Source organism: Dendrobium catenatum, unplaced genomic scaffold (genome assembly GCF_001605985.2).
Source record: "Dendrobium catenatum unplaced genomic scaffold, ASM160598v2 fragScaff_scaffold_124, whole genome shotgun sequence".
Classification (NCBI taxonomy): domain Eukaryota; kingdom Viridiplantae; phylum Streptophyta; class Magnoliopsida; order Asparagales; family Orchidaceae; genus Dendrobium; species Dendrobium catenatum.
Window position 1 is genome coordinate 246,659 of NW_021318586.1, and position 144,179 is coordinate 390,837.

At 33.9% G+C, this 144,179-nt stretch overlaps 4 protein-coding genes and 1 non-coding gene across 12 annotated transcripts in view; 2 read left to right on the plus strand and 3 right to left on the minus strand.

Moving 5' to 3' along the window:
• The first annotated feature begins 593 nt into the window (after positions 1 to 593).
• On the plus strand, positions 594 to 698 carry LOC114580557. Its single transcript, XR_003702007.1, has one exon. It is a non-coding gene; the product is annotated as a small nucleolar RNA R71 (small nucleolar RNA).
• Positions 699 to 3,380: 2,682 nt separating this feature from the next.
• LOC110098607 (putative ABC transporter C family member 15) lies at positions 3,381 to 10,084 on the minus strand. Its single transcript, XM_020825486.2, has 10 exons — positions 9,034 to 10,084; positions 7,503 to 8,929; positions 7,024 to 7,110; positions 6,060 to 6,665; positions 5,693 to 5,857; positions 5,221 to 5,515; positions 4,617 to 5,137; positions 4,479 to 4,542; positions 3,687 to 3,926; positions 3,381 to 3,513 (listed from the first exon to the last, which is right to left on the minus strand). The coding sequence occupies exons 1-10, from the start codon at positions 9,935 to 9,937 to the stop codon at positions 3,395 to 3,397; spliced, it is 4,428 nt and encodes a 1,475-aa protein (XP_020681145.1). The 5' UTR covers positions 9,938 to 10,084; the 3' UTR covers positions 3,381 to 3,394.
• A 26,160-nt stretch (positions 10,085 to 36,244) lies between these two features.
• On the minus strand, positions 36,245 to 47,743 carry LOC110098595. The gene is made up of 3 exons (XM_020825462.2): positions 47,551 to 47,743; positions 38,307 to 38,591; positions 36,245 to 36,611 (listed from the first exon to the last, which is right to left on the minus strand). The coding sequence occupies exons 2-3, from the start codon at positions 38,554 to 38,556 to the stop codon at positions 36,583 to 36,585; spliced, it is 279 nt and encodes a 92-aa protein (XP_020681121.1). The 5' UTR covers positions 38,557 to 38,591; positions 47,551 to 47,743; the 3' UTR covers positions 36,245 to 36,582.
• A 2,286-nt stretch (positions 47,744 to 50,029) lies between these two features.
• Positions 50,030 to 110,294, minus strand: LOC110098593 (CMP-sialic acid transporter 4). 7 transcript variants are annotated; one of them, XM_028698424.1, is made up of 17 exons: positions 109,807 to 110,294; positions 109,170 to 109,377; positions 102,536 to 102,652; positions 87,752 to 87,808; positions 84,924 to 85,001; positions 84,666 to 84,710; positions 63,970 to 64,029; positions 63,630 to 63,752; positions 62,534 to 62,611; positions 62,306 to 62,375; positions 61,482 to 61,589; positions 61,130 to 61,263; positions 60,980 to 61,053; positions 52,274 to 52,322; positions 52,103 to 52,162; positions 51,324 to 51,404; positions 50,877 to 51,236 (listed from the first exon to the last, which is right to left on the minus strand). In XM_028698424.1, exons 2-15 carry the CDS (start codon positions 109,338 to 109,340, stop codon positions 52,112 to 52,114), a joined length of 1,215 nt encoding a protein of 404 aa, XP_028554257.1. In that variant the 5' UTR covers positions 109,341 to 109,377; positions 109,807 to 110,294; the 3' UTR covers positions 50,877 to 51,236; positions 51,324 to 51,404; positions 52,103 to 52,111. The 7 variants fall into 7 exon arrangements, with proteins under 7 accessions (XP_028554255.1, XP_028554251.1, XP_028554257.1 ...); XM_028698407.1 differs by lacking the exons at positions 102,536 to 102,652; positions 109,170 to 109,377; positions 109,807 to 110,294 and adding an exon at positions 100,236 to 100,376 and having other exon boundaries at positions 50,877 to 51,232; XM_028698403.1 differs by lacking the exons at positions 102,536 to 102,652; positions 109,170 to 109,377; positions 109,807 to 110,294 and adding an exon at positions 100,236 to 100,376.
• An 11,042-nt stretch (positions 110,295 to 121,336) lies between these two features.
• Positions 121,337 to 144,179, plus strand: part of LOC110098601 (histone-lysine N-methyltransferase EZ3) — a 51,187-nt gene continuing 28,344 nt past the window's right edge. For both annotated transcript variants that reach the window (XM_020825474.2, XM_028698430.1), the window contains exons 1-8: positions 121,337 to 121,505; positions 121,614 to 121,697; positions 121,779 to 122,089; positions 122,585 to 122,746; positions 123,998 to 124,082; positions 124,314 to 124,463; positions 124,565 to 124,612; positions 124,694 to 124,765. In XM_020825474.2, the coding sequence (XP_020681133.1) occupies positions 121,458 to 121,505; positions 121,614 to 121,697; positions 121,779 to 122,089; positions 122,585 to 122,746; positions 123,998 to 124,082; positions 124,314 to 124,463; positions 124,565 to 124,612; positions 124,694 to 124,765 (960 nt within the window). In that variant the 5' untranslated portion in view covers positions 121,337 to 121,457. The remainder of the gene's footprint in view (positions 121,506 to 121,613; positions 121,698 to 121,778; positions 122,090 to 122,584; positions 122,747 to 123,997; positions 124,083 to 124,313; positions 124,464 to 124,564; positions 124,613 to 124,693; positions 124,766 to 144,179) is intronic.

A 144,179-nucleotide genomic window follows, 5' to 3' on the forward strand; every position in this document is an offset into this window, starting at 1 on the left:
TGTTCCCCAGTACTTTCATCCTTGTGTTGGGTTTGGTCTTTCTCTTTATAAGGTCTTCTAACCCTTCCCCACTACTATGTTGGATATTATGGAATTATTATACCATGTTTTGACAATGAATAAACCTAGCCAATTACCCTATTTTATCTTCAAAATTTTTAATAGCGTTAAATTGATTATTCATTTGTATTCCTAACTAGAGACTAATATTATCCATTGATTCCTTCATATTCCTTCAATGATATATTTGCTCAAATTCAGTGGGGTACAGCTACAGCGCTACATATCTTAGAGCAGTGGCGCTATATCTCGTAAGATTACTATTAACCTTTAATTCATCCAATTTCTTAGAAATAGTAGTAACACGCTCAGTCAAAATAGATAAAGAATCATTCTCATAAACTCATGCCACTCTCTTAGGATTCACTCTATTAGCAGACCATTGAAAATTATTTGTTATCATTTCTTTAATTAATTCTTAAGCATTATCAAATGGCTTTGACATCAAAGAACCTCCAGTTACAACATCAATTATAGCTCTAAGGGATCGTACCAATCCATTACAAAAAATTTGAATTATCTACCAATTAGGTAAGGCATGGTGAGGGCACTTTCTGAGCATCTCCTTGAATCTCTCCTAACTCATAAATAGACTATCCTTCTAATTGAGTAAAAGAAGTAATATCATATCTAAGCTTAGCAGTCTTAGAAGGTGTAAAATACTTTCCTAGAAATTTGTGAGCCAACTCATTCCATTTTTGCCTTATCTCTTAGAGAAAATATGAACAATCCAAGTCTAATGGCATCATCACTAACACCATTGTATATAAATATTTCACAAATTTCTAAGAAACTTTCTAAATGTAGGTTAGGGTCTTCAATGAAAGTTCCCCAGACTGAGAATTTTGTACGATCTGAATGATTGCAGGTTTTAATTCTAAATTATTTGCTTGGATGGTGGTTCTATTTATGCTTTGGTGAATTTCATCTACTGAAGGTTTTGTAAAAGCCTTAAGATGTCTAGAATGATCTAAGTTTTGATTAGGGTCAATCATTTTAAAAATCTTTTTATTGATTTTAATTTTAGAAAGGGTTCACTCCATTCAAAATAAAAATTTAAGTGTGCCTCCCCTTTATGTCTTATAAGCATGCACCCACAAATAATCAAATAATAAATTAAAATAAAATAATATAGTAGGAGCAATTATGCAATTGATTCAACAATAGAGTAAATTTATAAATAAAACAAATTCTTCCTCAACAACAGTGTAAAAAACTTAATGGGGGTAGTGGAGTAACATAAAGAATTATAAAAATAATTTAAGAATCTATCAAAACTTAAATAATGCTATTATATTTCTCTTAAGATTATAATAGAATATTCTTAAAGCTTTCTAGGTTGTGTATCTCCTCAGTGTCCCATTTCTCCTATAAATATGCAAATACGAGAAAACTTCTTTTCTTCATATGTTTTTTTATGTATTATATTGCTCTCAATAATTGGCTAAAAATTTTGTTGTCCTTGTTAAAAAAAAAAGTATAGTTTTAGGAAATTCATGTTGCTTTCAATTATCATAGAAGAATAATTTCACAATTTCTTCTTTAGTGATGGTTTTCTTCCATGAATCAATTATGCCTTCATGTTAAATATGTTAATTATAATAAATAAGTGAAAACAATTTCCACTTAGTCCTAGGTACACTAGGAAAGTGCATGGAATTTTTTCCCTAAGACTTTCTAATGCTTCAAGAGGCATGCACATACCCACTTTTAGTAATATATATTTAAAGTGTTGCACAAGAAGAGTGATGTTTTTCATATGAAGTATAATGTTTGTGATGATGTTATGTTTGTGATGATGATATGTAGCATGAATGCATTGTAAGTATAATGATGGGGTAGGAAGAACATAACTTTTGATCTTTTTCTTTATAAGGATGAATATAAAATAGATAATAGAGATCCAAATACTTAATGCTAATAATATAATTATTAATTTATATCACTTTTATCAACATCATTATAAAAATCATAAAAGAGAATTACTATAATAACATGAACCATATAAAAGGTTGAAATTATGCAATAATTTGATGATATTGTTAGGATGCTTCTAAGAGTGAGAGACATAAAAATACTTTCAATGGGGTATAAAAAATAGCTAGGGAAGGGAAGAAAAAAATACAAATATTTAGTTATTGTAAAAATCATAGTAGTACATAATCAGAATTATTATCGCATTGAGCATGAAGTGAAGGAAAAAAGCAACAAAAAATCGTCAAACTTCAACGAGAAATGAGAAAAAAAACCCAAAATATTAAAGGCGGGTTTTAAAGGTAGGGTTTACCTAACATCTTAAGGTTTGGTGAACTTGGATCAGACTTGCCTAGCTATGGATTGAATTGGCTTGGGCTAATTAAGTATGGACAATTCTAGAAATAACTAAATGGGGAATGGAGAAGAATATGGTATAGAGGATTTGTAGGGATGAAGTTTTTCGAGTATTATCTTCGCTCACTCTCATTATTATAAATTTGTTCACTTTTTTCATCCCTTTTGCTTACTTTTAACCATCTTACCCTCCTTTGAGGATTAGGTGGTTTAAGACCATAATGCCTATTTTAAAATATAGAGTTATTTTCAAACTAAAAAAAAGTAAAATGACAAGTTAGAAATTCATCTATGGTCACACAAAAAATCGAAGAAGACAAATGACTTTGATATCAATAATAAGAATAATATCAAGACTTTATCCCACTATGTGGGATCAATTGCATGAATCCTTTGACAATGAGGAAAAACATTTATGACTTGGCACAATCACAACGAAATGATTCAAGTTTGATACGAGCTGACAAGATGCTTGTGATTGAATAGCTTGATTGACACAAGGGAAGGTATGAATTGAGCATAATTTAGAAGCAATCTAAAGGAGAGAGAGAGAGAGAGAGAGAGAGAGAGGATGGTGTAACTGAAGTGTTTAGTCATACCATTATAAGAGAGAATTATTTGCAAATAACTATATTGATCGTCAATTGTCCAGTCTATTACAAATAGATGTCATTTATAAGAGGATTTTACAAGTGATGACATAAACAAAAAGTAAACAAAGTAACCTAAATGTAATCAGAATAAATCATGGATCCTTCATAGAAACTATAAATCTTTTATGGAAGGTTCTTCAAAGAAAACATATTTATTGCATGGTTAATTCTAATGCGACAAGTGAAGGCATGCCCAAAATGACAAATTCAACCAAAGCAAGTGATGATTTGTCCCGTGACCTTGTCTTGATATAATTTGCCTCTATTCTTCTTTTGCATTTGATACTGTTGATTTTTTTATTCAACTAACATTGTATGGCTTCAAGAAGCTTTCTGTTTTTTCCATCCTTTCAAGTGAACTCATCCTGGTTACTTTTAGACCTTCCTAAGAACTCCAATGCCAGCTGAGAAAAGGCTGATGATTTATCTTTGAGAAGCTCACTAGGCGAACCGAACTCCAAAATTTTTCCTGATTATCCACAAATTCCATCATTCTCATAAGCTATCTTGAAGCAGCAATTACTGTATTGTATTTATCATTACTTCCATATTAAATAGTTTAAGTTTAGAATTTCCCAGATGATTTAGATCAAGCAATTCAGGTTAATTTTTGTTAAAGTTTAAAATTTAATTCTTTCATACCTTCATTGAGCACCATAACTAGATCACTGTCAATTACAGTGAGGATTCTGTGTGCCACTGTGATTACAGTGCAGCGGCCAGTTTCTTCTCTTATGGTCTTCTGAATAAAATTATCTGTTGCAGTGTCCACAGATGCTGTAGCCTCATCTAAAACAAGAATCTTTCTATTCTTTAGCAAAACCCTCACAAGGCAGGCAAGTTGTCTCTGCCCCACACTCCAATTTTCTCCGTCTTCTGCAACTGAAGAGAAGCATGCTCTCAGAAATTCTATAATTTTCCTTTAGGGGCTGTTTTGTAAAATCTAGGATTTCATTTAAGTAGGATTTCGTAAATCCTCTAAATCCGGAATTATCAAATCCTGAGGGGGTTAAATCCTAAAAACTGTTTGGTAACCATCATGATAAATCATATGTGACTGTTTGGCTATTCCATTCAGGATTTGAGGAGGTTGAGAGATTTGGGCGGTGTTTCATCCTTCCCACGCCAATAGAGCCAGAGGATTTCGGAAATCCGCCGAACGAGAGGATTTCGGGAATCCGGGATTTACGAAGAAAAGGAGGAATTTTCCGTCTACGGCAGCTTTCATTTTCCGTGAGATTTGGTTTTGTATTTTAGGCCATTTGGCTGGATTTCGCCTCAAATCCGCCTCAAATCCGGCCTAAATCCGCATACCAAACAGCCCCTTAGTTTTGATTCATAATGGATTGAAAGATAGGGACCACATATAGGTTTTCTACAAATGCTTAGATAATCAAGATTTTGTGATATTAAAGCTTTTGTCAGACATGATACCTGGCGCATCTAGCAGTCTGTAGTCTTGCTTAACGATTTCCACAAGCTGGCACTTGCGCAGAGCCTGCAAGTTATCCAAAAATCGTGATAGCAGTTCAAGTTAGAATCTCCAAATGGAAAAAATAATCTTGTTCTTACCTCCCAGATTTCAAAATCTGAATGCTCTTGTAAAGGATCCAAATTTGTCCTCACTGTTCCTTGGAACAATGTTGGATCTTGTGGAATTATACTTAGCCGGGACCTCAAATCATACAATCCAATACTGCAAACATCTATGCCGTCAATTATTATTCTCCCTAAAGATGGTTCTACAATTCTGAAAAGAGCTTGTATTAGTGTTGATTTTCCACTTCCTGTTCGGCCAACAACTCCAATTTTTTTCTCTCCTGGAATTACGCAGCTAATGCCTTTTAGGACCATAGGAAGGCCTGTGTTATACTGAACATGAAGGTTTTCAAGCTCTATGGTTCCATATCTGGGCCATTCTAGCTCTGGTCTGTTGTTCTCAATAACCAATGGGGCTTCACAAGTTATGGTGCAAAACTGCAGTATTCTCTCTACGGATATCATCTTGTTCTCCACATTGCACAGGTTCCATATCACCCAAGCTTGCAGTACATTTAGATTTAAGCCATAGGTGACTGCAAGCCCTGCAAGGCCTGAAATTTAACAGCTTTGAGTCAATAATTCAAATTGAAAATTTTCCTATTTTGATGTTTTGTTTTCTGAGAATAGAGATTACTGGGATCAATTGCGCTCCTAGGCATAGACACCAACATCATGAGTGCGATGAAGAAAACAAGGTTGAAGAAAAAGTTAATTCGAAGGCAGAGCCATTCCATGGCGGCAGAATTGTGAAAAGTAATGCGAGAATAGTCATCAACCAAATAAAGGTTCTTTGCGAGAAAGCGGTCCTGTTGATTGAAGCATCGGATGGTTGGAGCACCAGCTATAGTTTCTGAGAAATGGTGAAGAATCGGAGCTTTTCTAATACCAGCCATTCTTGCCAGTTCTCTAGCTGAGCTGATGTAGTAATTCTGTCAAAATCATAGCAATATAAGTTTGATCAATTTTCTTTTGTGATAATAGACTTTGTAACTGATTAAACTTTCAAAGAACAGAAGAAATAAAGAATTGACTTTTTTTTTTGCTACGTTTAAGGATTCTGCATTGAGACGAGCAAAAAAAAAAATGATAAGAATTTATTGTCTTACCTGGTACAACATGGAGATTACAAGTACAAAAATAAAAAGAATGAATACTGTCCAGGCAATTTGGGACATGAGAACTATGATGCATAGAAGCTGCACAAGTGCAAATACCAATCCAGCAAGTCTGTATGGAATGTCAGTATCCACTGTGCTTTGGTCTGTAGAAGACTGAAAAACAAACAGCTATAAGATTAGTTATTTATGAGAATAGTTTCATTGACTTAGGTTTCGTTTGGGATGACTTTTTTACTGCTTCTTAAAGCGACTTTCTAGTAAAAAATTATTATTATTTTACTAGAAAGCCGCTTAAAAAAATAGTAAAAAAGCCGTCCCAAACGAAGTCTTAATTTCCATGAAGTAAAAACCTCACCCTATTAATGATTCGACTTGAAGGTGTTGAATTGAAAAAGAAGATAGAGGCCCGGAAGAGTGTTTTAGTCATTCTAAGGAAAAGACTTTGTGCTGTCTCAATTGCTATTGTTGCCAGCAATACTGCCCTCCCCAACACAAAAAGAGAGCTACCAGCAGATACCAGAACAAACATTCCAATCAATCTTCCCCTGCTTATTCTATCTTCCTTGTCAGTTGCCCACGCAATCCAGTAATTGCTAGCCATCTGCAGTCCCTGGAAGAGAACTTGACAAAGTAGAATTACTGGAACTAGAGCTCCCTTATAAGCTAAGGTTACGAATGTGTTGTAAACGCTGCATTTGACCCGTCCAGATTCCCTTTCTTCCTCATTAATCCTTTCCAAGAGCTCACTATTTCTAATCTGACTGTATGGTTTCTCTTCTGTTAGCTCCACATTTATGTTCATAGGCCGTTTGCTTGTTGCAACATTATTATGCTTCTTATGTGAACTCACTTGGTAGAGCGACTTCTTATGTGCTGCCATTAGTCGCACAAGCTCACCATCGACATTGGCAATCAACTCTTCATACTTTCCCGACTGTATGATCTTTCCATCTTTCATTACCTGAAAATATTCGACTTTCCTACTTAAATTAAATACTTCCAAGCAATACTGCTTCTGTAATTTGTATGTTAATGATAATTTGATGTTTGTTATGAAGTAGTTTTTCTTTTTAATTTTTAATTTTTAATTTGTTGTGTAGCTAATGTATTATAAACATGAAATTTCAGTTTGTAACTTGCAAAACGTTTGAGACAGCTTTCTTATAGCTTTTTAAAGCAATTTTTTAATACAAAATTTTAAATTTTTATACTAGAAAGCTACTTTAAGAAGCATCAAGAAAACCGTCTCAAACGAAGCCTCCGTTTGTAACTTGCCAAATGTTTGATATTTATAAGAGCAGTAGAGAGTTGGACTTCACCAGAATAAGGTCAGCAGCATCTAAAAACTCCAACTGATGTGTGACATAGATGACGGTTTTACAGGACAGTAGTTGCGTCAGACATTCCTGCATATTGAAATTCCATATTAATAATACAATGCACAAGCTGTTAATTGAGAAATAAAAAATAATGTAATGGAAAAGATAAAATTATTTATTATAAACAAATACCACCAAATTTTTAAAAATAAAAGGATTGGATAAGATTACTAATAATTTATCCGTATGGAACGAATAGATTTTCATAATTGTAATCAAAAAATTTGTTCAACTTCTGATCCTATCAATCTATCATCCCTTTGTCCTATTTGGGACTGGTATCTGTTCATAATAAACAATTTTTATATTTTTCATGGATGTTGGATAACAAATAATCTGGTATCTTTATCCAATTTTCAGAGTATATATATATCTGTTTGAGAACAATATAAATTTAGAAGTGATTTAGTTGTTCATACCTTGAATAGATGTGCTCCAGTGTGAGCATCGACAGCACTGAAAGGGTCATCAAGCAAAAAAACGTTCGAGTTGCTGTATATAGCTCTTGCCATTTGAATTCTTTGCTTCTGGCCTCCACTGAGGTTCATACCCCTCTCCCCCACGACAGTCAAGTTCCCATCAGCCCATAACTTAATGTCCCTATCCAACGCGCACCCTTCAATCACTTCTTTATACCATGAACTTTCCATCTCCTTTCCAAACAAAACATTCTGAATTATTGTTCCTGTTTGAATCCAAGCGCTCTGAGGTACATAAGCTTTCGAGCCAAACACCTTGCTCCCTACACCTGAAAGCCTTGGAATCTCTCCTATTAAACTACTGAGGAAGCTAGATTTTCCTGATCCAACTGATCCACACACTGCTATCTTTTCCCCTCTCATTATCTTAAGCTTCCTGTCTAACTTGACCGCTGGCTTTCTTGAGCTCAAATCTGGTTGCCAACTGTACTCCCCAGGCTCAATCTCGACCACCACTTCTGAGTGATCAGTGATATAGTTTGATTTTGGGTTCTCTTTCTGGTCATCCCGAATGAAATCCTGAATTCGATCCACTGAGACTTTTGTCTGAGTAACCATTGAAACGAGCTCTGGGAGGTTGTAGATGGGATCCTGAAGTATTCTAAATGTGGCAAGAGCAGAGAGAACAGTACCTGGTGTCAATGGAATTTTGACAAGGATGCTGACACCAAAAGCAACGACGGAAACCAACGTTGGTGATGCCCAGAATAGAAAGGCAATGGCAGAGCAAGTGTAGAGATATCTCTTCAACCAGCTTCTTTCAACGTCTCTTAGATGAAGTAGCTTATTCAAGTAAGCACCCTCCCATGAGTGAAGCTTCAGGATCCTAATACAATTTAATGTCTCTGATGTTGCCTTGATTCTGGCATCCTTAGCTTCTAAAATCTTGGAGTGAAGCTTCTCTTGTGATTTGGCTAGTGGGGTGTTGCTCACCATTATCATTACTGTTGTGACTAGCGTGGTGACTGATGCTGCAACACCAAGATTCCTGTAAAGAATAACGAGAGCTAGGCTGACCTGAACGGGTAGCAGCCAAATGCCGTTGATGTACCAGAAGAAGTCTCCAATCCTTTCCACATCTACATCAAGAAAATTTAGCATTTTTGCACTGCTCATCCTTGAGTACTTGATCGTTAGGGCCTTCTTATAAAGGGACACCATTAGTGCCGCCCGAACTCGAACACCAATTTGGCGAGCTCCAAAGTAGCAGTGCCTCTGAGACAGAGACTCCACCATTTTGGCAAAGAAGAATATGAATGCAAGCATGTAACCATGGACATGGCTGCGCTTCTCATCCACTTTGGATAGATAGTCAACAAAGTTTGTTATCAGGTAAAGACACAGATAGGAAGCAAGTGTGTTCAAGCCTGCATTAAACCCGTGATTTTAGTTACCACTTAGCATCATCCGTAATTAACCATGCTAGTTTAAAAGGTCTGTAATTATTAAGAGAGAAGGGAAAGTTGAATACCAGCAAGAACAGCATTAATGGCCAGAGGTTTCCATATAAAATTCATAATTGCTCTAGTAAGCGTCGAGAATTCTGGTTTTTCTTTGCGGAGCGATTCCTGAAGCAACGAGTATGCAGTTTCTGCGGTCTCTGATTTGGGTAGTTGGGGAACGTGGTGGAGCTCCAGTCTCTGTAACCAACCCTTTTCAAAGACGGGATTCAGCCATCGAAAGGTTAACTTGCTCCAGATTCCAGCAATGGAAAACACTCGTCTCGAGACTTCTTCATTTTCATAATCATCAAGCAGTATAGGTTGCTCTAGCCCGCTGGAAACTCTCCGGAAGTTCATAATAAAAGCACCTATACAGAGGAAGACAGATAAAGGAAAAGACGCAATATCGGCAACAGTAGCAGCTGGAAAGAAGCTGGGTAAAGCCGACAGCTTGAAGTGGTTGGTGAGGTAAGTGATTATGGAAAAGAACTGGAAAATTCCGGAAAGAACCCACCAAGACACAAGAACATTGGGCCAGCCACTACTCTCTGTTTTGGCTTTTCTCTTAGTGTAAATGGTGAAAAAAGTTACAAGAATCCAGGAAAGAGAGATGAAGAGAGGGTCCATGGGAATGGCTTCAATCTTCCAAACTTTAAAAGCAAGAGAACCAAGGTAAAGTGTTAAAATTAGAATGTTAAATAGAACTATAATCTCCGGCAAGACTCCAGCTTCTTGTTGCGCGGGGAAGACCCTCCTTGGCTTCAGTAAGTCTACGAGCATCCATACCAACAAAACCAAGAAAGGCAAGAAATGGAACAAGTTTGTTGCCGTGTCCATGGTAGTGAAAAATTGAAGCTTGAAAAGAGGGAACTGTGACATTGTTTGCGACGGAGAGGAGAGAAGAAGAGTAGAGTTATATATTGATGAATCCATTCTTTGTTTATACGTGAGTGTCTTTGTCGAGATATGTAAGGTGGTTTTGGAGCAGTGAGTTCAGTTACCTCATTGTTATATAACTTTCAGCATTCCTCTCTCTCTCTCTCTCTCTCTCTCTCTCCGCAACCCGCTACACACACTCAGTCTCACAATCAGCAAAGAGAGAGAGAGAGATCCCAATCCAAACCTACTTTCCTGATGGGAAAAGCTGGCACTTTCAGGATCGATGTCTTCATTTATGTGCTCATATTCATGCGCAGGGTATCTGGGTGATGTACGAAGGTTAAAACCAGAGGCTTAAGTTTTAAAAGCGATTTTATTTTAGAAAAAAAAATAAGAAAAAAAGAGACATAAATACAAAAATAATTTATTTTTTTTATTTATATATTTCTATGGAAACAAGACTTTCATATTGTTATTTTTATGTGCATGTATAAGTGCTGTAGAGAATTCTAGAAAAGAAATGAATTAATAATTATTATATTCAACGCATTAAGATATATATATACAGAAGCTGTTATTTATGTTTAAATATAAGGTAATTTGATCTAATATTTTACTCTTTCAATAGGATTACAACAAGGATCAATTTTAAGTCCATATCATTTTTGCTTTAGTCATAGATGTTTTTTTTAGATATTTGCAAGAGGATGTACCGTGGTGTATACTTTTTGATGATAATATTCTTCTTATTGATAAAACAAGTTAGGGACTAGAAGGAAAGCATTTATTATGGAGGTCAACCTAAGATTCTAAAGATTTTTATTTGAGTTGATCTAAAATTGAATATATATATATATAGAGAGAGTGTAATTTTAGAAGTATTAGAACTAGAAGTAGGATTGCGACTTTGGGTGATCAACTTATGAAAAAGGTTGCACGTTTTAGAAATCTTGGTTTTATTGTTCTTAGCAATGATGAAATAAAAGGGGATATTATTAGTATAATCAAGTTGGATGGTTGAAGTGAAGGAATACATTGGGCTTGTTGTGTGATAGAAAAGTACACCTCAAACTTCATCGAAAATTTTATAAAATGGCAGTGAGACCTATTAAAATACGTGAGTCAGACATGTTGTTTTGATAATTTCAAACATTATTAATGATATCACTTATTATTCTTCAATATAGTTTTTTTTTTTCATGTTACTAACATTTCAAGTACAATATAATGAGCAAAGTCAAAGAACAGAACTTAAGAACTTGTAATAAGTATATTTTCTTTTTCTTGAGTCTTTATTATTGCAAACCTAATTCAAGCACTGTGTTTTTTATGATAAAAAATATTATTGTGTATGTAACTGTTTTATCTTGTTTATATGATATTTTGTTTGATTTTTGTGTGTACTAACGTTTCAAAAAATTACTCAATCGTTCACTTGCAATTTGATCAGCTCAAGATTGGGTATACTAGGGTTACAGTCGACTTTCATTTTATTATGTATTTTTTCTTTCTTGAGTTATATAATGTAATTGGGTGGATATCTTTACTGAGTGACCTTGCACACATACAAGTGGAGAGAGAAAAATACTTTTTTAGAGTGTTTTTTTAAAGTACATCGTACTATACAATTATTCCTTCATATTGTATGACCATGTTTCATATTGTACGATTTTAATTCATATTGTACGATCTGTTGTGTTCTGTCAAAATCATAGTCGTCAAAGGTTAAGAAATATACTAATTATGTACTGATCATATAGTACGATTTGGTTCGTATTATACGTCCTAATTAAAATATTTCTTAATTAATCCACCAATATTTGGTAATCAAATCATGGACAATTATTGTCTCCGATCATATTGTACAATATAGTTTGTACAGTACGATTACTTGTGTACGAAATTGGCCGTCCCAGAGATCGTGCCGAATGAAATCCCTGATTTATATATTGATCGTATTGTACAATGTCCACAGTCCGGGATGATCGACATTATATGAAGTTGGCCATCCCAATGATCGTCCCAAATGAATAGAAGGAATTTCTACAGTTCGCATTGTACGATGTTTTGATCGTACTATACAAAATGCTATACAAGTTAAATAGTTCGTTTAAATAATCTTCCTAAACGAGTCTAAATTACACTAATTGTAATGTATGATACATGAATCATACTATACAAATAGAAGATGAATCTCTTGAAATTTAGTTTTTTTATGCCCATTATTTAAGGATTTCTAATACTCTTATTAGAAGAACTTTTGCTGTTGGTTTGACTTGAGACAGAGCTTAGAAAAGGAAGAGAAGAGAGTTTTGAGAGAGAGAGAGAGAGAGAGAGATCCTTATGAGGGGGAGTTATGAGGGATTCATAAAGGTTGCTCCAAGCAAGATTTTCACTGTCTTCTTCTGGCTTCTTCCTTAGTTCCTTAGTGGCTATGGGGAGACTTTCATCGGCATTAGGTCCAAGGTTTTCTTCCTACTCTAGGATGGAATAAAATGATTTCCAAGGTTTTATGTATACTCTAGGAGGGAGTAAAAGGATTTCCAAGTTCTCTACCTACTTTAGGAGGGAGTAAAAGAATTCAAGGTACTCTAACTCACCGGATAAGTGTAAAGATTTTGTAAGGGCTTCTCTGTCTTACTGTGGGGGTAGAAGAGACAGTACTTTAATTTAATACCTGAAAAGGATGTTTCTAGGGAGTGGATGTAGGTCAATTTGACTAAAGCACCATAATTATGATGTTTTCTTTCTATTTACTTTTCTGCATTTAATTTTCTCATTTTTTGTGATTTATTCTATGTTTGAAATATCTAATTTTCATTATTGTGAAATTAGTTTTGCTTCCACATTATGGGATAAAATTATTTGTTTTAAAATATTCTAAAAGATTTCAAAAATTTTTATTTTTGCTTTAAGAAAATTTAAGGTAACTAATTCACCCCCTCTCTTGATTAGCCTCGGAATAGTTCATAAAGGTTTAACAATCCTCACGAACTTTCAAGTGATATCAAAAAGAGATTCATAAATTAAGTTTTAGAAAACTTTTGAAAAATGATATATGAATAACTTTGGTAATTGTGATATTACGAAAGGATATTATATCACTCGATCACCTCTATTTGATAATATTTATTTTGATTTTTATAAAATTTGTATGTCCACCTTTTCATAATTAATTGATCATCGCATGTGGATCGGATGTTAGTTTAGGAAAGTTATTCTGCACCTTGTAACTTTGTAAATGGCATAAAAATTGAACTTTCTTTTCTGAAAGGAGAGTAGATGATAGAGATTTAGTCCAACTGAATGTCAAATGTTTGAACTATAATTTGTTTATCTGCTTTAATATCTAAAAACTACATGTGTGTTTCCACTTGCACTAATAGGAAGAAGATTTGGGATAAACTTTGTATAAAACATGAATGATCAAAGAAAGTGAAATAATCTAGGTTAAATATTCTTCTTTATGATTATGAACTTCTTTGCATGAAACCTAATGAATATACTTCTAAAATGTATACTAAATTTTTTCAGATTGTTACTTCCCTACATGCCTTAGGAAGAGCGCTTATAAAGTTAACAAAATTTTTTGTTGTTTACCTTCTTCCTATGATGCAAAAATTACTATCATTACTAAATCTAAAGATCTGAATATTTATTCCATTGATAACTTACTTGGGTCACTCATTGCCTATGAGCAAGGACTGAGTCAAAAGTAGCTTGATGCAGGTGAAAAGTGAAAAGAAAAATTGTAGCCTTAAAGGCTAATGATTATGACAGTGACTCTTCTGGACAAAATGATGATGACAATGAATTGATGACTAGACAATTCAAAAACTTTTTAAAGAAAATGCAAAAATATTATCAGCAATAGAATAAAGATAATAATGATAAAAATTCTAAATTTTTTTCTGATATTATATGCTTTGAATGCATGAAGCCAGGGTACCAGAAGTCTGATTACCTAACTCTTAAAGCTCACCCAAGCAAGAAGAAGGGTGACGAAAAATTTAAATTCAAGAAGGGTAAGCAAAGGACTCAAAAAACTTTCTAGGCAGACTTAGTATTAGACTCTTCTAAAATTAAAGTAGAAAAGAAGGTAACTAACCTATACTTAATAGTAGATGATCATTTTTATCATTCTGATCAAGAGGAGGTATGTGAGCTTAACTACGATAATTTTTTTGAATTCTTTAAAAAAATTCATACTACATATAAGAAGCTTAAAAAATCACATGTCATCCTTAAACTTGACTTTTCAATTCTGTAAAAAGATCATGAATGTCCGAGGAAAGATCATTCCGCTCTGGATAGTAATCACATGGTTTTATTAGATAAATTTGATATGTTAAACAAGAAGCATTTTGAATTAACTGATGAGAATGATTCCTTAAAAGCATCCGATATTAATTTAGAAGATTCATTTAAGAAAATAAATGCATGTTTAGATGAAGCTGATGATAGGGAGCATGCATTGAAAATTCAATTCTTGAAAGTGCAAACTAATTTTTAAAATCAAATTAAATACTTTCAAAGAAAATAAAATATCACATTCACTTGAAGAGTTACAAAAACCATCATCAAAGCATGCATCATTCAAACCTAAGAAGATGCACCATAACTCAAATATATTAGTAAATCCTTTTCCTTGTGTTAAATCTTTTTCCTTGTGTTAGATATTTTCTTGTGGCATATTTGGACATATCTCCCACACTTGCACCATTCACCGTATAACTCATTTGGTGTGGAGATCAAAATTTCAAAATTCACAGCATAACATGCATGCATTTTATTCTTCTTTCCATAAGATGAGATCCAAATCTATTTGGGTTCCCAAATCTAACATTTGATAATTTTATATGTGTGCTCTCATAAAAGGCCTCGTGAGAGCATATAGTACCTAGATAGTGGATATTCAAGGCACATGACTGGAGATGCAAATCAATTTATTTTATTGGAGGTCGGGATAGGAGGCAAGATGACACTTGGAGATAATACCACCAGGAGAGTGGTTGGATTAGATATAATTAACAAATCCAAAAGTTTCATTATTGAAAATATTTTACTATTATATGGCTTAAAACATAACCTACTTAGCATAAGCTAGCTTTGTGATAAAAGATTTAGCATAAAATTTTTGTCTACCAGCATGATTAACGTAAATAAAAATATTGTGCTGCAAGAAAATAGAATTATTAATATTTACATGTTTGGTTTAAACTGTATTGAACCTGCTACTTCTTTTTGCCTAAAAATGGTTGTTGATGAATCCTGGTTATGACATAGGAGAATGTGTCGTGCAAACATTAAAAACCTTAAAAAAATTACTAAGATTTTATGAGAAGAATTCCCAAACTAGAGTTTACTAAGGATCACCTAAGTGATGTCTGTTAATTAAGAAAATAAGTCAAATCCTCCTTTCACTCAATCAAAGATATTACCACTAGCAAAACTTTAGAAGCCTACACATGGATCATTTTGGACATGTTAGCATTGTAAGCCTAGAAGGAAAAGTCCTAAGGTATGTGATTGTTGATGATTATTCAAAGTTTACTAGGATTAGATTCCTATCTCATAAAAGTGAATCATTCGAGAAATTTTAATCATTCTTCACTTGGATTCAGAGAAAGCTAGGTTGTGAAATTCTAACAATTCATAGTGATCATAGTGGAGAATTTGTGAATGAAAATTTTAAATCTTACTATAAGGTGCAATGGATAGACCATAATTATTTAGCTCCTAAAACCCCTTCGTAGAATGAGATTACTAAAAGAAAGATTAGGACCCTTGTAAAAGCCACTAGAGCAATGTTACATAAATATTCATTTTTTAAATATTTTTGGGCAGAAGCGATAAATATTGCTTGTTATATTCTGAATAGGGTAAATGTTAGATCCAAGCTTAATAAGACACCCTATAAAATTTATAAGGTTAGGACACCCAGCCTCTCTCACCTTCATGTCTTTGAATGTAAAGTGTTCATTCTGAATAATGCAAAATCTCTACTAGGAAAGTTTGACCCCAAATCTGATGAATTGAAGGAGTGTTCCTAGGTTACTCAAATGTTTGGAAATCCTATAGATTTTTTAATAAAAGAACACTGGTAGTAGAGGAGACCACTCATGTTGTATTTGATGAATTTGATAATTCTTGAGGGTATAGGGTAGAAGAAGAAGAGGTTGTAGAGATTAACCAAGCATTAGAATATGCAAATCTTGAGGAAATGGTAGAATATGAAAACACACTGCCTAGAGAATGAAGATATTCTTCAAGTCATCATAAATAATTGATCTTAGGAGATCCATCTCAAGGTGTAAGAACTAGACATTGTAAAACCCCTCAAATTTTCATTTTTGTGAGTGCTGTTAGTCCGGATGAACTAGCTTTAGTACAGGACGAACTGAAGAAAATTGTGAAGAATCAGCCTGATTCGTCTAGACGAACCTGTACGAACCGTCGGGACGAAATTTGTCCAGAGAGCAAGTCGTCCAGGGACGAATCCATTTCGTATGGATGAGATTTGTCCAGAGGGCAAATCATCCCGGGATGAATAGTCCGGGATGATCCTGTTTGATAAGTATCGGATTTGAGATATTTTGGAATCATTTTGAAGAGAGAGAATAAGCTGGAGAGAGAAAGAGAAGGAAAGAGAAGAGGAAAGCTTCATTTCGGCGGTTGCGGAGCACTTTTCGTCCGACGACGCAGTTGGAAGATTTGTTTGTCTCAAAGTAAGGAGTCCGAATCCTATTTCTGATTTCGAAGATTTTGTATTTTGGTATTTTTCTACTCAGTTTTGTGTTTCCGTTACAAAAAAAATGACCATATCTTTGTATGGACGCATCTTTTACCGCTTAACTTTTGGTATGTTATTGAAATGATGATTTTGCACGATTTAAGTATTTTCTAGAAAGTTTTTACCGGGTATTTTGTAGTCTGATGTGTTTTTATCAAATAGAAAATTGAACCGTTGGTTGGAGATTGATTTGACATGTACAGGATGGTGGGCCAATAGGCTTTCCTTTAAAAAGGGTTTGGTGTTATCCTCTATTAATCATTGATACAACGATTGAGAGTCATAAGGAGATTATTATACCGACGGGCAAATAGTGACGACTCTATTATTGATCCAACGGATATAACGACACAACGATACATCGATACCGAAAAACGTCTTAATAGCTAGTGATTGTACTTTTTCAGTAAGACTACTGTATTGAATGCATGTGTAAAGTATTATTCTTATGATTTCTTTTTGGATTTATGGATTTATCGGTGTTGACTGATTTATGATATCGAATGGATTTACCGAATGAATTTACTAACAGATTTACGGATTTACTGTTACTGTATGATTTCATTGATATTGCATACTGTTCATGTCACTGAATATAGAACTGATATGGATATTGTTATTGCATTAATTTATTGATACCATTGATTCATTGATACACCGAATATTGATCTGCTACATGTGATACATTAACCATGTGATATAGAATATGTTTTTATTGTATTGATTTGATTTCAATTGTTCTTATGATGTATTGATTGATTGTTTTATATGATTTCATACCGATTGATAGTACTGACTGGAGATGGTTTCTTTATTAATGATTTGATTGATTCTATCGATACGATATTGATTTAACTAATATTACTGATATGATATTTTCCCTATGGATTTGACCGATATTTCAGATATGATGGAATTGACGTATGTGTTGATTTATTGAGCATTATGGGTTTCTATATTGTTTATTGATCTTTCTACTGATGATTTGGGATTCCACTGATTATGCATTGATTACTGAGTTTCGTATCTGCATAGATTCAATGATCAGGTGCAAGTGATTGTTATGGATTTGACTGATTGACATGCATATTGTTCAGTACAGTGCTTTGATTTCAGTTGTAGGTATTAGGTGACCTGCTGGGCTTTTTGAAGCTCATTATATGTGGTTAATATTTTCAGGTCAGGGCAAGGGAGCAGGGGATTGAGGTTGATCAGGAATCTTCAAGTTTTTTGTTCTTTTGTTATAGTGATTCTTTTTTTACTCAGGACATGATAGATTACTTGTGATTGATGTGTAAATCCTAAGTATTGTAAATATACTTTTGGGAATGATCAGAATATATGCATTGATATTTTTTTTTTAAATTGTAGATTTTGTTATACTGTTTATCTGATTGATGATTATAGATAGCTCTGGTAGATTATAGTTTAAAGGATCGATTGAAAAATTCTTCCAAATTAGATCTTGGGGCGTCACAGACATAGACTTAGAAAAGAAGTAAACCACTCTTCCTTCATATCAATGATTGAACCTACATTACTTGTAGGAGGCGCCAATATATTCAAGAGTGAAAGATCACCAATAGGAAAGCTCCTTGAAAAAAAAAACATAAAGAATCTCTAATAATATGAAAAAAAAAAAAACATAAAAAAGAATCTCTAATAATATGTTATGAACGAAAATTGCCTCAGTTTATAATAATTTTATAATACGAAATATTGAGCTAATCACCGTCAATCAATACATGGCCAATGTAATCACATCAAATCAAAATTTTTAATTCAGCTAAGTGTCAATATTTCAAATCGTTTTTTTCCTCCGTGTAATCTAGTTCCATGATGTGACAAACTTAAGCAAACTCATTTAAACTCTAAACTCATTTAAAGTATCCTATGCTGCCTTTCCCTATAATGGAATCTCATGATCTAATAACTACTAAGCTCTACAAACATCTCATGGATCACCCTAATTAATCACCCAAAAGCTTCAAACCTATGAATAAAAAAAAGTTTATATTTAATTAATATCAATGCAGCATGCGGTTACGTCTAAAATTTACCAAATTTTTGAAAAGCTCCAAAAAATTAAAGAAATTTGTCTAATAACCTACTTTTAATGGCCTACATCAAACATAAATATTTCAAGTAAAAAATTAACATGTCCAAAAATATAACTTTCTAAGAAGTAATGCCAAATTGTTATGGGATTTTTAAAATTAAGAATTTTTTTTTTGAAATTATGAATATTGTGGAAAGTTTGTTTAAACTAAAATTTACCCAGGAAACATTTTTTAATAAAAAAATTATATTAAATTTGGTCACAACAATTCTTAACTTTAAAAATTCTAAAAATAATATACTTTTTCTTATTGAAAGCAATTATAAAAGTTGACGAGCAATCTTCGCTATGGCATGTAGACTAATGATACAATTCTTCTGCACAAATTTCACCATACAAAAAATCTAATATTTCTAAAAATTACTTACATTCTTTAATGGTACCCGATATTTTGCCAAAAATTTATACTACAACAAAAACAACTTCAAGCATTTATCCCATTATATAAGGTCAGCTGCATGAATCCTTTTTCTTTGTTGTTCCCTTTAAAAGTTAAATTCTCATTTAAATCGAATAAAGAAAGGTCATTTCTAATATTGTCTAACCAAAAGTTTACCTCTACCATTTTTAACACAAGTCAAACCTAATACATCTACTTTCTTAACCGGGACATCGAAAGGCCACTTTTATATGAATAAACTATCTAAGATGACTCTCTCTAATATTATCTTTCACGGGAGCTACTCCAACCTTTTCACATATATGCCCATTTCGTACATTATCTTTAAGAGTAAAGCCACTCATCAACCTGAGCATCCTCTCATCTCTGCAACTCATAAATTAACATTATGTTTCTCCTTTAACATCCAAAATTCTGTATTTTGAAACTTTGTAGGTCTAACCACCATCTTATAAAATTTTTCCTTAATTTTGAGCGGTGTTGCGTGCTAGAAAATACGCGGCGGTAGAGTTTATGAATTCGTGTCCGAGCGTTGCACGAATATTCAGCACGAAAAGAGTAAAGATAATGAACACCAAGATTTTTACGTGGAAAACCCAAAAGAGGGAAAAAACCACGGGGCCTCGCCCAGTTGCAAAGTTTCACTAGTATTTGTTTGAAGTACAAAGACCGATTCGTCTTACAAGTCAAGACAATCGATTTACAATCAACTTCTCACAAAGTTACAAAGTTCTACAAATTCCCGGCGTTTTCCCAAAATCCGGCAGAGTTCCGGCTTCTTCAGGCGGCGGGAAGAGCTCCAGCGGTGGTCGAGGAGGAGCTTTTTCCTTCTCCTCCTTCTTCTCTTCTTCTTTTCTCTCTTCACTTGAGTACCCTTTGTGTAGAATGAGGGCTCTATTTATAGTTTTTCTGGAGTGGCATGGCTTGTAAATAGGTGTGAGATCATGGGCGAATAGGGTGAAATTGTTCAATTTAGTGAGGTGTTGGTTAAATAAAAAATTCTAGCGACTAATACAAGCTTTTGAGTACTATTTTTTGATTTGTTGAGATCCACAACACTTGCTTAATTTTAAGAAAAATCTCATAAATATTTCCTATAGAAAAAAATAATATTTTTTTTTAAATATTTAAACTATTAAAATTAATTCATACATATATCATGTACATAAATTTTAAATTCAAAACCTTCTAATTTATAGCAAAAAATTCCAACCAAGATGAGCCGCTTAAATCGTTTTTTTTTAGACAAGACCAATTACATTAGACTCACACACATGAGCTTTTATTACGTCCGGTGAACGTACATAGAGCTACGTTCGGCCGGCACTAAGATCGCATGCACAAAACGAGAAATACCGAGCAAATACCAGCAATACCAACAATAACGAGAAATACCATTATGTGAAGACAAAATACCGAGTAATACCGAGCAATACCGAGTATTACCAAAAAATTCCGAGAACTTGGTATTTTTTGAAATTGCTCGGTATTATTCGGTATTGGTCTTCACAGAGTGGTATTCCTCGTTATTATCAAACAATACCTAGCAATACCGATCAAAAACCAAGCAAAAATCGAATAATAATTCTTTGACCGAACGTAGATCTGCGTCAGATCAGAGGACGTAATAAAAGTTCACATATACAAGACTCGGTACTCCCAATCAACCGATCAGCGGATCAGGTGAGCTGTGCTAAATCTCTTTTTTCAAACAAACCTTACGTGAGCTCGTGCGCCGGGCACTGCATGCAAAACACGTGGCAGAAGATCCATACGCGTGCCTGGCTTAAATCTGCGTACGCTTGGCTAACTCCATTCACGTGGAAGGCGATAGTTAACTTAAAAATCAAATAATTAATCACGTGCGGCTCAAAGATAACTTTGCTTTACTCAATAAATTAATAAATAAACATAACGTTAAAAAAAAAAAAAAAAAAACCCCCGCAACACTTTTTTTAAAAAAAAAAAAACCCCCGCATCAACTTGTATTAAATGAATCAATATTTTTACTAAAATAGGATTTTAATAAATTTTAATATAATTTTTCTTAGTGAATTTAGGACCACTAGAATTAAAAAGAATGATTAAGCCAACCAAACTAAACTTTTCTTATTTAAAAACATTAGTTGGAGTTCCAATACTTTTTATTTAAAAGGTTTTATCCGGCCTTATAAAAAATTTTCAGTCAGAGCATTAAAACTTGGAGCTCATAGCGACTTTGCAAAGGTGATTTGAGCTATTTAAATTATTATTTATTTCTTTTTTTATCACTATTTTTAAATATAATTTGAATTATTTGTTTTCTTACAATAACTTAAATTTGATTGAAATTATAATTATGTTAAAATATAGTTAAATAGTAATTTTTATTATGAAATAGGCACTAAAAATGATTTTTCTTTCGAAATTTCATATAACGGTTACTTTATTTTAAAAATGCATCTATTATTTATGTGAGTAATTTTTTTTCTTTTTTAGCCAAAACAATATGATCAACAATATTTGATCTAATTTTGTGGATGAATGACACCAGACCTTACTAGCACGTGAACTTTGTGATGGATAATCTTGAACCTGTGAAAGAAAGGAGAGAAAGTAATATATTTGATAAAATCTTTAAAGAAGTGCTTAGGGGGCTCAAGATCCCACTTAGTGAAAAGATGTAAAACAAGTTCAAAAAATGCACTGTAGGAAAAATTGGTATAATAGGTGGACTTTCCGACGGTATTATATATGTTGGTCGTAGCGGAGATGTAAGCGGTGGATAGTCCGTCGGTCACTTACCATCAAGTTATCGACAGATAAACCCGCTGGTAGTGGTATCCATTTTTTTAAAGCTAGAGGTACCTATCGGCGAAAATTGCGCCAAAAAATGTCTAGCATAACTTTTGGAGGAAAACCTATAGGCCTACTTAAACAAGACAAATTTTTCAGGAGGAAATGCCACAGGAGACATCACTGGCGAAAATGTTATCGTAAAAGGCTCTATTTCCCTTCCTAGCACTGTTCGCGATCGTCTTGCTATTCATTTCATTATCACTTTACTCCCAATTATGTACGTGAGTCGCCTCCTGCCGAACACCGCCTCTGTCGCCTTGGTACTTCGCCTCCATTGTCATCGTTTGCTGCCTCCGTCTCCATCGCTTGCTGCCTCTGTCACCGGAACTGTCATATGTTTTTCTGTCACCAAACCTTATCTCTTTTGCTTTGGTCATGGATGCTTTTGGTAGACATTTGCAAGAGATTGTACCATGATGTATGCATTTTGTTGATGATATTCTTCTTGTTGATAATTAGACTAGAGAGGGAGTTAATGCTGAAATTGATGTGGATACTATTAGTAGATTCATATTGGATGGTTAAAGGGGAGGAATGCGTTGGGCTTATTATGTGATAGAAAATTCCCCTCAAACTTAGGGGAAAATTCTATAAGATGGTGGTCATACCTGCAATGTTTTATGGTGTAAAAGGTTGAACATTAAGAGAGAATCATAACATTAAGTTAAGTGTTCGTAGATATGTGAATGCTCATGAGTGACTTTACTCTTAGAGATAAGATACAAAATGAGAATATGCGTGAAAATATTGGAGAAGCTCCTATGAAAATAATATTAGAAAGAGTGAGATAGTCGCCATAAATGATTTGATCACATAAAATAGCAGCCTCCAGATGACACCATTAGGAATGTAGGTGTATTAGATTTGTCTTATATTAAGAAAGGTAGAGTTAGACCTTAAAAGACTTGGTCAGAAATATTACAAATAACATTTCTTTATTAGATTTAAATGAGAAATTTTCTCTTAATAAATTACAATGAAGAAAAAGGACTAATGTAGCCGACCCCACATACTAGGATATATGATGTGATGTTAATTGTTGTTAATTTGTTGACCTTCTAATTAGATTTAAGTGAGAATTGACACTATAATATAGTCATATTATGTGTAGGCTAAATTATTCATATTATGGATATTAAAAATCAAAGAAATTGAATGTATAATCAATTGGCGCAAGGATAAAAGATATTAACAAACGATTTCATTGATGGGGTAAATTTTTTCTTCCAATTAGTATGTCAAATGCCTAGCTTCATCTTATATGGAAAGTTTTGATGTATATATTCTAAATATAAAAATCAAATGCACCTCACACCAGATGACATAATTGTTGATCTATAATGTAGAGGGTTTATGCCAAAAAAATTGGTATTTGACTTCTCATGGTAAATACGAGCCATATTTTGATTCTCGATGCGGTCTGTCTACAAGTTCTAATATAGCTAAGAAAAAAAATATTCGACCTCTGGAAGACTTAATTTATGATACAACTAGGGCACAATTTGAACAATATGTGAAAGAGTCACCAAATAAGTGCACACATAATTATTTTGGACTTGTTGCATATTGTCCAACAACAATTGTAAAAGTGAGCACCGCTCACTCAGAGTTATCTGTTACTGTGAAGATGTTAAGCATCAAGATAGAATATAATGTCTCTTGTGAATGTTTAAATTCATTCGTTGGGCTACATAAGAAAACTAACCCGGAAGATAATAAAATTCCTATAATTTTATATTATACTAAGAAGCTGGTTTTCAAACTTGATTTGACATATATATTCAAAAATAGATTATTGTGTCAAAAAATGCATGATATACTATAAATATGATTTAACATAGATTGCATACCCTCATTGAAATACTTTAAGATTTAAACCATAGTTTATGATGAAAAGAAATATTAAGGATGTAGCTGTTAATAGAATTTTTTACTTATCCATAATTTCTAGATTATAATAATTATATGCATCCCTGAGATCTGCTGCTCATATAAGATGACATAATAAATACATCTCATAAAGAGTTATTTCACATCCGTCAGAAGTTGAGGCATGTAAAAACTTTGATCATACATATCCTACCTCCGTCACATAATCAAGAAATAAAAGATTAAGTTTATGCGTAGATGATTTAACGCTATTTAGCTAGTCTGCTTAACTTTACTCATGCTGACTTATGATTCTCACCCCTTACAGTCTTTATTGAGAGTCGTATATGACAACACCTTACATGTTTTTGATCCTGATCATTCTAGGGTTACATAATCGAAAAGAAAAGATTTATATATTTATGTAACATTTAATCAATGATATAAACTTATTATGGGAAAGGAGTAAGTGTTACAAATTTGGACATGAGTCTTATGATTTTGATGATAACAAATATTATTGGACTACTTACTATGCTATCGATCTCTAGGTATTAGTAATATTACATATTTGTTCTTGTGCACTAACATTTCAAATCCACCATACAATGCATAAAGTGATCAACTCAAGACTAGCTAGATTAGAGTTAAGTCTCTTTGAGAGTCTGTGTTTCTATTTTTATTTATTTTTATATTTTTTGAGTCAAACTCATGTATTTGGTGGATACTAAACTTGGTGATCTTGATCACCACACAAACTCAGTGGAGTGAGATAGTGAGAAAATTAGATGCGTAAAAAAGAGGACTATTTTTGTAAAAACATTAATTAATGTTGCTTAAGTGAGAAAAACATTATTAATATTTGTAAAAAATTAATGAATAAAAACTCATTTTTAGCCACAATTTTAAGGACTATTTTTGAAACTTTTTCTCCAAAATAATATCTCTAATTTTTCAGAAACTATATAATATATGATAAAAAAGTGACATAAAATTTCATCATTCCCAAATTCAACAAAATGTAATAAAAAATAACTTTTCCTAAACTTTAAAAGGCATATATTTTTTTAGGCTTTATTTGGGACGGTTTTCTTACTCATTAAAGCAACTTTTAAGTATAAAAATTAAAAATTTTATACTAAAAAACTGCTTTAAGAAACAATAAAAAAATCGTCCCAAACAAAGCTTTAATAATCCATTCATTTTCATGAAACAATAAAAAATGGTTGTCAACATCAGATTCCATGTACAATTTGCACGTGCTTTTTAAATGCCACGATACATATCAAAGTGCAGGAAGAACAGACTAGAGAACTCAGACTATTCAAACAAATTGGTAAGTATCATGTCAAGCAAAAAGCTGTGAAAAAAGAGGAGTGCCACTACTTACATTGAAATAGAAATAATGACCCCACCGGGCTTAGTGGGTTGGTGGGCGTGTTTGATTGGGAATCTCTCATCCTAAGTTCAAATCTCTTCTCATATGGCATGACTTCTTAAGTTGAGAGAAAAAAATTGTGGGTCCTGCACCTGTGAGGTTGGTTGCTGGTAGACTCGCTGAGGATTAGTGGGCATCGCCAAGCGAGTCACAAGCTGATGTGGCAGCGGACCGATACCCCGTTCCAAAAATAATAATAATTATGGAATCTAAAATATTCGTTGGACAGATTAAAAATGATAAGTAGGCCTAACACATTGGACAAGACCGTTAATTTTGGTCCTTAAAATGATTTGTGCACCCCCCTAAGATTCCAATCTTTTAAAAGTGGGAGGACCACCAGCAATATTAAATTAAGATGTCGCCATCATGACTTAGAGATCCATATATTATAATTATTCAGAATTAGGAGCATAAAATAATATAATTATTCATATTAGTTAAATTAAGTTGTTTGGTTGATTTTGAGCTGTCACTGATTATATTATATAAATTAGGCGATTTCAATTAATGTTTTTTTATTTTTGAGGAATTTTAAAATTTTGAAGTTTTAAAAAAGATATTTTTAAACAATGATAAAGATGACGGTTTTCAAGATGAAGAAGAAACTTGGAGTATTTTAATTAATTCCTTTTGTAAAAAATATAGCTTAATATACTCAGAGTTTAATAATGACAAATCTTTTTTTTTTAGAGGCAAAGCCCATTTCATTAAAAAAAAATTACGAGTGTAAAGAAAATAAACAAGACTAAAAGAGAAAGCTAAAAGAAGCTACAAAAACAGCCACAAAAAAATTGAGCTATACTCAACACAAAGGCAGAGAGGATCAAAAATTAATATATGGTGAGCACCAAAAATGATCTTATATCATATTATAGTTCATGAAAAATTGACTAATAGAATCAAAATTGAGAAAAATCCAAATGCGTGGACTCAAAATAAGTTAGATATAAATGGTCAAAAATAAAAAAAAGGCACTAATTCCCCGGGTTGCTAGGTAGACTATCCAAAATAAAAGTCCGGAATTATGGGAAGAGCATCATCGTCCAAGGCAATCAGGCGTGAAGAACATCATAGCATTAGAGAACAAAACAAGCCACGTCAGAAAAGGCAACAAGTAAAAAAATCACTCCAAAAGAAGCAAATTCCAAAATGGTTACATCATGTTAATTAACAACTTCCAACAACAATACAAAGCACCAAGCAATAACCAACAACAACATCAACTGGCCTCTACAGATAATTACAACAGCAGTCATGACAAACAAAAGGATCAAGACGAACATAATTTTCCTGAGTAAGAAATCAAGGGCAAGCCAAGAGAAATTTAACCCCATGCTTTAAGAGTATCCCTATTTCTCCATATTAGGTGTCATAGACATTAATGCTTGAAATCACTATTTTCTGTTTTCTAGTTTTTCTTTTATTTTTGTTTGCATGTCTATTTCTATTTGTGTACTTCTGTTTTCCATTTTCTTTTAATTTTTCTGTTGTTTTTCCCTTCAATTTTTTTTTTTTTAAATCAGCTCAATGGTTACTGTTGGTATTGATTTCCTAAATGACATTTTTACCTTACTTTTAGTTTTGAAATTTGTAAATAATAATTGACATCACTAAATTAGTAAAAAGAATAAACATCGTTAATTGTTTCTCTTTCTCTAACTCCTTTAGCGATGTATTTTTCTCTTTGAAGCAAAAATCTATTTCAAACTAAAAGTTGGACTTTGAATTGAGATCTTTCTATTTTCTTACTGTAATTTATCTCATACAAATAATGTTCAAAGTCATTAAATCACTTTTAAGTTTTTTTTTATCAGGTTATTGCATTTATCATACATATGAATATGATTCTAATTTATAGCTTATTCTTCCTTATATTAGAGAGTGGATTTTTCTTCTCTTATATCTAAAAGATATTCTCATAACTGACAGTCATTAAAGGTTTCAAAGAGTTAACTCACAAAAATGACAAAAAATACAAAATGAGCCCAAAAAGAAAAATGAAAAGATGCGCAATGAGCGTCAAATAATTGAAAGATACATAAAGTGTATCAAAAATTAAAATATCTGCAAAGTGCTCCAAACAACTAATAAGAGACACAAATGAGCCCATAAAAAAATAAGCTTCTTTCTCTTTCAAAACTTTAAATTTTAGAAAAATTCATGTGTCACTTGATATCTTCAAACACTAGATTTTTGAAACTCATGATTTTGATAAATTACTTTACTATATTGTTCTATCAAATATTTTTCTAAAACGAAACTTTGAACATAATATTTTTCTTATCTAATTTTGTTATGAGTTGGATTTTTATTTTTAAAAGATTTTTATTCGGCAAGGAGTTCGAGCTAGGGTTAACAAGATCAGTTCTACCATTTTCGGATTTTGACGCTGTTAATTCTTTTCTTACTTATTTTTAAACCAATCACAAGAAAAATTTATCATTTTTCTAGTGTTGATCGATTAAAAAAATTTGTTTATTTGATTTTGATTTATGTCTGGCTTTCATCTGTATTTTATTATCTTTTTTACTTTATTTTTCTCTTGAACAACTCCTGATCATCACTTTCCATATTTTGAAATTTTTCTATTTTGTTCACTTATGTATTTTATTTTGTGTTGTGTTTTTCTTGTCTCCTCTTTTTGTGATGTCAAAAAGGGAGTAGTTATTGCGTTGTTTGCTTTTGTCTTTAGTGGAATCTACCTTATTTTACTACTGTTATTTTTATGTTTCATTTTTTTTCTTCTTTCTTTTCTTCTTTCTTTAATTAAAAAAATTTCCTTGATCTAAAATTTTTAACAACAATGTTTGTCATCATAAAAGAGGGAGAGATTATTACGAATCTAGATCCAAATACCTTAATTTTGATAATAACAAACATTATTATTTCTTTATCATAACTATTATTGAATATCTATTTTATTTGCCCTGCTTACTAACCTTTAAGGTCCACAAAGATCACTTGCAATGCAAATCAGCTCAAGATCAGATAGATTAGGGTTGAGTCTGCTTGTAATTTCTTCTTTCTTAAGTCAAATCTTGAATGATATACCCCAAGTTCAGTAACCTTGCATACACACACTCAGGGGGAAAAATTTGTGAGTTATAGATTTTTTTTTACCACATCATACAATACAATCTGAGATCCTGAATGATCATATTAAAAACAAAAACCCCGATTAGGACATCTAGCTAATTATAAGTAATTAAACTAATCATACTTGATGATCCAAATTATTCAGAACGATTAGATTAAATGATGAAAACAACTGCCAATCACAATTTAAATAATGTTTTAATTTTTAAATGTTGTTATAATCATATGGGACGATATACATCATCTTGAATGATTTATGACAATCATACCTAAATCTATCTGATGATAAAGGATGTAATTATGAATAAATTGTTCAATCATATCATATAGGACGACCCATCTAGATCATATTAGATGATATAATATATTTCGTAGGATGATCCCCTTCATCCAAGACAAAAAATCATAACTTTACTCTAATCGTCTATGAGGAACGTCTTGGACATCTCGAGACATTTACAGGATTATATGGAGATCGCCTCCATCGTCCAATGTCATACTAGACGATCAATATGGTATATTGAACTAATCGTCCCTAAAGATCGAAATATTATTCTAGATGATATGCACAAATATTTGTAATGATCGTACAGTGCAGAGGTGATCATTATGGCTGATAGGGTTATTTTGTACTAATCAAATAGGACGATCATCCTAGACGATCAGTTGCACATAATTAAAAATTAGGGCTTCTTTTGGAGGCTCTCTATTTAAGCAAAGGTATTAACCCTTGGGTTAATCTTTTGCTGTGGAGTTGATCCAAGAGGGAGCTTAGAGAAGGAAGAGGGAGATCTTGAGAGAGAGAGAGAGAGAGAGAGAGAGAGAGAGAGAGAGAGAGAGAGAGAGAGATCATTATAATGGGGAGTTTATGAGGGAACCACAAAGGTTACTCTAAGAAAAGTGTTCGTCATCTTCTTCGAGTTACTCCACTGATTTCTTGGTGGCTCCGGGAAGATCATTTTTAACATTAAATCTAGGCTCTCTGTCTACTTCATGAGTGAGTAAAAGGATTCCAGGTTCTTTATCTACTCCAAGAGGGAGTAAAAGGATTCCTGGGTTCTTTGCCTTCACCTGGTGGGTGAAAAAAGATTCAAGATACTCAACTTCACTGTGTCGGTGGAAAGATTTTATAAGAGCTTCTCTGCCTTGTTGTGGGAGCAAAATGAGAGTCACTTCAGTTTAGTATAATACTTGGAGATGGAGTCTTCAAGGAGTGGACGTTGGTCTGATTTGACCGAACCACTATAAAATTTTGTGTATTCCTTCTTATTACTTTTACTGTATTTTATTTCTGCACATTTCTTTGATTTATTATATGATTGAAATATCTTATTGAATTACTTTTGTGAAAATTATTTTTCTTTCACATCAAGAGCTATTGCTTTGTTTTAAAATAATTTCAAAAAGATTTCCTTTTTTTTTAAGATTTTTAAATCTGCCAATTCACCCCTCTTGGTTAGTCTAGGAATTAGTTCTTTAGAATTTAACACCCCTCACAAACTTTCAAAGTACTTACCCCCTAGTAAGAAATGATTTTCTCAGAGATGGTGCAAGCTTATTGTGTTTTTGAATATTAATGGCGATAGAGATATAAAATTTTACATCTTAGCTTTGTACAAAAATATAGCACATAATAAGATAAAAGAGAGGGTGCAACATTCATTAGAGACACAAGAATTTTTACACAAAAAACCATGAAAAGGGGGGAAAACCATGGGGCATGACCTAGTTTGAATGAATTTACTAGTGTTTGAGTCGATTACAAATGATGCCCTTCTTTGGGGGGAAGGCCTTGACTTAATGTAGAAAATATACATCTTATAGAATTCATTATATTGTGGGATTTTGAAGAATCAGTATTGACATGTTTGTTTGATCGGCAGGACCATAGTCGACGAAGGATAGAATGACCGTAGTTTAGTGACGAAAGTTGGAAGGACTATAGTCAATAAGTGATAAATGTTAGAAAGACTGTATACTGTAAATGGAGGCCGAAAGGACTATAGTCTGTGGGTGACGGAGGTCGGAAAGATGATAGTCTTGCTATAGAGGTTAGACAATGGTCGAACGGTCAATAGTTGGCAGATAACAGAGGTTGGAAAGACTGTAGTCTGGATATGGAGGTCATAAGAACCGTAGTTGGTGGGTGACGAATGTTAGAAAGACCATAATCGGCTGGTGATGGAAGTCAAAAAGTTTGTAGTTTGACAACGAAGGTCAAAAGACTATAATCTGGTAACAGTCAGCGGTCGGGTGTAAATTCGGCTTCAATTTGTGGCTGAGTGGAAATTTGGTAAGATTTAGTGGTTGGGAAAAATTCTAATGATAATCAATGGCCAGGAGGAAGTTTGATGATAGTCTGACAATGTTTGGTGGTCTGACAGTGGTCAACAAGGAGCATGGTTGCAAGAGAACTCTAGTTTCTCTCTCTTCATTTTTTCATTCTCTTCCTTCTTTGGTCTCCTTCCATGAGGAATTAGAGGTCTCTTTATAGTATTCTGAGAGTGGCATGAACAATAAATATGAGAAAGATCAAGGATAAGTTGAGAGTGATTTGAATGGATGACAGATATTGATCACCTTGAACGTGGACCTTTTACTAGGCATTTGAATGTTTTAATGATCTTAGAATTTTGCAATCTTGAGTTCGTTGGATTTATCTTGTTTAGTTGCTCGAATCGACTATCAAGCGCATCACATTTGTAGTTCATTTCGTAATCCAACATATGGTTTGAACTTCAAAAGACGCTTTGAGTCTTCGATTTGGACCCATTTAGGTGTCGTTGGGTCATCTTTTCAGGATATTATGTTCGATTGAAAGTTTGTTGAGATCGGAGTTCATATGATTCTAAATTTAATTTTGCTTCAAGATTCATGCCTGATCAAGATAATTTTTTGATGAAATATTAAGTATAATTTATGGATGATTAATATGACAAATTGAAAGACAATTTAGTATCTTTAAAACTCATTTAGATCAAATTTTAATCAGAACGTTATTTTAAGAAAAAATTTTCCTTAATTTATAGCTCAACAGGATTAGCATCAGAGCCTTCAATTCGTACTGATATATTTCCATTCTTCAAAGTTTTCATTTGGGATCAGTTTTCTTTAAGATCTCTTGGATGAAATAGAGAGGTGAAACTTTAAAACTTCAGCTTATATTTAACAACATCGAAAATAAACTTCTATACAATGAATAAATATTATAAAATTTCGTCTGTGATTGATATAAAAGAAAATAGACCATGCTAATATGTAGTTATTGGATGAAATTTTAATTTATAATTAATGATGACAATCAGCAATTTTTATCGAGATTATTCTGTGCGGACATCAGACGGGAGAATCTTCCGGTACCACTCGGTACCGAATGCGGTACCAACGCTCCTTATCACTCGGTACCGTGCTCGGTGCCGAGGCAATACACTTTTGTGATGACGTGCGTATTTTTATTGAACTCTAGATGACGTCCGGCCTCCCCACAGAATAATTTGCCCCACGCCACCCACTCGCACTACGCATAGATATGGACGTAATAATGATGAGAAAAAGAACAAAGAAGAGAAGTCAAAGTCTGTGAAGCTATGGAAGTCCCATGTGAGGTCTATTGCCGATATGACCGGCAAAACTTAACGACATGGTGTCGATATTATGTGCACCAATTGTACGCCATCAGATGGTCAGAGCTTGGGACCATTTCTTTCTTCTTCTTTTTTCCTTTAATGAAAGAGATGAATTTTACTGTTAATGTTCAGCTGAAGGAATTACAGAAAGCTATAAAATAAATGAAAGTGAGAACTATTGCCGACAAAGAAAAAAAGAATAATAGAGAATTAGAGATATAGAGGAAGGGTTGAAGAATAATAAGATAAAAGAGAACAAAGAGAAGAACATGATGAGGAAGAAATTGGTTTGACATGATGCAATGAACCATTAAAACAGATTGGCTCACTATTTACAGACTTGAGGTCAATAAATTATGTAAATCACTGCATTATTATAGTGAAAAAAATCAATATCCAATTACATTTAATGCGGTAATTATAATTGTTGCAGGCTAGTAGATTCATGGCCGTAGAGTGAGTTTTCATATTAGAGAGTATCCAGCATACAAACAAACAATTGAGAGAGCTAGAAAACACAACAAAAAAAAAACATTTACGTAAAAAAAAAGAAAAAAATCACAGAATCTTGCCAAAGTGAAAAGATTTCACAATTTGTTAGCAAGTTACAAATATTGACCCATCCCTTAACTTGGAGAAAGTGAAAATTCAATTGTTTGGCGAATCGGCCGAAGTTATATTGGTGATCGGGTGTTGGAATGATTGTGGTTGAGCGACGAGAGTTCGAGGGACCGTAATCAGGCTACAATGGTTTGAAGATTGAGGTAAGGAGGTGATAGAGGTTAGAAGTCTGATGGCAGCGGTCTGGAGAATGTTTGGCGGACTATAACGATAGGCAGAAGAAGGTCAAATGATGGTTGTCGGTCGGGTCGAGGATTAACGACAGTTAGTGGTTGAACTATGGTATGGCGGTGGTCGGTTGTAATGATTGGGAAGAGATCTGCTTATGGTTGGAAGATGAAGGTCCGATGATGTTGGTTGGACAAAGGTTTAGAGATTGAATGCCAGGGGGAGGTTCACTTGGGTTGAAATCTTATGGAGGAGACTAGCCAATGAATGTTTGCTAGTGGTTGTTCTTGTGTGGAGCTCTAGGATTCTTGAATCCTTGGAGCATTCTCCAATCGCTCGCCAAAGATCCCATCATGTAGGGTGTGAGAGCCTATTTATTGATTTTTTGGTGTGCAAGCCTTAGAAATATGGGAAAAATCGTAATCATATGCGGTGCATTACATCATATTACCAATTTTAATTATTTCAATCATAGATCATTTTTCAACATTACATTCCTGAATGATATTAGAATTAGGTTATCATGGATTCGTAGGATTTGTCTTGTCGAGCCACTAGATCCGTCTATAAACATACCATATTTGAAGATTAGTTGATCACCTAATTTATGATTTGAAGTTATTTATTTTCACTTTGTTGGGGTCCAATTGGGCTTATTTTAGAGTGTTGGGTTCGTCTTGTCAAGACGTTCAACTTAATTATAAATTTGCACAAATTAGAGTCCAAATTGTCCATAATTTATTTGCATAAGATTCCAATTCAAGTGTTCATCAAGATTTGTTCTCAGTCATGGTAACTTATAGGTGATATATCAATTGCCCTGTATTTTCGAACGTTAAAGTTTGTGAAATCCAAAAAGAAAAATTTATTAGAGTTGTGTAGTTAAAATTAGGTGTAATGTGGGGCCTCAGCGGAGGAAAGCAGGCATAAGCACAAATATTGAATTAGTATGCACCATATCTAGGTATTGAGTATGAAATGCACTAAGCTCTTAAGGAGATTACATAATTGTAGGAAGTCAGTGGACATCCTTTATTATGACAAGATCGACAGAGATATAGGAATGTATATGTTCTGAATAGCATCACAATTAAAAGAGATTCATTAGAAAAATATTTTACTTATATTCATCAACGCACAACATTATATTCATATAATGTATTCATAACATTTATCTAATTTTATTTAAGTGATTGAAGCATATTAAGTTAAGTGTTGCAGAGATGAGGATGCTCAGGTGGTTGAGTGACTTTACTCTTAGAGACTGGATAAGAAATGAGCATATATGTGAAAAGGTTGGAGTAGCTCTAATGGAAGATAAGATTAGAGAGAGACACTATAGATGGTTTGGTCTCATAAAACGGCAACCTTCTGATTACCCGGTTAAGAAAGTAGATGTATTATATTTGACTTATGTAAATAAAAGTAGGGGTAGACCTAACAAGTCTTGGTTAGAAAATGTTAGAAACTACATTTCTTTATTAGATTTAAATGAAAATTTAACATTTAACAGGATACAATGGAAAAAAAGGATTCATGTAGCTAATCCCATATAGTGGGATAAAAGCTTAATGATGTTATTGTTGTGATTAAATCTCCACAACATCTATTTTTATTGAATAGAATAATTCTTATAATTTAAGCAGACAATACTACTATTTGTAAGTGAGCATATATTCCTCATGAGATCGATACTCTAGTCTATTATTATATTACTTGATTTATCAAGATATTTGTGTATATTAAGTGAGTTTTTAGAAAGTCCATTAGTTGAGTGGTGGAGATGATTCAGGCGATTAGGAGCGAGTGCCTTCGATGGAAGCTGCAGGGAATTTTCTGCTCTTACTTATCAATGCAGAGCTTATCACAATCCACCATTAATTAAAATTACAAGGGTGGTGGCGTAAACAGCAGGAACGAGGAAGAAGATAAAAAAAAATTGTGTTTTTGTTTTAAATACTCCCATTGACTCGCTTTAAGATCAACGGGCTGAATTTAGCGTGAAATTCGGCTTAGTAAAAATTTAATTATCATAACATGAGCTAGAAAGAAAACATCTTTCTTCTATTTTAAAGATAATAAAAGTATATAGATCTCAAAAGAGTTTTATTTTATCTTATGTTAGAAGAGATACATAATACTAAGTTAATTGTGGCAGAGATGAGGATGCTCAGGTGGATAACTGGCTTTACCCTTATAGATAGGATACGAAATGAGCATAAACATGAAAAGATTGGAGTAGCTCCAGCAGAAGATAAGATTAGAGAGAGTGGCCTGCATGGTTTTATGTGACAAAACCATCTAAAACAATACTCTTTAATCTTGTCTCCCAGTAGAGCTACTCCAACATTTTCACGTACATACAAACTTGTGCACTACCATCTTCTGCTTGGTTTGCAAGCTACCACTAGTGGCTAACAAGATTTCAAGATAGTTAATAATAATGTCACCAGTAATTTTTTTTTATTTTTTATTACTATTATATCTTTAAACAAATTGCATCTTGATTTGGAGAAGGAACAAATACTCGTATTCCAGTATTATAACTGATATGCCACCAAAAAATTTTCTTGATCAAGCACGAATCTCGAGGCAAAATTGAGTTGAAAACTTTATTAGATTGAAATTGGGATCATTCGAATTCCGATTTCATCAAACTTACAGTCAAACTGAGCGTCTCGGAAGCACGAACTCAATGACACCAAAATCAACTCAATCCGAGCCCAAATGAGTCCAAATCAAGGACCCGAAGCGCTTTTGTAAGGTTCAAACTACAATTTGTATTATCAAACAGCTTCCAAACGTGGCATGCTTATAGTCGAATAGAGCGACTCGACGAGACCAATCCAACGAGACTTTGGCTAGAGATTAGAGAGAGCTCTTCAAGAACTCCAGCACCACCGCCTAGCTCATCTTCGACCACCGCCGGAGCGCTGCCGCACCACCGCCGGAGTTCTATCGCATCACCGACGGACCATCAAGGGACACCGAAGTGCCATCCGAAGCTGAAGTAGCCCCTGTCACTAAAGTGACACTGCCGATCCATCACCTGACACCGGAGTGCTTCCAAACCATCACCTGACAGTGGAGTGACGTTAGACTTTTGTAAAACTCTCAGTTGATATTTGTAATCTGGTCATCTCCAAGGACGAGTCAGACCATTGTACTTAACTTTTAGTGGAATCACTTTCATTGGGCTAGGCCCCGTGATTTTTTTCCCTTTTCGGATTTTCCACGTAAAAAATATTGTGTTCTCTGTGTGTGAGCTGGATATCCGTGCAACGCTAAGACGTAGAATTATAACTCTATCGCCGCGTATATTCTAGACCGCAACAATAACCATGCTCTTAAACACAAGCATAAATATGTCCTGATTTGTAATATGACCGGTTTTCAAAGCTTCCATATTTATTTCCAACTATAAAACTCTAATATGGAATTCCTAGAGCTCCAATTCCATTTCTACTATCTTTCGCAATTTTCAATGCCCCAATGTTATATGAGCCTTCAATTTGTCAGGGAATAACGTTATAGTTGGAAGAAAATAAATATACATGTTTGTATTTCACTCACTTGAAGATGGAGTGAGCGCTAATTGCTGCAAAGAAAATCAAAACATGACTGCCGCTTTGTGCAAATTACTGCAGAATCTTACATGAAAAGATAACTCCATAGATAGAGAATCTCAAGCACTGCCGATGTAACTGCAAAAACAAGATTATCCACTTTCAGATCTCCCAAATGACATCGCTATCCTCTGCATTTCACAAGAACCATATCATCAGAAATTTTTAAACAAGAAAATTTAATAATGAGGGTTGAGAATAGTTTAGAAAACATCATATATTCAAGATTAAAGAAGTTTCTTTAAGCATATACGTCAACACTGTAGGCGTGAAAAGACAAACAATCTTCATAAGAAAATTTGCTTTAAGTAGTAGTTTTTATTTTTCTGTGTGCACACTCATGGGCATCTGGTAATCCTGAAAAAAAAATAAAAAGATGTGCAATTCTTCCAACTTAGATTCTGGGGAGTTACGCAGTCAGGTATGAAATGTTTGATGTGCATGTTTCTAAATTAATTTTTCTAGGGACCACGATGTAGCCAGTGTGACATGTTGAATGTTACTGGTTTAATTGAATTGCTTGTTCATTCAAGATTTTTTCATGTATTTCAAATTGGTTTTATGTCTATAATTGTCTGGCCATCAATTATTTGATTTTGATATTCATTTTAAACTGATTGTGTGATAGAGATACTTGCATTTTGTTTATGTGGCCCTTTGGGTTTCAATTTTATTATGAATTTTGTTGGATTTATTTAATCACAGATATGTTAATGAGTTACCAGTAGTAAAAGAGTTTCCGTAGCGCTGAGTAGCATGATGCAATCAATGGCTTTGTAGAATTAGCTTAAAGCAATTGGAATCAAGCAGAGTTTAATTGAATTAATTATTTTGAAAAGGATGGACTAGGGTGAAATCAGAATCCCTAAAAGTCTCTATTTCTGATTCCTTTCTAGCTAATATTTATTTTAAGTAGCTCCACTGATAGTTTTTAGTTTAAACTTACGTTACAATATATTTAATTTGATTATCCAATAAAAGTCAGTGTTAACAAAATTTTGATAATTAGTCATCGCCAATCCTCATGGAATAATAACTTTCTAATTGTTGTATTAGTTGTGCGACAGCCTAGAATTGTTTATGCTAGATTTCCGCAATTCTAAATAACTGTTAGAAGTAGGTCCATAGCCAACATACAAAGATATGGACTAAACATGAATCTTTGATGTAATCATGTTTTTAATATCAAAAATTTTATCACTTGACAGCTATTTTTAGGGACTATTTGGTATAGGTTTCTGTATTCAATTAAAGTCAACCTACGCTCAATTTTTTTGCCAAATAAGATTTTATACCTAGGGTTTTCCTTGCATGTGGAGAAAAGTCAGGCTCAACTATGCAGGATCAAAACTTCACTTGAGCTTGCTTGTTATCACTCATTTATCCTCACCTATGATCAAAGTTGATGAGGGTTTTTGACTGGTTTCTTACCTTTCTCTTCCTCTCTCTTTATCTTTGATCCATCTCAACTGGAGTTTGTGTGGGTACTTCTCATTCCTTCATGTTATTTGCTGTGAGCGCCCTCCTCTTTTACTATTTTTACCAACTTGGGTTAGCATTCCGTCTTCTCCTTCCTATGCTAGTATTAGTGTCTGCAACTCTCAACTTCTCACCATTAACAGCTCACTGGCTTATATGACTTTAACTATTTTGTATAGATTTCTCACCATTAACTATGCTTTGGAGTCTTGATTGATCATTCCAAATACTACTCATAATATCCCAAGCAGAATCAAGCTAAATAAGGTTAGTTTAACATGCAACTGACGGAAATATACGCCATATGAAAATGCACATACAGCTCATGTAGGATAACAAATACGCACCTTTAATCCTTTTCTTCACCCAAACTTCCAACAGCATTCCTGCACCAACTCCAGCAGCACAACAAGCCCCGTAGATGGCAAGTGCAGAAGGTAGTGCCCTTCTAGGAAGAAAATAAAACTCTGGGACCTGCCTAATCTTTTTTGGAAGTCTTTTCCTTGTAGCTAGACCACTCGGGTCAGTAGCATCAAGACTGCCAACAGTTTTCCAGTCAACATTTTTCAGTAAGTCTTTGGAATCATCCGTTCCCATAACAAATACCAGTGCTAATCATCCAAACTAAAGATCTGCAATGCAGAATAAAACTTAAAATTTGACGAAGCAATAAGGATTTTTGAGAATATTAGTGGGATCAACTGCAGATATATAACAGAACAAAGCACTTTTAAAATGAAAGATATCCCATAGGTTGTTGAAGTTCCTTGTTGGAGGGGACATTCTAGAATAGCCTTCATTTTATCGGGGATTCATTCTTAGTCCTAAGGTGAAAGAAAACTCAATTTTCTAATCTATTTGCAAAAATGCACATTAGTGGATTAAGACGCAGGTTCAACTCCTTCAATGTTCAAAAATTCACTTAAAATCTAGGATGTGTTGCTCGGTGGTTTTGTTATTCATTAATAATCATCAAGGCTTTATGTTGAACATGTTGTTGTAACATAAACTTTAATATTGCCTGATTTGTTATTTAAAAACATGTTCCATCATTCTTTGATAGGTTGGTACTGCATTCCTCAGGCTGAATTGCATAACGTTACAGTAGTCAATCATTAACAATAAAAGTAATTTTTTCCCGGTCAGCTAATATCATTTTTATCTGATGATGGCAGAAGAATGCATTAAAAGGCTCATAACTAGAAAACCAACTACCAAGCTGACTAGTGCACTGATCTAGGGATTGGATGGCTATCTTCTGGATAGGCTAAATTCAAATTGGTAAAATCAATACACATTCTTAACTTTTCATTTGACTTTTAGACCATGAAAATATTTGAAATCCTCTATGGATATTGTATTTTTCTAATAAATTCAGCTTCAAAGAGATTTTGGACTAAATAACAAATTGGTTCAACTGGTATTGCAACAGCTTGTCAAATTTTTGGTTTAATAGGCTTGGCATTCTTCAATACACTAAGTCTGTGATAAGCCATAGTTACACCTACCCTGGCATTTGAGTGGCAGACCAGGTAAAAACTTCAACGTTTTCATGAATAATGTGTATTAATTTTTATATATTTACTGTTGAATGAAGTGCTAATGCGGAGAGTTTGATTATGATAAATTCAAGAATGGGTACTTCTATCACTTCAAAAGTCATGAGCCAAGCTCCTCTATAAACCTTATTCTTGAATGTTATTGGTCTCCTTTAAGTTACATGCTCTTGATTGTAATAAAGTTACCTAAACTATAAATTATCCCTTTGCAAGGAATATAAGTGCAACATGATAGGTCAAGACTACAGCTCAGAAGATGATGACCAAAATTTGCATTATAAGTTATCGGAGCATCAACTATAAACAAATCAATCATGATTGTAAATAAATTTTTTAACTGCAACATGATATGTCAAGACCACAGCTCAGAATGAGTTGAAAGGATGATCAAATTTTGTATTATAAGTGATCGGAGCATCAACTATAAAGCAGTCAACCATGATTGTAAATAAAATTTCTCCTTCTCCCCAAGTGACTTGCAACGCAATCATTCCTTTTGTCTCTCGGGTCAACTAAAACACTACTGATTTGATAGTTTGCAACTAGGAGATGAAAATTATAGCACATTATATGGATTTTCATTCAATGGCCTATTTTCCTCAATGGAGGTGATCGGTGTAATTTCAATATATGGGGTTCTTAATGTTATGGTCAAGTTTACCTCTCATGATTAGAGTCATTTGAGACTTACTCGCAAGATACATTTGCTTTTGCTCCTCCAGTATAGCTAGATTCACTTCAACAATATGAATTGCTTGAGTTGGAACTAGTTCATTCTTCTATTCTTCAATTGGTTGCCTTATCATTTCACCATAATTTTTAGCCTTCATTTATTCTTTGACTAGGTTCTAAAGATGTCAGCGATCCTCAATATCCATATCATGATCATGATCCTTATGAAAAATATAACATTTAGAAGGGTCTCGAGCAGGACCTCTAGCCTTGTAAGTCACTTGAGAAAACTTTTTTTCAGATGGTTTCTACCATTTCAGCCATAAATAATATCTATGGAGTAAAAAATGAATATTGGTGAATTGTGTCAAATGTTCTCTCCTTCTAGCATCAAAATTTTTGATATTTTATCCTCCCCATGGCAAGATGTTCCCGATGTTGTGGTCATTGAAGATGATATTGATGCAGTTGACATTGAAAGAAAACCCTTACAAAGTAACAATTCCTTCACCAACTAGAATTTAAAGCATCCGATAAATAGTTATATTCCTCAATATAACTATCGGCGAGTTCAAGTAACTTGATCAAAGTCCTCAACTAATGTAAGCTAAAGATATATCTAAAAGGTCTCTCTATTAGATCATGAATGAGTGTGATGCAGCTGGCAGGCAGTCCATCTACCCAGGTGATGCCCAAGACCTCTTTTATCACCTATAGGAGAAGAAGCTTTAGGAGAAAACTCTTTCGGAAAGGGAGGACTCTTTGGAAAAGATGTAAGGGGCATTTATTAGGGGATTTGAGCTGTTTAAGGGGGGAGATTATGATGGCTTGAGTTTTTTATGTTATGTTTTGAATTTCTACAACAGTTTTTAGAGGTGTTTGGATTCCTAGCAGCTGCTAGGAATTGTGGAAGAGACGATTCACCTCTCAAAAGTGAATCAACTTGTATCTTGTCTTGCTTTGCTTGAAAATTAGTAAAAAATGCTCTATTTGTGTTATTTCCATATCTATTTGGAGCAAGTTGCTGTTTTTTTATATTGTTGTGTGTTGTTTTGATCATCAAGTTCTATCAAATTGGTATAAGAGCAAGATTCAGGATCTATGACGTCGAAGAAAGTGGATGCTTTGGAAGAGAAACAAGAAGGAGAAGTTGGTCAATTCAAATATGAAGTTGAGGAAGGGACTTCATCCATGGAAGAAAGGTTTTCTAACCTAGAGGACATATAGAGAACATGATAAAGAAAATATTGGAGCTTCACACCCAATCGGCAACATCAGACGCGAGGGTACCGGTGGGTGGCCAAGGAAGTGGAGGAAACCTCCATATCATCACAATAAGGGATGATCGAGAGGTAGAGATCTTGGGTGAAAGGGAAAATATGCCACCTCTTGAACCGATAACTAGGAGGGAAAAGAGTGGAGGATACAGAATGAAAAGAAATTGGGAGGAAGAAACAAGGAAGGCTGATTTTGATGAAGAGGATATCTATGAAAGGAGGAGAGGTGGGAGAGAACAATGGAGAGATCACAACAATCAATATATGGGAGGAGCCAGAGGTGAAAGAGAAAGTTGGAGCGGAGGGGATTTGAGAGTGAGAAAACTGAAGATGCCCGTTTTTTAGATGGAAGATGCTCATGGGTGGATCTGTAGGGTAGAGAGATACATTGCAACGAATGGGTTGACCAAGACCAAGGAAGAGAGACTTATAGCGGCGGCTTTATGCTTGGAGAGGAAGGCCTTGTCTTGGTATCAGTGGAGAGACATGAGAGAACCAATTCGATCGTGGAGGGAGTTCAAAGATAGTTTATTAAAACGTTTCCGAACCAGTCGGGAAGGGGATTTTTAAGAGCAATTCTTTGCTCTTATTCAGGAAGGGACATTGATGGATTATTGGGAGAAATTTGAGTATCTTTCTAGCCGATTGGGGAGACTTTCTGAGATAGTGTTGAAGGAGAATTTCATGAAGGGACTCAAGCCAGAGATCGGGGCTGTCATCAGGTTATTGAGGCCATTAGGGTTTGGGAAGGCTATGGAGCTCGCCCAGTTGGTGGAAGACAAAAACTCACTCGAGAGAAGCAGCAAAGGCAACAATTTGGGAGCTACATCCCAGACTATGCTACTTTTTTGGCACCAAAGGTACCATCTATGCTCATTCAGAGAGAAGTACCCAAGGATGGGGGATTGGGAACACGACCAAGGGGAAATTTCAAGCGGCCGACTGAGGCAGAAGTTTAAGAGAAGCGGGCTAGGGAATTGTGTTTCTATTGTGATGAGAAATTTGCGTCAGGCCATCGCTGAAATGATCGTTCGCTGCAGGTACTTACAGTTTGTGATGAGGAGACTCTTGAGGAGGAGAAGCATTTACACCTAGATGTAGCGGAGGTCTCCCTAAATTTAGTGGTGGGGTTTACCTCAAATCACACCATGAAGTTGAGGGGACAAATAGGAGGAAAATCAGTGATAGTTCTGATGGACAGTGGGGCAACCCACAACTTCATCTCCAACCAAGTGGTGGACCGATTGAGGTTGAAGCTAGTTGACACAGGCTATTCTAGGGTGATTATGGGAACATGAAAGATGGAGAAGAGTAAAGGCATCTGCCTAGGGTTGATGGTGACACTGCAGGAGATCTAGGTGAAGGAGAATTTTCTTCCTTTGAAGTTTGGGAGCACAGATGCAATGTTGGGTATGAAGTGGATACATATATTGGGGGAAACTAAGGTGGATTGGAAAGCATTGACTATGAAATTCATGGTGAGAGGGAGAAAGGTGAGAATCATAGGAGATCCTAGTATGTCCAAAACTAGGGTTACTCTCAAGACCATAGTGAGGGAAATCCAAGGAGCATGAATGGGATTCTTGGTGGAGCTACAGAGCCTTGAGGGAGGAATAAGTATGAGGAAAGAGGAGGAGGTTCCAGAGATAGTCTAGCCACTCCTACAAAAATTTAGTGCAGTGTTCTAGCTGTCTCAAGACCTACCTCCCCCAAGGGAGCATGAGCATGACATCATCCTGAAGGAGGGGGCATCCCCTATCAGTGTTCGACCCTACGATACCCACAGGTTCAGAAAGATGAAATTAAGAGACTGGTCATGGAGATGTTGGAGGCTCAGATCATTCGTCCCAGTGATAGTCCCTTTCCAGTCCATTGTTGTTGGTGAAGAAGAATGATATTAGTTCGAGAATTTATGTAGATTATCGGGCTCTTAATAAGGAAACAATGTTGGATAAGTTTCCTATATTGATTATTGATGAGTTGTTGGATGAGTTAAATGGAGCGATGATATTCTCCAAGATTGAACTAAAATAGGAATATCATCACATTAGAATGCGGCCCATTGACATCCAAAAAATTGTTTTTTATGATTCATGAAGGCTACTACGAGTTCTTAGTGATGCCTTTTGGGCTTACCAACACCCCAGCTACCTTCCAATTGCTTATGAACAAGGTATTTCAGCCCTACCTCCGTAAGTTTTAATTGATTTTCTTCAATGATATTTTAGTGTATAGGCGATCTGAGGGGGAGCATGTGGAACACTTGAAGGTAGTGTTAATGACATTGAAGGAGCATCAATTGTATGCCAATTTGAAGAAGTGATTTACACAAAAAAAAATTTCAAATGGGCATTTAATAGTGGGTTGTTTTGTCTCTTATTGGGCTTGGCTCATTACCCCTTTGTTGTTTGGTGTTTGGAGTTCTTAGCCTTGGGATTATTTGGGGCTGTCGTGCCTCCTTGGTGGTCATTCAACTGTTGAATGCTTGGATTCTTGGGCTGGCCGAGCCTTTTTCTTGGTGTTTGTTCGATTTTTGGATGTTTTGGTTCATGCTGGCTGTTGGGCTTCTTGTCCGTTCGGTTCTTGGGCTAGACGCGCCTTTTTCCCTGGGTTTTCTCCCTCTGTTTGGATCAAAGGAATATGGAGAATATCAATTGATCCTTCCGAATGACAATTATCTTTATTAATTCTTCTGTCTCTTTATGAATGAAATAAACATGAATTTATTTTTTGTGTTATCCATGTATGACCAAATCTCTTGAGTTTTGGACTAATTATGTGAACGCATAGCAAATACTAATGTAGACTATTGTCCCATTAATTAGTTTATAGATATTTCAAATATCTCTCATTCTTAATTTAATTCAGACAATGATCACGTGTGTAGTTAATATCAAGTATGACATATTGTCTCAACGAAGGAATATTGAACAAATTGGAGTATTGAAATATAATATTAACATACCTAAACATAGGATATTAAACCTTCTAGGTTCTATAGAGATATTATAATTGTACGAAGCTCGACGGAGATCTAGGGATACATATGCTTTGATTCATATCTAAAATTAAGAGTCTTTATTAAGAAAACTATATTATTTTTCATTCATTAGTCTAAACAATTTATTTCCATTAGTATCAAATTTTCTTGAAAGTCTCTATTAAATGACAAAAACTAAAAAATAAAAATTTTATATTCAACAAGATTAATTGTGCATTTATATTAGACAGTAATAATTTAATTGCAATTAAGCAGAACATTTTTTTGAGGGATCAGCACTCATCTCTATCACTTTATTACTTGGTCGATATGTATACTTACATCTCTAGTGAGCTTTCATTATTTTATATCAAAGGAAACTTAAGCATATTCATATTTCACTCTAACTGTGTGTAGCTCACACTGTTGACTGCAAACCCCACCATCAAGAACTGGCAAACTATGTTATGTATTACTTTTTGATTTGGCAAAATAAGTAATGGCTATAAGTGGAATATGAGAGAGCAGCCTAATTGGTGACTCCTTAAAGGTTCTAAGAAATAACATGCACTCACGAGCATCTTTAGCATTCAATAGAAAAATAGCCAACTCAAAGCAAAATATGATTTTTTTCCTTTATAAGAGTTAAAATAAGAAATCTTAATTTCCATCGAATGCCTTGCCTCAATAATTTCTCCTCAAAAAAAACTATGCCAATTAAGTTTTAGGCTTCTCAACATTATAAAGATTAGATTCTTCGCTGCTTTTAGTAATGTAGGTTTTGTCTTTGTTGGAATTGTTTGAAGTTAATGCCCTTAAAATTGAAAGCTATCGACAAATAACTGAATCTAAAGATCCTACTAGAGATTCAACAATTGTAGCGGTTCCAGGAACATGCTCTAATCCCTAAATCATTTTATTGAGTCTCTCTTCCAATTCAATCAACTGTTTTTTAGTGACAAAATTTTGGTTCTCCATGCCTACCAATTTATTTGTCTCGCTTCTCCAATTGATTTATTATTATTATTATTATTATTATTATTATTATTATTATTATTATTATTATTATTAGCCAAATTAAAGACAATTTCCAAACTCTTATAATTGAAGTTTACTTCTTATTTTTGTGAGGTGGGAGCACAAAAATAGGAACTCACCTTCATTCACCCTATACCAAATAAATGCATGAACTAAAGTCCAAAAGAGAGTTCCAATCAATCTAACCACTAATCTCAACACAAAGTAAAAGTAAAAAACAAACTTGCTTCATTATGCCTATGTAGGTTTCGAAATACTTAAAACTAAAAACAGTAAATCAACAATATCTCATTATATATACTCAAATCTTGAGTAACATATCAAGCCAACTCAAATTACACTACATTGAGTTCAATCAAACCCAAAAAGGATTTTGAATTCTAAGTGAAGCTCAAAATAGACAAACTAGTTCATTGCAGGTCTAGTCGCATTTCAAATGAGTATTAAACATATGGAAATTTTGATTAATTTTAAAGCACTACCTATCATCATATTCTCCGCAGAAGGAAGAAACTCCTGATATCTTATATTTGGTTCAAATTTGTCCATGAGTAACACCAAAATCTTAATAACAAGAATGGTAGGGTAAGCGACAGTAAGCTAGAAGGAGAAAAAGAATCTAGAGTGTGAATCTTTGAGAATTTATTAAATTGGTAAAAGCAAAAGAATTGAAAAAAAAAAAATTTCTTGTCCAAAGCTCTCCCCCTAAAACAATATTTATTGATTGAGGTCAAAGAACAGCACTATACAACAGGTTATAATTAAGCTGCAAAAGTATGAAAAAAGTACATGCAAAGTATAAACAAGAAAAACACATCTATAACATAAAAAAGGCATATAGCTAAAAAATACATAGAGAATGCACATTAAATGCTTAGTAGAGCTGAATACATAATATTTATTTGCTAACTTAACTAATCGACTGAGTACTTGAAAGTAGTTTGAATGCTTCGAGCCTTCGACGAATTGCCTTGGTGAGATAAGCTGAGGTGCTTTAAGGAAATGCTTGAATACTTGGGTGATTAAACCTAGTCATCCCTAATGTCGAGTATATTCGAATAAGGTGCTTGATTAACCATAAAATGATACTTGAAATCACTATGATTATGAAAACTTCAATAGGTTGATCCTTCTAATTTGCCAAACTAATCTTGAATGTAATCCAATGAACCAATTATAATCAACCAGCACCCAATCTACGTGATATTGCAATGTACAATTTATTTCTTTCTCTTTTGTAGATCATTGCTGCATTCCGAACCTCTTCTAGCACATTATTGATGATACCTTTACAGCTTGATGGCTGAATAGTCAAACTGGATCATTGCAATCTAGGAAAAAATTTGTGTTTGATGCGCATTAAAGAGCCACAATCATTCATTTAATGCAAGAACTTTGCATTGCATGTGCTTTTTCTTTTATTCAGCTATATAATCAGTGAAAGCTTTCTCCCTGCAAAAGGCATTTCCATAACCTCACAGATGCATTTTCCACTTCCATAAAAGACCCTCTACACCATGAGTATACCGGGCAATACCGAGTGCTCAATACCGAGCTCCAGGTGACATGGCGCGTGATTATTGGTCTCTGGACTGACCTGACGTAATAATTGCTCCTAATTGCTCCTACCCCCCCCACGAACAATTGCAAAACAATCCAGTCGCTCAGAATGTTCATAAACGTATGCAATCACCACAAAAGTAAGGGATCTACTCATGTAATATCACACCTTTTTCCTAACCACGGTTATAAGGAATTCTCTTCCAAGTTCCAATTAGTTAACTTAAGATGTAAATTTTCTCCGTGAAAAACGTTGCAGACTTCCGTTTTTGGTCTTCTACAACCTAAGCAGTCATATTGGAGACCAAGATGGCAAAGGTGTGCTGGTTACGGATGTTATTGAGTCAAGTTGACCTCGGGCTTTAGCTCGTTGAATAAGAACCTATAACATTCTCAACCCTTCTTCGTCTATATTATCGATCCCCAAAGATTAAGACAGCAAAACAAGGAACTTATTTCGTTGCATGATTCAACCAAAGGGGAGGAAGATATGAATGTGATTTACCTTAAGAGAAGACACTGGCCGAGAAAACGACGTCGGCGGCAGTAGCGGAACGAAGTTATCGTTAGATTTGTAGAATGGCGTGGATAGGAAGATCCAGCTATGGAGCTTGGATTTTAGGCATTTCGGCGCAAGCAGAGGTGTGAGCTACGCACAAAGGAAATTAGGGAAAAACTCGCAAGAATCCGACGCATGGATGGATTTATGTTAATTTTTATTATTTAAAATACCACATTAAGATTTTTAAACCATCTAAAAAATATTACAAATATTAATTTATTTAAAATAAAATACATCTCTTTATACTTTCTTAGTATGATTTAAATATAAAATTAAGATATTACACTTGTACAAGAAAATTTTGAGTTTAGATAATTTCAAAAATATCATTAATATATATATATTTTAAAATAAAAAGTATGTTTCATATTTATATTTTGATATGATTTGAATATAAGTGTCATATATAAATAAATATAAAAGTTATGTATTATATATAAAAAGAAATTTAAATTTATAAGCCTCATAATGTTTGAAATTGAAGAAATATGACAATAATTTTATTTCATAATGAAATATGTCCAAAAACTCTTATCAAAGTACCATATTGATTTAGATGTAGATTATGCCATACAAAGTTCAGACACAGTTGATATATTATTTTTAAAATTATTAAAATAGTTGAAAATTACTAAATCACTTGATCAACCCTTCTTCAACACGTCCCCGAGATCGGCTTGACATAATCGATGAATAGTTGAAGATATATTTGATTATTTATTCTAGTAGATTTGAATAAAGTGCTTAAAAATTATTCTTTTTAATTTTTTAAAAATAGTTTACATTTATTGAAACACTTAATTGAGCATTCTTCACATCTTTGTGGATAATTGGACATGAGTAATGATGGGTCAAAAGATTGATTCAATCATTATTTTAAATAGGCCTGAACAAGATGTTTAAAAAAAAAATCTATTATTCAATAGGCATTATTTTCCTTTGTAGACGTAGCTCTTTGAGTTTTAGTGAGTTTTGGAATTCTTTTAAGGGCTTTGTACTAAATGTTTTGGATGAAACGAAATTATCCTTCTAAAAAAGGGATTGAATAGTATTTTTAGTACAAATAGTTAGAAACCTTAAAAGATGTCCTTTGTTTATTTAGCTTGTATGATTTGAATTGTACAGTATAATTAGTATTTTTTTTTTATGCACAACCATTATTTTTCCTGTCTAAATGTGGATCGTCTAAACAAGCTCTCTATTAATTTAGCCTATACGATGAGGATCATACAATACAAAATATACTCTCATATGACTCCAATATTTTAAGTCCTTCAATAGGCAAATATTTTAAAAAATAATTTAAAGTTTGTCCAACAAGAATCGTGTTCATATAGTACAAACTATTCATATTTTTAAATTTGCTAATTTGTAGAAATATAGAAAAATGGTAATTTTAATTTCAAATTCTAAATCATATAGGATTATGGAATCGTATAGTATGAGTTGTCATTTCAAATTTTTATTTTAATTTTTTTTCAAATAATATAATTTGATTTTTAGAAATGATAATAGTAAAATCATATTGTATGATTTAATTAGAATCCAAATACTTTAATAAACATGATTTTCCTATCCTTAATGTTTTTGCACACTTGTGTGTGTTTGTGCTTTGTTATTTAGATCAATTTAGGCTTCGTTTGGGACGGCTTTTTTACTGCGTTCTAAAACGGAGTTTTAGTACAAATTTTTTTATATTTGTACTAAAACTCTGTTTTAGAAAGCAATAAAAAAACCGTCCCAAACGAAGCCTTAATCTTGTACAAAGAAGTAAGAAACCAAAATTGAACATTACAATTTCATAAGCTTGCTTTCTTTGAGCATTTTTTTTTTCCTTGACAGCCTTATGTTTAAAACTTTGAATTCAATTAATTCCACACCCTGATCACGACTTTTATGTGCTACATATTCAATTTACATTAGCATAACTAATAATATTTTTTATCATCAAAATCCTAGTGTTTTCACTAGCCCATTGGGCTCAACAATCTCCCTCTTTTATGTGTTTCAACCCCCATTGGCCTAAGTCCTCGCCTAGTCCAACCCCATACTAGGATTCAATTAAAAATCAAAATAGGTCAGAAAAATGTATCTTCCCAGTACCAGGAAGAGGCTACTTCACATGATGTTGAGAACCTCACAACTAGGTTTGTAATAAATAATAAAGAAAATCAATTCATACAAATTGAAAATACATACTGTAACCCTTATCTATACAGTCTTGAGTTGGAACTTTTATTCTATCCAGTGAAGGTACGCAGAGGAAGGTTCGGTTTTAGGCAAAAAAGCGCCTGTACCGAGTTTTTTTTTTTTTCAATGTACCGAGTTTTTTGGTACAGGCGTTTTTTTGCCTAAAACCGAACCTTCCTCTGCGTACGTTCACTGGATAGAATAAAAGTTCCTTGAGCTGATCAATATTGCAAGTGAACGGTTGACTGTTCTCCTGAAATATTAGTACACACAAAATAAAACAAAATATCATAGAATTATGAGAAAGTAGTAACAAAAATAATAATGTTTGTTATCATCAAAACCATAGTGCTTTGATCAGATTTGCAAGAGTTTTGTATGATTGAGATTCTAAGCATTTGTTGCAATCTTTCTCTAGCATTTCTTCATTCCCTCCGTTCTCACACAGGTTCCAAGTTAGGTTAGCCTGTTAGTAAAGGCAAGTGTCATCTATGGATTAACACGATAGATAATGAGATTTTTTTTGTGTAAAATAACTTGTAATGTCCTTAAGTAAGTGAACATGTGCAGTGTAATAAACTTAATAGTAACAACTAAACTATCAACATGCTGAATGTGAAGAAATATCTAATAAAATGTACTTATAAGTCCATTATCATTTTATAAGAAGGTAACATATAATAAACTTAAAAGTACTTTTGCTGCCTTCTACCAAATAATAAGTATCTCACCATATATAGTAGATCAAGTCCCTAATGATTTTTCTCCCATCTTAACACCACAAAACCTTAAACTCTTTTATACAATCTAAAAAAAAAAACGTCAACTTCTCAACTTCTCAAACCCTAGAGATAAGATGCACTATTCATTTTGAATCAAATGAGATGGAGGCACCAAAAATTAGACAACCCAAAATTAGGAGTTTAGGATTTAGGGATAACTAATAGCCTATTCCATTACAATCATTACTGTTAGCTGATTAATAATCCTGCACAAACTAATCAAATATCAAACCAAAGAAGCAATTAACGTTTAAACTCAAGCGAAAATGACAAGTAGAGCAAGTTCTGTATTGGAGCTAGAAATCCAAAGAAAAAAATTTCGTTGTTAATGTAAATATGCCTCGGTCAAAAAGGAATAACTTTTTACACTGTAATATGAAAAACATCACACAATTTGAACAGAACTTGTCATCCATTCAAAAATAAACAAGCTTGGTGCAACAATTTATACATAGAAAACATGCTACAATCCTTGCTCGAATGCATAAAGTAGCAAGCAGAAGCATAGGGCCAAATAAGAAGAAAATAAAAAAATAATAATTTGAATAAAGGCAAGTCCTGTGTGGCTAATAGCATGTTCCCAAAATGAGCTATCGCACGCCTTAGTTCAACACCCTCTCTAGTCCACAGACCAAGCTCCCGCGTTCATTCAACTTGCTAAACAGAAAGCCAGATATAAGCTGAAAATGGTCGGCCAAAATTCCAAATCAGATTATTCTCTCTTTCTCTATCTATGCTGCTAACCTTTTTATTCATTGTAGTTAGCACTGGCTCATACTATATAGCATATCTAGCTAAAGAATATTCTCTCTCCTTAAAGTAAACCTACAGCAAAATATCCCAAGATTACACGACTATAATAAATACACAAATGAATAAATAAATATTGGTTCTAAAACAGTCATAAAAAACTAATTAAAAAAAAAAAAAAAAACTTAGAAAACCTGTGGTGTAGCTGTTTCAAAGAAATTTTTGAAATAACGCCAGTAGTAAAGCAGCGAAGAGGTTTCAAGGCAAACCTCATTGAGCTATCGTAGCTTCAAGAAATTTTGAGTGAAGAATGAAAAAAATAAATCTGACAAAGCACGTGATAACTCGAACAGCCAAGCCAATTGAACAAGTTGAACAATGATGAAAACAGGAATAACAACTCCATTATTAGGGTTTAGTATATGTGGCTCCCATTAGTGAAAACCTTCCTTATAATTCATATCAAAGCCACCAAAAGAGAAAAATCTTAATATATAAGTCAGAATCTCAATATCTCATCCGATTCTAGTTTTCTTCAGTTTAGCTTTAATGAAGTTGAGAATAAAGTCAAACTGAAATAAAATAAAAGTGGCAAAATGAGAATGTCATTACTTCTAACAGATTTTTTTAAGAAGGAAATGTGTTTGAAACGGTCAGACAGAATGCAAGGGGAAATGACTTAGATAGAACGTTATAGACAACGCACAGGGCACTATCAAGTTAAGAACTGTAACATAAACCTATCTGAGATATTGAGGATTAGACATGCTTACAACATGAAATCACATTGGCAGAAGTGGCTGTCTCTCATCAGCTTCACTACGATGGTTAGACTGAACAAAAAAAAATGGCAACTCAGTTCACTCAAATAAAAGAAATGGCATAAAAAAAATGATAGAGCACAGTGATAATATGGCCTTTAATTCAAGAGAAAAAACACTTACATCCTCATTTGCTCCAGCAGTCATATTTAAAATTGATACTTCCTTCGACCTGAGGTATGCAAAAATTTATCTAATTAAGATGAACGAATAAGTAGACAAGTAGCACAAATTCGGAATGAGAGAACTGCTAAAAATTTTATAAACTAAAAGTTATAGGTGACTAGATAAAAAGTACAATAGTAAAACCCACCTTTAATAGAAGAAGAACAAGGAAAATGCTGCATAGTACTGAACAATTTTCATAATGAAATGGAAATTTATCCAAACCAAACCAAAATGATGGTTTATTTGGAGCTAGACTATAAATGAATTACTGCGTTCTTCTAAACATTAGGTAGGCAATACGGATAGGATCTAAGAGATGCCATAAAATTCCATGGATAAGATCTAAGAGATGCCATGAAATTGATGGAATCTTAAAGCAGTGAGCCATCGAAAATGCAAAATACGTCAAAGAGCCTAAAGTTAAACTTTTAATTTAATTTTTAGTTTGTTTTATTATTTTGAATTTCAGTAGGATCCTATAACCTATCATGAAAGTTTGATTTGTAATAGTAAAGCTACCTGGAGCCAAATCTCCTGCAGCTGCCTCATGATTCCTTTGTTTGGATACCTGTTGTGAGCCTCTTGCGAATTCCTATATTCAGCAACTTCTGCTTACCGTTATCGCCAGTTCTGCTGCTTCGGTTTTTGTTTTTCGTGACATACTCGGTTGTGCGTCCTCTGCTTAGTTATAAGGAAAAATCCACTCTATTTCTAATATGGGGCGCAAGTACTCAACTTCTTACGTGCTCCGAAAATTTTTGCTCTGGCCTCTTTGCATCATCTCTTATTGACGGGGAGAGTTTTGATGGATTTAGGTTCCACGGTAAATTTTTAAAAGGCATATTAGATTTTAAAATAAGACACTACCCTGAGATTTCTCATACAACCAATAGTTTCACGCAAGCTAGCAGAGGAAAAGAGCGAGTGAGGGGCACAGCTCTCTACAGAGTATTTCGGCACAGAGCACTGCTGTGGGATTCAGCAGTGTTTTCAGACAATGTAGAAGGGAGCGGCACAGTGAATTATTGGAGGGAGCAGCACTGTTGTGAAGAGGTATTCGGCACATTACTGTGAAGAAATTTCAACATAGTGCAGTACAATAAGGATAGGTATAGTGCAGGAAATAAAAGGAAGAATGCTGAATGCAAATAGAAGATCAAAAAATAGTATAGATTTGAGTAAGTAAACATGTAATTAATTTTAGCAAGCATTAAGGAATTATTTAGGTGTATTACTAAGATCAATGGATTACTACAGCAGTAATTAAGAGTGGAATTTCAGTGAAGAAATTTCAGTTAAAAAGAATAATAGAGAATTGAAAAAAAAGAATGAAGGTAAGCATTTTGGTATATTCATAATTGTCTTTTAAATTTCTAAAAAGGCAATAAAAACTTCTAAAGCAAGTATACCAATTGTAAGTAGAAATTACGTAGATATATGCATAAGGGAGGTTTTGAGGTGATATATTATATCAAAAATAAGGTAATGTTATGCAAAATTAATTGAGCAATAGATTGTGGAATTTATGGAATGTAAAAGAGATGATTGTAAGTTACTTACAATAGAAGAAGGGTGCGAGGTAGAGGATTTGAGGAGTCAGCTCTTCAAGAAGGTGAGTGATGAAAATTTAATTTAAAAGTATTTACTGTTATTTTAGTAGACACGCAAACTACCAATTAATAAGATTTAAGGAAAGAGAATGATGTTATTAATGAATGTTCACAGCCAAGTATTCATGTTTGAGCAACCACTTGCGAATTGGAATGATGCAGATTTAAATTAAGATATTACATGATTATTTAAATATTTTATTAGTTGGTAATATTTTGAAAATAAATATTATTATAAATACTACATATCTATGATTTTCATAACAATAATGTTATTGTGAAAATTTGTAATCCTAATATATAAGTATGAACTATAAATATATGAAGCTTATTGAATATCAATTTAGTAAATTTTCACTGTAAAATGATGTAAAACTTACAATTACAGGTGGGGCAAAAGGGTCCCCATATATGACACTGCAATTATAAGTATGGCAAAAAAGGCCCAGAGATATGATACCTGCATAGCAAAAGGGACTTCTATTTTGTTCAACGGTGATAATTTCAGTTTTACCTGAGCTCCATTGACATTTTTATGAAAGCTTACTGAAATCTTTAAAGACTAATATTGATATTTTGTATAAAATTAAAATGAATGAAATGATGATTTTTAAAAGATGATTTATATTGTTTTGCAAATATTTCTAAGTTAATTCAATTATGTTATTCTTTATAATCTGATATTTAATTTTTATATAAATTGCAAAACTTATTGAGCCTCATAATGCGTCAGTTCTTTTCATACTAGCTGTTTCTACATGAAAAGAAAAGGAAAAAAGTCAAAAACAAAATAAGTTTAAGTTATTTCATTTTATGTTCTATTGTTTAGCTTTGTTTTTTGTTCTATAGCTGAGATATGTAGATGGTACAGTGGTGTATTATTTTGGATTTTATTATTGGCTCTATAAATATTTTTTTTGATATAATTGAGTTATTAGATGTTTCCATTTATGTAATAAATATAAATGTTAGTGGATGTTTTATATAAATATTTAGATGATAAAAAGTATGATAGTAAAGAATTAAAATATTATGTTTACTTCTGTGACATTCTACAATACTGCTAAGAGATATTGTGGGGTGTTATATATTCCACCATAAAGAGCATGTAGGTAGCATTTTGGATGTAAATGTAAGAAGCTCAGCATCATTTTTTCTGAGAGCTAAATCATCATTCTTCTTTTTTTAGCATCTTATTCAATGGACTGCTGTAACTCTTCTCATAACTTATTGTTATCTTTAGCAAAGTAAAACAGAGCAATGTTTTCTTCCTTTGAATCAATTCCTTAATATTGCAATGGCATGAATTTATTTGAAATACTTCAACTGCATTTTGCTAGGGACCACACTTGTTACTTCAAGCACTCTATGGGAAGCACAAGTTGATAAATGAGCCTGAATTCCATCAACAAATTGTGGGAGGCCATCAGATCCCTCTCCATATATGAATCACTAGAGTTTTTGGTCATATCTTTCATGATAATAAGGTAGTGATGTATGAAAATCTTTATAAAGTTTTACAAGAATACTAGAATAGAGAGTCCTTAAGATGTTTAGCATAGTCCTTTTTCTCTATCCTCGCAGTTTTCTGTTTTGCATTATGAAACTTCTTTGTAGGCCATGATTCTTCTCTCTTTATTTTTTATCGATTAAAATTGTACATAACTAATTTGATTATTATTTAAAGTGACAAATTAATTGTGAGAGTCCCTTGTCATTAAAAAATCCAGCAGCCTCCCGACATTCCCTCCTCGCGAAGGAAGGTTAGTAGGCAACTGCCTTTGATTCTTACTGGTTGGATTTAAGATATGATAGTGCGAGTTCTTCAATTTAAGTCCTCCTCGACCTGATCTAAGATACAACAGCGCGAGGTCTTAAATTTAAACATTTCTAGCCGGATCTAAAGATATGATAGCTTAGGTCTTCAAATTAAAAATATATTTGTCATTTAAGCAAGTAATTAAGAAAGAAATTTATACATTTTTATTTTAATGCTACTGACAATGTGATTGAATCGGTTCAAAGTTGTGAAAGAGTTGGTCTGTTGGGTGAATGTTATCGGGTCGAATGCAAGATTGCAAGAGATCGGGATGATTGCGCGCAGAACAAAAAATAGGAGATAGGATCGGGTCGGATATGCTCTATGCGGTAAATGGGCGTCTGAGTCGGATCGCAGGAGGAAGTCACACGATTCTATGCAGCGGGTCAGTTCAAAGTCCCTTACTGAGAAGCTGAGGGAGGAGGAAGTGATGAAGGCTGAGTTGCGAGCTGGACTTCTCTGTGCGACACAGAAAGGGGAGCAGGAGTAGGAGGCAGGACGCAGGCTTGAGTCAGATCAAAAACAGGTGTGGGGCCAGGTCGCTAATGGTAGGCGGATCGGGTCATAGGAACAAGCATGCTGGGCACGCATGTGTGGGAATGGAGCGGGACTGTCGAATGCAGGATTAGCATCGAAGACGCAACCGTAGGTATTACGTGTGGATTCATAGGAAATAGCGGGATAGGGCAAGCGTCTGCGTGCGTGAGTTTGAAAAAGAGGCCAAGCGGTTCATATGAGAGTTTTATTACTATTAGTGGAGTTACGCGAGGGATCGTTGCGTCGTTTGGGAAGATCAGGCATGAGGTGGGCAATTGCGAGTGGGGTCAGTCGGCGATTAGTGGTCAACACTTATATCAATAATTGTATGCAATTTTGTTGCTTATTCTTCTGTAATGGATGATTGTGATTATAACTTTGGATTTGAGATTGTGTAAAAATGCAATTAGTACTTAAAATGAAATTTTCAATTTCAACACTATTCCTACTTTCAAGATTTAATTATTTATCAATTGGGGCCTGAGGAATTCTAAGAGATGTCATTACCTTGTACAAGTGAGAGGCTTACCTTCCCTTTTCATGTCTATTTTCTTCTTCTATATTTTGTTATTGATTTAATAATGTGATTGATATTAATCTAATTTGACAACCCACTTTTCAACAAGTGTTTGAATTTCATTGTGTTTATATAGTGGCTTTTTTGTTCTAAAATTTGAAGTCATTATTTCTAGTAGCATGCCATTAGATTTACTTCTGAATTGATATTCATATGTTTTCATCTGTCATCGAAGGTAATAAACAACATTTAAATAATAAGAGGTTAGGGACCTTTGAATTTTGCAAGCTTATTGCCTCACATTTTGAATCTCATATTAAATATGCATTAGAAAATATAGGCCATAAGATATCCTACATCAAATATAAAAAGAAAGAATAAGGTTGTAACACTATGTCTTCTAGAACAAAATATATGAGTTAATTAACAAAAACAAATGCAATTTTAATGAAATCTATTTAGCTATGATTCTAGAAAAGCTCAACATATATATTGTAGAATTGAGAACTATAATACCTTATTCACTAGGAGGTATAATCTTGGGTTTCGTATTAGATATTTAGATAGATAAAAGAATATTTTTGAAAGCTACAATATATGAAATTCACAAATAGGCGAACGTGAAAAAATAAAACAAAAGGGCCTTGCTCAAATATTTTGGCAAAATATTGAGGCCAAAACAAAATATTCCTGAATTGATATAAAACATAAGATTTACCCATAGAATATTTACCATTCATTAATAATAAGACAACTATATGTACAATTTGAAAACTTTAAAAAAGGCAACTACAGTGCATCGACTATCTTGTTATATTTAAAGGACAATGTAGATTATTATATAATAAATCTATGCTAAATTAATGATCTTAAAGAATAAATTAAATATGAATTAAAATACAGTTCTCCAAAGACAATAGATAAGGCTTTCTACAAGGATTTATATTTTAACAAATATTATAAATATCCTCATATTAAGACTACTGCACTTACAATTAATGTTTCTACTAGAAAATCTTCGATTACCCACCTAAAGGCTAAAGCATTTTAACACATTCTAACACTAGAATCAAGTATGCTCAAAATTGATCGCATTTAAGACATTTTAGTTCATGAATATTCTTTAAAGGATGATTTAGATGGAAGAAAAAAATTAGTTACAAGATAATCCAACTTCTGATTTTGTAAGAACTAAAATTGCGCCTAAAACCATACAAAAATATGCTCTATCAAAAAATATTTGTGAACGTGAACCTAGAATTAAATAAATAAAATGTTAATATGAAATAAAATTTGAGATCAACTTTACTATACATATCAAACTAGTGTAGATTTAATTTTTGGCTCTTGGGTTCTTGATTTTAAAATTTATAAAAAAGTATTTGATAAATAAAAATTGGTGTCAATATATCAAGGGTTTCAGTAACGATATAAAATCAAAAAAAATTCAAAATAAAAATTTCAACTATCTGACTTGATGAAAAGATAAATAATTTTATCACCATTGATATTTACATCATTTGCTTTACTTTTCCTATAAATAAGTTACTTATCCAAATAAGACATTTTTGTGGTTTGTCAATGGTCAAAGATATTAATTTTATAAAATCTAATAAACATATATTTAAGCTTCCTACATTATTTCCTCCGTTTTGAAATACGCACATGATACATTCATTATGTAACATATAAGCATTTTAGGAGTACCCCTAACATATATATATTATCGTATTGCATTATTTACTAATCATATAACAGATTTGCATGAAATTATTTGAAGGTATCCATTAACAAAGATAAATATAAGTCTACTACAAAGTGAACAGAAGATATATTAAATGAAGGCCAGGAGATGTAATAATCCATCTAAATCCGCAAATAATTTATATAATAATCCTTAAGAAATTAACTTCTACAAAATTGGACTAAATAATTACGCAACAAATTGGGATGAATTCATTTATATATTTAATCAACTATGAACCAAAGCCTAGATCTGTTTATTTTCACCTCATTTGGGATTCACATCCAACACATAGTCTACATAATTTTTAAAAAAATATGCTGATCTATGTCAGAAGTTATAATGTGTAATGAAATCATATCGCTATCTATATATATATATATATATATATATATATATATATCTCCCGTGCACTAATGAAATCCTATCACTGTAGTGGCCCATGAATCTCTACAGGAAGTGCAACAATATGGTTCAAATCTGTTTGAGAATACAACTAAACAACACATTAGAGCCAATTTTTTAAGTCAAATAAAAATCAAATGAATCTAAGAGTTTGAAATTTAAGTGGGAGTCTATGTACGCATGCTTAGTACGTTTACCTATTATGAAAGTTTCTGGAATCCTGATACGCCCTAGGGTTTCACCAATTCGATTTTTCCCTAGTTTCTCTCAAATGAGGTTGAGAGGAACCAAACAAGATCAAAAGCAAAGATTTTCCACGGTAAAATCCCTAGAGTTGTGCACTTTGATGATTTTCGGATTAGGGCACAAACCCTCCAAAACCTTGAAGGAAAACTCTCAAAATTAGAGCACAAACATAAAAAAGAGAAGGGAATCCATTTAGTATTGAAAGGGAAGCAAGTTCAACACAAAAGAAAGATATAACCTGTGAGCGGGACGAAAGCTTCTCTCCCACTTCCTCCTTTAATTGGCTCATCTCCCCTTCCAAAACTTCTACCTTCTTTGATGCCATGCCGTCTAGGATCGAGAGCTCTGATACCAACTTGATACGCCCTAGGGTTTTACCAATTCGATTTTGCCCTAGTTTCTCTCAAATGAGCATGAGAGGAACCAAACAAGATCAAAAGCAAAGATTTTCCACGGTAAAATCCCTAGAGTTGTGCACTTTGATGATTTTCGGATTAGGGCACAAACCCTCCAAAACCTTGAAGGAAAACTCTCAAAATTAGAGCACAAACATAAAAAAGAGAAGGGAATCCATTTAGTATTGAAAGGGAAGCAAGTTCAACACAAAAGAAAGATACAATTTGTCCAATTCGAGAAGGACAAGGTCTCCCACTACAAACCCTAGAAAAATAAGAGAAAGAACTAAGAGGCTAAGAGAAAACTTCAATCTTGCATAACCCTAGAAATCTCCCTCTATTCCTTACTTAAAGCAAGCCAAAAAATCCAAACCAAACCCCACTAGTGGGCTGCCCAAACTAAACCGCCCAGCTCAGGGCTGACCCGAGCCAAACCGGTCCAGAAATGGACCGGTTCCGCTCAAGCCGAAGGCCCCGCTCCGCGCGCGCGTCCCTCCGCGCGATTTTTCGGCGGATCGATCGACGCGGCCCGCCTTTCCGGCCGCTTCCGAGCTCGCCGGGGTCGCCGGCCCTCCCTCTGCCGGTCGGCGGCGGCCCGCATCAAATCCCCTATGACCTGATTCCTCTATTTTGAATACATATCTATGGCCCTCCAATGGATCAAGTGACTTCCATATATCGAATCCGCAAGTCATGTAAGTGACTTCCATATATCGAATCCGCAAGTCATGTAACATCTGTTTATATTTTCTAGGTTCTACTAGAGTTTGAAACTTACTTCTGTTATCAGGTTAGACTCACTCTTTTATTTTTGTCAATGGGTGCAACTCTACTTCTATCAACAAGAAATTTAAAGGGAATTCTTTATTATCAATATGAGTTCAAGGCATGTACAAAAAACACATGATATTTTAAAGTTTACCCCATTTGTTAGTAGATAGAGTATGATTGATTTTAATCAAATTTGATACAAACTTTTTTTCAATAAGTGTGTGAATGTCAAAGTATTTACACGGCTTTCTTGATATTGAATTTCTAAACATAACTTCTAGCAGAAGCCACTAGATTTCATTTGGATTGATTTTCATCAAGTTTTTTATTTTCATCAAAGGTAGAATAAACTATTAAAGATTAAGACTTTTTATGATATACAAATTATACACGTTTGCAGTTTGATTTTATGCATCTTATATTAGAACTACATTAGAAATCAAAGACCAAAAGATGTCACATCAAAGGCCTAAAGAGTAATAAAAAGATATCAAGAAGAATTATCAATAAGAGTAACTAGTCCATGTTATAATGAAATAACAGAACCATAAGATGTTACTAAAATAGTATCTCGGTGTGTCATTTTTTATCATTAGCATTAAAACAAAACTTCAAACCTGTGGTTCTGAGCATGCATCATCTCAATTCCGCTTGGGACCTCATCTTTAATTTTTGCAAGAGGAGAAAAGAACTGATACAGAGTACATTGTCAGAAGTAGTGGGTAGCAACAAGAAATTAATCTAACAAAGCTGTGATAAATGCTAACCTGGTGCATTGATATAAACACTATTGATATGCCCAATATAAAGTTTATAGTCAGTGTATGACCAAACAACGCAGCAGAGGCTATGCCAGTGAAAATGGTTGCAACGCTTGATGAATATTTCTTTAGTATAGTGTCTGCATGTATACAGAAATCATTCATAATTCAAACGAACAAATAATTAAATAAGTGATTAGATGTTTTCTTCTGGAAAGTAAAACATGACATCACTTATTATTCCAAATGATGAAAATGTATTCTCGAATTATGGGTCAATAAAGGGGTTGCTTTATTGAAGATAGCAGAAACTATCACAAAAGTTCAAACCAGAAATGTTTAAGTGACCGTTCATTACCAGCATATTTGAAAAAAAATGAGGAGAGTATGCCTTGTGCAGCATTGTTACAGATTAAAAACATTGTAGCCCTTGAATGCCCTTGTAGAATGTCAAAGCTGCCAGGCCCTAGGTGAAATTAAAGCCAAACCATATAAGAATCACTTCATATTCAAAAAACCAGGTGCTGCATTATAATAATACATGAAGCATTGCCACACAAAAAGTCTAATGGATATAACGAAAAAGTTCATGTAAACAAAAGAAAAGTTCACCCATACAAGGAAACTTAGACTAACGAATCAAAGCTGATAAGCATTTCTCAAATTATAATAACAACCAGAAGGACTTCAGCAGATGCATTTTAACATCATGAGAAATCAATATAAAATCATATTACATGAAACCAATGAGGTAGCATGATTACAGTCAACCAAAATAATTCAAATATCAAAAACCCAGCACGAAGATGCAATTTGATTGGAACAAAAACCATATCATGATAATGTGCCAAATATATGCAGCAGAAAGCAGCATTTGAAGTGAAACAAATTATCATGGTTGCTTACAAAGAGAAATAAATAATAACTAGGCACTAGTTTGCAGAAGAATCTCAACATTTATCACAGAAAAATGTTTTTAATTGTTGCAGTATGAATGTGCATTGTAATTTGCAGGAGCATTATACTTTGGATAGTCACAATTAGACTTTCTACATTGTTTTGTGAAGGATAAGAGCATTTTTTGTATGTAGCAAACCTACGAATTCCCAAAGGGCACTCGCATTAAGATTCTAGAAGCTAACCGTTATGGAAACAATGATGCTAGATGACTTGCATTCATACCTTTGAATATGGCAGTTCCAACAATAGCAATGAAGTTGAATATTGCACCATAGCCATACAAGAATAAGTTCTGCAAGCAAATTAAAGTATGCCTTAGTCAGTGGCCTGAATTTAAATTAAAAAGCAATTAACAGAATGCTTAAAAAAATATTATAAATTAAAAGTTTTTTCAAAATCAAAAGGACATCTATATAAATACAATTTATAAATTTAGGCAGGAAGAGTTACCTGAAGATAGATGCTTGTATCAAACTGACTTTTCAAAGCATATTCATTGTACACAGAGGCCAACGATGGAACTGTTACCTGAAATTAAACATTTAATGTGGCCATCCACAGCCAATCACAACCATAAAACTAATATTTTAATATCAAACTAAAGCTTCAAACATTTATATCTCTAACTAAATATGATAAAACTTCCATGTTGTCATTACAATTTAATCAATCACAAATGAATTGACCATGCCAAATAACAATTAAAAACTGATTACAAGCTCCACGCAAAATATATTGAAATTTCACACAATATATCATTACTGGTTGCAATAATTTTGATATTTTATTTTAAAAATTTGACCAAAACAAAAAAATGAGAATCATTTAATAAAATGCCTTAAGGGGAAATATTTTACTAAGATGAAATTAAAATCAGTTTGCATACATCAAAATGTTAAATAAAAAGTTTTCCGTGATGACAAACATCTAATGTTAAGGAAGATGAAGAAAGGCATGTTTGATACTTCAATTAGCTACTGCAACTTTGTGGCTATTCTTCAAACAAAGAAAAACTACGGAAAGCTTGTCCATCAGGATTTGTACATTGTAAACAAATCATGATGATATGTTTGTACATATACAACACCTAAGTAGAAGTTGTCAACCACCTGAAATACATCTAAATGCACTGTTTATTTCTTTTGTAAAGGAAACATATAAGAATGCAGAGCATGACACTCTAGTTAGTAATTTCCTCCAAGCATCCCACGTTGCACAAAGCTAACTTTGATTTGGAAGATTTATATCTAGATAATTGAAAAATATTACAAAATTAAGTTCCATTGTACCTAACAGGACTTATAGAAAAGAAAATAGTGTGCTTCAAGTGCACAAGGCAGGAGCTAAACTTTGACAAAAAATTCTCAAATTCGAAATGAAAATTTCTAAGTATAAAAAGAGATAATCACTACTTCACCAGTTATTTAAAATGAAAGAAGTGGATCAATTCAACATTTGAAAAAAAGTCATGATAACCCAAAATTTTATGTCTATATGGCAGTCATTGAAGCAAATAAAGATTATACGATCATAAGTAATAACTTACAAAAATTAATGTGTAAATATATGCGCCAGTAGCTATCGGAAGACCCAGCACAGTTGTACCCTCTGGAAAAGATCGCAGTTGATTAACACAAATTCCTATGAGAAGAAGTGCAAGTGCCTCCCACTGTATAGAACAAAGATAGTATTAAAAAAATATATCACAAAGCATGCATGCAACGTATCTAACCGAGCTCAAAGCAACATGCTCATTTTAAATCATAAGTTAAATAGTTTTCCGTTAATGGCACAATTCACGAACAAATTAATATAGGTTAGCTTATTTCAACAGTTTTCAAAATTCAAACCTGGTATTAGTAAAGGTAAAATACGAAACCATATACCTGAATTATAGAAAATCGCCTTTTCATTATCATCTTTAATAGAAGTGCAATTACCAAGACCTACAAGAGTTCAAAATCAAAAGGAAAAGTATGATTAATTTAATGGGCAAAAATAAAGAGAAATAAAGAGAGACAAACAATGCATTGTCACCCGGTGCTAACTATATCTCAAAACGTTTTGTCCACAACTTAAAAAAAAAAAAAAAAAAAAAAGTTTTGTCCAAGCACATGGTAAAGGAAGATGGATATTGGTTTCCAAAGTTTGGATCATTTAAGCATTCACAAGAGAGCTACTAGAATTTGTTTGAAATCTTATTGCTGGCCAGAAAACAATAAATTGAAAATTATAAGTAAAAATTTCGATGAATAATCAGGCACCAAACGTAAAACTTAAACTAGGCCTAAGCTACCCAACCAGCCACCCACCTCACGTACTGACATCGCCAAAGCCACTTTCATCATGCAAGAATCTCGCTCCTTGCCACCTTGGCAGACGATTTACAAGATAGGAGGTCAGGGTTTGATTGCATACTTCTGTTCTCCTCTTTCCAGCAATAAGAAAAAACCAACTTGAACCCTTCCTTCCCTACCATTGAAACCTCCTTCACCAAGCTTCAATTAACATGGCTACACTTTCATTGCCTTTAATAAAATCCTCTCGTCATCCTCTTTCACTAAATCAAGCAATTGTCATTATTAGAGGTGTCACTTTGAGTTGGTGGGTCGGGTACGAGTCTAACCTAAAGTTGAATAGACTTAAATATGCTTGACCCATACCTGAACAATTGATGATTTGGGACAAAATAATTGACCTGAGCCCAACTCGACACAAGCCCAACTAACTCAAACCTAACCAGCTTGATCCATTTATCATATAGATCGTGAAATATTTTAGATTAGCACAACACATTTTACCCAAAAATAATCCATTTAACCCAACCCGAATAATAATCAAGTCAATTTGAATTTTCTAGTCAACTCGGACCTGATACAAATATTAATTGGGTCAAGATATTTGTAGAACCCGAAAAATAACCAAATTGTGAGCATCACACGCATTTCGATGCACTGCGACAAAAATGGTCAAATTTTTTAAGTTCTCGGAATCCGACGAAATTAACTTTATAAAATTCTATGTGAAATTTCAATCGTTTTGGTATAAAGAACTTATACCTAATTTCGCACGGATTTAATGTTAAAAATTGGCGAAGTTTACTTAAGTATAAATTACATTTTAGGCCTAAGGGCACATGCGTCAATTGTTTCCCCATTTCCCTTAAGAGCATAAGGGACCGATTATTTCGGTCCCTTCATGCGTGTTCAGCCAAAACAGAGAGGGGGTGAACAAATCGAGAAGGGAGGCGGCGGCTTAGAGTCTCGGCGGCGGCGGTTTTCCGGCGGCCTCCTTGGGGGAAATTCAAGAGGAAGATTAAGGTTAGCTTAAGGTATGATTTACCTAAGAGATTTCTCATTCTTCTTGTAGATTTCCTTAAGAGAGATTTTTAGGATTATTCCAAAACTTGGAATTTTTAAAAGAAAGTGATAGGCAATGTTAGGGAAATGATTTTAACCACAAAAATTAAGCTTTTCCCAAATTATTTTTAAGATTTCAAAATTAGGGTTTCCTCTAATTTCCTTTTTCTTTTAAAGTGCTTTTGCAAAAGTGGTTTCTATTGATATTAGAAGGCTTCTTGTGGAATTTAATTAAATTTTATGAAAATTTTTCAAGTTCTAAAAATTAGGGTTTTTCTAATCATGAAAAATTCCTTATCTAATATTGTTCCAAATAGTCCTATGAAGGGTTTTAATGGTAAGAATTAAGGTTTAGCTCAATTTTTTTTTTTAATTTTTAATTTAAATAAATTAAAAAATACTTATATTCTAAATAATAATTAAGTGATGGGAAGGTCTTTACATGCATATATCATGAAATTAATAATAATAAAAAGTTTCCAAAATTAAGGTTTTGAGGAAAATCCGAAAATAGAAATTAAATAAAACTAATTTTGATTATGGTAAAGGATTAATTTAGTTAATTTATGGAAACATTAGGGTTTAATTAAATTCGAAAAAACTAATTTATGACAATTAATAATTAAGGTTTAATGTTAATAATATTTGACAGTTCATAAAATTATAATAACATGAATTATGTAGGTTCTTATGAATTAGAAATTAAGGAAGTATGTGACGATCAATGTTATGTTTTTTTTAGATATTAGAGATGATAGAGGAAAGGCCTCGATAGGGCAAACAGTGAATTTCACACAACGGTGAGATAAGTAAAATGTGAGTCTTTTAATTTCAGATAATTCTTCTCTTTCAAATGCTAGCATGTTCTTTATAATGTCATGAGATTAGCTTAGCATGCTTTTAAATGCAATGTACCTTTCTCATATATATAGCTTAACATATTTTTAAATACCATGTATCTTGTTCATGTGGATAACCTAGTATGCCTTTAAATACAATGTTGCAATTGTTTATTCCTCATGTGATAATTGTGGATAGTTTATAAAGCTCATGTCCCATTTAATAAGAATTCATGTAAAAAAATATATGAGCATTAGAACATATGCATGAATGATGTGTTAATATCCCTCTATGAATGCATATAGATGTTGGCTCAAGAAAAATGGCACGAATGCATGAATCCTGCTTTGCAGCTGTAGGATTCCATTTCCCTTAAGTCAAATTAAAATTAACTAGATTTTCCCTGAGGGTAGTGTCAGGGATTAAAGATCTGGGGTCCTTACTTCCTATGAGCACAAGCACTTATAGTTAATTACCCCTCTTACTACGTAAGAGAGAACTCTCGATTAAGGATGAATAATTTTTAGATATTTTTAGTCTTAATAGTAAGGGAAGTGGAGGTAAACCCGATTAAGATCCCATGGTTTCGTCGTCCCGAGTATACCGTAGTTTTAATCTACTAACACAAACAATCATTGACCGAAGTGTCCAGGGAACCTGATTAGCAACCATGGGTTGCCTCCTCTCAAGGATAGCGAGTAGACTGAAGTGATTAGGTGTGGGTTTTAGTTTGATTAGGTGTTTTGGGGTTTACATCTATTAGAATACCCAGAGATTTATTTAGTTTGAGATTTATGACTTCGTTTAGAAGTAACCCGATAGTTTGGTTTGGAGCGGGTCTTATGGATCCTTTAGGAAGTAGCCCAAGATATTTAGATTCAGTTTGGGACTTACGGCTTTCATAGAAAGTAGCCCGAGATATTTATTTGGAATGGAGCTTACTGCTCTATTTATGAGTTGCTCAATGATGGGTCTTACAACCTAACTCTACAACAAAGCTACCCTAGAATTTTAATTATTTGGGTAGGACTTATGGCTTCCCTTAGGAAGTAGCCTGAAAAAAGCGGGTCTTATAACTTAATCTTTTTAAATTAAAATGTCCATAGGTTTGAATTTGATTATTTAGGTTTTATGGTCATTACAATTTATTTAGTAATTTTCCCAAAATATGGGACTTACGACTTTCGTAGAAAGTAGCCCGCTGACGGGTCTTACAACCTACTCCTATAGATTAGGATGCCCATGAATTTTTAATTAATTGGTAGGACTTATGATTTCCCTTAGGAAATAACATGAAAAAGATGAGTCTTACAACTTAATCCTTTAGATTAAGATGCACATTAATTTGAATTAGATTGTTTGGGCCTTTGGGGTTTAAGATTATTGCTATTTTTTTAACAATTTTTCTAAAACATGGATCTTAGGGCTTCACTAAGTTGCCCGAAGATTTAAATTTAGATTGAGATTTACGACTTCCGTAGAAAGTAACCCAAAAATTTGATTTAAATAAGGAATTATGGCTTTCGTAGAAAGTAGCCCGTTAGTGGGTCTTACAACCTAATCCTATAGACTAGGATGCCTATGTGAGGGGTTTAGGGTTGTGTTATTACCTAAATATTTCCCTCATAGATCGGACTTACAACTTCTATTAGAAGTGGCCGAGGGTTTTAATCGGGGGTTAGGAGTTAGATAAATTTTACCTAAAACTTTTCCCTAAGATCGGACTTACTGCTTTCCTACGAAAGTTGTCGGGTAGTGGGTCTTACAACCAAGTTCTTATAAACAAGGTTGTCTAGCGATATTGAATTTGATTGTATGTTTGTTGAGTTGACACCAATGTTTTGAGAGGTTTGACACTTGCGTTAGTGTTTTAGTTGTTCTGTGTTCGTAGTTTTTTTTCTACTACAGTAGTCCACTGCTCTACCTAGTTTTTCAACACTGTTGTTATACTAGCTTTTTCGTAATTAGCTTTTCTTGCTTTATAGTATTTTGTTATACCTGTAGTAGCTTAGATTTACCAATTTCCCAGTATTGATTTAATTTATTTATGATGTACTAATTCTTCATTTGCTTGTTTGTAGGTGTTTATAGCCAGTAATTGAGAGCAACCAGGGCTTGCAATTGCAGAGGATAGAACACAGATAGCTACAGGAGCTCGTACAGGAAGGACTTTGGAGAGCTTGCAAGGTGTTGGAGTTACTATAAAGTGTTGAGAGTTTAGTTGTTGAGAGCAATTTATACCAGGGATTTAGGGAGTTTGAGAGTTTTGGAGAGTTTGAGAGCCTTGGAGAATTGACAATCAATGTTACATATGTCATTTAGTGGAAACTTCCCTTCCCCCCTCCCTTTATTTATTGTATTTTTATTTTAAAATTGCTCCAATTGATTAATTAAAAATGCTTTCAAATTTTAACTCAAATTTTAAATTGCTTTTATATTTAAATTACTTTAGATTTTTAAAACATTAGGATTTACAAAAGCTCCCATATTTTAAAACTCCCAATTTTTTTTAATGCTCTCGGATAACCAATTTAATTTCATTTGTCAATCAATTGAATTAAATTAACAAATTTTAATTAGTTTTAATTTAATTAGTTTCAACCAAATAATTCTTTCAATTAATTAATTTTCATTAATTGAAAATAACTAATTAAAGTTCACTCATTTCTCCAATTATTTCAAAGCAGATTTTCAAGAAATTTCGACAGCCTCCCGACGTCTCCTCCCCACTGAGGGAGAATTAGGGATGGCACTGCCATATTTGTTTTCTACCTGGACCTAAGGTCAACGACATAGGATCTTCGAATTTGAACCATCCCACCAGGATCTAAGATCGACTGCGTGGGGTCTTCAAGTTAAAACTATCCCGGCCGGATCTAAAATACGACGACCCGGGCTCTTCAAATTTAAAATCATCTGCCCGGATTAAAAATCAACAGTGCAGGTCTTCGAATTTTAAAACCATCTGCCCAGATCTAAGATCAATGGCACGGTTCTTCAAAATTTAAAACCATCTCGGCCGGACTTAAAGTCGACGGCACGAGGTCTTCGACACGTGCTTGAAAATTTTATTTTCTTTGTTATTATTATTATTTTTTTACTTTACATTTAATATCATATTATTTTCCTTTTTAATTATATTTATATATAACAATTATATAATATATTATAATATAACATATAATATTATATTATTATATATTATATATAATACAAGGGAGAGGGAGAGAGCACACGTCGGGCTAGGGCATGGTCGGGCAGAAGCTCGCGAGCAGGGGGAAGAGCCGAAGGAGCGTCGCGTGCAATCTCTATACCTCCTGCGAAGTGACCAAGTCGGGCAGTCACGGGGAGTTGGAGAAGCGATTGTGGGCTCCGAAAATTCGGCCCCAGCCTCCGCTCGCTTTTCTTTCATTCGGCGAGGGAATTTTAACTGATAAGTTCTGAGGTAAATTTTGGAAGGCATATGGGTTTGTAGATAAGACACTACCCAGAGATTTCGCCCTCATTTTGTGAGGACTTTATGATCTGAGTTCTGGTTTCTTATAGGCAAAAGCTCCTATAGTTAATTACCCCTCCCAATAATGAGAGAGAACTTTTGATTAAGGCTAGTCGTCAATCAGATACGTAGAGAATACGTGTTATCTGGCATATAGTAGCAGCAATGGGTTTGGATTGGAAAGATCAGATATTTGGGAATTTGGGGTTGAAATATTTAGTAAGTTTGGAAAATTTGGAGATATGAAAATTTGATATTTAAAATAGAAACTTCACCATCTTGTACTTAAAGCGGATGGTGGGTGAATGGATGATAGACCCAATCAAGATCCCATGGTTCCGTCGTCCCGGACCATCATGGTCCCTGGTCTACTTAGTCAGAGGAGGTAGTCGACCCAACCTGACAGAAGGATCCTTGTCGGCAGCCATGGGTTGCTTCGTCCAAGGGTACCTTGTAGACCTGGGGTGAATATTTGTCTAAGGGGACAAATTTGAATCCACCTTAGCTAACAGAGGGCTTTGTGCCTTATCGATCATATCTTATTGATTCATATATCAAGGATTTGATGCTAATAAGGAACGTAACGGTGCCGGCCATAACCGGTATTTCATGGTGCCATTTGGCAGCAAAACCACTCGGTTCAGAGGTCCCCGGATCATAACCATTTATCTTGCAGTTAGAGGACACGTACCACGTCCTTACTGGCAGGAGATTGTTTGAGAATAGATCCTAGTGATATTTTCGACTAGACATTTGGCTCTTTGTGAGCTGAAGTAAATTTTAATTTGTCCACCCCAGCAAACAAATGCGAAGGGTGGATGGATTTTTGCTTTGGGTGATTAATGGTTGGATTTCAAATTTTAAATATTTAGAATTTTGATGATATGTTGGGTTTTGGACTTTGCGGAGTTTTGGATTTTGGGTGGCATTTGAAAAATATTTGTGAACCCCTCCAGTTGAGATTTTCATTCAACACGACCATCATCGAGGTGTTTGAGGGCATTTCCATTTTCTGGATTGAACCTTGTCGACTATGTCTACTGGTCGACAGAGGATCAGATTTCATGAGTTTTATGTCTTTTATTAGTGAATTCTTCTTGATTATAGGCCTTGAAGGCCTAATATGAATGTATTAAAACAAGTACACTGGTCGCCACAACCGTGTATTTATTTGAAGGTTCGAACCTTGTTGACTCCTATTTATCCGTATAGGAGGATCGGGTCCGAACTTGAATTCACTTATTGACGCGCGCAGCATCCCTAAACGTCACGTGTATACCAATAACACGCTCGACGGGGCCATGATGGTGTTTGGGGGCATTTTATAATTATACCCTGTCTACTCCTTTTTATCTGTTTAGGAGGATCGGGTTCAAATTTAATAACCCGCTCAACATCCCTAGACGTCACGTGTGTACCAATAACACGCTCGCCGGGGCCCAAAGCTGGTTCTTAATTGTATACCCCTTTTAGTGTACCTATGTGTATACAAGCTACTGTGCATGTGCAGGAGTATTTTATAATATTCAAAAAGAAAGTCTTTTACAACAACCGTAGAAATTTGCATTTGATGCAGTCAGTTAGAATTTTGCTTGTAAATAATATACTAAGTACATGACAGATCTCCTATAATAGCTCGTGGGAGTTTGCATTCTCTGTAGTTCTTTTATGATTGCTCTCAAACTACATCTTGCCGATTGTGTAATGGGTCCTACATAGTGACCTGCAGGAGTTAATGTGTTTTGTAATCACATCACTCTTACCAAAGTATGTTTTTTTTTTACTTATTGCATGCTCTTCATTCTTCTTTCCAAAGTATCCTTTTCAGCTTTATTGCTTATAAGGATTCAGTATACGAGCTCATGCATGTAAAACTTGCATATTTCTTTTATCCTTTATTTGCTACATTCATATTGATTGTTGCTTATGAGTAAAACAACAAATCAACATAAGTTCTTCATAATTTTCATTACTCATCGCTTGCAAGCAAGTTGTATGCAAAATTATTTATCATTGATCCTTTGGTTGTTGCATGTAAATGGGCCATGTTGAATAATGTAAGTATCCCACTACATAGGAAGATGACTCAAATCTTGTATGAAGAGTTTACTTGATGACATTTACATTCCAATGAAATGACAATTCCTCAACGTTTATTAAATATTTTGCATTGTAACACATAGGTAGATCGCCACATTCCTTACAATACCTTGGTTTGTTGCTTAAGGATCTATCATGTCCACCATTGCAAGAGGACTATCACATACCATAGCTTTATGATTAAGCCAAATTCTAGAAATCTTTTGTTATTTGGAAGTCAAATTATACTTGCAAAAATAGATTGCAACATATATGATGAGCTTAGCACCATTGGTCATTAGTATTTGTCATCCAATTGAAGTGACACTCTCTAAATTTCCAAAGAAGATTGTGTCATTGATTGAAAGCATGCCATATTGGAAACTCATTCTACTTGCACTCAACTTAGAAGTTCATCATTTTGCATGTGATTCAAGTTTGAGTTCTCTGTCAAGTTCAAACTTTAATCCAAGTTCGAACTTAATGTCATTGTGGCTCATATTCAAGTCCAAATCAAGCTTGTATTTATGTTCAATGTCCAAACATGGTCCTATTCATTTGAACTTGAGTCCAAATTATCCATGTCTTATCAATTTTAAGTGCATTTAGTTCAAATCCTTCTCCAAACTTGAGTCTCAGACTTGTCGTCCAAATCAAGTCTTTGTTTAAGTTCAAATGGCAGGCTCCAATTTTATGTCCACAAGTTCTTTGTTGTTTTCTGATTTGAGTTCAAGTTCCAAGTTCAAGTGATCCTTGTAGTAGTCCCAAACTACAATCTCAAGTACAAGTTATTTGCATCAAGTCGTCTTGCATTATTCTAATTCACTTGAGTTTTAAGTTCAGTTAGGTCTATTTGGTTCAAGTTGAGTTCAATTTTGATTGTCCTTCGAGTTCAAATGAGGTCCAAGTCAGGTTCGAGTATGATCATGTGTATCTAAAATTTCGGTAACCTCCCGGCGTCTCCCCCGTTTAGGGGAAAACTACGGAAAACTGGGCCTCCTGCCACGCTAGAGAAAAGCGTGCACGGTAGGTGCCCTCGGACGAGGACACTGCGGCCGTAATAATTTTTTTATTCCCCACCACGCCAGAGAAAGGTGTGCATGGATTTTCGGGCACCAGTTCAAAATAAGTAATTTTATATTTGACCCCACCTCGCCGTAGGCATCGCACCAGGTTCCCTTCTCACCACGCTAGACAAAAGCGTGCATAAGTTGATTTTCCGGTCCGCAGAAAATGGAGTTTTGATTACCCATCCCGTCGCAAGCATCGCAAGGAATTTTCTCCTACCACGCTAGAGAAAAGCGTGCATAGGTGGTCGTTCGCCGCGTTGCAAGCATCGGGAAATGAGTTTTCAAAGGTTTAGGGTCTAGGAGTTATACCTTGGCGGCCGTCGGCTCGGATCGAGGGAGAAAGAGGTTTTTAATTAATTATAAATTATTTATAATTAATTCTATGTTAAAATTAACATATAATTAAATATATTTAACTCATGATTAATTATAAATTAATTATGTTTAATTATAATTAGTGATAATTAATTATAATCTAAAAATAATTAATTATAATTACAACAATTAATCATATCTAATTATAACTAATAATAATTAATTTAAATTAAAATAGCTAATTATAATTAATTTTTAATATTTTATAGTTAATTATTACTAAAAATAATTAACTATAATAATTATAAATTAATTATAATTTATTTTAATTAAAACTAATTACTATTATTATTAATTAAATATAATTAAAATATTTAATTATAATAATTCTAATTAACTATAATTAACTATTACTAATAATAATTAACTATAATTAATTAAACATTAACATAATTAATTATAATTAAGCCTAACTTAATTATAATTAAGTATATTAAATAATTATTATAAAATGAAATCTCCCCTCCCCCTCTCGGTTTGGGGAATTTACGAGATTTGGCCAGAGCCGCGTGTGAAAGGGAGAGATCTAACTTCACACAGTGAGCTCCCGTGTTGTTTCCGCGAAACGCTCAAAATGTCATAACTTCCGATCGGAACAGGAAGGAGGGAGACGGAATCGGCCGGAGCTTATGAAGGAGGTAGGGATTTCTATTCCTCTCTCTCTCTCTCTCTGAGATCGTGATCGGGAGGTGCGGCGTCGGACTAGGGTAGTGAGATCGGAGGCAGCTGCTGTGGGAGAGGAGGTCGTGTGGAGTCGAGTGTGGGAAGAGCGAATGGAAGAAGAGGTTTCGGCTCCTATTTAACGAAGCAAAAAGGAGCGAAATCGAGGCAGGTTCACGGGATTCCTGCAGGATTTCCGATCGAGACATCAAGCGGCGCCGAGCTACAGGTATTTTGCGAGATTTCGACAGGATTTTTCGCAAAAATCGTGGATCCGACGGGTAAGGTATGTATGCAATGCTTTTTGGTTTTTACATGAAGGTCAACAGCGATGCTCGCAATTTCTACACCGCCTACGAAGGAATGAAGCCGAACGGCACGAAGGAGCCGTGGAAACAATGTACTCAAACAACGAAAATGAACAGCAACGACGAACAGAGTAGATGAAAGGTGAACCCTAGACACCTTCATGCGAAACAATGAAATTGAATCGCAACGATGGAGTCGAAGGAGCAGCGCCTGCAATCTCTTTGCCTCCTGCGAAGCAAAGAGACCGAACAGCAACGACGAAGACAGAAGGTGTAGGGCAAACCCTAGATCCCTCTATGAAGCAAGTCGAACGAATGAGCGTAAGTTTTTGCAAATCATCTGAGCAAATGGATTCATGTGGGTTTTTATGTCGTGAGGGAAGTTATTGTGTGAAGCAAAGCGTCGTTTTGGCAAGGTGGGCCGGCGGAGGCAGTCGATTGTTTCAGAAAAAAAAAATTTAAATTCGTTTTTTTATAGTCAACAAATTACCTCCCAACGAATATGTTGTGTGACTTTCACACAATAGATTCGTTGCAGTATATCTGAGCGTGTCTCATTCTTCCAATATTCTCTTTAGGTTTATGAGCAGATACGATTTATAGAGATTCAATCATTAGGTTTGTTGAACATGTATTTTAGCTCAACCCTTAGGCTTGTGAGCAAAAAAAATTTAGAGGTTTGGCCCTTAGGCTTGTTGAACTTTGTGGATTTAGCTCAACCTTTAGGTTTATGAGCATAAGAGATTTCAAAGTTCGGCTCTTAGGCTTATTGAATCTTATGGATTTAGCTTGACTCTTAGGTTTATGAGCATAGGAGATTTTAAAGTTCTACCATTAGGCTTGTTGAACTTCAGGGATTTAGCTCGACCCCTAGGTTTATCAGCATAGAAGATTTTGAAGGTTCGACCCTTAGGTTTATTGAACCAATGGATTTTAACTCGATCCTTAAGTTTATGAGCATAGAAGATTCGAAGTTCGGCCCTTAGGCTTGTTGAATTTCGTGGGTTTAGCTCAACCCTTATGTTTATGAGCATAAAAGATTTGAAGTTCGGCCCTTAGGCTTGTTGAACTTCATGGGTTTAGCTCAACCCTTAGGTTTATAAGCATAGAAAATTCGAAGTTCGGCCCTTAGGCTTGTGAACTAATGGATTTTAGCTCGACCCTTAGGTTTATGAGCATGAGTTTTCAAAGTTTCATTATTTTATTTGGCAAAGGGGATAAAATTGCCTCCTGACTTTTCAAAAGGGGGTTGATTTTATCTCTTACTTTATAGGAGAATATAATTTTTTTTTTAAATCCATTTTTTTATAGTCAATAATAGAATAGTTGAATATGTATGTTGATGCGGAGTATCAAATGATAAAGGGGCTCTTCGGAGCAAATGGTAAAGGCTCTTCAGAGTAAATGATAAAGGAATGACCAATTGAAAGTGTACCTGATCAGTACAAAATCAAATGAATCATGAAAATATATAATGTAAAAGGTTTCAAGCTTATGCAAAGAAAGATAAAATATAAGATGACTTAAAGACGTGCACTCTAGTTAATATATCATGACAAGTTTATTGTTCTTTTAATTATAAGTTATTGTTATGCATGTTGTACTCTTTACCCTGCTTCTAAATTTATATGAATAATATCTTACCTACTGAGTTATGGCTCACCCAAATTATGAAAAATTTTCAGGAGAACCTGTTAATCATTAATGACGGATAAATAGTCGTATACGGTATACTTACCGTCGTAGGGAGACGACGAGTGACAGATTCATTTTTTTTAGTATTTTAATGTTTTGTATTATATGGATGCGTAGGATATCATATGATAGTTAGACTTTTGGACATCCATTTATGTAATTAATTTTATGTACATGTTGACTTTTGAATGAAAGAAGAAAAAAAAAGTTACTTGGAATCTTTAGTGGCTTTCTCTATATTTGGATATGCTTTAAAGATGTTACTTGAAATGTTTTGAATTTACCATCTGACATTTGTTCCTGCCTCGCCTATGCGAGCTTACCGGGTCGGGTCGGGTCGTGACAATATTCGACCTGAAAATTAATCGAGTCAACCTAACCTGAATTTTTTGAGTCAAATCCGAGTCGAGATGTAAGTTTGGGTAATCTATTAATACCCCTAGTCATTATTTCTCCTTCCAATCATTATTGGCTAAGAGATGGGTTCCGTTAGAATTTGTTTAATAGTGATCAAGATTAATCATACCAACATTTACAATAAATAAGGAATTGGTATGTGCATGTTAGGTGTTTTCATCATATATTTATTTTAGATAAAAGAACTTTAGATTTTATCCAAACACATTAATAATAAGATTTTAATTTTAGGTTTTCTCAAATTAATTAGACTTCATTTAAATGTTGATTGAGAGTGTGGTTAAATTAATTTCTAATCATATAAGGTGACTGCATTTATCACTTGTCTAATCAAAAATTTTAATTTTAAAAATTGATTTAGAATCTTCTTTCTTAAGAGCTTTTGAGTTGGCCCAAATATGATGTTATTCTCCTAGATCTCAGTTCTGTTAGACTACATGCCACACTATAAGGTAGATAACTTATATTTATTAGAGGCATTATCATTGATGCTTATTATAGATCACTTGAATATTTGCTCTTAATCATGTCTTCCGTATTTTAGGTTGAATTAAACAATCATAAAAGTTTTATAATTATGTTGTTATGTCATATGATATGTAGTTATGATTGCCTTAATATTTTTAGCATAAATGTTTAAATCTTAAAATGGAGCATATAATGGCAAAACATATTTTTCATGCACATTAACCGGGTTGCTGTTACATAAATCTTGCACATTAACCGGGTTGATGTTACATATATCTTATTCATATGACATATCATATCATGTTAATAAGAAATAAAATTAACCACTCTACTTTAAAATAATTGTTATAACACATGTTCATAACTTCATATAAAAATATATTTGTTAGTTGTTGTGGGCTCCGAAAATTCAGCCCCGGCCTCCCCAGTAGCTTTTCATCGAGGGAGTTTTAACAGAATTAAGTTCGGGGCTAAAATTTGAGATGGCATATGGGTTTGTAAATAAGACACTACCAAGAGATTTCGCCCTCATTTTGCAAGGACTTTATGATCTGAGTTCTGGTTTCCTATAGGCGCAAGCCTCTATAGTTAATTACCCCTCCCGATAACAAGAGAGAACTTTCGATTAAGGCTAGTCGTCGATCAGATACATAGAGATACAAAGTATCTGGCATATAGTAACAACATGGGTTTGGGAATTTGAAGGTTTGATATTAAAATTGAAAATTTCACCATCTTACACTTAAAGCAGATGGTGGAGGAATGGATGATGGACCCGATTAAGATTCATTAGTTTCATCGTCCCAGACCATCGTGGTCCTTGGTCTACTTAATCATAGGAGATAGTCGGCCCAACCTGACAGAAGGATCCTTGTCAGCAGCCATTGGTTGCTTCATCCAAGGGGAGCTGATAGACCTGAGGTAAATGATTATCTAAGGGGACAAATTTGAATCCACCTTAGCTAACAAAGGACTTTATCGATTATATCCTAATGATTCATATCTCAAGGATTTGATGCCAATAAAGAATGTATTGGATATGGCCATAACCGTTATCTTATATTGCCATTTGACAGCAAAACTACTCGATTCAGAGGGCCCCAGGTCATAACCATTTATCCTACAGTGCCATTTGGCAGCAAAACCGCCGGTTAGAGGACACGTACCACATCCTTATTGGCAAGAGATTATTTGAGAATGGATCCTAGTGATATTTTCAACTAGACATTACTCTATGTGAGCTAAAATAAATTTAAATTTGTCCACCCGGTAAACTGTTGCGGAGTGTGGATGAATTTTGCTTTAAATGCTTGATGGGTAGAATTTTAATTTTAAACATTTTTGGATTTTTGGAATTTTGATTTTTTTTATTTTTGTGGGTATTTGAGGTGACATTTGAAAATATTTGAAATTAACCCTTCCGGTTAAGATCTGCATTCAACACGGCCATCATCGGGGTGACTTTGAAATCATTTGAAAATATTTGAATTTTATAGAAGTTTGAGGGCATTTTGAAATATTTGAAATTAACCCCTCCAGTTAATATCTGCATTCAGCATGACCCTCATCGGGATGACTTTGAGGTCACTTCCATTTGAGAATTAAAGCTTGTCGACTTTGCAAATTTGTCAACAGAGGATCGAGTTCGTTGTTGGATTTTCTGTTTTATCAAAGAATTTTTTTGTTGGAGGTCTTGAAGGCCTTATATGAATGTATGAAAAAGATATTTCTTCGGTCAACGCCCTAACTGGATACCTGTTTGATAATTCGAGCCATGTCGACTCTTATCTATCCACATAGAAGGATCAAGCTCGAACTACGTTCATTTATGAACCCGCACAGCATCCATAGATGTAATATCAGGGAAGTTATGTGATATGCACTGAATAAAAAAGCTATCAAGATTATTCTGAATATCTTGCATATCTAATTAAGAACCAAAGTAGCCAACGAAATCCACTTATCATGTGACAGAAGGCTGATTGCCAGTAGGGCGTTATACCAGATTGAGCCCTCATTTGCAAGGAGAGCATACATAACCAAGCAACTAGAAAATCAATCAAAAATAGATCTTTTATCATACCTAGAAGGGCAGGAGACATAAACCCTACACTTAGTAGATGGTTCCGCAAGTTCTTCTAACAAGTCATGAGCATATGATGTATCAAACATGAAGGGGTCGTGCAGTAAAACAATGGATTTGATGAGGCTTTCCTCCCAAACAAAATTGCAAATCCAAATATCGACCAGAAGAAGAGCCCATGAATGCATTACCAGTTTTGTCTCTTTACAAAATAATGTCGGTAATGACGCAATAACTTTGTAAGAACTCTAGTAAGATGAGTTTCCCTCTCCTATTTCCGTCGAGGGAAGGCTACCTATAGAATAGCTTGTCCAGCGAGATGCACTCATTGTTTTGACTGCCAAAGTTTGGCACAACATGATTATCAGCTCTTTTGAGCCCACCCACCAAGTGTTGGTTACTTGTTATTAGAACTTGATCACTCCCATGATCCAAAAACGAGTGCTCTCAAAACTAGAAAATGAGGCTACACAGCCTCATAGATACCCTTGTCCTTTTAAGACGTACCATGTCCATGGAATGTATCCACATGAAGGGTCGAAACGCTGATCTTTGCAATTTGTTGAATATTTTATTAGTGTGTGACCCGAGTGGCTATGATACTTCTAGGAACAATCAATGGCTTTGGAAGGATACCAATCGAATAAGGTTGCTAAACGGTTCAGCTTTTCATAAGTGATAGCATGTGAGAGTTTGCCCTAATTTTCTAATATCACAGATGTTAATGAGTTGAGCTCAGTGTCCTCAGAGACATGCATGTATGTCGTTATGTTGTTGGTTCACTTCCTCTAACTTGACACTGGCTCTAGGTTTCATCTAGCACTGCCTGGTAGTCGCATAAGGGTTAGTTATACTCGACTCACATATGTGAGATTATATTATGCCCCTTTCATAGAGAATGGGGCCAAAATATATGAACGCCGTGTACAATCTCTAGAAGTCCTTTAGGGTTAGAAGTCTCAAAGGAATTCAGCCTGGGCTGAACATAATGAGTGTACAACTCCATTTTTTTTTTCTCATTCATTTATGCAAAATTATATTGTGTCTTATACTTTCATTCTGATTTGGTTATAGACGAGTAAGGCAACCAATGCACCCCTGAGGGACTATGCTTTCTCCTTCTAGAGTGCAAAACAAGGAACCTTCTCCGTGCTATGCCAAAATTCCATCATCGGCATGTCGTTGTGTACACTCTCGTCCCATGGAACCTCTATATGCCTCCACAAATTGGACAACAAGTCCAAACCGCAACAGCTTCTGCCTTTGAAGTATGTGTCTTTGATTCTTATAGGGATATCTGTGCACACCAAGTACGTGCCCTTTGATGACTACGAGATAGGCTCATCAAGTATGCATATGCCTTCTCCCATTACAAAAGGGGAAACTTACTTCATGGAGATGATCTTACTCATAAACCCCATCTAGTCATTTTAGTCAGGCAAGATCTCCATAGCACAAGAATCACCGACTGGGGGTCTAATGCATCAGAGTACACTCCAACCTCTTTTGAGTTGTTTCCAGTGCTTGAGACTCCTCTTGTTGGTAGATCTCTAACACACTTTAAGGAGCTGAGCACAAGTATAACTTCTTTGTCTCCTTTTATTTGCCTTATCAACAACAACAACAACAACAACAAAACAATAACAACATCAAATCTTTATCCCACTACGTGGGGCCGGCTACATGAATCCTTTTTCTCTATTGCGTCCTATTAAAAGTCAAATTCTCGTCCTATTTGCCTTATCAGTGTTATTTTAATTTTTTTAATAGTAATACTATTTTGTTTTCCTTGTTTGGTAGTGTCAAAAGGTACGGACTACTAGTTCAAAATTTTTTGTCATCTCACGTCCTTTATAAATCTAAGGAATAGAGATCAGCAAGACCACAGAATGACATTCCTCCGTAAATTAATTTCAAGATTGTACCTAGCATCTAACTAATTGTACCGTTTCACAACCAATGCCAATGCCACCCTGGACCTTTTGGTTCAAATTGGCTTAGACAAGGACTTAAGAAATTGGGAAGAATTATGCGGTGAAGCTGAATTCCTTGTTCAATGGTTGAAGTCACTTTCCATCCAACAATCCTGAATCTCATTACTTGATCTTCATATGAGGGTTAGGCTCTACCAAAAAGCTGCTGATATGGCCCACGATGAATTTGAAAAATGTGTTGAGGCTATGAGATGACATTGTCATAAATCTGTTAATCTTATTATTGAAATCAAGAGCCTCTCCTCCAAAATAAAGAACCTCTGGAAGGAGATCAAATACTTGATTTCTTCAAAGTGGACCTTCAAGCAGAGCAAGGATAGTGGGCGCGAGTGATTAAGAGGGAATAGGCCCTCTACCAGATATGTTATCGTGTCATGCTAGATGCTAAGGCCGCATTGAACCAACCTATGGAGAAATTACAAATTGTCGAAGCTTACCATCAAACCTTCACTGAAGTGTGTTATAGCACTAAGGTCTACAAGCTTGATTGGTCTAATATACTTTTATTTCTTTTTTTTAGTTTATACTCTTTTCCCACTACCCACATAGTGGGATAAAGGCATTCATTTTACACATGTATATATACAGTATTGTTTATTTATGTCTCTACTTATTGCAATATAATTTTTGTTGTTATTGTAATTTGGCCCGAAAAATTCCCAGAAGTTCAATAGTTGATACTATGAGAAAAATTGTTTGAGTCTTGATTAAATATCAAGTTTGCAATTGTTTTGGTTTGGCTATAGCAGCTTTTTGAGCCAGTTTAGATCTTCAATAGTCTGATGCTTTATGCTAGCAGACTTGTTGATGATGAAGCTGATTTAGATTTTGAGAATTGGATTTTTGAAGTTTCTTCCATGCTATGCTTTCAATGGTGGACTTAAAAAGAGTTAACCTTATTTGTCTTCGTTAAATTATCAGATAATCTTTATATTCTCTGTCATGTTTTTTTTTTTTTTTGCTTTTACGGACTTATTGAAGGGGTGTATGTTGATGACCTAACCCCTAAGGCTAGTGATAAGTCAATGGTAAAAAATCTTCGGACCACTACTTCATGCATTTACGAACCACTTAACAATAGAATTCTCTCCGTTCAACTTTAGACTTTGAGTAAACTTTGGGATAGCTTCTTTGGTGTTTTGCAATATATTTTGATGGGCTTGTTGAAGAAGATAAATTCCTTTGATCATCGCTTTGTGTTCAACGGATTTATTGAAGGAATCATAAACTTTGGCTTTGTTGATAGCACCTTATTTAGTTTGATGCTGCTCTTCGAATAAAAAGATTATTTCTTACATAGTACTTCTACCTTTTAACCAATTGAGAAGACTTCAATTTAGGTTCTTTCAACTTATTAAATTGGGTGAGCTAAAATTTGATAGCTCTTATCATCCAAATGTTGTTCCATTACTAGATTTCAAGATTTTCTTTTCTTCACTTCTTCACAAAGGTGGAAACCACGTCCTTTTTCCTCCAACAAAATTATACCACGAACAACCCGAACAGCATTCATACCTCCACCTTCCAGCACCTTGCCACCACTAATTCCACCTACAAAAGCACCTACCCTTCCTATTAGGAAACTTATCCTAGCTCAATTCAATATTTAAGAGATAACGAGAACTTAGTTTTAATTGTGATGCTAAATTTGGACAACAATATCATTGTCCTAAAAAATTCTATTTACTACGAGACACCAACGAAATAGATTTTGTTGATTCCATCCCATATAGACATTGATAACCAAGAATTATTGTCTGAAATCAGCCTCAATGCTTTAACTGGCCAATTCAATCCCTGGTTTTTTTTTTTTTTTGTTGACTAGGCCAATTAACCAACAGAATGTTCATATTTTAATCGATTGTGGTAGCACTTATAATTTTATTCAAGATAACATCATCCAAACTTCGATCTCCAATGACAAACAATTAAACACTCGAGTTGCTATCACCGGGCAAGAATATCAAGGTATTTTAGATTTATTTGGCTTATCTATTCATGCTGTTGATATTGTTCTTGGTATGCAATGGTAAAAAATTTTAGGCTCTATCTTACATAATTATCGCAATCTTACCATGCAATTCTCCGATCATGGCTGCCATATAGCTCTTACAATAAAGCCAATATGTTTCCATTAGCTCTGGGCGATTATATCCCATCCCTATTGTCCAATTCTTTACTATTCAAGCTCAGTCAATAGACACAATGTCAAATCTCACCATCAAATCCCCTGGATGATCACCTTACCGGCCTCACTACCAAGCTTCCCAACTCCATTTCCTATCTACTTTGGCATTAAAAACATCTTTTTGCACCTCCACAAGGGAAGATAAGTGTGTAAATTGAATTTACAAGTGCAAGAACTATTTATTCTTGATATATTTATGAGGTTATCTACATTGGTTGAGAAATGAAATGATTTGGAAAGATGCCAATAGTAAATAGAAATATATATTCATGTATTCAGGTATAAACCATTGCATATTAATATGAACGACTTAAGTTTTATATGTGACAAGTCTGATTGTTTTAATCTTCTCTTAGTTGATAATATGTTTAAAAAAAGTTTCATTCTTTAAGTAATGCAAAATTTTCTACATACAAAGATGTATGGTTATATAAGTGGTAGAATGTATATAACCATATTAATCAGTTATGCATTATCAATATAAGAGGGTTATTGAATATTTAAGTAGTAAAGATTGGCTATTCTATGTTATGATGTCTATATTATCAGGTGGGCAAAAAAGACTCAATATGAAACATGTATTATAGATGGGGCAAAAGGGACCCCAGAGAATTTGATATTTGCATAGCAGGTGAAGCAAAAAGGACCCCTAAAGAAGATAAAAGGGACCTCTATATAGTTCAATGATAATAATGTCATGTTTACCTGGCCTCCATTGAATAGGTTTATGAAAGTATAATCAAATCTTTTAAAAGACAAAAATCAATATTCAGTATCTTCTTCAACTGAAATAAAGGATAAAGTCCAAAATGATTTTATGATGTTGTACAAATAATGGTAAGTTGATTAAATGATGATTTCTATGTTGTCATTTATTATAACATTGCATTTTAATATTTATTTAAGTTGTATAACTTATTGAGCCTCATAGCTCACCAGTATATTTCTTATTAGTTGTTGTTACGGGAAAAGGAAAAGAAAATGTAGAGGTTGACTAAGTTGCAAGTATTTCAATTTTATATGTTAATGTTTGTCTCTGTGTTATGAGTCTACATATGAGGTAGGTAGACTGTTTAATGATCTAATATTTGAATTTGTATTAGTGACTCAATAAATATTTTGTTGGATGTAATTGGAATTTTAGAAGCTTCCATTTTTATATTAGATGTAATGAACTGATGAACATTTGTAACTAAAGAAAATGTATCATATGAAAAATGTTATGTTTATTTGAGTAATGCTCTATAGTATTGTTAAGAGATATTGTGGGGTGTTACAACCCGGCTCATTCATGGAAAGATCTCAAAGAAGCTGACAAAAACAAGAAGCAACTTCTGCACTAAACAGAAAGCACATTGCGATGCCATACCTCCTAGATGCTCAAATGGTTCCCAAATTCTAGAACATAAATTGTTTTCTTATTTACTTGAAACATTAATTGACTGAATGCTGGCATACACATCATATATAAAAGATAATTATTACTTCTCAAAATATATAATACCAAAAAAGCACCAAGAATTGATTGAGTCTATCGCACAGAATAGTACCTTGAGGTTACTCAACATTTTAACAGTTGCAGGATTAAAGTATAACTGCAAAAGCAAGTTCTACTGATCAGTAATAATATAAAAGAAATAAAAATTTTAAAACAAGAAAAGAAAAGCTTCTGGTGCAAACCCAAAGATTACATAATAAATGAACAAAACAACAAGACTACCCAAGGAATCATGAATTTGCTCCATTTTCACAAATTCTCAAGAATCAAGCAGCAATGAAACATGCAAAAAAACAAATAAACCATATACCTGCATAATGAACTTTAAGTAGTTATTGATGGCATACAGAAGAGCTGGAATGGCGAGAAGAATGTTATTACGAGCTGCCTGTCAAGGAACACCAAAGGAAAGATGTAAGATTAGTTGAAACAGAAATATAGCATTTGAGTAATCCAAAATATTCGCACAGCAGGTTCAAAAAATGGGAAATTCTATCTTATCTTAAGAACGTAGTTCAGTGGGCTCAAACAGCCAATAATGTCCCGGAATGAAAAATAAATAAGTTGTAAGCTCACTCCAAACTGAAATTCGAATTGAGCTTTCAGTTATGTTAGTTTTGTGAAATTAATTCGATTTCATGCCAATAAGATCCACAGTAAAAGTTATTATTGTATTAAAAAAATTAATAAAAAATATAAAAGCATAAACATGATCTTTATATAATTTTAATTAATGTTGACATGGTACATACCGAGTACCATGAGAATTGATTTGATACACAATAAAATATAAAAATGTTTGGCAAAGACATGTTGAAAATACTAAACATATATCTAATCAAGCACTAATTAGTATTAGTTGTGGCATGGCAACCAATAAACTTTCAATTATAGAAGGATTAAATCATGCATAATTTGTGGTTTCACATATTTTTATATTAGTTATGTAGATGTTTACAAAAGATATTAGAAATCTTTTGGTGCTTTTTTGCAGATTATATACCAATATATATAAAAGTTAAAATAATAAAAAAAATATTTAGAAGATAAAGAACATAGAATTAGTAGAGAAAAATCAAATATATGATATGCAATTTAGTGATATGATATTAACAATGGCCGATCAATATTATTAGAAGACAACATGAGGTATGGATGTGATAGGTTTAAATATATTTGATTTATTATATAAAAGAAAATAGATACAAATAAGGATATAACTTTTAGAGCAAAAGCTGAGTGTTTAAAATGAAAAGTTAAACGAATATCATGGAGACTTATGGATATATTTTATGGAACCACAATTTGATCAGCGATGATCAAGGATCAAAGTGTTAAACAATAAAAAAAAAATTTTAATACAAATTTGTTAATAAGCAAGGATAAATTAATGAATTATCATATTAAAAGAAAATTAAAGTTTGGTATTTTGAAGATGTAAAATGAGCGGTACAATGATGTAAGACGGTAAGATGGTTAAGATCTAAGATTATAATGCAACTTAAGATGCGATACACAATAAAATCACACCTTTAGACACCCATTAATAACTTCAACAAAAATCAATCACTTTTACTTTAAAAAAATAACAGCTGTACTTCTTTCAACCTTAATAATAATTTAAAGTCTATTAAAAATTAAAATTAGAATAGCAAAAAAGGAAAGAAATAAAAACTTTCATCAATAATTGAGTTTCACACTACAAAAATGAATAAAGCATGCATCGCCTGACAAAATTTAATCATGCATGCAATCTAGCCAGTATATAAATTAAAAATAAGAACAAGAATAGAAATCACCCACAAGTACGATCCAGGCGTCATGTTAGAACAAGAAGAATTGCCCATGGAAGTAGTTAAAAACACTTGTGAAGCACTTGAATAGACATCCAACTAGCACATACTAAAGAATTGAGAAAATCTAGAATTTTATTTCAATACCAACTACTCTTATCTTTTTTACATACTTCAAGACTTCAAGTGTCATATTTATAGCCTACAAAAGACTCAAAATAAAAAACCTCTAAGAATCCTCCAAGCTCTAGTAAAAATTTGAAAGCTCCAAATCTCCCAACACAAGTTGTAGGAATAAACCATCGGCTTAAAATTTTTCAAACAAACTCTTCCACAAAAGGAAAAACAAGATGCCACGATAGGACAAGCCAAAGGCACCAATAGGAGGCAGTCCCAGACACTATAGCAATTAGCAGAAATAAGAAACCTATGATATGTAGGCTTTTCAAATTCTTTCATGCCAACCCTAATAAAAATTACTTATGACTTTAATTTTAAGTATGCTAAAAATATTTGAACAACTTTTAAATTTGTAAGTTTTAATCCATCTACTTTCATTACTAACGCTACATGCCTAATTAAGGCTGAATTTAGTGTTAAATTTAGTTCAATGAAATATTTTCTAAACTTTTAACCTTCAACACAACAGTTTAGCTCCACATTATTGATGTTTCCATTATCCTCATGAGATATTTTATCGCATTCATTGATTTCAAAGCTACCATTTTATACGTCTAATATTCTGCTCATTTGATTTATAATTGATTATTTTAAGAAAAAATAGCTGCTTTTAAGATCGTTTCTTATCTGTTAATCAAATGATAACAGGTTACGTATGGTATAATAGCAAGTTCCCATATTGTTTTCAATTATTTATTATTCTTGTTCCTCAATTTCATTTCATTGTCCATGAGCAACTTCAATATTAGTGTTGTACCTCTATTATTCAACTCATTTCATTATGATTTTGTTGACGTCCGATACGGCACCATTTAGAGAGTAATTAATAAACGGCCAGGGAGCCCACAATTTTTCCAACGTTGTAAAAACAAGCTGGAAAATTTTTAAATATCAACAGCATGCATTTAACAACAATCTACAGTCAAAAGTTCCAACCATGGAAATTGACATGACAGATCGCAGGTCCCCAAAATAATGGCATGAGTTTGTAGGACATTTACTTGGAAGTGAAAATGCAAATGATCATTCGAATAGCATTCAGGTCAGCAAAACAACAACAATAACATGACTATAAGATCATAGTTCAAACAGCCAATCTATCATATTGAAACCAAAATCATTCAAAAACTCTCACAGTTAACGGAAACTGTAAAGAAACCTTTACCAGAACAAATGTCGAAACTGAAAGCAGTGGTTTCTCTCCAACCTTTTGTTGCCTAGCCTGAAAAAACAAAAAAGATCAGTATTTATTGTACAAAAATCAGAAAGAAAATTAATAGGAAAGCAATAAGCAAACAGAATATCAACATTTATTGGAAAAATTTTGTTGAGTTGCTAACACAAAAATATGTCAGGAGACATTTACTCAAAACAAGAAGATATTTCATAAAAACGACATGAAAGTTAAATTTTGCATTGACGTTAAAAATAAATCTAATGACACAAAAAATAATGAGCGTTTTCTTGTACTTTTATATAAAAGTATCGTAATTTTTACAAAATGACTTGCGGCTTTTTGGTAAATATCTTGCACTCCAGATGTATTTTTGCATGAGTTTGATGCAATTTTTTCATATTTATATTATTTCCTCAAAAAATCTTGTACAATTAAGAAATAACCATAACAGAGAATTCAAAATGCTCAAGAAATGTATATAGAAAATAACATAGACTCCTCTAATCATGTAAAACACAAAAAAATTTTGGGCAGCAGCATCTACCAAAATTTTTGTTCTAATAACAAGGGAAGAACTTGAAATGTCAGGGGAGCCCACAGCCAAGTAGAGGGAGATGTTTAGGAAGATTCATAATCAGAGGGAGATGCTTAAAAAGGTTCCTAATCAAGGGGGCTGTTTAGGAAAGTTCTTAATATAGGGGTAATTATTTATAAAGGTTTCTAATCAAGGATGAGCTGTTTAGGAAGGTTCCTAATCAAGGGAAACTTGTTTATGAAGGTTTCATAATTGTATTTATAATGTTTATGAAGGGTTTAATTGTTTATGAAGGTTTCTTAATTGTGTTTATGTTGTTTATGAATGGTTTAATTGTTTAGGAAGGTATTTTAATTGTGTTTGTGTTGTTTAGGAAGGTTTTAATTGTGTGTATTGTGTGCTAGGGCTATTTAAAGGGGAGTTTGGTTTGGGATTTGGAGCTTATGTCTTGCTAAAGTTTATGCTAGGGTTTGTTGTGAGTTTTCTAGCGACATCTAGGATTTGTGGGAGACCTGATCTACCTCTCAAATAGTAGATCACTTATATTTTTCATTATTGTTGAAGAGATAGTCCAAAAATCAGTCCTAATATTTGATTCTTGCAAATTTCTTCCTATCCACTTGCTATTTTACCTTCCAAAACGCATCAAACTGATATCAGAGAGAGGTTTCGGAGAGATGGCATCAAATGCATTGAAAGGCAAAGCGGAGTAAATTAAATCCCGGATGAACGAGAAGTTTTCAGCCATTGAAGAAAGGTTTCTAGCTATGGAGAATCGAATGGAGAGCCGAATTGCAAGGTTGAAGGAGATGATGAGGAAGATCATGGAGATACAATCCAAAACTATACCAGTGGTTCCGATTGCTAATCATACTAAGATTTGACCATAATTCTCTTGGCCAAATCTAAGGTAAGGAGATCTGACAGGAGGAGTTCGAAGAAGAGTTTCTATCATCAAGAGCCACCTTTTTTTCTTTTTATAGAAAATTTTCAATAATCACTCAAATATTATCATGTCCATGTTTGAATATGGAAATCCCATAACAAGATCCATCGTAATATATTCTCACTTCCACTCAGGAATAGGTATAGTCCACTAGATCGTTGATAATCAGCTTTCACAATTTTATATGTCTCACACTTAGCTATATATTCAGCATTATCTTTCTTCACACCTGGCCACCAGAAAATGAATTTCAAATATTTAAACATTTTGGTACTATCTGGATGAATGGTGCAACTGATGTAGAACAGGATAGGAGAATTTAATCTTAGGAGAAATTCAGCCAGCAGTATGTTCAAATCCCAATTCTCCCCAAAGAGATCAATGAAATCTGGAATTCACTTGATGATGCTTTCAAAATTCTGAGAATAACTCTCAGTAAACCTGAAATAGTTCAGGTTTTCTTCTCAAAATCTGAGAAGAAAATGAGCTCTCAAGGTAGGGAGGATGGGTTGGAAGGGATAATAGGAGTTTAGCCGTGAATAGGAGTAGAAGGCTGAGTGTGATTTCCTTCACAAGCTCTGGCCTAGTGAGGTCTTCTCAAGCAGGTAGGCAAGGGGGGAGGGGTGGTGACGGGAGACAGCTCACGGGATTGATAAACGGTGGAGATTTTCCAATTAATTCCTGTAGGAATTAATGAAATTCGAAACAGCTAGGGAAGTGGTGAGCTGGGAGGTAAATTAGGAAATGAAATTAAAATCCTAAACTGTTAGGTGAAGAATGGGAGGGAAATCTGAGAGGAAATCTTCATTTCCTCTCTCAGATTTTCAAATTTGGAATAAAAGCTGAACTGACGTTGAGAGGGGAGGTATTTGTGAAGTAATTAACGGGTGATGAGGTGGCAATTAGAGAGAGAGACAATGGGGGTGAGGTGGCCGACCATAAGGAGAGAGAAAGGGGCTTGGTAATGAATAAAATGGGGCCCACAAATTAAAGCAGATTTAATTATTAAATATGACCGGAATTCTCAGGTTTCAAATATGAGGGAAGTTTCCTAAAGCAAGGCAATCAATTAAACTTAATTTGAATTTCAAATTGAGATTGGATTACAATTAAGGAGATTGCCTAAAATTAAGGATTTAATTTAGGAAAGTCAATTATGTCACATGGGGAGATTTGAAATTTCAAATTTCAAATCCCATGGAGGGAGGCCGGCAGTTAGAAGATTTTCGGGTGAGGTGGCCGGCGCCTTATGATGGAAAAGGAGACGACGATGGGGGACGTAGGTAGAGGATGATGCAACAAGAAGGAACCAAAGAAAAACAAAGATAGAAACGAAAGATAAAAAATAAAAAAGATAGAAACCGCGAGCCTTGGACTCTTCCGAAGACTGACGGGTGATTCGTTTGCCCTTCTCCAAGGGACTTCAAATCACGAGCCCAAACCCATCCTGCGGCTGGTGACAACTCTCAATTTCTCTCATAGAAATCTCACTCTCGTCCTCCCTCAAGAAGAACACAACTGTGGAAAACACAAAATTTTCATATCAGATTAACCATCATCCCAAATACAAGAGAAGGGGCCTTTATATATAGGCCTCAAAAGAAATTAAAAGACAGATTAGCCCCTTGGGCTTACATAAGACAAAAGGGTAAAAAGGGAAATTGCAAAATTAAATCAAAATACACTTAATAAACTAAAATAAAACAAAGTGATCTCGGTCGTCGATCTTCAGCTCCTCGGATAAGCATGGACGGTTGGATGTCCGCATCAGCAACCAAAGTGATGAGCTTCCTACAAACTTTCCTTTCTTAATTCTAGATTGTTGGGTACTCACAATTTAGACTTATGCTTAATGATTTCATCATCATCAACAAAAAGATCTTTTATTTTATTATACTGAGACTGATTCATTAACTTTAGATATTCATTATCAACCTTTTGATCTTCTTTAATACGATCTATTAAAGTTGATTTTACTATCATCTGATGTAAGTAATCCACATTTTTAGAATCTCTAACATTCAATTATAAATTCTCTAATATTTTTATAAATAGGACCTCTTGAGTAATCATCCAATTCAACATACCTGTAGATTTGCGGCTCAAAGCATCGGCCACAATATTTAGCTTTTCCAGGACAATACTGAAAATCCATACCATAATCCTTGATTAGTTCAAAGTTCAAACCATCTTCTCTATCTCAGATTTAGTTCTTTCTGTGAAATATGTACTTTAAACTATGATAATCAGTGAATATTGCACATTTTATCCCATATAGATAATGCCTTAAATTTTTTAAAGCAAGCACCATCGTTGTCAACTCTAAATCATGCGTAAGATAATTTCTTTCATGTGGCTTCAGCAGTCTTAATGTATAGGCAATTAACTTTTCGTTCTGCATTAAAGCAAATCCTACTCCCTTCAATTAAGTATCACTGTAAATCTAAAATACTTTTATTCCTAATAGAATTGTCAACATTGATTTTGTAGTTAGTGCATCTTCAATGTCTGAAAGTTCTTCTCACATTGTGCAATCCATTAACATCCTTTCTAATTAGCTTTGATAATAACATAGCAAATTGTGAGAATTCTTTGACAAATCTCTTGTAGTATCCAGCTAATCCCAAAAGATACAAACCTCTATAACATTTTTTGGTGTGGGCCATTCTAAGATTGCTTTCACTTTCTGTGGATCTACTGAAATCCCTTCACCACTAATAATATGCCCCAATAATATAAAACTCCTTAACCAAAATTCTCATTTTGAATATTTTGCATATAGTTGATGTTTACTCAATGTTTTCAAAACTATTCTTAAATATTCAGTATGTTCATCACCAGTCATAGAGTATCAGAATGTCATCAATAAAAATGATCATAAATTGATCTATATAATCCTTGAAAATCCGATTCATCATATTCATAGAAATAATAAGAGCATTTGTCAACCCAAAAGGCATGACTAGAAACTCAAAATGACCATATATACTCCCAAAAGTTGTCTTACTTATATCTTCTTCTTTAACCCTCACTTGATGATATCCTATTCTCAAATCAATTCTGAAAAATAATGTGGCACCTGCTAATTGATCAAACAAGTCCTCTATGCGAGGTAGTGGATATTTGTACTTGATGGTCACTTTGTTCAACTCTTTATAGTCAATACACATTTGCATGGATCCATCTTTCTTTAAAACAAAGAGTACAGGTACAGTCCAGGGTGAATAACTAGCCCAAATAAATCTCTTATCCATCAATTCCTCCAACTAAGTTTTCAACTCCTGTAATTCTTTTGGAGTCATCCTATAAAGGAGATTTGTATATTGCCGATGTTCCTGGTTGCAGTTTTATGTCAAAGTCAACTTCTATTGCAAGTGGAAATCAAGATAATTCTTTAGGAAATACATCTAAAAAATGTGATATAACCGGAACATTATATAATGCATGTACATCTTTATTTAACACTTCCATTTTAGTTAAAAACATCAACCCATCCCTCAGATATTTACCCATCTTCACTGCACTAACAAAAAGATGATATTGCATTATTCTCATAAGGAAAGTAGGTCTTCTCCTTCGGCAAATTAAATTTTATCATTTTCTTCCAACATTTAATTATAGCAAAATATTTAACTAGTCAATTCATTCCCAAAATGATATCCAAGCTTTAATAGACACTAAATATAGTTCTATATAAAATTTTCGATCCTGAATATCAAGATTAAAAAAACACTTCCTATTGATTTATAAACTATCCCTCGTTGGCAACATAACACATAATGCAGGTGTAAAGCATACAGTCTTACATATAAATTAGAATAAAATTCTTTAGAAATAAATGACTGAGATGCACCATAATAAAAAAGAACCCTGCCAAATTTATTAAAAATTAGAAGTATACATGTAACAACCTTCTCTGAATCTTTGGCTTCCTGGGGTGTAATGACAAACAACTAACATTCACTATTGGATTACTTTTAACATCTAATGCTTCTCTCAATTGTATCGGTGGCTTTACTTGGGTTATTAGCTTTCCCTAAAACTAAGATTTCCCTGTCTGATTGCCTTCAAGATAACTCTTCTATTGTCCTTGCTCCTTATATCCCTGTGACCTGGCAATGCTTCTTCACTCCAAAGAACAGTCCACCTTGCGATGACCCACTTCGCCACATCTTAAGCACCTTCCATAACCCACTAAACACTTCCCAAAATGCCTTTTCCAATACCGATCACAAAGAGGTTTCTCATACTGGATTAGCTTTTATTTGATATCAAATTTTGGCTTCTTGTTTTTGAATTGATTTGCTTTTTCAAACATCCTCCTTTTGCCTGTTTGCTGCTGCTCTCCCAACTATACTTAGAAAAATTCAGCTCATTTTCAATACTATTGGCTCTCTCCACTAAGACTGAGAATTAGCTAAGATCAAAAGGTATCAAGGCTAGTCACAGCTGATCTATGAAGCCTCTCAAAAATCTGACATTTTTCCTCTTGGGTGCTAACATAATGAGATGCATAGCGGGATAAGGAAGCGAACTCTGCCTCATATTGCATAACAGTCTTTGAACATCAACTCAGATTGAAGAATTTGTCTTGAAGAGCAAGTCTGGCTGAAGGAGGAATAAATCAGTCTCTAAATACCCTCATAAAATCATCTCACTAAATATTGGTGATAGGCATCAGCCTATGTTGCACCGATACACCTATTTATGAAGGCGTGCTGTATCCGATACACCGATACACGGATACGCCTCCAATACTCCACCGATACGTGTCGGATACGCCAAAGACGTATCCAATTAAAATACTATTTAATTTCAAAAGGACACGCGTATCTGATATAGGTGTCCATTGAAAAACAAAAAGAAATCCGTAAAAAAAAAAAAAGATGTCTTATTTGCTTCCGCGGCTGCGAGCAAAGTTCTCTCATTTCCGAGATGGATTTGAGTCTCTTAATGATATGATAATATTAGAAATTACTAATCTTTCATTTGATGAGCATGAATTAAAAGCTATGATATTTATTGAAGATGATATAGATGTTCAAAGACAAACCATTGAAGAAGCTAATCATATCATTCATTCTATTGAATAGTTGAAACTTTATGTGCTAGACAATTTATGTTTATGCTTTTGTTGTTGTACTAGACATTTAATGCTTACTTATATTTTGATATAATAAGCTACAAGGCTACAAATGATGTTGTTGTCTTTTTTTTTTTTTTTTTTAATTTAAAATATTATGCTTTGATTGCTTTCTTAATTTTTATGTATGATTTATAAATTATGATGTTGTGTCCGCGCCGTACCCGTATCTTGTATTTTTAAGAATTGACGTGTCCCGTATCCGTATCGTGTCGTATCCGTGTCGCCGTATCCGTATCGGTGCAACATAGGCATCAGCCTAAATTTCTGTTTATGCTGCGTCTGCCACGATCTTTCAATCCCACCTCCCAAAACAAATGTGGCCAACACTATCCTCCTGTTATCGAGACAAATCATAACATCCATGATTTTCCCTATCTTCAACTATTGTTGGATCATTTGCACATTTAAATGTTGTCAGTTTAAAAGTATGGAATAGCCTCAGATGTTGATCAATTTCACTACCAAATTTAGATCTGAGTTCGCTATTGATAGAATATTTATCTATAGATACCATTTTATCCACTACTTATGAGATCAGATGCACAATATCATAAAGTCCCTAAGACTTACCCCCTCATTCATTCCGCTTTTCTCAGAACTTTCAATTTACCTTTCTATCTTTGAATCTAGCCTGGATGGCTGGCCAATCATGCTTTATGGAAATTCCTCATGCAAGTTTATCTGAAATTATACATATATAGATAATTTATAAAATATATATGATCATTTAAAAAATTAAATCATAATTGCATGTATGCATGTTCAACTCTACTAGAATGAATTCACAGTTCCATTCAATCTCAATCCAACCTACATCTCTGTATAAATCAAATTCATTTTATATCATCATACTTCATTTTAAAATCAAATTACGTTTCCATTTGATTTGATTTAATTTATCTCTGATATCAATTTCTATCATATCCTATTTTGACCCCCTTTCAGTCAACCTAAAATGTAACAGATAAGGAGAATCTAAACATATATATTTCTTACTAACACTCATCCCAAATTACTTCTATCAGAATCGGGTGAGTAGGAAATGATCTATTTAGACTATCTTAACACACTGCATTTTTCAGTTTTAACAATTTTTTTATACGATTCATAATTGGAAGCATATTCATAACTCGTCAAATAAAATATAGAGCTTACTAAACTTGTAAAATAAAATTTATGTACCCAAAAATCTTATTGTACAGCTTCCTAGTCTGACTTCTATGCACAACCAAAAAGTATGTACACAAAAGTGCAGTTAACCTCCTACCTAGAGCCCCACTGGCTTATTCCTCTTTATTGTAGTACAACCACTACTAATGAGCTGAAGCACAATGAAATACACAACCATAGCATAAGCAAATAATAAACATAAAAATTACAGTCAATTATAAATAATATTGGGATTTTTATAAGAATCATAGTTGTATAAGAAATCAATGCCTATTTAACTTTCCACATTTCCTATTTTGTTTACTTTCTAATTCTCTAGATAAATCATATGATGACTATAGGTTTTGCACACTTACTGCTCTCATTCGAGGTAAGGTCTGAATTCCCAAATTTTAGAAGCGAGAGAGAAGCTCTCTCATTCAAGGTTGGATCCGAATTTTAAACTTTTAAAAGTGAGAGTCGGGTACCTCCTATACTATCCCAATGGCTTATCTCATCAAGTCTTTCGTCTTTTACTTGTGCGCATCTATCCCCCATAATATGATTTTTCTCAGTTTCCTTTTTTTATTAACATTTAGATGTTCATAACCAATATTTGTGGTGTCATTCTGTAGTATAACAATTAGTATGTAGAGTTTATAAAATAATAACTCAATTTAACAGTTAACTGACCAGTAAATAATCAACCTGCTTATTACGAAATTCTTGGGTACCACAAGTACCATAAATATATAAAATGTTCTTCTTTCCTATACTGCAGATTGGGTATATCACCTCGTTATGAATTTGTTCACCTACAATACTCCGACCTCTTTTCCTCTTATAAACAACTTGAAGCATGTTGGCACAAGAAAAATGGCACGAATGCACGAATCCCGCTTTGCAGCCGTAGGATTCCACTTTCCTTTAAGTCAGATTATAGTTAACCAAATTTTCCCTGAGGGTAGTGTCAGGGTTTGTAGATCTGGGATCCTTACTTCCCATGAGCACAAGCACTCATAGTTAATTACCCCTCTTAACACGTAAGAGAGAACTCTCGATTAAGGATGAATAATTTTTTTAGGTAATTTTAGTCTCAATAATGGGGGAAATAGAGGTAAACCTGATCAAGATCTCATGGTTCCGTCATCCCGGGTATACCATAGTTCCAATCTACCAACACTAGCAATCATTGATCGTAGTGTCCAGGGAATTTGATTACCAGCCATGGTTTGCCTCCTCTCAGGGATCCCGAGTAGACTGAAGTGATTAGATGTTGATCTTAGTTTTAATTTTGTTGGGTGCTTTGGGGTTTATATCTTTTAGAATACCCAAAAATTGGTTTATTTTGGGATTTATGACTTCGTTTAAAAGTAACCCAAGAGTTTGATTTAGAGCGGGTCTTATGGCTTCTTTAGAAAGTAGCCCAGGTATTTAGATTTAGGTTGGGATTTATGACTTTCATAGAAAGTAACCCAAGTAGTTGATTTAGGATGGGGCTTACTGCTCAATTTACGAGTTGTCCAAGGATTGGTCTTACAACCTAACTCTACAGTGAGGTTGCCCGAATATTTTAATTGATTGGTAGGACTTATGATTTCTCTTAAGAAATAGCCAGAAAAAGGCGGATCTTACAACTTAATCCTTAAAATTAAGATGCCTTTTTATTTGAATTAGATTGTTTGGGATTTAGGATTATTGCTATTTATTTAACAATTTTCCTAAAACATGTGTCTTACGACTTCACTGAGAAGTTGCCCAAATAGCGGGTCTTACAACTTAAGCCCTATAGGCTAAGATGCCCAAAAAGTTTAAATTTGATTATTTGGGTTTTAGGTTCATTACAATTTATTTAGTAATTTTTCTAAAACGTGGTTCTTACGACTTCACTTAGAAGTTGCTCGTTAGTGGGTCTTACAACCTAATCCTATAAACTAGGATGCCCAGGTGAGGGGTCTAGGGTTGTGTTATTACCTAAATATTTTCCTCAAATGTCAGATTTACGACTTCTATTAGAAGTGACCGGGAGTTTTAATTAGGAATTAAGAGTTAGGTCAAATTTACCTAAAACATTACCCTAAGGTCGGGCTTACGACTTTCCTATGAAAGTTGTCGGGTAGTGAGTCTTACAACTAGGGTGTCAATTCGGGTCAACGGGTCAAGTTCGGGTCGAAACCGGAATTGACCCGGCACTATTCGGGTTAACCCGAACCCGACCCAATTTTAAAAATGGGTCAGGTTTTCGGACCCGAACCCAACCCGATTCGAGTCCGGGTCAACCCGACCCGAAATGAATGACCTAGGATTGACCCAAAATTGCTAGTTTTCGGGGTCAAAATTGGGTCAATCTTTGATTTTCGGGTCAAAACGGGTCAATCTCGGGTTTTCGATTCAAATACGAGTTTTCGTGTCAATTTCGAGTCATTTTCGGGTTGCTGGGTCAACCCGAACCCGAGCCAATTTTTAAAACGGGTTGATTTGTTGAACCCGAACCCGACCCATTTCGGGTCCGGGTTGACTCGAACCCGAATTTTTCCAGGTTGGGTTCGGGTCGGGTTTCGAGTAGTGTCAAAAATTAACACCCCTACTTACAACCAAGTTCTTATAAACCAAGGCTGCCCATGTGAGGGTTTAGAATTTAATTGTGTCTTTGTTAAGAGGATGTCAGTTGTTTACAATTTGTTATTTAGATAATTTGAAAGGGTTGTAAGTTGGTTTAAGTTTGTGGTTTTGACACCTCGGGATTTTGACACTATGTTAGTATTTTAGTTGTTCTGTGCTCGTAGTCTTTTTCCTACTATAGTAGTCTACTACTCTACCTGTTTTTCAGCACTGTTACTCTACTAGCTTTTTCGTACTTGAATTTTCTTTCTTTATAGTACTCTATTATACCTGTAGTAGCTAGATTTATCAGCATTCATTCAATTTATTTATGATGTACTGATTCTTCATTTGTTTGTTTGTAGGTGTTCGTAGCCAATATTTACAATAGCCGGGACTTGCAGTTGCAAAGGATAGAGCCCACAAGCAGCTGTAGGAGCTCATATAGGGGAGCTTTGGAGAGCATGCAGAGGAGTTCAGTTTGAGTGTGTTGACTGTTGAGTTGTTTGTATTGTTATTCGAGAGTTTGAGAGCTTGAGAGCAATTTGTACAAGGGATTTGGGGAGTTTGAGAGTTTTGGAGATTTGGCAATCAATGTTGTATATGTCATTTAATGGAAACTTCTCTTCCCTCCTACTTTTATTTATTGCATTTTTATTTTAAGATTTCTCATTTAATTAATTAAATAATTAACCAATAAACCAATTCTAAATTCCACTGCTCTCTTTTTTTTTTAACTCTTGGATTTTAAAATTTTTAGAATTTAAAATTCTCTCAAATTTGAAATGCTCTCGTACTTTGAAACTTACGAATTCAAAAATATTCTTGTATTTTAAAATTAACCTATTAATTTTAATTGATAAATTAGTTTTGAAATGATTTATCACAATCCTTGTCATCTCATTAGCTAAAGGAAGAGAGGTGATGCTTTGACAATCAGAAACCTCCAACATTTCAAGAGGAATATCATTTGAAATATCACAATAATTTAATGTTTTTCCACTTAATGTTACTTGCGTTAGAATCTCTTAAAGAGGTCCTCATTTAGAGACTTTCAAGATGTCTCATTTAGAGACATTCATGGCATCTCAAAAAGTAGTCTTTGGTCTGAGATGATATCCAACCAGTTCTCATTTATGTTAAATGGCATTTAGGAGACGAGAAGCGGGGAAATTTTTGTTCTTACTTATCACAAGTACAAGGAGAAAGGGATTAGAAGAAGTCATCATTAATAAGAAGATAATGATGCATATTGAGTTATACACTTGTCTTGAGTTCATTCGGGACTTTCATCTATGATGTTAGTTATTTCAAAATTAATCAATTATTTTTATTAATTTAATCAATAATTTTTTAATTAAATATTAATTAACCATATTAGTTAATTAACATTTAAATTTTGATTTTAATATTTTAATTGAATTCAAATTAAATTGTCCTCTGAAATTTTGAAAAAAATTCGACAGCCTCCCGGCGTCCCCTCCCCACTGAGGAAGAAATCGAGATGGCATTTGCCGAAATTTTTTTCTACCCAGACCTAAGGTCGATGGCATAGGGTCTTCGAATTAAAATCATCCCACCAGGATCTAAGATCGACTGCATGGGGTCTTCGAATTAAATTTCATCCCGCCCAGATCAAAGATCAATGGCACGGGGGCTTCAAATTTAAAACCATCCACCCGGATCTAAGATCGCGGCACGGGTCTTTGAATTTTAAAATCATCCGCCCAGATCTAAGATCGATGGCACGGGTCTTCGATACCTGTTTGAAATAATTTCTTCTTTTCTTTTTTTTATATACATCGTCTCCTTTTTGTTTACATTATAATTATAATTAATTATAATTATATTTATAATTATAATATTATATTTATAATTATAAATACAATTATAATCATATAAGTATGCATAAAGAAGGATATAGGAGTTTTAATCGGGTTGGCTAGGGTAATCGTCAAAGGAACACAGCCGAACATAACAAAGGAGCCACTCGTGTAATCTTTATACCTCCTGTAAAGCAAAGACGTCGAACAACAACAAAGGAGCTAAAGGGGCGACGCATGCAATCTCTAAAGGAGCGGAAGGAGCGACTCACACAATCTCTGCACTTCTTGCGAAGAAGCGAAGTCGAGCGGCAACAAAGGAGCGGAAGGAGAGACTCACGCAATCTCTGCACCTCCCGCGAAGAGCGAAGTCGGAAAGCCAAGTGGAGTCGACGCATGCGGCCTCTGTGAGCCGAAGCCGAACAGCGACGATCGAGCAGGAGTGGCGCGTGCAATCTCTTCGCCTCCTGTGAAGAAACAAAGCCAAACAACAACAATGAAAATAGAAGATGAAAGGCGAACCCTAGAAACCTCCTGCAAATCAACGAAATCGAACATGAACGACAGAGTCGATTGAGTGAGAGCAAAAGTGTAAGTCTTTTCGTTTCTTTCTCCTTCCCTTTTATCGAATGAACTGTCGAGTGAGAGTTATGGCTCTGAAGAGGTGCATCATTTGGCAAGGTGGAGCTTGCGGAGGCGGTTGCTTTCATGTGTTCTCTTTTTTTTTTTTTTTTTTTTAGTTAGTTTTTTTTTTTTTTCTTTAGTTAGTCAATAAAGCATACATTTTTTACTTTCAAAAATGCATTCCAATATAATAAAATAGGCTACAAGCCTACAATATCAAAAGACGGTAAACGTTTACCTCAAATAAAGTTAACATTCAATTCAACCTCCCTTCCTCTCCTAACCTCTTTCTCCTACTTCCTTTTCCTTCTCTTTTACTTCTTACCTTACTGTTTTCTCCCCAAAAGCTGCAAGACCGCACACAGCAGCAGCCCTCACGTATTCCCAGTTTCTGCTCGCATCCTACTCCCTGTTCGAACTCTAGAGAATGGAGAGCAAAGTTACGGGGATTGGGAAAGGAATAGAATGGGCTAGTGCTTAAGTAATTATATAATATTATAAGAAGTTTAATACCTTTTCTACTATAATCTTCCTAAGCAACCTCAGCTATTTGATGCAATTAATCTATTGCATGAGGTTTAAGTGGAACTGTATTGCTTCAACAATATTTAATTAATTAACTGAACTGCTACAGCACTAATTAATTGATTAACATTTAGTTCTGTTAATTAACATTTAGTTTAGCAAAATATCATCTTAATTAACATTTCATAATATCAAAGCAATGAATTAATATATGTATATATCCTTTTAGCTATTGCTTAAATATATCAAAATGCTAAAAAAAAAAAGGATTTAATGAAAATAACTTTGATATGTTATGGAGGAATGATAAAATGCGGTAAATTTTTTAGCCAAATATTATGCTAACATTTTTTAATTTTTTTTTAATATTATAGAGAAAACCATGCTCTCTCTCTCTCTCAAAATAGTAAAAACCACTCTTCTCATTCCACTTTCTCTAACAAAAGAAAATCAACGTCATATTTGCTTGCAAAATCGCCTCGTTGCCATCAATTTTGTCATTGCTTCCATGCACGCAAGTGTAAAATGCAAAGACCATTAAACTCAAATCCCATTGGCAACATGTTTGGGACAGCAAGACGTTAGTGACATTCGCAACATAATGGGTAAGTACCTAATGCTGTGGGAATTTTGAAAAATTATTGCCATTGTGTCATAGGACACCAATCAAACTTGTCTTTCTTGGCATGATGCGCAAACCTAGACTCTCCATAAATTCTACTTATCCAAGGGCGATCAATAGACTTTAGACTTAACAAGTCCCTAAAAGATACATATGAGAGTCTAAAATGAGCAAAATACAGGAAATAAAGCAACGAATACAAAGTTAAACACTTAAAATGCAAATGCATCAAGTGTACCAAAAATCATACAACCTAGTCATGCAATCCTTAAAAATAATTCAAATAAATGACGTATGTGCATTGAAAATTGTACAAGAAAACTAGATCTTTTGAAAACTAAATGTTCGCATGTGCTCCGACAAATGCATTGACATAATATTTAAGAATACTACATGAACTAAGAAAATGAATTATGAATTCACCTCATCAATCCGTAGAATATTGCAATTATTATTTAATAATTATTTTTCCTACTCATCATCTACATACTATTGTAATTATTCTTCCATTATTTTATATGTTCCTATTAGAAGTTCTCCGAGAATTATATAAATACTATACAAATTTTAAAAAGAAATTCTCAAATGATTCTCTCCAATTCTTGTCAAATTCCAATAAATCTAGTTAAAGAACCTTAAATTATGTGCAATCATTTTGATTATAGTTAATTGACTGGCATGCATTGTACAAGTTAAAATGACTGAAAGTATTATAAAAGATAATTGCATGTTAAAAAGACTAAGAGTTAAATTATAAAAGGTAAAAGAACATAACTTATATAGAAAGATAACAATAACAACCTGCAGTAATAGCATAATGATGGCAAAGAGAACCTTCGTAGCCTCTGTTAAAAAGTTCACACTGAGGGGACTAAATTTAAAACTTCCATCCACCTTAGACATGTAGACCAAGATGGGCTGCAAAAATATTTGAAAAGCTCGCAACTTAGTGATGTTAAATTTACAGGAAGTAAAGCTATGTACGTAGGCAAGGAAGAGGCATGTCTATATATATATTCTCCAGAAATAACCAATAGTTTATAAGGAAGTTCGAGCTCAAACAAAAATTATAAACAAACTTCAATTTTTATTAGATTATACTGGAACAACAAGTACCAAAAAAAACATTGCTTGTTAGAAAAAACATTTTTTGCATGAGTTTTTTTAAAAACATACAAAAAGATTGTACCATAAACTAGTTTTCAGGAATATTATTGTTGCTAAAAAAAGTGAAAAAATAATTGTACTAAAGCCATGTCAACAAGCACATCATACAACTAAATTAAACATTGCACAAAGTAGTAAAGCCAATTAAATTTTCTGACATGATGAGATCCATTTTCCTAGAAGAACACTTTATCTCGTGTCAGCCAATTGAAGGCGAACTTAAGAACACTTTATCTAGTGTCCGCCCATTGAAGGCGAACTTAATACTGCCCCTAGCAACACCCAGAATGTGATGTTCCTCCAATGTGTTGACCCACCGCAAACTGAGTGATCCTGTAGAAGTTCCCCTAACCCTATTTTGAACTTCCCGTCAATGCAAGGATAAACAGTGGTGCAGCAACGAAAGGGTTCTTGTGAAAAGGTGACTGAAGTGAACAATAGAACATAGGAAATCAGAAAATACCAGATAGATTCTAATTGATAGGAACAAGAAAATAGTATCGAACATGAATTCCGGACAAAAAAAAGTATCATATAAGTGACGACGATCATGATCTAAATTTTTGTTGCCCATAAGATGCATTTGTTCAAAGTTTAATCAAACCTGACCATCATCTTTCAAGTTGTTTTAGATAGAACTTTTCTCCGGCCATTATTTTTAAATGATAAAAATGACACCGCAGTGACCCAAGAAATGGCAGTAATAAGGAAAATGTAATGCTTTAAAAATGTTGTCTACATTGGAACCAGAATTTTGCAGCAATCTTGTGACCATGAATGAGTTTTGTATTTTTTTTTTTTTCATTTTCTTTTACACTAATTATGGCCCACAACATTGTGCTTGCGAAAAAAAGGAATGTCACTGGGAAATTCAAATATTATATGACGTTGTACCTTGGATAGGATGCCATCTACATAAAATTGTTCATCCATTTCAATGGTCGTATGTGGCACTAAACCCTTACAATATTGGTGGAACCGCTAAAATTTTGGTCCAAACATTAGTAATAAAACTGCTACCTCGAGTCAGTTGATTAGTCATTTTTGCATTGGTTTATTAACACAGCGTTAATGGCACTATCTTGACAACGTTGCAAATGTCAAGACATTTTGTTGCATCTACAGTCTGCATGTATAATTGCAATTAGTGAATAGCATACCATAACATAAAAGTTCTGTGGTTCCATAACACATGGTATATAGTGCAAAAATCATTATTTTAAAAATAACATAATGCATTGAAAAATCATGACTAATTTATTAATAACACAAAATATTAAAAAAAATTATCATAATACAAAAAACACCACCAATACATATAAATAGAACATAATATTACATTAACATGTATGAAAGTTAACAGAAAGCACAAAATTTTCATGTTAAATCTTTTTAAACAGTTTGCTCACTAATGAATGTACCAATGTAACTCATGCAATAAGATGATAGTTTTTGAATTTTAAAAAATAATAGTAATTAAAAAAGGTAAAATATATATATATATAATAACACAATATTGCCCGTCATCAGCGAAAGTAGATTAAGCAAAATAAAGCATTAAACAAACAAAAAATTTACATACAATTGAGAAGAAAATGTATAGAAAAAATAGAAAAAAAAAAAAGAGCATAAACAATTGTTTGGTTGATAGAAGATAAAATGAACAAGCATAAATAATAAAATACATGTGCTATCATCTATATCACATAATATTTTTATTTTGTGTATGGCTATGGGTTTAGGGTTTGGACTACATCAATGAGGTATTCAAGAAACTTGTAAGTAAAACTCAAGGATAATAAGTAAACGTTATCCGTACAGAAGCCTAGTGTGATTTTTAAGGTGTTAATTAGTTCATTACTGGTTGCAAATGCTGGTGCCAAAGAACTCAATAGACACCATATGCTACTACTTATAGTTTTGGATGACTATATGATATGTTGGTATTTGTGACATGCCAATAAATTTCATTTTGGTGAATTAATATTGCATGATTCCTTCTCATGACACTTGCGCAGTTCAGTAAGTGCTTAACTAATCAATGATGAATGTTTGTACTTTGTACATATCAGAACCCATATATAATTTTATGAAATTTTGAGAACATCACATAATTTCTAGTTTTCACCTTGGTGACGTGTTGCAAAAACTCAACATTACAATATCAAGCCTTTGTCCCACTATGTGGGATCGGCTACATGAATCTTTTTTCTCCATTGTATCCTGTTAAAAGTCAAATTCTCATGTAAATCTAATAAAGAAATATCATTTCTAATATTTTCTAACCAAGTCTTTCTAGGTCTACCTCAACCTTTTTTAACATGAGTCAAATCTAATACCTCTTTTTCCTAACTGGGTTATTAGAAGGCCGCCGTTTTATGTGACCAAACCATCTAAGGCAACTCTCTAATCTTATCTTCCACTGGCGCTACTCCAACCTTGTCACGTATATGCTCATTTTGTATCATATCTCTAAGGGTAAAGCCACTCATCCACCTGAGCATCCTCATCTCTACAACACTTAACTTAGTATTATGCTTCTCTTTCAATGGCCACATTCGGCACCATAAAGCATTGCAGGTCTCACTACCATCTTATAGAATTTTCCCTTAAGTTGGAGGGCGATTTTTCTATCACACAACAAGCCCGATGCATTCCTCCACTTCAACCATGCAACCTGAATTCTACTGATAATATCTCCATTTATTTCATCATCGCTCTGAACAATAGATCCAAGATATCTAAAATATGTACTCTTATTAATGACTTGCTCGCCCAATGTCACAATCCCCTCACTAGGTCTATTACTACTAAAATTACACTCCATATATTCGATTTTAGATCTACTCAGGCGAAAACCTTTAGACTCTAAGGTTGACTTCCATAATTCATGTTTACCTTCAACTCCCTCTCTAGTCTTATCAACAAGAAGAATATCATCAGCAAAAAGCATACACCAAGGTACATCCTCTTGTAAATGTCTAGTGAGAACATCCATGACTAAAGCAAAAAGATATGGGCTTAAGGTTGATCCTTGATGTAATCCAATCGAAATAAGAAAATACTTGGTCAAACCACCATGTGTTTGAACACAACTAATAGCTCCTGCATACATATTTTTAATGATTTGAATATAAGCGTTATTAACTCCTTTCTTTTCAAGAACTTTCCATAGCACTTCTCTTGGAACTTTATCATATGTTTTCTCTAAATCAATAAATATCATATGTAAATCCTCCTTACTCTCTCTATATTTCTCCATCAAACCTCTCAATAAATGTATGGCTTCCATAGTAAACCTACCCGGCATGAATCCAAATTGATTTTGAGAAACATTAGTATCATGCCACAACCTATGCTCCAAAACTCGCTCCCATAGTTTTAAAGTATGACACATTAACTTAGTTCCTCTATAATTTGCAAAATCTTGTGTATCATCTTTATTCTTAAAAATAGGAATTAACATACTCATTCTTCACTCATCTAGCATCTTTTTTGTCTTCAAGACTGTATTAAAAGTTTAGTAAGCCAAGAAATTCCTTCATCTCCTAAGCATTTCCACACCTCTATTTGAATATCATTAGGTCCAACAGCTTTTCCACAATTCATTTTATTTAAAGCCTCTGTAACTTCAGTTTTATTCATACGTCAACAAAAATATAAATCTTTATTTGCATTTAGGGTGCTGTCACTAAAATCAATCGTATTTTCACATTTTTTGTTAAAAAATTTAGCAAAATATCTCATCCACCTTTGTTGAATATAATCTTCTAAGAAAAGTACTTTTTGATCTTCATCCTGAATAAACTTCACTTGAACTAAATCCTTACTACTCCTATCTTTTTAGGCCTACTAATGTTGAGTTCAACAATGATGTGTTCGTTTGTTGTTTTATTTTTAATTAAAAAAATTCTTATTTACCTCCAAAATAGTTATTCCAACTGGATACCATTGTATATATCGATGCGAAATTAAGCATATATTTGAGGCATTTAGAACAAAGCTACAACTTAGTGGAAAACAATCTCATCACAAGCTGATTAAACTTGGTTTGCTAATTGTGAGTGGATTGAAATAGCGAAAGGTAGGTGCAGAATAGTTTGTAGCCAACTCATTGTGATCCCAGCATGTCAATTATAAATTTATCGTTACATTAAAAGTTCAGCTTATTAATTTGGTCATTGATCTCCTTTTTTTTTTTAATATTCAGGTATGAAAATAAAATGAAAATCATTTCAAAAAGCTACATTAGTAATATTACAAATTTCAAGATTTGTTTCAGTGCATTTCATCCAAAAGATAGGTTTAAAAAACATGAAAAGTTAAACAATTTAAATTTGAGTTTGTAGCATTTCTAGCCTAGGGATATTTTTATACACATTATTATCAGGTACACCTTATAAAATCATCCATTTTCTCTTCTCCATCACTATAACTGTAACCATCCACTGCTTCTTATCTTCTTGGACTCATACTTCATTTTCATGATTTACTTTTCTAAATTTCAAAGCTCTTGCACTAACATTTGATTTTACTTATTTCCTCGTATACATTTTTGCTCCTCCAACTATTGAAGCTCTTTTCACATCACTACATGTCAAATTTTCTTAATCAAAAAGTGTCATCCTTCGCACTTAAATTGGGAAAACAAACATGAAGTTTCATTTGATTTACAGTTCAGGTTTTGCCTGAAGGCATACCAGTAGTTCTTCGTACTAGCTCTTAGCAGGTTTCTAGTTTAGAAGGGCCTCTCGAGCATGTATTCATGGTCTTCATCATCATTTCAATATAAAAAAGAGAAGATATCAAATTAAAAAATATTTGATACAACAACAACAACAACATCAAGCCTTTGTCTCACTATGTGTGGTCGGCTACATGAATCCTTTTTCACCATTGTGTCCGGTTAAAAGTCAAATCCTCATTTAAATCTAATAAAGAAAGATCAATTCTAATATTTTTTAACCACGTCTTTTTAGGTCTACCTCTACCTTTCTTAACATAAGTCAAATATAATAGCTCAACTTTCGTAACTGGGCCATCAGAAAGCCTCCGTTTAATGTGCCCAAACAATCTAAGGCAACTCTCTCTAATCTTATCTTTCACTGGAGCTACTCCAACCTTTTCATGTATATGATCATTTCGCATCATATCTCAAAGGGTCAAGCCACTCATCCACCTAAGCATCCTCATCTCTGCAACACTTAACTTAGTATTATGCTTCTCTTTAATGGCCAACATTCGGCACCATAAAGCATTGCAGGTCTCACCACCATCTTATAAATTTTTCCCTTAAGTTTGAGGGGGGCTTTTCTATCGCACAATAAGCCCGATGCATTCTTTCACTTCAACCATCCAACTTGAATTCGGCTAATAATATCCGCATCAATTTCACCATCACTCTGAACAATATATCCAAGATATCTAAAACGTGCACTCTTATTAATGACTTGATCGCCCAAAGTCACAATCCCCTCACTAGGTCTATTGATACTAAAATATTTGATAAACCTTCAAATATTTGGAATGAATTGAGCTGGATGTGTGAGTGGGCAATGTTGGAAAATGGGACTAACTTATGAACGAATCAACTTGCAACCATGATGTCGTCGGCTAATGACTTAGCCACCCAAATTGAATTAACCAGCAAGTCCACAAGTTTTTTTTTAACTTTCAACCATTTCATGAACTCTTGAGGAGCAATGAATGGGTGTTTACTTGAAATAGTTATTATGTAGTGAAAAAACACAGAATTAAGTCAACCATGAACACCATAGAAGTAAAGATGAGCATTATCCAAATTTCTGCTAAACTTAAGGCAACCTTTCCTTAAAAGTTTAACACAGCCAACTAAAGAATTATGTATAAAGCTAGTTCCTTGTAATATTTCATAGCTGATGCAATACCTTCATTCCTCAATCAAACTAATGCTATTGAAGTTTGTTGGTCAAGAATACACATAATGTAGGAAATTAGACATGGCAGTTTGATTTCTTGTATCAATGCCAGGACAATAAATTTAAGTGGACATATGATTGCAACCAGCCCAGCTTGGTTTCCATATTTCATATTTATTTAAATTCTCCCCTATGTAATTTCCTATTTGGCATTCAGAAAGATGTTGGGCAAAATGGTAGAAACAATACTCAAGTCACGAAATAAGATATTGATTGCTCAAACCGCAACATGACACAGGACTGATACGTTTGATCTTATTCTCAATGAAGGAATGAAACATAAGTGAAACAATTATACATTGTTTTCTCACCTGTAGACCAACCAAGAAGCAATCACCAAAAACCAGAAGCACATTCAAAGCACGATTTTTAGATGACACGTTGCTTCTATGTTTATCATATGCCCTTGAAATAGTCTTACTACTCGGTGACAGCAACTTGGAGTGGCAAACACTGCATTCTAGCATCCCGTTCTTTAGCATTTCAAACCTTCTTCTCAGACTGAAGAACCAACGGATACTGCAGGTAAAAACCAATAAAATCTTCAGTAAATACGGTAACTAGCTAATGTTTGATCAAAAAACCAAAATTAAATCACATTTCATGATCTAACACATAAAAAACCCTAAGATGTATTAAATTCCAAGTCTAATTTTTTCAAAAATTCAAAGATGAATAGGTCAAAGATAGAAAGGTCATGAGTACAAAAAGCCTAGAAAACAATCCTCTGCTATACCAATGCATGCTCTGCAATAGGAATAAAAAACATTCCGCTGTTAATTCACGATTTCCCGACAGCAAACGTTGAAGCAGAAAAAGCGGCCTGTTTTCGTTTATCAAATTAAGCTCAATTGTTAGATTTTTCACCTATGCATCCAGCTTATGACTAGCAAAGAATAAGACTCAAGCCGACACCGAAAAATTAAAAGCACGAGGAAACGCGCGAACCAATAGGGCAGAATGAAGCAGATCTCCCCAGATTATGAAGAAGCGGATCCCCGCGAGCTGTTGCACCGGCTGCAGATCCAGAGGCGAACGGAATTGATCTAATCGGAGGTCACAAGAGATCGCTCACAGCTTCTCCGCGGATTCGAAAGGCCTCGAAGGAATCCAGATCGAAATACAAGAAAATAAAAGAATAAGCAGAAGTTCGGTGGCAGGATCAGATGAGAATATTCGGATTTCGGTGAATTGGAACGTGATGGTGAGAAGAATACGCTTGCACCGTTTCTCTTTTATAAGAGGCCAGGGATCGCCGCGGCGTAACTTTTGCTTAAATTTCACACCAAACAATCTCTTTGCCTCCGTCCCTGCATCAGGTCCTTCACTTCGTCTTTGGCCTGAATAGATTTCTCTTCCATGAGCGGCGATATGTCAGCGACTTGACCTGACCAAGGAGCGGTGGGACGGACGTGTGTAGGTTTCTAATTGTAGAATAGGGTGGAAGGAACTGGCAGCTGGGAAGTACGTGCGTTAAACCGGAGACTATAGAAATACCGTGATTAAATTCCCCAAAAAAAAAAAAATTACCGTGATTAAGACAGGTTAATTTTTTTTTTTTTTTTTTTTTTTTTTTTGAAAAATTGTGGCATTAGCCATTTCCATTACTATAAGCTTGTTACATGTAATGAAAAAAGAAAAGCAGAAAAGAAATTAAACTATGACCTTGCCAAAACAGACAAGGTCCAGTAAAAAAGGGGGAGAAACAAAATCCCCTTAGCACTATTAAAACAAAAAAGGAACTTTGCTAATAAAAACTCAAAAAGAGTGAAGGACAAAAAAAAAATAGATGCAGAAAGAACACAAAAGAAAAACAGACTGAGGAAGATAATAAAGCCAAAGGCTCAGGAATTGCCGCTCTCTCAACCTGGTTGCAAAGAAATCTGAAAAAACATCCTGTCATCCTAAGGAGAAAATGGCAATCCTTACATCATTGCCATTCTTCCATCCCGATATAATAATCAGTCTGCCATCAGCAAAAACCAAACCAGAGAAGAACCACCCAGCTTGTCACAGAAAAACAACACAACAACCATCAAAGTTCCAGTAGAGCCGAGAAACCAGAATTACCGAAAAAAACACATACAGGAAATCCCAGATAAACCGAGAAAGCTACAGCAGTTCCATCAGATTTACTACCTCTTTCCAGTTCAGAATTTTAGAGAAGACAGCGGCTTTGATTTTGTAAACCAAAGTATTGGAAGAGGCATATTTTGCACCAAATTTTCTATCATTCCTCTCACGCCATATATGATATACCGAGCAACAAATGATAAGGAACTAGAATTCCTTATATTTAGTATGTGTATCCTCAATATATTCAAAAATTTGAAGGATGTTAGGCCTTAGCAGTAAAAATCTCAAATTCCTCATAAGATTAGAAAGAACAGAAAAAGAGTAATCACACTCGAAAAAAAGGTGACTAATACATTCAGAATATTGACAGCATAAAGCACATCTAGCCTCCACCATAATTCCTTTAGCTCTTAGAGAATCAGCAGTTTTTAAACCCCCACAAATAGCCATCCAGCAAAACGAGGAGTATCTGATAACATGCCTTTTATGCCAAACGAATTTCCACCAATTCACCTTCTCATAATTTTTAAAGAAATACTTATGATAATCTCTATTCTTGCAATGATTACCATTACCCCAAAAAATATTAACATGGGAGCCCTGTGCAACAGTAATATCAGTAAAAGCCCTATTCACATTCTCAGGCAAGTTCGCAGGGAGAGACCAATTACCATCTTTAAGAATCACAGCAATACTATCATTAAGAGGGAAATAGCTAAGAAAGGAAGAAAATATCGCAATCTCATTGAGGCATTTATCCTTATACCAGTGATCCCAGTATAAAGAAAATTTGGAAGTAGCAGAAACTTTAAAATGAAAACATTCTTTAGCCAATAAAGCGTCCCTGCAAAGTTGTTTCCAAAACTTAGATGCTTTAGAGGTAGGCTCCTTCCAAGGAGAGATGTAAGCTTTGAATAACCAAATACTCATAGGAAATGAAGCATTGTAGATTCTGGTAATGAGAGAACAATTGAAGCAGAATTGATCTTTTTAATTTTTTCAATTAATAACTATTTTTAATTTTTTTATTTTTTTTTATTTGTGATGAGCAGATGCATTTTATAGTCAAAGCTATTAACGTGTGATAAGGAAATAGCTCTGCTGTTGAATTCAAATTTATAGGTGAAAGACATCTGACATTACTAGCAGTAGAAATCAAGAGTAGGCATAGTGATGGAGTAGAAAGCTTTCATTGAGAGGTCCTAAATTGATTTTTTTAAAATATTGGCCAACTTCTTTTCATTTAGGCTCAGGACCCACATTGACAAATTTAAGAAAATAAAAATTTGTTAAAATATTAAAAAGTTTGATTTTTGGTGCCTCTTAACTCTTTATAGATGTTTATACCAATAAGTTGAAAATAAATTAATTAATTATAATTCTAGTATGATGCATTGATGTATGGAGATGAACAGCATATCATCATGGTTAAGAATTAAACAATAAATATATTAATTAGTAACAAAATAAAAAATAAACCTATGACAACAGAGCCCTGCATTGGGTGCCCATACCCACACCCACCCATACCCAATGGGCATGGGTGGGTATGGGTACGCTCATGACCTCGTGGGTGGGTATGGGTGAGTACTCAACATCAGCGGACAAACTAATTTACATTACTAATTACCATATGCATACAGTATATTACATTAATCATTACTACACAGTGCGCAACACTGAACCGCATCATGACTACGATAAATTTTGATATGTGGCTTGAAAGTTTGCAGTCAGAAAAAATGGCAAAAAACTCAAGGCAATTAATCCGTGGCAGACTGCATTCAAGAAGCGTGAAAATTGGGTGGGTGTGGGTGGGTATGACATCCCGAAAGTCACCATAGGTGGGCATGGGTGGGCAAAGCCTGCTAGCGCAGAGCGTGGGTACCCAACCAGGACCCCGTGTAGGGCTCTGTATGACAATAGTTATAAACCATCAAATAATTCAAATATTTACTTTCTTTTAAATGAGAACATATAAACTAAAATAAAAACATTTTATTGTAATTAAAAAGAAAAATGGAAAGAGGGAGAGAGTGTTCAGAAAAGATAGATTTATTTCCTATTAGAGAGGGGGAAATGGGGGTAGATAGAGCAAGAGAGCTAGAGTGAGGGGGTGAGATTTAGAGGGAGAGAGATAAGTATCCCTTTGCTTTAGAGAGAGAGAGGGCAAGGAGAATGAGAGGAATATACTTATCTTTGTTAGTTCAAAGGTAAGCATTGGTTATTAGATGAAAGTACTACTAAAGTTAAAGGCAATACAAATAAAGAATGCATAAGAGCAAAAGAATATTTGAAAGAGAATATTCATACACAGATTTGTTCACCTCATTTTTGTTTGAGGTCAAAAACCTAAATTAAAGCTTTAGGCATGGTTTTCATTTCCTTCAACTCCATTTCATAGCTTCAATCCAACTCATCATTATGCTCTAGCATGTTGATTCGAACATAAAACTCTAAATCTGCTATTTGACAATCACCTTTGATGGTCAAAATGGTGGCAAATGATCTGAGTATTTTAAAATCTTAAACTCTTCAATCAACCATAAACTTCAACCATAAATCAAATTCAAATCCAAACATAGCTTCAAACTTCAAACCCTAAAATCTAGTGTTCAAATCTAAACCCTAAAGCCTTTAGACTTTTCACTTTTTTAGAGGAATTTTCAATTGGTTCAAAACCCTAGATAAAATTGTGGTTGATTTTTTACATATTAATTAAGCATGCCTTTAGACCTAACCATTTAGGAGGCATCCATGTCCTTCTAAATCCTAAAACTCAAAGCATATCCCAAGCAAACAAAAACCTTCAAATATTTATAACTTATACCATTTAACATGGCATCTTCATGTAAATTTCCTTGATACCCTTTGGAAACTCATTGAATATGTTCATAGTCATCATTACATTGATTTGAACTCATTTGAGTCTATGGTTGACTTAGGTTTACCTTGTTTGACCTATGAACCCCTTTTAAACATAAACCCTTCATATGCATGAATCATATTGAATTACTCAATCCAAGGCATGGATTGTTATCCTATGCATTGAATAATCATTCATGGTGATACATGGATCATGTTGAACCCTTGAATGAGCTAAGTTGACCACAATTGGTCATTTTGACCATTAAAGAACCTCTTTAACCCTAAACCTTACTCATGCATAGAAACCTACCTAAACCCCACCAAAGCCTTCAAATGTTTCCAAAACTTAAATTATACATGAATAAACCCGATTGAACCCTTGGTGAACCATGGTTTATCATGGTTGACCAAGAAGTTAAAACCCTAAAAATAAACCTTTGAATAAACCCTTTATGGCTCAATCATGCCATGAGCCAAGACTACTTTCAACAAATTTCAAATACCATTTGGAGTGAATAGGACCTAAACTCAAGCCTTGGTTAAGCTTGGTTGATCAAATCAATCTAGGTTGATCAAGTCAACCTAGGTTGACCAAATCAACACTTAAGCCATTAAATATACATTTCATACATATAAACCATGTCATAACCTAAAATGTTATCCAACAAGCTCCAAATGTGAATTTGAATGAGTTGGACCTAACCCTAACCCCTAGTCAACTCTGGTTGACCAACTCAACTATAATTGACCAAACAAAACCTAAATATTCTAAACCCAAAATTCATTGTTTTAGGCCAAACTAGAATACTCAAATCCATTGGGACGATCCGTTGGATCCCCAAGGATAATTGCTTCATACCTATTGTTATTTGTCTTGAATAGTATTGTCTATGTACCACATGCTCTCTCAAGATCTTTTGTGAGATTATCCCTATAAGATTAATAATTGGTTAGATTTGGTAATTCAAGTGAGTTTGGGTTCCACCTTATACTTTAATGGATGACTGAGATGCATTTTATACTATAATGCAAATGATTTATGCCTCCACACATGATGTGTTCAACAATGTACATAGAAAGTGTGGGCTATGTGTCCTACCATGCCACATGAGTAACGCCTAACCCCATGGAATGAATTCACTAATCTATGTATGGTATTGTTCCTCTTTCTAGGGATATAAGTTGATGCATGATGTGTCCTAGTGGGTGCATGTTGTGCTAGTGTAAGTTAAGGCTTTTGTGCTAATAAAAATAGTTGCGAATTATTTAGAAGTGCAAATACTTTTTTTAAATATTTATTATCACTTTTGTAACTTTTAACCTAAAATTTTAATGCATACTCACTTGGGTATAGTTCTGTTGCCAGTGTTCCTAATTCTTTGAATGCTTCTTATGGTTCAACATGCTTAGATTTCAAGAATGTATGCAATTTAGTTAATTCAATATGCTTATTATTTAATTCATCAAATTTATGTGGTGGAGAAGCATGCTCCTTATCTAAAGTAGAATGTAGCTTTTAGACTATCATGCTCCATAACTATAATGTCATGTTCAACTTCCAAATAAAAAAAAAAACCCCAATTTTTAAAATTGCATACTATTTCTTAAGCTTCCTATATGAGTCATGAATTTTTTAAGAAATAGCAAAGAGCTCATCATAGGATAATTAACATACCTTATCTTGATCAGAATTAGTATCATTTTCCATAAGGCACATTTTTGTTACCTCATCCTCCATTTTTTATTCTAATGAATCTAAGGAAAAGTTTACCTAGAAAGTCTTCTGCATTTTTTGTTTTCCCTTTTCGAAATTAGTCTTTCTTAACCCTTATCCTTGGTGGGGTGAGTTTTTAAGTTAGGGCAATCAATTCATACATACCCTGGCTTCCTATATTCAAAACAAGTTATATCAGATAAACTTTTAGTGAATTTGCTTCCCTTACCTTTGCTCTCTTTAAAATGAGACACTCCATTTTAGAATATCCATATTATTATCTTATATAAAGTATCTAAACATAGTCTTCATGCATACCATCAAAGTGCATTATAGCTTATGGAAGAAATTTCTAGTGCTAGGTCTTATCCATGAAGATATCAATGTGTGGCAGTGGAAAATCAAGCTTTTATTTCCATTTTAGGAAGCTTTTGAATTGTCTTATCATAGGGGTTATATCATCAGTACCATCTGATTCTACGTTGTTGTTGTTTTAGTCATCGGCCTTCAGTGCCACGGTCTTCTACTTGCTTTTCTTTCCAACATCCTATAATCTTTTGCTTACATTTTGCTCATAGGCAATAAAAAGCTTAGTAGATTATCAATTGAGTAAACATTTAAGCCTTTCGATTCACAAATAACACTAACCTTTGCATCAAAATTATCTGGCAAACAACGAAGTATTTTGTTAACCTTTTTAGAATTTGATAATTCTCTACCTAAAGCATGTAGGGATGTCACTATCTTAGTAAATCTTGTATACATGTCAGAGATAGTCTCACTTTGTTTCATATAGAATTATTCATAATCATGCAATAGTAAGTTTAAATGAGATATCTTAACCTCATTTTTACCCTCGTAATAATGCATAATCAATCTCGGATTTTTCTTTCAAGTAGTACAAGTACAAATCAATATCGTCTTCTGATTTAAGTGCATAGAAAAAATAGTTTAACTATATTGCATTCAATTGTACATAGTCTCTATCCTCATTACTCCATTCATTAAAAAGTTATTAAATTTTAACACCTCACAAATCTAGAGAGTTCATAATATCCTTATTGTATCATATGCCGGATGTGATTGTTGATTAATTGTAGACATGTTGACATACAAACATTCCAAAAAATCGAAGAGAATGTTATCAAACAATGATGAATGGGTTACTGAATAACCCTCCACAATATTTTTATTCCCTAGGTGTGCTATGGATATTTTTCTCAAAGATTTTTAAATCACTAATTTGAGACCCGCTTTGATGGTAATTGAAAGTTTAAATGTGGGTTGTTCGACATACTTGAACTAGAAGTGCATAGAATGGGGGGGGGGGGTGTGAATTGATATTTTTTAAAAAATTCCTTCAAGAAATTATTCTTTTTAATAATTTAGGGAAAAAATAATATGACAAAATTGATCTCATAAAAACTTTATTTTAATTTTTATGAAATAAACTTTTAAGGAAAAATATTTTTGTCATTTGAATTAGCTGCAATCTCCTCATGACCATCTCTCTCACTCATCCTTGCCCCCACTTTTTTGAAAGGCATAGTTATTATATTTGTTTTATGCCATATATCCATCCATCTCCATGAAAAAATGAAAAATAAATGCTATCAACCACCATCATCCTCATCGTTCAAAGTCTTTCCAACTAATTTGTAATAAACTCATAGGCATATTAGTATGAATCTTACTCCCTCCATTTTCTAATTGATATGCATTATATCTATCCACTTGTCTTATTCATGTAATTTCTCCCTTTAATAGTCCATGCAAAAAGTTATATGACTTCAAATTAAAAATTGTACATAGTTCTTGATTGCAGAGAACAAGAAATATTTATAAGTGGCATGTATATATTATATAATCTTTCATTGGATTCACGATCCATCAATTAGTATATTTACTATCAATTAAAAAATGAACCCATTGATTTTAGAAAACAAGAAACTTAGAAGATATAAACAACTAAATAGAATACAACTATACTTGCATAGATTTACTCTTAACAGTACATGTAATCAACAAGAAAGCTCACTAAAATTTAATTATCTGCTTGGCAAGAAAGCCTTTTGATTCTCAGTCGATGGTTTATTTGAGGAACCTGGTTCCAGCCTCCGAAAAACCAACTTTTGCTGGGGAAGTTGGCCATTGGAGAAGGCAGTGAGCTCTGTATCCACTTCTATGGTTTCTTCATCCTTGAAGTCCCCTTTAAGGATACCTTTAGCCAATTCATTCTCCACATTCTCCTGGATCACACGTTTCACTGCCCTGGTGCCATAGTTAGGGTCATAACCGAGACTGCCGAACAGTTCTATAGTTGCATCAGTGACTTGAATATTATTGGTCATTCAGCTAAAGCTTCCAAATTATGCTATGTTCTTATCAGATCCTTCTAAATTTCTAATCCGATAAGATGAGTTGAATTTGGGCCCTTTCGTACAATGGATAATAGTAATAATAATAAAACTAGCATTAGTGTTAACGAAAAAAATACTATTAATCAATATAATAATATTAAAAAATATTTATCAACTAAACTTGATAAGAATGTTTTAGTTCCATCCTTTAAGCGAATGACAAGTGACTTATAATAATGTGTGTCATTTATTTAGAGTCTGTTTGGTTATTCCTTTCTTTTTGTAAAAGATAGTTTTAGAAATAATGATTTAGGAAATAGAGTTTTCTAACGGAGAAGCAAATATAAAAAAACTTCTCAAAACAATATAAAAATAAAGTTCCTTAAAAAGCATTTCTATAGAAGCGTCAAATCCAAACAATGACTAAAAAAAAATTTCTCCGTTTCTAAACAGAAAATGAAAAAAAAGAAGCCAAACCAAACTTCTCCCTTTTAAAAGAGAGAATCCAGGTATATGTTTGTAGATATTAGGCAAGATTCTTACTTGGAGCAACCTTGTGAATCTCCTCACAACTTCTCCCTCATAAAATCTCCCTCTTTTCACTCATAAAGCTCTCATTCTTTTCTCCGTCAGGGCTCTCTCCTAAAGTCTAACCAAAGATTTTCAAATAGGAGTATTAAAAAACCTTAAGTAGTGAGCTTCAAGAAACTCTAATTTTCAAGAGATCCATCTTCTATTCGTACAGTACGATAAACTTATCGTACAATACGATCAATGTAATTCAGACTCGTCCAGCAAGATCGTTCAGACAAAATGTTCAACTTTTATAACATTTTGTACAGTACAATCAAACATCGCTATAATACAAACTGCAGAAATTCCTTCTGTTTGTTTGGGACAATCCTTAGGATGGTCAACTTTGTACACTATCGATCGCAATGACTGTACACATCATACAGTACGATCGATACACAAATTATGAATTTCGTTTGGTACGATCTCTAGGAAAATATATTTTGTATACGGGTAATCGTATAGTATGAACTATATCATACAGTACGATCGATCACAGTAATTGTCCATGATTTGATTGCCTGATATTGAGAGATTAATTAAGAAATATTTTAACTAGGGCGTACTATACGATTAGCACAGAATCAATATCTTTCTTAACTTTTAGCGGTTAGGATTTTGATAGAGCACAACAGATCGAACAATACGAATTAAAAATCGTACAGTACGAAATAAGGTCGTATAGTATGAAGCAAAAAATCATACGGTACGATATACTTAAAAAAATATTTCAAAAACATTTTCTCTCTCCTCCTGTGTGTGTAAGGTTACTCAGCAAAGATATCCACCCAATTACATGATATGACTCAAACAAAGGAAAAAATATAAAATAAAATGAAGACTGACTATAACCCTAGTCTACCTAGTATTGAGCTAATCAAAATTGCTAGTAAACAGTTGAGTGATTTCCTGAACATTAGTACACATAAAAACAAAATAAAATATAAAAAAATTAGGAGAAAGTAGTAGCAGACACAATAATGTTTGTTATCATCAAAATTACAGTGCTTGGATCAAGTTTGCAACACTTATTACTCCCATAAGTGAATCTTTTAGGGTATCTCGTGGGGCTAATATATATATATATATATATCACTTTCTATAAGAGCAATATCAGTAAAATACATTCTTTTAGTCAAATTAGTAGCATATTACAACATCACATCTCAGTATTACATTATAATTCATATCAATCATTTCAACATATCATATATTTCAATTCATCATATCAAATCATAATACATTGCTTTTCAACTCTTTTTTAGTATACAATTTCCTACCCATTTCACAGAGAAATCCTTATACATAAATTTAACTAGTGAAAATATAATAAAATCATCAAAATGATAAAATATATAAAATATCAAAAATTACACTATGAAAACTTACGAAATTAAGATATAATGTATTTTTGACAAATTTAGGAGAGATAAAATCAGTAGAAATTAAAATCATCAAAAATATGAGTAAGACTTTAGTCACTTAAAATGAATATGACACTTTTTTTATAACATAAGTGACATATTGAAAAGCTCTAGAGAGCTTCCTCTCATTTTCACTCTTCCCCTTCCTTCTTGGCCAATCTAAGCAGAAATGAGCGTGAGGGAGATGGAATGACATGGATATTTAGATTAAAACAAATATATAAAATATTGTTAGTAGCCTAGCACCTCAGAGTTTCGGCCTAGTGCCGCATGTTAAATCTAGAATTATTGTAGAACAGTGGCAAAAACTGTTTTTAGTGCCACTATGCTCTCAATCCTAACAGTGCAACACTTATAAGCACAACGCCGAAGCGCTCAAGTTCAAACAAAAATTCATAAATTTATATTTTAAAATACTTTTTATTTTCAAATTGTTACACTTGAGGGGCTTAAAATTGCAAAAAAAATATTGTCAAAATGAATATTGTTACTGACTAGCAATGAGTTTTATGTCTTTCAGCAACAGAAAATACCTCTCATTTGTTTTTTGAGTGTTAGCACAGATTGTGTGTTGTGCCTAGGCTTATTCCTCACTTGTCTCAGTTTCTTATGAGACCAAATTTGCTCCAATTATTTGATATTTTTCATGAGTTGGATTCTCCTACTTCTGATGCTAAGAATCTCTACCTTTTATCTATTTATATCTTTGGAAAGAACAAAATGATAAAATATTTGGTTCAAAGCATCTTTGCACTACTTCTAGTAGGTTGGAAGGTCCTCTTGACAACGAAAAATTATTAGGTGCGAAGACTGGATATAAAGATACGTCATGTCATGCGCTTAAAATTTGACAGGTGAAGTGCATTTTGGTTATGCTTTTTGTGCTATTTAGCTGTGCTTTACTTGCACTTTAGTTGTTTTTTAATTGAGCTTTGACAGTTCTTTTGTTGCGTTTTTTATATGCGCTTTACCAGTGCGCGCTTTAGTTGCGCTTTAAATGCTCTTTTGTTGCTCTTTTTTACTGCGCTTTCACTGTGTTTCACACTTTCATCTGCACTTTACATGCGCATTGGCTACGCTTTTGGTGTGCTTGACTTAAAGTTCAGTGGACACATTAAATATATAAAGTAAAATTAAATCCAACATATCCACTATGCGCGTCAAATTTTAAGTGGATGACCGAACGTCCCGTATCCGCACCTAATAATTTTCCCTTTGCAACAATGTGTTATGTCCGTCACTCTAATTTCGACTATCTAAATGTTTTCTATCATCTGAATCCAGTTACCTTTTCTTTCAAACATTTTTAGATGGCTTCCTTTATTTTTTTTCGACAGGATGAACAATTTTTAATATTTTGATTAGCAACTCTATGCTCAAAAAAAAAAAAAAAAAAAAAAAAAAAAAAAAAAAAAAAAAAAACGATCTGCTTATACCTAAACTGCTGCCTAGCCTCGTAACACCTGCAATTGCGTGATGTAAAATTTTCAAGGGAAAAAGAGAAGGCCTCTTTCGGTAAAAAAGGACTCGGATTCATTTCTCCGCTTAGAAGACTGAGGAGGCCCCTTCCCTCCAGCGGCGGCCATGGTTACCTCCTCTAGAGCCAGCGATTCTTCTTCGAGCCGATCAAAGGTCGAATTTTGAATCTCTTTTTATAATTCTATACCAGATGAACGATACCCGTTTTAAACCATTCTCAATCTCTCCGACCATTTTTTTTTGTTTCTCTCGGGAGAGCAGGACAAGGAATACGTTGCCGGCATCTCATGGAAGCTTTCCCAACTTAAGAAGCAAGTGCAAGCTTCTCGAGTGATTGCAGTTCGGGTAATCCTTCCTCTCTTATCATTTTTGACCAATTCTCTAAAACCTCTGAAATTGAGTGCGATTTTATTCTGAAAATAATAGGAAAAGATACTGAAGAATAGGAAGAGCCTGAGGCTTCACACTTCCCATATATTCGAATTGGCTAAGGAGAAGCAAGAGGTGCGGGAGCCCATGGAGTCAGAAAATTTGCTTTCGGTTAGGCTGGTGAATCCTCATTGTCTGCTTAGCGCGTGTGAGCCAGATAAGGAAATTGCTAGTAGCCAGGAGGAGATTTCAGCGTCGGCTTCGATTGTGTTCGGAAGCAATTGTGGAGGGAAGAGCGTGGTTCGTCTCAATAAGCTTCCTTTTGTGGAGAAGATACCCGCCTACACTACTTGGATTTTCCTGACTAGGTTAGCTTTGCGTCGCTTATGTAGTCTCGCTGATATACTTACTTTTAATTTTCCCTGGAATTTGTTATTGTTGGGGGAGACTTTGTATTCCTCATAATGAACTTTTTTAATTGTGTTTTATTTCTTGTGGTCTCCATTATAACATTGCATTTCTACTGTCCTCTATCATGAAAAAAAAAAGATTAAATCTGGATATTGTGATACGTTTTGTTTCAGACTGGGTGAATAAATTTACAAAATGAATGCTCGAGTATAGGACATTTTAATAGTAACAGAAAACACCACCAATGAATATTTTTGAGCATTTATGTATTTTTAGTTTTTTATTTTTTAATGCCCTTAACTATTAAGCATCTTCCTTCTAACACTTGTTAGTTGTTTTCCCATCTTGGCACAAACATATCACAATATCCTGATATAAATGTATTCCAATCTTGTATCACATATTTATATTTTTTGCTATTTTCTATTAAAAGTTTGGGTGACACAACACAGGAATCAAAGAATGGCAGAGGATCAGTCTGTTCTTGGAAGGAGGCAGATATATTATGATCCATATGGGAATGAGACGCTTATATGTAGTGATAGTGAAGAAGAGATTGTGGAGCCAGAGGATGAGAAACATGACTTCTCTGAAGGAGAAGACCAGATTCTATGGTGAGCTTTAGGCTTCGTTTGGGACAGTTTTTTTGCTGCTTCTTAAAGCAGCTTTTAAGTACAAAAACTTCAACTTTTGTACTAAAAATATTTTTTAAGAAACAGTAAAAAAGACGTCCCAAATGAAGCCTTAATTTGCATCGCACATGCAGCCTAATTTTTTGTGATAACCACTTCTGCGGAAACCAAGCATCATTTCAACGCTCCATCTATCATATCATGCTCCATTTCAGTTGAACTGTTCTTCTCTTAAGGTTGTTTGACTCATGCATCTTATGGTTTTAGTTACAAATCCATTTTAAGTTTGCCTTAAAAAATGCTGAGAAAAGAGGGCAGGATTAATAAGCAACTGATGTTTGGGGTTGGCCTTTGTGATTCCCTCTGCTTTTTTATTTCAAGCATGCAGTGCTTGAACATCCAACTGACAGGAGAATTACCATATAGTGAAACTTATTTTATCCTTCAACCTGAGTAAGGCAACACTTTTTTGATATTCTGAAATTTTTTTGTATTATTATAATAAAGAGGAACATATATAGATTTTCAAGCCCCTAAATGGCCCTCTTATCTCTTGAATGGCCCAATTATCCAAATATTTACCATCATCTGATGCAAATTTGAAAGTCTATATTTATAAAAAATTCAAAAAATGTGCATTGATTTTGATTTAGTTGTTTCTATGTCATAGTTTTGTTTTCCTAGTTGATTTTGATTAGAGTTGAAAATTCATAAATGTTTCCACTAAGCTACTTTTTATCAAGTAAACAAGAGTGTTGCATTAGAAGTAACTATTCTTGATGCCAGCATTTTGAAGATAGATATTGTTCAATAGTTGCAAAATTGGCAATATTAAATTAAAATTAAAATTATTTAGGAGGTAAGTTTATTATTATATATCAGTAGAGTATCCCTAAAATTTTATATCCCATCAGAAGAAAAAACTGTTTCCTTGCATTTATTTTACAGGCAGCCAAACAACTTCGAGAAATATGAATGCACGCATTCATTTTACTGCACTTTCTCTAAATGCATACCCGAACAGAAGGAAAAATAGTTTCCTTGTATTTATTTTACTATACATTCTCTAAATGCATATTGCATTCACTTTACTACGCATTTTTGCATTTGTATCAATTGCATATAATGATTACAAGGGCAGAGGGAGATTTTTCACCCGTTATTCCATATCTTATTTTTTAAACTTTTTAGTTAAAACATATAATGTGTAACTTGACATTATCATCGTTGCAGGAAGGCGATTCAGGAATATGGCCTAAATCAAGAAGTCATGCACATCCTCTGTCACTCCATTGAAGCATTACCCGAGGAAATCCAGGTAACTGAATTGTCACTTAAGAAAATACATTATATTTAACACTTGATCAAGCAATACCAATGCAATTATCCTTATGATTAATATGTAGCATAATCAAAGTTCAACGGTCAAATAGTGAATGTATAGATGGTTGATATCTCATTCTTAATTGAGTAGGGATCTTCTAGGATAGTGATAGAGCACCCCCCCCCCCCCCCCCCCCCCATCTGTTCATTTCATTTATATGTGCAGGAAAGATATGAAGCTCTCTTAGAAAAGTACAATAAAAATAGTGTTAGAAAGGCTGAAGTTTCAAGTGAGTCCGAGTCTAAATCACATCTAGATAAGACTCTTAATGCAGCTTTGGATTCCTTTGACAATCTATTTTGCCGGCGATGCTTGGTACTTTCTTTTATTCATTTTGATCTTTCTTTAGAAGATTGTGCTGTGATTCAAATTTTTGCGCAATTTTGCTCATTGCTAGGTAATATTATTTTCAACAGATTTTTGACTGCCGCCTCCATGGTTGTTCTCAAAATCTTATTACTGCAGTGAGTCAGTTATTCCAATGACTGTTATTTACAAGAATGATGAAGTGTTTGCCGGTTTAATTGGCACCTTTTGCTTGACAGAGTGAGAAACAGCCCTATGGATCTGATCCTGAAGAAACCAGGAAACCCTGCAGTAAACATTGCTATCTCAGAGTATGTCTTTTGTGCTTAACTTCTAGTCTTGCTGAACATTGCTATTTCTTATGCATATTCCCTTGTTTATTTTTATTGTTAGCTTGATGTTCTTCAAATGTATATTTAGCGTATGTAAATTTTCCTGGTTATTCTTATCTTGTTGGAGTTGATTTGTGCGATAAGATTTCATGATTAGCGTCTTAAGTTGTACTGAAATTGTTGATATATATAGAATTAATACACTTTTTTTTTGCAACTTTAAGAACATTTTGATGTAAGCATACTATTCCTCATACATATATTAAGTTTGCAAGGTTGTGGTTGACAGCTGGCAAAATTTCATTCATTTGTGACCCTTTTAAACATTCTTAGAAAAAACATGGAGAATTGGTCATTATTATTTTCTATGATATGAGAAGGAATGAGAAGTACCTGAGAATTGAATTGGTGACCATTCAGGGGGAAATATGTGTCTGTCAAAACAATTTTTGGGTTGTACTAATTTATAATTAGTTTTTTTTTAAGATTGTATACTTTTCATTGATTTCTATATTGTTTTGTGTATAAAAATACCCATTGGAGGAAGAAACAACCCAGGATTTCTAGCCACATCTTTTTAATATATGGTATCAAAGTAAGGTGTTGACTTTGATAATTTCTTAGAGGTTGACTTGATCCAAGTTTGATGGAAATGGCAAGCGGAAGATGTTACATCATAAAAATGCCATTTGAAATGTGTTAAACAAAAGCCGGAATCATCTGAATTGCATCCTTTTGCAAAAATGACTATATTAGCGCGTCTGGCGTGGCAGAAATAGCTTATGGTAGACATCCGTATTGTCAGGAGTGTCTGTGTAATGAAAATAAGAAAAATTTGCCTGTAAAACTCGAAAAAATATCAATCTTCAGTGCCACACGCATTTCGATGCGCCACAACGAATGTAGGCAAAATTTCAAATTCGTCAGAATTTCACGCAATAAATTTTATAAAATAATATGCAAAATTCTGAGCAAATCGGTATAAAGAACACATATTGAATTTTGCATAATTTGAAAGTTAAAATTCATAGAATTTATATATGACAAAACTACCCTTAATGACATTTAAGTGGAGATAATATAAGTGAGGGCATTTAGGACTTTGTGCAATTAGTGTGAGCCATCCACTCTTATTAGGGGACCGAAATGCATTCGATCCCCATTTTTTTCGTGCCGCCAAACCGAGCGGAAGGGAGAGCGACGGGAAGGTGGACGGGAGAGGCGAACAACGACCCTAGGGGCGGTTTACGGAGGCCGATCGTGGAGGAAATTGTAGGGAAGACTAAAGGAAGGTTAAGGTGAGTTGTATTCAAGAGAATTCTCATGCTTTTGTAGAGTTTTCTTTTAGGGAAAAATCTAAGGTTTGAGAGAAACTTCAAATTTCTTTAAGAAAATGATAGGGAAGGTTTAGGGGATGACTCTAAGCATAAAAATAAGATGATTTCTTAAAAATTGTAGATTTCAAAAATTAGGGTTTTCTTCAATTTTTGTATATTTTCAAAATGACTTTGTAAGAAAGCTTCCTAATGGCATTAGAAAGCTTCTATAGGAAGATAATTTAATTTCATAATGAAATTTCAAGTTCCAAGAATTAGGGTTTTGTAAAATCATGAAAATTTTTAAGTATCATAGTTCCAAAATGAACTTAGGAAGGTTTTTAGAGGCAAAAATTAGAGCTTTTGCACAAAAGGCTATTTTCTTAATTTCTAATTTAGGTTAATCCAAAAATTTATTGTATTTTAATTAATGTTTAAGTGTATGGGAGGTTTTTTAAACATGTATTATGTAATGGACATAAATGAGATTCCCAAAAAGTTAAGATCATGATGAAATCCCAAATTTAGAGAAAATATGAATGAGATTAATTATGAATTAGGAAAATGGTTCAATTGAAAAGTATAAGAATAGTGTATGGGTGTGTTCTTTATACTCATAGTTTAGGATTTGAGAGGTTTATGTGAGAACAAGTAATATTTACAAATTATATTATGTTTCTTTTAGATATTGATCGTGTAAAGGGAAGAATTCGTTAGGACTTTCGGCAAGTCACACCGCGGTGAGGTAGGTAAAATGAAATTCTTTTAAATTTGAAAAGTTCTTTAAATACATTCATGTAAAATGTTATTTCTTTTATATGCAACTTGTACTTTCATATGTGGCTAGCATGTTCTTATTTGAATATTTTTGAACATATGATGCAAATGCAAATCTTTTATGTATTAATAATAGAAAATGTAAAGTTTATGTTTCTTTTATAAGTAATGCATGTCTTTTATATGTATTATATATATATGTGATCATCTCTCTTTTCTCATGAAATTATACAATCATGTAACATCATTTGAGAACGTGATACTATACACATGAATGATATGCTAAAGTCTCTTTATGAATAAATAAGAAATGTTTGCATGTGCATGTTTGATGCGGATTATCATTGGTAAAGTGACTCTTTTAAGCTAATGATAAAGAGGTTTTTTTGAGCCAAATGATAAAAGGGTTCTTTAAAACCAAATGATAAAGGAATGACTAATTAAAAGTGTACCTGATCAGTAAAAATAAATGATACTTTTGCGATGGGTGATTAATATTATGTTATTATAATATCATGTCATTATGTTATATGTATATGATATATTAAATGAATCATGAATGCTTAATGAGAAAGAATTGCAAGCTTATATAAAGAAAGAGGACATTTAGAGGCATTTTCACTCTAAATTTAATTGAATGTCATTTTATCTACTGAATTGTGACTCACTCAATTTATGAAACATTTTTTAGAAGAACCTGATAAATGATAATGACGGATAGACCACCCTTTATGTATTGTCGTAGGAAGACGACGGGCGATAGGTTTATTTTTTTGGTTTTTGATGTTTTGAGTTAGAAGGATTTAGGATGACTTGTAAGGGAAAATTTATAGATATCATTTTATGTTTTGAACCTCTATGTTTAAGTTGATATATTGAATGATAAATGAAAAGAAAGAAAAAATTATACTTGAAATATTTTTAGTGGCTCTTTCTATATGTTTGTAAATATTTTGATTATGTAATATTAATGTTTTTTAATTTTTTGCTGTCCGACCTCTGTTCCCGCCTCGCCTATGCGAGCTTATCGGGCCGGGTCGTGACAAAGAGTGGTATCAGAGCCGAAAGGGTTTTAACATACTGATTAATATGAAAGAGCCAATAGGATGATTCTATAGGTTAGCGTAGGTATATGATGCATGTGCTATAGACTGCTTAAATTGTTTCGTTGCATTTTGTCTCAGGGCAGTGAATCCTGAAATTGATGCCACTGATGGCAATACTGGAGATGTTAGGAAGGAGCTGACAGCAGTAGCGGATCCTCCGAGTAATATATTGATGTTATTATAGAATCTTTTACACAGATGATGACAGCAATGACCCAAATGATTAAGAACATTTAGACCAAGTTGGTGGTAGTGGAAGCACTCAAATGAACAAATACTTGAAGTTATTCCAAGACATCAAGCCTCTATCGTTCATAGGTGGTGGACTCACAGAGATGGAAGACGGGTTGATGAGGATTGAGAAAATTTTGGAAGGTATGTCATATCCTGAAGATAGAAGGGTTACTTTAGCTGCCTATGCTTTTAATGGTGAAGCAGATAGGTAGTGGTGAAGCCAATTGCAAGAGACCTTTGGAGGACGACCGAGCAGTCAAGTCTCTTAGGAAGAGTTTGTGAAATTATTTAGAGACTGGTATGTATCGATGTCAGCTAAAAGATTGATGTAAGACAAATTCATAAAACTGGTACAAGGTGATAGAACGATTATGCAGTATGAGGCTGAGTTCACAATGCTTTCTAGATTTGACTCTCATTTAATCCCCAATGCAGCAGAAAAGTATCATCGCTTTCTATGTAGCTTAAATGATATCATTAGACAGTCATTGATATATTTTGGCATTGACGATTATTCTACCTTGGTTGAGAGGGCTCAAATGATTGTGATGGACTTGCAAAATACTCAGAGGAGGAGAGTCTTTCAATAAAGGAAGAATGAAGACATGTCAAAGTCTACTCAATCATTTCAGTCTGGAAGGTCCACTTGGAAGAAACCTAGACCCAACATTTCAGAGAGCAGCACTTCTTTTGTTATGTGTAATAAGTGTGGGAGGGCACATAAAGGAGAGTGCCTCTCTGGCACTAATACCTGTTACTGGTCCCATCAACCAGGACACATGGCACAATCTTATCCTATTTTGGGACAAAAGTCTGCCTTAGAGGCCAGGACAAGTAGTGCTCCTCAGAGGATGGTTGGCAGACCAAGGATGTGGAGTCAACTGTATCAACTACATCTCAGGGCTAAACTCGTCAACCTGTTCAGCCAAGAGTTTATGGTCTATCCCAACAAGAAATCAGGACTCTCCTGATGTTATTACAGGTATGGACTTTATTTAAATGTCAATAAATTCATTTATGATATATGAGTAAGATAAGCTTTATGTTATTTTGCATGGTATTAAGAACAATCTCTATGTGTAACAAGCATGTTAAGGTATTGTTAGATACGGGAGCGTCACACTCTTTCATTTCAGAAGAATTTATTAAATTTGTCGACTTGTCCTCTTCAGTTATGCTCAAACCCTTATCAGTTTTAATGCCAAAGGGAAATCAATTGGAAACCAACAGGAAGTGTCATGTGGAATTGACTGTAGGTGATAAAAACTTGGGGGCAGATATTATATTATTGCGATTTGCATGAAGTGCTTTATCATGGGAGTATACCAGAATGTCATCAATTTACACAGTCACAAATAGATCTAAAAATGACTTAAAGATCTTATTCATGAGGTCCATAAACACAGCAGGGGCATTTGTAAGTCTGAATGACATCATCACAAATTCATAATGACTATATCTGATATTGAATGCTGTCTTCGCTATTTCTTCTTCTCTAATCTTGAGCTGTTAGTATCATGATCTCAAGTCAATCTTGGAAAATACCGAGACAACTTCCAACTGGTCAAACAAATCATCAATTATCGGAAGAGGATATTTATTCTTTATAGTCAGCTTGTTCAATTCTTTATAAGCTATATACAGAGCCTTAAACTTCCATTCTTTTTCTTCACAAAAAGCATAGGAGCACCCCACGGAGAAGTGCTAGGTCTGATGAATCATTTATTAAGTAATTCTTATAATTGATCTTTCAATTCCTTCAATTCTTTTATCGCCATCCTATAAGGGGCTTTAGCAACAGATTCCGCTCCACTAACTCAATAGAAAAATCAATTTCACTGCTCGGAGGTAAGCCAAGTAAATCATCTGTAAACACTTCCGGATACTCTTGCACAACTGGTATGCCCTCTAATTCCTTCTCTTCTTTCTTCTCCTCCTTAACATAGGCTAAAAAGCCTTCATATCCTTTCCTCAATAGTTTGCAAGCCATCAAAGATGAGACTAACATGGAGGTTATGCTTCTTTCCCCTAGAAATTTAAATTCTCTCTCTCATGACATACAAAATTTAAGCTCCTTCATATTATAATCTATTGTCACAAAGTGACAAGATAACAAATCCATACCTAAGATTGTATCAAATTCTGATAATGACAATAATATGAGATATGCTCGCAAGTTTTTATCACCTACACTCAAATCCACGTGACACTTCCTATTAGTTTCTAATTGATTTCCATTTGACATTAAAACTGATAAGGATTTCAGCATAACTGATAAGCTTGCATAGGCGAGGCGATAATGAATGTCAGACATTAAAAATTAAAAATATTCGCATGACATAATTAAAATACTCTAAATATATATAAAGAGCCACTAAAATATTTCAAGTGAAATATTTCTTTCTTTTAATCTATCATTTAATATGTAACAACTTAAATATAGAGGTTAAAAACATAAAATGATATCCATAAATCTTTCCTTACAATTTATCCTGAATCTTTCTAACTCCAAATATCAAAAACCAAAAAGAAGGAACTTGTTGCCCGTCGTCTTCCTACGACGGTACGTAAAAGGTGGTCTATCCGCCATTATCGTTTATCAGGTTCTCTTGAAAAGTGTTTCATAAGTAGGGTAAGTCACAACTTAGTAGATAAAATGATATTCAATTAGATTTAGAAGCAAGTAAAAAAGTTCAATATACATATACTTTTAAATAAATAAACATTCAACATATCATAATACATTATCTAAAGTGAAAATACCTCTAAGTTAACCTTTAAGTTCTCTTTTTTTGCATAAACTTGCAATCATTTCTCCATAAGCAATTATGATTCATTTGATGCCTCAATACATATAATATAATGATATGATCTCATAATAACATAATATTAATAATCCATCTCGAAAGTATCATTTGTACTGATCAAGTATACTTTTAATTAGTCATTCATTACCATTTGGTTCTAAAGAATTCCTTTATCATTTGACTCAAAAGAGCTCCTTTATCATTGATACTTCCACATCAAACATGCACATGCAAACATTCCTTATTCATAAAAGAGGCTTTAGCATACCATTCATGTGTAGTATGTTCTTATATGATGTTAAATATTTGCTAATTATATGAGAAAAGAGAGATGCTCATATATATGTTGCATGTAGAAGAAGGTATATGCATTACATGTAAAAGAAACATAAATTTTACACTTTCTATTATCATTACTTGAGAGGTTTTGCATTTGTAGCAAGTGTTCAAGAGCATTTATGTAAAAACATGCTAGCCATATATGAAATTACAAGTAACATATAAAAGAAATACCATTTCTACATGATTATATTTAGAAAATTTTTCAAATTTAAAAGAATTTCATTTTACCTACCTCATCACGGTGTGATTGGCCAAACGTCCTAACAAACTCTTTCCCTTGCACAATCAATATTTAATAGAAACATAATATAAAGTATAAATATCTCTTGTTTTCATATAAACCTCTCAAAGCCCTAAACTATGAGTATATAGAATTCATTCATACACTATTCTTACTCTTTCTAATTGAACTTTTTTCCAATTTATGATAAATATCATTCATATTTTCTCTAAAATTGGGATTTAATCATAATCTTAACTTTTTGAAAACCTCCATAGCCCATTGCATAACACATGCATAAAAAACCTACCATACACTTAAAAATTAATTAAAATATACTAATTTTTGGATTATTCTAATTAAAAAATTAGAAAAAATAGCCTTTTGCAGTCCTATTTCTTGCCTTTAGAAATAATTCTAAGTCTATTTGGAATCAAGATACTTAAAAATTTTCATGATTTTGCAAAGCCCTAATTTTTGGAATTTAAAATTTTACCATGAAATTAAATTATCTTCTTATAGAAGAAAATTGGAGAAAACCCTAATTTTTGAAATATAAAATTTTAAGAAATCATCTCATTTTTATGCTTAGAGTCATCCCCTAAGCTTTCCCTATTATTATCACAAAGAAATTTGAAGTTTCCCTCAAACCCTAGATTTTTTCTTTAAAAAAAACTCTATAAAAACATGAGAAATCTCTTGAATATAACTCACCTTAACCTTCCTTTAGTTCTCCATACAATTTTCTCCATGGTCGGCCACCGGAAACCGCTCCTAGGTTGCCTTTCGCCTCTCCTGTCTCCTCCCTTCTGCTCGGTTTGGCTGCTTAATAAGAGTGGGGGCCTGGGGTTCAAATCACATAGTCTTAAATGCCCTCACTTATTATTATCTCCACTTAAATGTCATGAGTGGTAATTTCATCATATATAAACTTCTATAAATTTTAACTTCTAATTTTGCGTAATATTTATTAAAATTTATTGCGTCGAATTCTGACGACTTTGAAATTTTGCCTAATTTTGTCGCGGCGCATCAAAATGCATGCAACGTTGAAGATCGTTATTTTTCGGGTTTTATAGCTGCAAGCTTTAAGAGGGAATGAATTGTACGTTAAGTTCTCTAAATGTGAATTTTGATTGAAGAGTGAATTTTATGGGGCATGTAATCAGTAATGGAGAGATTTCTGCGGATCAGCACAAGATACAAGCTATATCAGATTGTCAACGACCAGCTACAGTGACGTAGATCAGGAGCTTTTTGGGTTTAGTTGGTTACTACAGAATATTTGTTGAGAGGTTTTCACGAATAGCTATGTCATTATCTAGATTGACCCAAAAGACAGTGAAGTTTGAATAGACAGTTCAGTGTGAAGAGTCTTTTTAAAGACTAAAACAATGTTTGATGACTGCTCCTGTATTAACTATTCCTCCGGGGCAGCTTCATAGTGATGCCTCACTAAAAGGGTTGGGTTGTGTACTGATGCAAAATGGAAGAGTCATTGCCTATGTTTTTAGGCAACTGAAAAATCATGAAAGAAATTATCCAACCCATGATCTGGAGTTAGCTGCAGTGGTTTTTGCCCTAAATATTTGGAGGCATTATTTATATAGGTAAAGTGTGACGTTTTTACTGACCACTAAAGTCTAAAATATATATTCTCACAGAAAGAGTTGAATTTGAGGCATAAGAGATTGTTGGAACTTATTAAGGACTATGATTTGGATATTTAATATCATCCAGGTAAAACAAATGCGATTGTAGATGCCTTAAGCAGGAAAACTTCTGGTAGTGCCAATTGGATGATTACACAACAGCATGAATTAATAAGGGATTTGGAGAAGTTAGAAATTTCAGTAGTCCAGCTTAATGATGTAGAGTTTGTGACTTTAAATCAGAAGATCATTCAGTCAACATTGAAGGACAAGATAAGAGAAACTTTGCCACAAGATGCATAATTTTAGAAAATTTTAAATATGGTGAAGGCAGGTCATGTGGAGGAGTATGAGCTTGATGAGGATAATTTACTACGGTATAGAGGCAGAATTTATATTCCTAATGTTGGAGATTTAAGAAAGTAGATTCTTCAAGAAGCTCACTATTCAAGTTATACCATTCACCCAGGCAGTAACAAGATGTATCAAGATTTGAAAGAATGCTTTTGATGGTCAGGGATGAAGAAAAGTGTAGCAGAAGTGATGGCTAAGTGTACTGTTTGCCAAATGGTTAAAATAGAACATAAGAAGACAGGAGGATTATTGCAGCCCTTACCTATACCGGAGTGGAAGTGGGAAGACATAGCCATAGATTTTGTAGTTGATTTACCCAGATATAGAAGTGATCATGATATTATATGGGTGATAATAGATAGGTTGACTAAATCGGCACACTTTTTACCTATTAAACAATCAGATGCTGTTGAGAAGTTGACAAGCTTGTATGTTAATGAAATTGTCATACTTCATGGTGTACCAAGATCGATAGTATCAGATCGGGATGATAGATTCACCTCTAGACTGTGGAGGAAGGTTCAGTAGGCAATTGGTACCAGACTTACTTTCAGTACAGCCTTCCACCCTCAAATAGATGGTCAATCAGAAAGAACTATATAAACTTTAGAAGATTTACTCAGGTTATGTGTACTTACTTTTGGTGGTAAGTGAGAAGCACATATACCACTGATTGAGTTTTCCTATAACAACAATTTTCAATCAAGTATATGTATGGCTCCTTATGAAGCTTTGTATGGGAGAAAATGTCGAACTCTCTTATGTTGGGCTGAAACAGGAGAAAGAAATATTATTGGGGCTGATTTAGTATATGATGCTACTGAAAAGATATGACTGATCCGTGACAAGTTAAAGGCTGTGCATAATAGACATAAGAAGTATTATGATGCTAAACATAGATCAGTTGAGTTTGAAGTTGGAGAGTTTGTATTCCTCAAAGTTAGTCCAATGAAGGATGTGAAGATATTTGACAAAGTGGGATAACTGAGTCCTAGATATGTATGTCCTTTTGAAATTACAGAAAGAATCAGAAGTGTGGTCTACAGATTGATTTTATCAACTCATATGAGTGGAGTACATAATGTATTCCACATTTCTTCTTTGAGGAAATACATTTCAGATGAAGTTTAGAAAATCAGTACTGAATTAGTGGATATCCAACCAGATCAGACATTTGTAGAATAATCTGAGAAAATCATAGATTATGATATTAAGCAGCTTCGAAGCAAAGAGATTCCTTATGTTAAAGTCCTTTAGAAGTATGAATATGAAAAAGATGCACTTGGGAGAAAGAGTCACAAATGAGAGAACTACCCTAACCTATTTGACTAAGATATGATTTCTTAAGCTTGTTTTTAAATTTTGAGGATGAAATTTTTCTGAGGGAGAATTGTAAAAAAAACATCGATCTTTAGCGTTGCACGCATTTCGATGCGCCACAACGAATGTAGGCAAAATTTTGAAGTCTTCGGAATTTGACGCAATAAATTTTATAAAATAGTACCCAAAATTCTGAGCAAATCTGTATAAAAAATCCATATTGGATTTCACGTAATTTAAAAGTTAAAATTCATAGAAGTTTCTATATGACAAAACTACCATTAATGACATTTGAGTGGATATAATATAAGTGAGGGCATTTAGGACTTTTTTCAATTAGTGTGAGCTATCCACTCTTATTAGGGGACTGAAATACATTCGGTCCTCATTTCTTTCGTGCGGCCGAACCGAGCGGAAGGGAGAGCGACAGGAAGAGCGGACGGGAGAGGCGAACGGCAACCCTAGGGGCGGTTTTTGGCTGTCGATTGTGGAGGAAATTGTAGGGAAGACTAAAAGAAGGTTAAGGTGAGTTGTATTCAAGAGATTTATCATGTTTTTGTAGCATTTTCTTTAAGCGAAAAATCTCGGGTTTGAGGAAAATTATAAATTTTTTTTAAGAAAATGATAGGGAAGGTTTAGGGGATGACTCTAAACATAAAAATGAGATGATTCCTTAAAAATTTTAGTTTAGATTTCAAAAATTAGAATTTTCTTTGATTTTTATATCATTTCAAAATGACTCTGTAAGAAAGCTTCCTAATGACATTAGAAAGCTTCTATAGGAAGATAATTTAATTTCATTATGAAATTTTAAATTCCAAGAATTAGGGCTTTGTAAAATCATGAAAATTTTTAAGTATCATGATTCCAAATGGACTTAAGAAGGTTTTTAGAGGAAAAAATTAGAGCTTTTGTACAAAAGTCTATTTTTCTAATTTTTAATTTAGGTTAATAAAAAAATTTATCGTATTTTAATTAATGTTTAAGTATATGAGAGGTTCTTTAAGCATGTATTATGTAATGAACATGATGGAGGTTCCCAAAAAGTTAAGATCATGATGAAATCCCAAATTTAGAGAAAATATGAATGAGATTAATTATGAATTTGGAAAATGGTTCAATTATAAAATTTAAGAATAGTGTATGGGTGGATTCTTTATACTCATAGTTTAGGATTTGAGAGGTTTATGTGAAAATAAGTGATATGTACACATTATATTATGTTTCTTTTAGATATTGATCGTGTAAAGGGAATAATTCGTTAGGTCTTTTAGCAAATCATACCGTGGTGAGGTAGGTAAAATTAAATTCTTTTAAATTTGAAAAGTTCTATAAATGCAATCATGTAGAAAGTTATTTCTTTTATATGCAACTTATACTTTCATATGTGGCTAGCATGTTCTTACTTGAATGATTTTGAACACATGATACAAATGCAAACTTCTTATGTATTGATAGTAGAAAGTGTAAAGCTTATGATTTTTTTAGAAGTAATGCATATGTCTTTTATGTGTATTATATATATAATATATAACATCATATAACATGTGATCATCTCTCTTTTCTCATGAAATTATGCAATCATATAACATCATATAAGAACATGACACCATACATATGAATGACATTCTAAAGTCTCTTTATGAATAAATAAGGAATGTTTGTATGTGCATGTTTGATGCAGAGTATCAATGGTAAATTTGCTCTTTTGAACCAATGATAAGGGGTTCTTTAGAACCAAATGGTAAAAGAATGACCAATTAAAAGTGTACCTGATCAGTACAAAATAAATGATACTTTCACGACAGGTTAATATTATGTTATGATAATATCATGTCATTATGTTATATGTATATGAGATATCAAATGAATCATAAATGCTTAATGAGAAAGAATGAGAAAGGATTGCAAGCTTTTGCAAAGGAAAAGAACATAAAGATTGACTTAAAGGCATTTTCATGTTATATGATGTATTATGGCATTTTAAATATTTCTTTACTTAGAAGAATATGCATGTTGTATTCTTTTTTTTGCTTCTAAATTTAATTGAATGTTATTTTATCTACTGAATTATGACTCACCCAACTTATGAAATATTTTTTAGGAGAACCTGATAAGTGATAATGACAGATATACCACCCTTTACGTACCGTCGTAGGGAGACGACGGGCGACAAGTTTCTTCTTTTTGGTTTTTGACATTTTGAGTTAGAAGGATTTATGATGACTTGTAAGGGAAGATTTATGGATATCCTTTTATGCTTTGAACCTCTATGTTTAAGTTGATATATTGAATGATAAATGAAAAGAAAGAAAAAAAATTTACTTTGAATAAAAAAATTTCTTTTTTTAAGGATCGACGAATCCAATAGAATTTGATCAATCCTTTTTTCTGTCGTTAAGGGTCGTTGCGATTACGGGTTGGATGTCTAATTGTCCAGGCGGTAATGATAGTATCTTGTACCTGAACCGGTGGCTCACTTTTTCTAAGGAATGGGGTCCCTTTTCGCTCCGCTTAGCCCTATCCCCTTCTAGAGGTATTTTAGTGTTCTACACTTCTTACTTGGTGTAGCTTGTTAGTGGTTCTTTCTATATGTTTGGAGATGTTTTGATTATGTAATGTGAATGTTTTTAATTTCTATTGTTTGACCTCAGTTCCCGCCTCGCCTATACGAGCTTACCGGGCCGGGTCGTGACATTGTCTGTGCTAGGTTACGATATGATTTTGATTTATAGACATGATGAAAGCTTAAAAAAATAAAAATAAATTAAAATACATAAACATATTTATTATTATTATAATTATAATCATTATTATAAAAAAATAAAATTTTGATTTAAAAAACTTATTAAAATTTCCCTCACCTCTCCGTTGTACCTAGCCCACGTTGTCCTCACATTCGTACTCATCTCGCTCATCGTCGCCTACGCTATCTCATACATAAACCACATTGTGCACTGCCCTTCTCCCATTTCATCCCTATCTTACGTGCACTCATTCTCATTCTCCTCGCAATTTCTCCAGCACCTCTCTCGATTTGTTTTCTCTTAAGTTCCATACTTGCCTGCTGTTCCACATTCACCCACTGCCTGCACTTCCTGAAACACTGCACTTCTAAGTTCTAACCACTTACCCACTTGTCTACAACCACCTCTTCTCCTAGCCTTTACACACCCTAGTTGCTCCCAGCCCGTTGTAAGCCCTCAAAACCTCCTTCGATGCTGATGACCTCAACAAACCTTCTAGTTGCCAACAATTGCTATAGCCGCCAACCCCTTCTTCCTCTCTCTGTATTTCTCACTCCGTCTCTCCATCTTTCTTCTTTCTATTTCTCTAACTCTTTCTCTCTCTCTATTTCTTTCTCCTTCTATAGCCATCTCTCCCTTTCCACTCATCTCTAAAATTGAAAAAGAATTTCTTTCTTTATCTCTTTTGAGCCTCACTCTTGTTCCCCTCTCTTTCTATCTCTACAACTCGCACTCTCACATATTTCACTTTCTCTCTCTAAACAAATAAAAGTCTAGAAAGAGAAAAAAATTAAAAAGCTAAAAAGGAAAAAATAAAAAATGTGAAAAAAGGAAGAAAAAAAGGAAAAATTGGAAAAAAAATAAAATAATATTTTTGGGTACTCTCCTCATCTTTGCCATCAACTTCATTCATTGTGTGCATGTATGAATTTATAAGTCGAAAAAATTTTCAAAACCTTGAATGCGACGCGTTCAGTGCAATGCCTACTTTTCTTAGCACGCGTGTGGAAACTCATAGGTGATGTTTGCCAAACGATGGGTCAACCCTATACTCACCTTTCTTAGCATAACAGAAAAATTTAAATACTTGTACATATATATCTTGACACAACAGGGATACATTTAGTCTTTAAGCAGGTATACAAAGATTCATACATATTTTTTTTTGGTATGATGGGATAGAAGACTCCCACTATAATGTCTTACAACACCGATCATACACGTCATTCTTATTGTGGTGGGAAGGCCTAACACTGCTAATGACGCCTCTTATGCGGGAAAGATCCCATGATGCTATCAAAACTCACATTGATATGGGACCCAACAAGACAAAATAAAATAAGTTTTTAAATACAAATTAAAATTATGATGATTTTAAGTTATATTTGAAATCGCAAAAATGAGAGAGTGAGATTAATATTGCAAAAAAGAGAATAAAATTTGATCTTATAGGGCACTCATAACAAACATTAAAAATCATATAATAGTTTTATTAAGCAATTCTAAAGTGATTTTAGGAAATTTCAATCCTCATGGGAACGATACTTTTCTCATTACTTTATTTATTGACACGACACACATACTTACATAGAACATAAGTTACATCTTAGAATTAAGCAAATCATAATTAAAAATACAAAATAATGTGGGCAATGTGCCTGCAATTGCTCAAACTTGAATTGTCGAAACACATAATGAAATGAATTAATGAAAAAAAGGAAAAGACTTTATGCTTCTTACTTGGCAGCCTTCTCCCTTTCTTTATTTCTCACTCTAACTCTCCATCTTTCTCTTTATGTTTCTCTAACTTTCTCTCTCACTATTTCTTTCTCCCGCTATAACCATCTCTCCCTTTTCCCTTCTCTCTAAAATTGAAAAAGAATTTCTTTCTTTCTCTCTTTGTAGCCTCTCACTCTTGTTCCTCTCTCTTTCTATCTCTACCATTCGTACTCTCACACATCTCACTTTCTCTCTCTAAAATAAAAGTTTAGCTATCTATCTTCTTTCTCTCTAGAGAGAGAAAAATGACCAAAAAAGCTAAAAAAGGAAAACAAAAATGGAAAAATGTGAAAAAATAAAGAGAAAAAAAGGAAAAATGGGAAAAAAATACAAAATATTATTTTTTGGTACTCTCCTTATCCTTGCCATCAACTTCGTTCATTGTATGCAGGTATAAGTTCTTAACTCGTAAATATTGAAAGTTCGTGGGGTTGTGAGAACCTAAAGAACTAGCCCGAGGATAATTTTGTGGATAATTTTGGCCATTAAAAGAGAAGCATAAGATTATGCGTTGTAGAGATGAGGATGCTCAGTTGGATGAGTAGCTTTACACTATAGAATGAGTACAAACATAAAAAGGTTAGAGTAACTCCAATGGTTGATAAAATTAGAGAGAGTTGTCTTAGATGGTTTGGTCATAAAAATATCGGCATTCCAATGGCCCGTTTAGGAGAGGAGATATATTAAATCCGGCTTATGCTAAGAAAGGTAAAGGTAGACTAAAAAATATTTTGTTAGAAACTATTAAAAATGAGTTTTTTTATTAGATTTAAATGAGAATTTGACTCTTAATAGACATAATGGAGAAAAGTGATTATGAGCCTATGGGCCCCACTAGAGAGTGAGGATCAACGTAGATTAATTACTTATCATAGAAGACCAAAATTGGGAGGGAATTAGGAATGCTTATTTAGGGAAAGGGGGCTGGTTTTATTGGGAGCCTAATCAAGAGAGTTTTTTTAGTAAGGTTCTTAATGAAGGGGGAGTTGTTTAGGAAATATTTAATTACAATTGGGATGGACTTATTTAGGGAAAGACATCTAATTTGAATTCAAAATGTAAGAGAATTATTTAGAGAAAGGAGGTTAATTTGAGAGAAATTACGAGGAGCCTATTTAAGGCTAACTATGTTGTTATTTTGGGAGGAGGTGATTTGTGTTTGCTTTAGTCTTTTTTGAGATGGCTTTAGCTAGTGGCTAGGGATTTGGGTGAGCCGGATCTTCCTTTCCAATTGAAGATCCAAGTGTATATTGCTATTTTTCTTTCATATATCTTGCAATAAAAATAGTTTGTGTGTTCTTCTTTTTAATTTCTTATCATCGTTCGTTGATTTTGAGGAAAATGCATTTACTTCTTATCAAATTGGTATTAGAGTATAGATCCGGGTATTTATGATGGGAAGAAAGGTAGAAGTGCTAGAAGGGGAGATAGGACAATTGAAATCTTATTTTGTAGAAAAGATTTTAGGGGGAGGATTTACAGGGTGGAAAGCTAATTTACCGTTAATAGGTTGACGGAGGAGACGAGATTGATGGCAGTTGGGATGTTCTTGAAAGGGAGAGCGTTGGCATGGTATCAATGGAGAAATATGTGATCACCCATATGGAAATGGAGGGAGGGAGTTTAAGAACTGTTTGTTGGAACATTTCCAAAGCAGCAGGGGAGGGGACTTCTATGAGCAGTTCTCTGCCCTGATGCAGGAAGGGAAAGTGGTAGAGTACCTGAGTAGTTTGAGCACCTGTCCAGTTGACTGGACTGGCTTTCAGAAATTGTATTAGAGTGGAATTTTATGAAAAGGCTCAAACCTGAGATTCGAGCGACAGTTAGAGTGATGAGGACTCGTGATTTGGGAGAGGTTATGGAGCTAGCCTAGTAAGTGGAGGATCGGAGGCAATTGGAGAGAGGGATCAGAGGCTGCAATATAGGAGGTTCGTATATGATGACCACCACCTTTTTGGCATCTAAGGAGCTGACACCGAGTATTCTTAGAGAGACTCCGAAGGAGAAGACTGTAGGAGGGAGGCCTGAGGAAAATTTCAAGAAGCTCATGGAAACTGAGTTATATGAAAAGAGGGCAAAGGGGCTCCACTTTAGATTTGAGGAGCGGTATACATCGGGGCACAGGTGCAAGTACTAAACTCTTTAGGTCCTCACCGTTTGTGATAACAAGGAAATTGAGGAAGGAGTTGTTTGTCCACCTTGTGGATAAGGTGGGTCTTTGGGAGGGGTATTGTTAGATCGGTCCAGGAGGGATCGATCCAGCTATTCCTCATGGATAGGCTTCCTCTTGTGTGAGGCGGAATAAAATTCCACCTGATTGAGCGGAACAGGTGTCTGCATGTTTTGGAAAGAAATATGAACGGGTTGGGGGGGGGGGTAGTTAGGAGGGAAAGAAAAAAAGAGAGGGCTGTTCTGGCATTAACTAGGTTTTGTATGCTTTAACTAGGCTTTTTTTTTGCTTGGTTTCAATTTTCATTTGAGGTTTTGCTGATTTCAGAATTTCTTAGATTGTGGGCTCTAGCTGGCGGCTAGGGATTTGGGAGAGCTAGATTTTTCTCTCCAATTGAAGATTCACTTGTATCTTGTCTTTTCTTTCATAAACCTTTTCAATAAAATGTGTTCTTGTATGCTCTATTCATGATTATTTTGTCATTGGTATTTTCTGAAACTGCTGAAATCAGATTTCAGCCAAAATTCTTCGTAAATTTTTGCAAGGACTTCTTAACATATTCATGTATCCAATTACACTGTGGGATAAAATTTTTTATGTTGTTATTGTTGTAGAAGAGCTTCTAATAGAAAATACATAAAATCAAGAAATAATATTTATAGAATAATTACAATAGTCTATAGATTGATGAGGTTATAACAGTTTATGGATTGATGAGATGACACTAATAATACTATGGATCACTGAGGTGGCATGAAGTAAATAAGGAGGGTGAAAAACTATTGGGCTTAGTGGAATATTAATAGAAGCATAATTGCTGAGGCGGGATTAATGGATGTGGATTTGTTAGAGATTGATCAGTTCACAAAATATAAAATATCTAAGGCAAGAGATAATTGATATGGAAACTTTTATTAAATTAAATGTGATGATTAAGACCTTCGTTGAAGATAAATTAAGTATGTTAAAAATTAATCCATAAAGTCAAGTGGACTTATCTTTAAAGCTATATGAATGTGATGATTTTCTAGATGAGATATATGATGAAAAAGATGTATAAAGGTAAATAATCAAGTCCAAATGAGATAATCATTTAACTTAAAGTGTCATGGGTGATGTTAGAGTAATTTTCTTGACAAATTTTTCGATAATGTTTTAAAGGCTTAGAGGATACTAGATAATTAATGAAGTACTTTTGTTGCAAGTATTCATGATAAAATGATATATTCAAGATTGTGGAGTTGTGTGTAAACTAAATTTTTGAGTCATACGATTCATTTATAAGAGAGAATGATGCTTAATTTATGAAAATAAGCTCGGTATTAGAATCATTTGGGCTATATCTCAGAATGATTTACCATGGAGGTAATTTTTGTTCCAATGAAATTAATGAAAAAGTACAGAGTAAAGAAATAATCTTCATATTATTTTTATTGATCTTGAGAAAGCATATGAATGAGTATCAAGAAAATTTATTTGGTGTGCACTGATGGGGATTTTGTTTGATTTGGAAATTTATATGTTGCTTATGGCTAAATTAGATGCTAATGAAATTACTTGCCAATATATATTTAATATATTAAATGCTCCCAACTAACGTAAGTGCACTTGCCGATCAAGTAATAAAGTTTATGGGAAGAGCGTTGGTCCCACGAGGAAATAGGTGCATCACAATTGACTCTAGTGCTACGTACTTAAGCTGCTAAATTTATCCTACCCAATAAACCAAGGGTTAATTACTAGAATTGTTGAGAAAATTAAGAATAAAGATATTTTGGACTAATGATGGTAAATGAATTTATGCTCTCCTAAGTAGTCTCATCTACAATAGTTTTGAATCAGAGCTTATGCACCTTTAGATCTCTATCGAGCTTGTAATGGTGTAAAGAAAGATTTATAGCTTCTCTATAATTATTATATCTCCATAGATCCTAGAATTCTAATCATCCTATGTCTAGGCATGTGTGGGCTCCGAAAATTCGGCCTCGGCCTCCACTCGCTTTTCTTATTCGGCGAGGGAGTTTTAACGAACTAAGTTCCGGGGTAAATTTTGGAAGGCAGATAGGTTTGTAGATAAGTCACTACCCAGAGATTTCGCCCTCATTTGGTGAGGACTTTATGATCTGAGTTCTGGTTTCCTATAGGCGCAAGCCCCTATAGTTAATTACCCCTCTCGATCACGAGAGAGAACTTTCGATTAAGGCTAGTCGTCAATCAGATACGTATAGAATATGTGTTATCTGGCATATAGTAGCAGCACGGGTATTGAATTTGAGAATTGGATTTGGATTTATGAATTTGGGAAGTTTGGATATTTGGGAATTTGAAGGTTTTGAAGATTTGGAAAAATTGATATTTAAAGCAGAAATTGCACCATCTTGAACTTAAAGCGGATGGTGGGGGAATGGATGATAGACCCGATCAAGATCCCATGGTTCCGTCGTCCCGGGCCATCGTGGTCCCTGGTCTACTTAGTCAGAGGAGGTAGTCGACCCAACCTGACAGAAGGATCCTTGTCGGCAGCCATGGGTTGCTTCGTCCAAGGGAACCTTGTAGACCGGGGTTGAAT

What these genes read in the sequence shown, in the direction of transcription:
- LOC110098593 (XM_028698424.1), bottom strand. Translation starts at nt 109,340, where the DNA reads ATGCTAAAGAACGGGATGCTAGAATGCAGTGTTTGCCACTCCAAGTTG. An exon ending in GCTTCTTGGTTGGTCTACAG is followed by an intron (nt 102,653 to 109,169) that starts GTGAGAAAACAA and finishes ATATTTTTGCAG; the next exon opens with CCCATCTTGGTCTACATGTC. An exon ending in ATTTTTTTTCAAATATGCTG is followed by an intron (nt 61,264 to 61,481) that starts GTAATGAACGGT and finishes GTATACATGCAG; the next exon opens with ACACTATACTAAAGAAATAT.
- LOC110098607 (XM_020825486.2), bottom strand. Translation starts at nt 9,937, where the DNA reads ATGGATTCATCAATATATAACTCTACTCTTCTTCTCTCCTCTCCGTCG. An exon ending in ATGCTGCTGACCTTATTCTG is followed by an intron (nt 6,666 to 7,023) that starts GTGAAGTCCAAC and finishes GAATATTTTCAG; the next exon opens with GTAATGAAAGATGGAAAGAT. An exon ending in AGTTATGGTGCTCAATGAAG is followed by an intron (nt 3,514 to 3,686) that starts GTATGAAAGAAT and finishes GTGGATAATCAG; the next exon opens with GAAAAATTTTGGAGTTCGGT.
- LOC110098595 (XM_020825462.2), bottom strand. Translation starts at nt 38,556, where the DNA reads ATGGGAACGGATGATTCCAAAGACTTACTGAAAAATGTTGACTGGAAA. An exon ending in GGTGAAGAAAAGGATTAAAG is followed by an intron (nt 36,612 to 38,306) that starts GTGCGTATTTGT and finishes TGTGAAATGCAG; the next exon opens with AGGATAGCGATGTCATTTGG.